Source organism: Sciurus vulgaris (assembly GCF_902686455.1).
Source record: "Sciurus vulgaris genome assembly, chromosome: 10".
Classification (NCBI taxonomy): domain Eukaryota; kingdom Metazoa; phylum Chordata; class Mammalia; order Rodentia; family Sciuridae; genus Sciurus; species Sciurus vulgaris.
Window position 1 is genome coordinate 102,380,509 of NC_136470.1, and position 138,934 is coordinate 102,519,442.

The 138,934-nt window shown below is 40.7% G+C and overlaps 1 protein-coding gene, 1 long non-coding RNA gene and 1 pseudogene across 5 annotated transcripts; 1 reads left to right on the forward strand and 2 right to left on the reverse strand.

The window, feature by feature from the left end:
• Positions 1-8,367: 8,367 nt before the first annotated feature.
• SLC7A14 (solute carrier family 7 member 14) lies at positions 8,368-113,620 on the forward strand. 3 transcript variants are annotated; one of them, XM_079101496.1, is made up of 8 exons: positions 8,368-8,612; positions 60,225-60,676; positions 80,321-80,557; positions 82,470-82,687; positions 92,657-92,803; positions 95,169-95,377; positions 97,486-98,363; positions 112,254-113,620. In XM_079101496.1, exons 2-8 carry the CDS (start codon positions 60,373-60,375, stop codon positions 112,574-112,576), a joined length of 2,316 nt encoding a protein of 771 aa, XP_078957622.1. In that variant the 5' UTR covers positions 8,368-8,612; positions 60,225-60,372; the 3' UTR covers positions 112,577-113,620. The 3 variants fall into 3 exon arrangements, with proteins under 3 accessions (XP_078957622.1, XP_078957623.1, XP_078957624.1); XM_079101497.1 differs by lacking the exon at positions 8,368-8,612 and adding an exon at positions 29,180-29,252; XM_079101498.1 differs by lacking the exon at positions 8,368-8,612 and adding an exon at positions 32,839-32,898.
• LOC306638248 (proteasome subunit alpha type-6-like) lies at positions 85,234-87,955 on the reverse strand (annotated as a pseudogene). Its single transcript has one exon. The product of its transcript is annotated as a proteasome subunit alpha type-6-like (transcript).
• LOC306638249 lies at positions 90,596-120,020 on the reverse strand. The gene is made up of 3 exons (XR_013757443.1): positions 117,335-120,020; positions 112,340-112,499; positions 90,596-90,623 (listed from the first exon to the last, which is right to left on the reverse strand). It is a non-coding gene; the product is annotated as an uncharacterized lncRNA (long non-coding RNA).
• Between the last annotated feature and the right edge of the window lie 18,914 nt (positions 120,021-138,934).

Sequence of the window (138,934 nt, forward strand, 5' to 3'; positions counted from 1 at the left end):
GCATTAGCATGAGTGAGATGGCCCAAATCTTATGCAGAGTTCATTAAGTAAAGAACTAGGGATGTTAAAGCTACTTAAGAATTTAAAGGAGATGAGCACTTGATTGCTAAACCAGCCATTGTTGGCATCTGTTCTGGACAAAACAATTATAGTCTTTAAGCTATTGTGGATGGATTAAGTTTGCCTCATTTGCCATTATAGCTTAACATACTTCTTCTGATGACACATTAACTGGTGCAAATGTTTCCAAGATAAATCATAGGAAAAAGAACAGAAGCTGACCCTGCCAAGGTAAAGGGCTGGGAATGCAGAAGTGGGGAGAGAGACACTGTTCTTGAATTGTCACTATCATCTTCATTGCCCTGTTGTCACATCAGAAGGTAGAGATTCCAGAGAACATGAAGAGAAGAAGCACAAGACTGGAAACAGATCCTGTGGAAGAAGCAAACCATTGCAATTGCTTATTGGAAGTCATCCTTATTTCTTAAAGCAGATTCATCCATGAAATAGGTGCTTCCTATTTGATCATCATTTCAACAGAAGATCAAGTCTCTATTGAATATTGACATATGAGCATAGATCACAACAAGAAAAAATTCAATGTGTCCCCTCTGCAAGGATGATTAAAAGTGGGACCTGCCTGACCTGGAAAGCAGTGAGCTAGTGTCTGGCTCAGGATTTGATCCAAGAGGTCACATCATGTTTTGAGAGGTTTACTAGAAGCTTCTTAAGCCACATGGGGAAGACATCCCAGAACAAGATGAACACAGAGCTGAGGGCCAGCACCCAGAGTAACTGACCAACCTGAAGACAGATTGAATGATTGAGTCCACTCTGCAGGACATATTGGTTCTTGCCTTCAGTCATCTTAAAGGCACTCCTGGCACCTGACCCAATGAGGCATAGGAAACCTTAGCACAAGAATGATTAAACAGTTCAACATTTTGTGGAAGGAGGGGGAATGAAGTAGCCAAGCCAAGAACCCTCCGCCACTAGGGATTCTGAAAAAAGATAACCTGGTGTATTATTTAAGCCTTCCCCAGCTGGGACCTGGAGAAAATAAAGACTAGAACTTCATTCCCTTTTCTAAATTGTCTCATCACTTTCAACTAATGTGCCGGAACGTTTTACAGTGTCTTTGGTCTTCTTAAGAGCTTTAAGAAATGAGTAAATGGAATGAAATATTCTCATTTTCTAAAAGTCATTGAATTAAACAGGAGAAAGCTTATACACAGCAGGTGAATATATATCTTTAAAAGGCTGACAATAAAATAATCACTGTTTTATGTGATGGATGCTTACTCAGAGGGTAGTGATTTACCTGCCCATCTCATGAAGGGAATCTGCTGTGGACATAATTGATCCACTACCAGTGTGATCCATTATCCACTTGGTGGCAATAGCATGGGCTCATGAGACCAGAGCAAGCTAACAATCCCATTAGAATGAGTGTTTTTCTTTCCTTCTAATTCTCTCCTGTGCTTATTGACATTTTTGTTTTGTATTCAAAGTTGCTGTTATAGCTGCTTCCTTGATAATGCGACCTTTCTTATGTGCAGAGCAGCTAAAAAGACTGCCCCTTGCCCTATAGCCATTCCTTTTTGCCTATGGTTGGAGTGGGTCTTTGATGGTGGTGGCTCTAAAAATGTCTGACCTTCTCTCAAGGCTCAGTATTCAACTGATTGACCCAGTGACATCTCTATTCAGCTCAAGCTTTTATTTATCATTGTTGCCCTGAATGCAGCTGCCCACCAGCCTTCCCTAGGAAAACCACACAACTCCTGGATTGGAGACTTGAGCCTATGGAAGAGCTCTTAGAAGAAATCTGCTCCCATTTCTTCGTTTTTCTGAAGAACAAATGGAAGTTCAGAATAGGAAATTGTCACGGCCAAGCTCACTCAATTGAGTAGAGGCTGGTTCTCTTTAATCCCCTTCGTATCCATCTTCTTATTATCAATAAGAATAGTCATCAATATTAAGCAACACTATATGCCAGGCACTTCATGCAAATTAATTCCAATCTTCACAATTCTGTATTTAGGCATTATTATCCCCTTTCATGGGCTAGAATACTAAGTCTCAGAAAACTTCAAGATTTGACAAATACTGCATCATGAGTATATAATTGTGGATCTTATCAGTACATGGGAAAAGTCTAGACCCCACTGCTTCCAAGCTCCAAAGAAAGACTCCCCAACACTCTCACTAACCTAGCCCATCATATCTTCTATAGTCCACAACATCTGCCCATTCTATATTGTAAGATATGTCCATTAGTATTTTGCAAAGTTCTTCCTAACCTTTATTATAGATTTTTCATCATAGGCTCAGAAAGTGTTTTATCACATCTTTAGACTATTTATTTTAAACATCGCTCCTATGTCAGTACATCATGTCTTATGTAGAGAGAGGTTCTCATGGAGTGGAAGAGAGAGAAGGTAGGTATTGTTTTTGTGGTGATGGGGACTCAGGAATACACCTCCACTCAGTGGCTTCAGGGAAAGCTTGGTTTCCCAGAAAGACTGTGGCTGCTCAAGTAATAGCCACTATGGAATCAGGATGTTCCAGCTGTTTGTCTGCAAATGCCTAATACAGCAAAATCAAGTCTCAGGAATTCCAATGTTGGTGTGAAAAAGTGGTCCATTCATCAGGACCAGTGTGGTCTTGCTCTGTAAGACTGACTTTCCTAAATTTCTTAGGAGAGACTAGATTTACAGTTTGGCATTGATTCTGGTTTACTCTCTGTGTTGACCTTGACAAGTTAGATAAGCCCTCTGTGTCTCTGCTTCTTTGTATGTAAAGCAGGATAACAATAACTTGACAAGAATATTGTGAGGGCAAAATCAAATGAATGTTCAAATGCAGAGCATAACACTTACTAGGCCCTCGAGACGGGATCATTTCCTTTTCTTCCCCTTCCTTCACTTTTTCTCTGCCCCTCTCTACCTCCAAGTCACTCTGACCACTTTTCTTGACTCATCTACTTTTTTTGATGTCCCTGCTGTCCCCGGAGTTTCCTTGCATCCTGTGTTCCCTCTGACATTTTCCCTGTGTATAATGATATGAACCAGATGGGGGTGGTCAGCAGGAAGCAAACTGATAGCAAGTTATTGACCTGGAAAACCTGGCAAGGACAGATTATGAGAAGAGGGATGAGATCAAGGTGATAGAATCAAGGATTGTTAGTGATAGAAAAACTATCCATGGTAGACACTTCTGTTCACTGTACTGACTTGACTTCTAGGAAGAGGAAGTATTACTTATCTCTACTCCCGTTGGGATTATAGTCCAGTGGGGCCATGTGAGCAGTTCTGGACAACAAATTGTGGGCAATGGTGAGGAGCATCACTTCCAGAACAGAGCATTTAGTTTCTGGTGCAAGGTCCTCTAGCCCTGCTCTTGCTCACCAAGGTGAACTCCAGAGTATCCTAGGGAGAAGGGCATCATAAAATCACCATCTTGAGTGACTCCATGCAGCAGAGTTCACAGTGACCCACAGTGATGTACAAAGTGAACAAGAAATTCATTGTAAGATGCTGAGAGTTTGGATGTGTTCATTATCACGAAATAATCTATAGAATGCAGCATTTCAAATTTTGACTTTCAGATTTGGGGGTTTTTCCCACAAATAAGAAAATTGTGACCTTAAAGTTCTTTGGGAAAGAGCACTGGACTGTGAGGCAGGAGACCTATGAAATATGAGTTTTATCCCTGACTTGTTTACCAAAAAACTCTAGGATCTTAGGTTAGCCATGCCCTGCAAGTCCTCACTTTTCTTATTTATAAACTATGGTTAGCATTTCCCAGAATATGGGGCACTTACCATGACTGGTACTTTAGATCCTTGCTAGTCGAAGTGTGGAACAAGAACCAGGAGCACCAGCGTTGCTGAGATCATGCAGGTTCTTGGCTCTCACCCCAGACTTACTGAATCCAATTGTGCATTTTTTAACAAGATGCCTCAGGTGATTCCTATGCATATTAAAGCTAGAGAAATAGTGATGGAGAAAGTCTCAGTTTGATGCCACTATGTCTTTAACACCTCACTAACAACTGATAATTTCTCTTTTAAGAAGAAAGCAAGCCTTGAGTTCCTGGAAAGGCAAACATATAGCTTGATTATAAGAGCATTGTTTTTATTTTCATTGTGTTTAAATGGTTGCCTTGCATTTATTGCAACTGATATCAGTTTTCTATTTAAGGTAGAGATAGAAACCTCTATAAAACAAATTAATTGAGAAAAATGGATGCATATAAGGAAAACACATAATAATGCTGGGAACTGTGGCACACACCTGTAATCACAGCCACTTGGGAGAGTGAGGCAGGAGGATTCTAAATTTAAGGCTGGTCTGGACAATGTAGTGTGACCCTGAGTCAAATTTTTTCAAAAAGGGGCTGAGGTGGAAAACTTCTGGGTTCAATACTATACATACCAAAAAGACACATAATAAATGGGAAGAAGTGTTAGTTTGAATGCTTCCTTTTGGTTTGACATTCCAGACCTCTGACCTCTCACCACAGCATCACTCATTAAAAACCCTTATTTACTCTGCATGGGGTGAAGGTGGGAGAGTGCCATATCTTATTTGTAAATTTGGGAATGAAATAAGCATGCTCAGGCCAGCACTGCCCTTCCTCCTCCTAGAATTTAGATACCCAGAAGAAAATTTTCTTGTAGATAAAGGCTTCCAGTCCAATTGGTAGGATCCTAGAAGCAGGTTAAACTATCTTCAAGGTTTACCTATGATATTCTGGGTTCTGGTTGTATGCCTTCTTTTCTGGCCTCCTGCTACCCAGAAATACAACTCCCTTTGGAGGGCTCCAGACAAGCTTTCCTCCAACCAGGCTGTTGCAGTGTCTCTCATTTCTCAACTCTTGAATCTGCTCAGAGACAAGAATCAGGGACATTGATGAACTTGGAGTTCCAGAAGAAACCATCAGGTAGTCGTCATAAATCATGAGACAAAAACAGGTCATTGTTTTCAAGGCATCTGACCAGTCCCCTTGTGGCCTAACCACCATCCACCCAAGGAGGTCAATCAAGAGATTTTAGTGATTGCCTACTAATGAACAGTTTTGGATAAAGGCCCTGGGTAAGTGCACCCTACCCTTTCCTCTGAGCATAATAGCTTTTGTGTCCAGTCCTCACACTTACTTACGTCAGTTCTCCACCACTTAACTAGAGTGGTGCCCTTTCCTCCTTATTCTGTTGCTGTTTTATTTTCATCATGATGCTTATCTCCACTGGTTTGCTCACTTGCTTATGATCTGACTGCCCCCACTAGACTCTAGAGGAACAGGGATCTTTTCTGTATAGTTCATGGCCATATTCTGAGCGTCTAGAGTATGCTGAATAAATAAACCAATACTTTCATGTTCCACTTGTTGGAACAAGAAAACTAGGTGTGTCCTTTCAAAATTTAATTAGCAGTCATTCTGTAGCATCATGGTTTAACTTTAGAACTGAGATATGTGCCGATCATTGCTGATGTATGCAGCTCTAAACACCTGACTATATTTATGTCTATTGCATATTTACTTATTGGTTCATTAATGCTCTACCTATAGCCCAGAAGTGTTTTCAGTGGTCAATGATAAAGTTAACAGTCACCAGCAAAAGGTAAGCATTTGTAAGTAAGAGAGAAGGACCCAAGAGAAACCTTTCAAGAAATCTTGTTAAGGTGAAACTTGGTATTGCAATCTATTCAAGATCTATCTCCTAAGCTCCCCTCTCTGCCATTTGCTGGGTAAAATTGACTTAGGCTTTTAAAACTGGTTTGAAAAGATGATTCAAAATTCTAAAACAATTTATAGAGACACTGTCCAAATTTTTTTAAATGTGTGCTCATCTGAGTAACTGCTCATAAAGGCACTATTTTTGAAGCCAAATTAAAAGATTTCATGCTTCTTGATTACAACAGAGTTAGATAGGAATCAGATGCAGCATTTTACCTAGCTTGGACAATTTTTTTTAATGATATGTATAGAAGCATGGTTGACATGCTAAATATAAGGTTTGATGGTCTCCCTAAATATAAGGAGATCTAGATTGATGTTCTCTAAAGAATATTAAATGGAAGTATACCAGGTCATGGGATTGGAATCTAATTAGTCAGGAGGTTCTAAGAATTCCTGATTTGGGTACGAACTTCATTGGCAGTGAACTAGAAACTCACCTCACCATTCAGGCTGCAGTTGAGTATCCAGAAATTCCTCATGGAATCTGAGTACTTTGTCTTTGAAATCAAACCTATTCTGAATTACCAAACCAAATCAATTTTACCTGCAAAGGCAGAAAAGTCTAAACCCTGTGTTCCAAAATGTAAACACAAAATTATCTCAGATAGCAAATATGCATAACTACTGAGATAGTGTTTCAAAGATGAAAAGCCAAGGGGATGATGAATGAAGGTTTAATTCAGAAATCCACCAAAAAGGAGAGTGAAACTGAAAGAATGACGCTCTTCAAACACCTTAAGTTGCAGGCACACTAGCAAACTTACAGACACTGACTTTTTAGCACTTGTCTGTTCTTTAACAAATTCATTTCCCCATCTTCTAATCCCCATAATGCAGACTCAAAAGTGTCCCTAGGTCTATATTACTAATTGCTCCTATTTGTTTACTCTTTGTGTTTCACACTGGCTTTTCAAGTATTATCCCATCTGAACACCCTGTCTTATAGAGAAGACAGATAGACATCTTTTACCAATATAAAGATAAGATTGAGAGTGTAAGGATTATATAAGTAACTGGTAGAGTCTGTGCTGGCATTCCAAACTTCTGATTCTTTAACCATACTCTTTTTCTTCAATATTCTGCAACTTCTTGGGAATTTCAAGAACTCTGATATCCTCTGTTTGACTACTCAGAAGCTTTAATTATGGAGATTCAGTCCTGGATGCTGGTTCAAGGCAGTAATGAACATGAGCTAGATAGACTTATCAAGGCTGTCCTAGTCATGATCAGCCATCTTTCTGAGGAGAATCCTGGACCATTAGGGTTCAAAGCAGATCCACAACCAAAAGTTAGGTTTGAATTGTTCTACCCTAGGGAGGAAGTGTCAGTCAGTCAATATATTCCTCAAATACAAGCTCAGTGAATTTATTTCTAAAAGTCAGGGAGTTACATTTCATTAGCTCCCATATATTTTGAATGCTTGGACAAAGGTGCAAGAATTCACATAGATATCTCCCATCCAAATCAATCTTCTCTATGCATGTTAAATTATTCATTCACTGATAAGGCCAAACATGCTTGATTTGGTACTGTCCAATTCCTATATTTTTTGAGGTATAGCATGCCTCTAGGACACCCACTTCAAGGAACAAATGCAAAATACAATCTTGTGTTCCTCCTGTTCCCACTTAGACTGGTTATATTTAGCTTGACCTCATGGAAGACTCCTTCCATGTTTAAAAAAGATATCTCCACTCTACTGATATGTATAAACTTCTCCTTGTTTTCTGAAATAAAACTAAAAAGAGAAGATGGACTCTCATTTCCTAACTTCCAAATATGTGTCTAGCACTGGGCTAGGCAATTTTAAGAACATGATTTCTAATTCTCATGACAGTACTGTGGTGGTCATTTAACAGATGAGAGAAGAAAGGTTAGGAGAAACTAAAAACTCCAAGGTCATAAAGACTGAGATTGCTGGCAGGGCTCTGAGATGCATGTCCATAATCCCAGTGGCTTAGGAGGCTAAGACAGGAGGATCACAGATTCAAAGACAACCTCAGCGACTTAGCAAGGCCTTGTCTCAAAATTAAAAATAAAAAATGTCTGGGGGTGTGGCTCAGTGATCAAGCACTCCTGGGTTCAATTCTTAGTATTAAAAAAAGGATGAAATTTCTAGTGAGTCTTCAAAATCTCAAACCATGGTCTTTGCACACACAAAAGGCTGTGAACCCCAAGATAAACTTGGCCTACTTGCCTACTGAAGTTTTGGGTCTTGTGCTCTTTGGGGTGGGGCAGGGGAATCACGGGTCCCATCTTTTCTTTCCTGTAGTACTGAGGAGAGTGGAAGAAGTTTAAGACCAATGGGGGTTCCACAGAGGAAGCAGGAAGCTTTTAGAGGGCAGGTAAGAGGCCCTCTTTAGAGCTCAGTCCAGCGGATACAGAGAGGCTGGTAGATGCCTTCCTAACACATCAGCACTGCAGAGTCTTGCCCGGCCTGCTTTCCCAGGACAGAAAACTGTCCCCTTTCCAAGTTCCCTTAGTCTCCCTTCTGCCTGAGATATTGGAGGCCGCACCTGGAAGCTAGAAGGCCAGCAAGGAGTTCTGACTGGCGAACAGAACGGAGCAGAGAGGAGAGGGGTCTGGCGTGAGGCTTGGACTCAATAATGTAAGGGGTTGGGCCAGGCACGTGACTCTCAGGAGGCGGAGACAGGCGAGCTGGAGAGAGGACTGGCAGGAATCTGGAGCTTGCAGGAGGGGGTTCGATCTGAATAATTGAGGAGCTGTTCAACAGCAGCGGCTGACTCTTGCCTTCCTTTACCGCCACCACCCCCCCCCCCCCCCATCAGATCCGGAGAGACAGCCCGCGCTGTAAGCGCGGACCATCAGCACCAGCCCCAGCAGCCAGTCCATCGCCTCAAGCCCCTCTGGTAAGTGATCGTTCCCTTTTGCCACAGTCTGTCCCCCTCCGCGACTCCCGCGACCCAGCCGTACCCCCGCGCCTGGGATGAGCAGGGAACCCGAGCCACCAGGAGGGGGGAAGCAGGAATATGGCGCGGAGGCTGAGGGTGCACTCTGGGAAGGGGTTCCCTGAAATAAGGCAGGAGCTGGGTCAGGGTCTCTTCACCTCTGGCAGCGAAAGGGATCCGGCGGGGCTCAGACTCTCGGGAGCTGCCAGGCGAGGCTGGGCAAGTGCAGTCCCGGCGCGGCGGGAGCGAGAAGCAGAGGAGGGAGCTCGAGCTGCGTCTGGGCCGCCCGGTGCCGGCGGACGCCGGGCCCGTCCTTTTCTTTCCGCCTGGGCACGCACCAGGCTTGGGCAGCTCGGTTCTCGGCCTCGAACTGAGCCTAAGGAAAGGAAGAGGCGCTTTCCCGGCCGCAGCCCGAGAGGAGGGCGGGGGCACCGTCTGCCCTTTACCTGAGAGCAAACTCTTCAAAGGGACTCTAGCTGAGCCCGGCACCCAAGTAGGCTGGTGAGCCGCGAGGGGCATCAGTCCTCGGAAAATGGTGACCCTCCGGGGGCTGCGAGGAGGACATGACGGGAGAAGTGTCCAGGGAAGCTTCCTGCCCAGAGAGGGCAGCCCTGGGGTGATGATTCTAGCAGGCGCTACTTCATCCCTTCAGTTCCCTATCTCCCAACCCCAAAGCACATCAGTTTCCCACGAATCCAGAGGGCTGGGGTAGGGCAGAATGGCCCCGAACCGCTTTCTCTCCTGAACGCCCCCATGTGTATTTTATACTGTGATTGAAGGGCAAGATAGAAGCTGTCAAAAGACTAGACGCAAAGGCAAGGCAGAGAAAAGATGCGGGAAGACGAGCAGCAGGGCTGTCGCCTGTTTCTGGCACTCCTCATCCTTCTACCTGTACGAAGCTGTGCTCATTGAGATCTTGACCTGGCTCTTGGAAGAGAATTTTTGCCTAAGTGGAAAGGGTAGTCATTGGCTGGAATTGGCCAAGGGTCGCCGGATAACCCGCCTCCCCACGGGATGTGGGGTCAGGGAGAGCTCCAGGGAGCCTGGGCCTCAAGTCGCACCAGGGAATGAGCGCTGTCCGCGGTGCTGAAAGTTGTCAGAAGCTGGGAGCTAATTCCCCCGGAGCTGGTGGCTCACAGGAGGCCCCCATTCCCTGCAAGCGAAAACTGCGTTCGAATCACATAAAGAGAATCTGGTGTTTACCTAGAAAACAGTTAAGGTACTCTGCCTTCCTGGTTCTCTACCTCCCTCACCACAACCCCGGACTCTACTTGAGACGCTCGCTGGCACTTATGGATGGAAGAGCAAGAAGCCGGTATCACTCCAGGATCCAGCTTGCTAACTCCGGGTGTTGCCTCATTCTATTTCCTCTGCCCGTGCAGTGTGTCTTCCTGTCTGTAAAGTGTTGAAAACGCAGTTAGGGACGCTGTTGTGATAAACATTTCTGTGACTCTCAGGAACCAGAGAATCGTAAGACTACAATGAAAGAAAGAGTCTTCATTAACAGGATACTAGGATTTCTGTTTCAGATTATGACTTTTTCCTTCCTTTGCACGTTTCTCTCCCCAGTACCTACTATTTACATCCTCCAGATACAGATATTTAAGCAGTCTTGAGTGTCCATTTCTTTCGTCTCTTGTGGATAAGATGGAAAAGGGAGTAAGCCAGTTTGGGGAGGGCAAGTTAAGAGAATATTTACAGAAGACCTACTATCTGCTAGGTATTGTTATCACATTTAAATTTCACAATAGCTGCTAACCATAAGTATCACACAGATAAGGAAACTGAAAGTAGAAATACTGAATTAAGAGGTTGGATTCAAATTCAGGTTGCTCACCTCCAATGTCCAAGCCATTTTCATGCTCTTGTTTTGGTATTTGGCTTTGAATAGGTGTTATAGGGGAATGTAGCAAAAGAATGATGAAGGTGGAGGCCTGCTTTTCTCTTTTGTACATACTACTCTCTCTCTCCCAGCCATATCCTCTTTCATCTGCTCACCCACCCACTGTCACTCACTCCCACCCTCCCAACTGCTTTTATGCGTGCTGCTCGAGATGCCACTGTTCACACAACTTGAGCTCTGCGTTTACAGAAACAGATTAGAGAAGTAAATGAGCAGACTTTTCTGAAAGAGCAATGGAACTGCAGGAAGGTTGGAGAGCCAGAATCCCATATGCGCTTTCATATTTAGAGTTACACTACTGAGTTCAGAGCTAGGAAAAAACTTAAATATCCATCCAGCACCATTGTCTCACAGGAGAACTTGGGAACCCCAAAGATGATCATCAGTCTAAGTCACATGATGGAAAATTTAGGATTAGAACCTGGTTAACTTGATTCCATTGCCAGTGCCCTTCCCACTACTCCATGGTGTCTGAAATACTCTTCCATGCTGCCTTTTTCATAAACTTTGACAGAAATATAAGCAAAATACCACAAACACCTAGATAACAAGCAATCCTCTTAGTTACTTTTTTCCCTGCACTTTACTTAGTTCTACTATTCCAGAGTTGTCTGTCTCAACATACCTGAGAGATATCATCAACCTTCCTTAATAACAGTTTCCCTACAGCAGCAGTTAACAAATAGGGATTGTGCTGTGGTATTGCTCAACTTGCCCTCCTGTTGTCTGTATTTCCTCTTCTAATGATCTGTTACCCCAAAAAAATTTTCCCTAAATTGACTACTGTAAGCATCTTCCCAAGCTGTCATAGGAACTTGGAAAAGGCCCTACAAAAATCTAGAGGGAAACAAATTTCATTATAAGCACTAATTATATATATATATATATATATATATATATATATATATATATATATATATAATGCCTAGCACTTTCTAGGCTCTATGCTAAGTCCCTTCATCTATCATTTCATTGAATCTTCAAGTTCTTTCAAGTAAGTAGCTTCATTAGAGATAAAATTCACCCTAACATATAGCAGAACCTTCCTGCTTTTCTTTCCAGCTCATAGTCAAATTCCATCCTCATTAATTGGAATTCTGTGGCCTTAGTAATTGCACTGCAATTGCATTGGCAAGGAGGATATTTTTATATTGAATTGATAGTTCTGTCCTGTTCCAATACATAATGTTTAGAAATTCAAATTAAATTCAAATGACAGTGTTTCGCTCTTTCATCTCTTAATATTTACCACAACATATTCTCCCCCATTTGTTATTCCTTAAAGATTCATATATGCTTTATTATTGCTCATGGCAACATTCTGCTTCCAACCCCCTCTAGGACCAATTAAAGCAAAGCCCATAATTAAATACATAGTTTCCATTGTACCCTCACTAGGTAATCCTGCAAGGATGCTATTGCTGTGGTTCTCGGAACCCTGAGGACCAGAATATTAACTGTTTAGACATACTCTCACCAATAAGGTAATCACTAGTTGTGTGTAGCTATTTAAATTTATATTTTAATTAGTTAAAAATTTAAAAAGTCAGTACCTCAGTCTCACTAGCCATATTTTGAGTGCTCAATTACCATATGTGGCTACTTTATTGGTTAGTGCTGATATAGGAAATTTCCATGATTGCAGAAAATTCTATTGGACAATTCTGTTTTAGAAAGTGCTAAAAACATCCTCGCTTTAACCAAGAACTAGGTATTGGAAAGTTTCTTTCATGAAAGAAGAAAAGGCCCCTTGTACATAGTACATCTCCAGCAGCCCAAAGATGCCCAGGACAACCAGGCTAACAATGATAGCACATGTCTCACTTTAGGAGCTGGTGGTCTCTGGGGTTTGATTCATACAGATTCCATTTTACCATAAAGTACAATGCTCCATTAATGAGTTTGCTGATTTCCTGAAATACAACTTAGAAATAATCCAAAAGTTCTTAATTCAAGTTCATATATCACATAGTAGTGTGTGTGTGTGTGTGTGTGTGTGTGTGTGTGTCTGTGTGTGTGTGTGTCTGTGTGTGTTTATCTTGTCTTAGTAGGTACAGCATGATAAACATGGAAACAACACAAGACTTGGAGTCAATAGGAAGTGTGCTACTTACAACTTGGCAACATTATAAAATCCTTTAAATCTCCATTCCTTTATCTGGAGAATGTTGATGAAAACTGCTGTAAATATCTCAAAGAGTTATTGGCAAGGTGCAAAGTGTAGGTATTTGAAAGCACCTTATAAAGAGCATGATGGAATATGCAATTGTTGATTATTTCATATAGATTTGGTATAGTCAATATAAAACAGGATAGTTCAAGTTGAATGTGCTTCTAAATGTTTTTAATCTTAAATATGAATATGTTTTGCCTTTATTATCTTTTTTTACTGAAAAGTGAAATGTTGAATTAAATTTCTGGATTTTTGAGATTTTTCTTGTTCAAGTTCAATTAATAGAAACACTGCACTGTACTTTGTTTGTGGTTTAATTTATTTGACCCTGAACATTCCTCTCTCAAGGGTAAAAAAAAATTAACTAAAAAGTCTCAGTGGTTTGAAAAAGCTTTTGCCTTTTGACTACTAGTTTTAAGTTAATATGCAATAATTATCTTGTCATGATGATATAAGTTCAGAGTTAACAAAAAAGTATTAAGGACATTCCTCAGTATAGGTGGATAAAAGTGATTAATAGAAATATTTTTACTAATTACTTATTGAAATGAGCTTCTACCCATCTCATATATCAATGTGAGCAAAATAATTTTATTTCATGCATCATTTAACCCAAAAATCCAAGTAAAATCCATTAATTTGACTAAATTCTTGAGGTTGCTTTAAGGATTCAGGCCTTAAATGAAGAATCTTTATACCATCTATTTTCTAAATAAAATCCACTGGGGTCATGAGTAGAAACTTGAGTGTTTGGGTTTTATTCCCAAACCTGGTACTCCTGATGCTTAGTGACTATTCTTGAGCTTTGCTTTGTGCTGTTTATGCCTAAAGTAGGATTGCTTTTCCAACGCAACCACACTTTTTTTAATGAATCACCTTTGGTATTTAAATATTTTCCTCTTACAACACAAAGGCTAACACAATGCTCAAGCATTGTAGAAAATAAGTCTGAAGTTGAAGTTGATTCCATCGGATGATTCTTTTTACAAATAATTTTTAGATGTTGGTATACCTTTATTTTATTCATTTATTCATAAGTGGTGCTGAGAATCAAACCCAGTGCCTCACACATGCTGGGCAAGCACTCTGCCACTGAGCCACAGTCCCAGCCCCCATCAGGTGATTCTTAATTCTGTTTATTATGGTTGTTATTCATCTTGAAAACTCAACGAGGTCATTTTGTCAGTCTGTTGCTCTATCTATTCATTTATCTATTGGTAAATAGATCTCAGGTTCCATGATCTCTGACAGGTCATTTCTCTTCCTAGGGACTTACATCTTAACAAAGACATGGATAGTAACTAGTAAGATGCTCTGCCAGGGAAAGTTGAGACATCCTTTTATGCCCTGATGCTGGTAAGGAATGCTATGAAATTATATTACTGAAGGGAAATTTAGTGAGCTGTCAACTCTGGCCTCTAGTATACTATGCTAGCTTTAATAATAAGCATATTTTGTCTGGAGTCATGTTATTCACTCGGTAGACCTTGTTTATTTCATGGAAGGGCCTGAATTTTGGAAAGGGAAAGTTGCCATTACCTCAGAGCTGAAGAGAGTTCAATTTTCTCTGTTAGTGACTTACAGGGTTTCTCTAATTGTATATCCCAGGAAACAAAGAGAATTAGCAATGTAGATTTGACACTCATCCTAGTAGCATGTAATCACTCATTTTGAAATTCATCCTATATTGGCACAGAAATGTTGTGTTTGAGGGTGTTTGGAACTCCTATAGCCTGATATATAGGTGATCTATAAATATTTGCTGAATTCAGTATTCTCTGTGGCACTTTCCTTTAGCACATAAAACAAGAGACAAATATAGATCATCAAATCCTACCCTGACAACCACATTCCCAGCCCCTCTGGGGGGTTAATGATGGCTGAGATAGACTGCTCCTGAGAATTATGTTTTGCTGCCTCTCCCAGAGAATGAGGGACATATCAGCTCCAGGGTCTTGCATTTCACTGTGATAAGGCAACTTCATAAACACAAAACTTCAGTGGAGTCATGTGTCCTTTTCCACTTTTGCCTTAAAAAGATACGTGTCATTTTCTTGAGAGTTCATATGATCAGCCTTCATGATAGTGGCAGGAATTACTATTGTTCCTATGTTCAGATGAAATATAGCTTAGATTGAAAGAACATTCTTTTATTAGAGGAGAGCAGATGACATCACAGTCTGATGGGTCACAGAATATTATCCTTTTCCAAAAATAACCAGGCCTGGCTTTAAGAGTTTTAACTGGTGATTACTGACAAAAATGAAAGAAAAACAGATCATTCTATTGCAACAAGTCAATAAACAAATGCTCAGAATTAAATGATTTTCATTTGCCAAAGGCAAAATATTCCAACCCAATAAACTGACTTAGAAAGGAGCAAGCTGGTTTCCATGGCCTCTTCATTTTTTTTAATTTTGTTCTTTGTTTTTTAAATAACCAGTAAGTAAAAAACAATTACACCCAGGTGTTTGAACATTCTGCTGACAGAATAGTCTTCATAATTTGTTTTCGTTGATTGATCATTAGAGATTATAACTATACAAAACATTATCATACCAACATTTTGTAACTGCATAACCGAACCAAAAAAAAAAAATGGCAACCAAGAACAGTTCCCTGAGTTCATGGCAGAGAAAAAGTAAAACTTAAGTCTACCCTTTCTCAATCCACTGCTCTGTTGCATCTTAAAACAGCATGCATCTTTTTTGTCAGTCATGAAAACTTGTTTAGTCAATGAGTTTAGCTTCTTCTACCAAAGTGGTATCAGAGCTTCTAGGAGTAGGGAAGTTAAAATAGTTTGAGTTTAGATTATTTCCCTTTGTACCTCCAGGTGAAAGAATTAGTGGTTGAAGATAGACCAGGTAGAAATTTCACAGGTGGAACTATGAGCCAGAAAAAAAAAAAGGATTCAAACATGAGAATCCTTGCTGCAAGAATTTGGGTAAGGATTTAACTCTTTCTTCCTTCTCCATCTTCGTCTCTAAAACAGGAAAAATGTTTTAGAGATTTAGTCTAAATCTCTAAATAGTGTTCCAGGTTCTGCAAGCTCTAACATTCCATAGTTCTATTGAATAGGACTAAGGACTTGAATAATCTGTACTCTGCCTCGTCAAGTCTACAGAATTAGAAAGAAATTCCTATTTTTACATCATTACTGATTGGAAGTACTGACATTTTGTTATAGTACTTTATTTACCCAGAAACAGTAATAATAACAATAACGACAGTAATAGCTAGCAGTTATTTACATTTACTATGACCCTATAAGCTGATTATTCCCACTTTATAGATGAGAAACCTGATGCAAAATAATTAAATAACCTGTCCAGATTCCATATAACTAAAACAATTTGTGCTTTTAACCCCCATGCTACACTTCCTCTAGGAAAACCATGAATTTCTCAGATAACTAATGTCTGTCATTTATAGTCTGCTTAACACACAAACCCCTTCTCTGGGAAATTCCTATTTTACCTCCCTTTTCTGACTAGAAGAGCAATCAAGGAGGTGAATAGGCCTTGGGTCTGCAGTTGCAATACCATTAGGAATCAGCATTGTCTTTCCATGAGATGACTCTTGTCCTTTTGCAATTGATGCTATTGATCAATTGTTTCAACATTTCAGCATTGAATATTGGTGCTCCACAGGATGCTGCATGCAATGAGGACACTTTGCTGCCTTTTCCCAGAAAGTGTGGACAACTGTACTACCAGAAATGGATGGAAGCCAGTACAGGATCCAGCACCTTCTAAGGCTGTAAAAGTCTACCCACCACATCCTCACTGTTCAGTGGAGTCTTTTGGCTTTTGATTCCAGGTTTTTCGACTTAGAGCAACAATCTAATAGCTTTTAAGACAGACAGGGAGAGCTCCTAGAGTGTCACTTCTTGTAAATGGGCTTGGGTAAAGTGTAAGACTAAGACTTTCAAAATTATGTTGTGAAATTCATTTTCTTCCCATTAAGCCTATGCCACCAAATTGGTCATAAATACAACTAGAAGATCAATCAAATACCCATCTTTGTCTCTGTTGATTTTAATGCATGCTAAATCTCTCAATGGGCATTCAGCACTTAATATGAACATGTCAATCAGCTGAGAACTCTCTCTCTCTCTCTCTCTCTTTCTCTCTCCCTGTCTCTCATACACACATACACACACGCACACGCACACATACACACATATATACACATATACACATTATTCTTTTTTTATCTTTTAATTTTTTACATATTGCATTTTGATTCATTGTACACAAATGGGGTACATCATTTTGTTTCTATCATCATTTCTATGGTTGTACATGATGTAGATTCATACCATTCACGTAATCATACATGTACATAGGGTAATGATGTCTGTCTCATTCCACAATTTTTCATACCCCTCTCCCTCTCATTTCCTTCTACATAATCTAAAGTTCCCCCATTCTTCTCTCACTCCCTACCCCCCCACCCCCATTATACATCATTCTCCACTTATCAGGGAAAACATTCGGCCTTTGGTTTTTTTGGGCTTTAGCTTATTTCACTTAGCATGATATACTCCAATTCCATCCATTTATTTGCAATTGCCATAATATTATTCTTTATGACTGATAATATTCCATTGTATATATATACCACAGTTTCTTTATCCATTCATCTGTTGAAGGGCATCAAGGTTGGTTCCACAATCTAGCTATTGTGAACTGAGCTTCTATAAACATTGATGTGGCTGTGTTACTATAGTATGCTAATTTTAAGTCCTTTGGGCGTAAACCAAGGAGTGGGATAATTGGGTCAAAAGGTGGGTCCATTCCAAGTTTTCTGAGGATTCTCCACACTGCTTTCCAGAGTGGCTGCACCATTTTGCAACCACTAGCAATGTAAAAGTGTGCCTTTTTCCCCACATCCACACCAACATCTATTATTGTTTGTGTTCTTGAAAATAGCCATTCTAATTGGAGTAAGATGAAATCTTAGAGTTGTTTTAATTTGCATTTTTGTAATTGCTAGAGATGTTGAACACTTTTTCATATATTTATTAATTGCCTGTATGTCTTCTTCTGTAAAGTGTCTGTCCAGTTCCTTGGCCCATTTATTGATTGGGTTCTTTATATTTTTGGTGTAAAGTTTTGTAAGTTCTTTATAAATTTTGGAGATAAGTGCTCCATCAGAAGTGTGTATACACATTATTCTTTAGCTCTAATTTTCTGGCTTGGAAAGCTAGCCACATATCCCACCATTACTAAAGGTAATATAGGATGCATAACTTCTGTCTCTGTGATTTTCTAGATACTTTGTGGGGAGTAAAATGGTCTAAGAGTCAGAAGACCTGGTTTCCAGTCTCAGCTTTGAAATCTATTGGTTGTGAACTTGAGTCAGAATCATTCGGCTTCTTTAAGACTCAGCTTATCTTAAAATAGGGATAATAGAACCTGCCCCTCAGATCACACAAAAGACAAATGAGATAGTTGTTTGTTAAAGTTGCTTGTGAACTATAAAGTCTATCCAAGAGAAAGGAATGCATTTTCTATCTTTTCAGTTTTTCTTAGTCAAAAGCAACTCTTCAGTTGCTGAACTAGGATTGACAGCTAAATTGATGTGTTTAGGGTTAAGAAAATCTTGGATCTAAACTTCCAAGTTCAGAAAATGGTACTTACAATATGGTTTCCCATATTTTAAGTTTCTCCAAAAATGACTCTCGACCTGAGCAATGCTACCTCAATAAAGAGTATTTTGTTGTTGTTGTAGACACCAGGGGAGGGGATTACTATTGGATTTTGAAGGACTGTAATGATGAATGCCAAAAATATTGTACTAGACAGGACAGTATCATAAATAAGAAAGTGCTCCACCCAAAATGCCAATAGCACTCCTCCTCCACTGAGAAATACTGCTCAGAGCAATATGGTGTGCATGGTCCCTGATTCTTCAATTGATGCAGACAGAATCAATTTACTTTCAGTCTCCTCCCCCAGATAAAACCCATCCGTATGAGGTTTAAAATATTTCAGGAGCATTACCAGGCTTTTGATAGTTTTATGATGAACAATGGTTTTAAAATCAGTCTCCCAAAATTCTACAAGAAGCCCCTCCAACTTCAGCTGGGGCAAGGATTTCCAGTAGTTTAATACTCCCATAACGTGAGGCCCAGCCTCAAGGTTTGGATTTAGGAACCCAAAGTCAGTAGATCATGCTTCCAAAAACCACCTTCTTTGCAGTTTATTAAAGAAACATTGGATTGTGCTCTTACTTCATGACAACTGTGAGCCTAGCTGGGCATTGGACATCCAATGTCTATCCTCAAGTCACCAGTAGTAACCTGACGGTTAGACAGATGCAAACTCCAATAATTATATCTGTAATATGATACATGCTGTAACATGTTGTGAAGGAGTCTCTGAAGAGAGACCAGGAAAAAGTCCACCTCTATAAGAGGAATTATGGTTGAAACTTACCTTGAATAGTATATAAGATTTTTCTCAGGTGGATAATGGGGAGAAGGCTATTATAGAAATGGGAACAAAATAAACAGATCTGAAGCATGAACAGCAGTGATGTGCAGGTTAATGTGCTTACCTGGGAATGGTGGGAGGTCCTGTTGGAAGGACTATGAAGAGACTTGAATGCAACTTGATGTACTCATTCAGCTTAGAGCTTATCCTTTGAACAGGGATTTTATGAGTATTTTAGGACTATTGTTGGCTTTAGGGTTAGTTCACAGTGGATACTAAAATCAAGGAGTCTAATCTTACAATTAAAAGAATTTCAAAAATCATCTCGACCTTCTCCTTTCCCTGGGTTTTATAGATGAAATAATTAAAATCAGAGTTATCAAGGGACTTTCCCAAGGTCAACCAGCAAGTTAGCAGCAGCATAAAATCCAGAACCTAGTCCATCCTCAGTTCACAGTGTTCTGCCCTGCTCGGTGCTGCCTTTGGGAATTTTATTCATCATTTGAGCATAATCCAATGTAACACACAATGTGATTAGTAAGAATTGATGAAGCTCCAAGTTTTCCATTGCTCACTATTAAAACATGATTCCTTCATTGCTCTTAGGTGATAGATAAGATCCTGGACTGTGTCTGCACAAGAGCACACTCTTCAGAAATGCAGACTAAATGGCATACCAACATTGGGCATGACATTCCTCCCCCACCTCACACATCCTCCCCTGCCTCCTCCTTCCAAACTGCCAGAGATTACAGAGGCACAGCCTGAACAGACGGCATCTTAATTTCTGGTGGTTCTGTAAATAATATGCTGTTCATGCTCACATATAAATGATCACAGCTTCTCTATTTTCTGGATGAGGGAACCTTCAGAAAGATGAAGCTGCCTGTGCACACAGCACATCAGAGATAGAATTTCAGACTGTAAAGCTTCAGCCCTGTTTTGAACAGGGTTAACGTTTTCACTCATCTGCACACTTCTAATAATTTATCCAGGTTTATGGTCTTAAATTTCACCTCTTAATCAAGTTTGTTTATGCATATTTAGATTTCTGAGATCAATTGTTTCCCACTTTCTTTTCTCTCCAGTTGTTTTTCTTCCACCTCTTATCTGATACACATCCAATAGAAATCGTCTAAACTAATTCACTCAGTTTACAAGAGTGGGAACTGAGACCCTGAGAGGAGAAGCCACTGCACAAGTTTGCACAGCTAAATGCAGTATTGTGACTGATTTCCAGACTCCCAGTTAAGTGCATTTCCTTCCGCAACAAACTGCTATTTCCCAAGCAGAGGTGACATAGTATTTTCTCATTCTCATATCCCTTTATTCTCATTGCATAAAGGTGGAAGTGACTAATTTCACAGTGCTCAGAGGATCATTCCAAGACCTGTTTAGCATGCCCACAACTTGTTATTTCCTTGGTCTATCCCTCACCTTGAAAAGCTGGTTAGGGAAGATGCTAAGACACTCTCTGGACCAGAGGATATTTATTGTCAAGGCCATCATCATTCAGGGGGTGATCACCACAAGAAACATCATGCCCAAGAAGAAAGAGAGGAGGGGAGGGTCCATAATCTAAGAATAAAGCGATCCAGGTGAGGTGGCACATGCCTGTAAGCCAAGGGTTCAGGAGCCTGAGGCAGAAGCCAGCCTCAGCAATGGTGAGGTGCTAAGCAATGCAGTGAGACCTGTCTCTAAATAGAATACACAATAGGGGTAGGGATGCGACTCAGTGGTTGAGTGCCCCTGAGTTCTATCCCCAGTATGCCTGCCCCCCACGGGGAAAAAAAAAAAAAAAGAATAAAGCAAATATTCCCCAAAGTTCACTATAAGTGGCAGGTTATTAGACACATAATCCTAGAGCCAGAAAATTGGGTAATCTCATGGATTTTTAAAAAGACTAGTAGTGGCCAAGAAAGTGAAAAAAAGATAACTCCAAACCATTTCTGCTTCAGAGTCAAGGTATTTTGCCTGAATTAATTCACGTGATTCATTTGGTACAAACAAAGTGATAAAAGGGTTTGTTTTGTTTTGTTTTTTAAGTCAATGGTAAATTTTCTATTTAAATTATTTCTGGTGAATTGTTTTAAGACAAAAATAGGGTATGTTTCAGTAATTATATTGAAAAGAGAAGCAGAGGAAAGAAGAAAGAAACCAAGAACTAGTTACTCAAGTATGGCTTTGTAGGGTCATAATTGTCTCAGAGTCTGTCCAAGCTGATTAGGTTACAGAAACTCAATTTTATTAATTCTATCTAGAGTGATCTGGCTCTGCAGAACCAAGCCATGTTCTCCAAATCCCAAGAGACTGATTTGTATTCTAGATGCCAATTTATCCACACACAATGGGCTATGTTTACCGGTGTTGCCCCAGTGATTCCCTTTCTATTACTGAGATAGTGCGAAGACCAAACAAGTGACCAAAGATAACCTGTGGGCACAATGCCAGGACCAATGGGGTTGGAAAGTACCAATCAGGGTACAGCAGATTGAAAGGATTCTTCCAAATCCCATGTAAGAATTCCTTTCAGGTTACTGGAAGAGTTGTGCCCTTCAATTAAAGGGTCTTGTTTCTTCTATTTCCCTAGTGTTAGAGAAACTTGCAAATTCTTTTGACAAAAGAAACAGAATTTATCTGATCTCCATGCAGCCCATAACTTCTGTTAGGATATTACCACAGACATGTGATAACTACTTTCCTTGTGGCCTGTCTTATATTAGCTACATAAGTCTCCTTTAGGGAGATACTGAAGCTTCACTACCAAATAATGAGTAAAGCATCTGAGTGGCTGAGTTATTTCTGTAGTAGACACATCTCTGCATTTCATGCTGATTCTGTTTATTCCACTCAGAGGGTGCTATCATCTGGCCTTGCTCTGAGTCCACCTGGGTTTGGTTTATCCTCCTCAGTAGACACTGTGTGTGGACCCTGACATTTAGAAACTATATCTGTTCATCATTTAATACAGAAAACAGTCCTGGGGTGGCTATGACTCATCTTTCAAATGCAGAAGAAATTGACTCTCAAAAGGATTTTTAAAAATCAGACAATATTTTTTTTTCTAAAGGAGGACAAAAAATTTTTACTATTTTTATTTTCCTCTTGAGTTGACTGGTTATCCTGATTCCAAGTAGGAACAAACTACACACACAATTTGAGTTTGATTTTAGGTTCTGTCCTAGTCACAAAGACTTTTGACATACTTTCTGTTCCAACACCAGAATGCAGAAGAAGAAAATATCTGAATGAGCATAGACTGTCGTGCCAGAAATAAATTCCTAATATAGACAACTAAAACATGCCACTATAGAATTCAACTATCAAAATAGAAACAAGACTTCGCTGCTTGAATACTATCTTAGTGAATAGCCTCTGTTCTTCCTATTACTCTCAATCTATTCCAACCTTCAGCTATAAATAAATACTATGGCACCATGACAGTATATTAAGAATTTAAGGATCACTAGTCATTGGAGCATTATGATGTCATCTCTTTATGCATGTGATTCCAAAGTGGCAAGTGACTGAGCATTCTTAAGGTCAAGGATAATTGAATAGTATATCGTAATACTTTTGATAATAGTAGCAATCTCCCACATTTACTTATTTAATCATACGAAGCAGGTATTTTATTTTTCATTTGTTCTAATTGGTTATACATGACAGTAAAATGCATTTTGACACATTATACACAAATGGAGCATAACTTCTCATTCCTCTGGTTGTACATGACACCAGTAGTGTAATCATACATGTATATAGGGTAATAATGTCTGTCTCATTCTACTATTCTTCCCATCTCCACCACCCCTCCCCTCCCCTCACTCCCTTTTGCATAATCCAAAGTTCCTTCATTCTTCCCTACCCATCCCCCACCATGGATCACCATCCACTTATCAGAGAAAACTTTCGGCCTTTGGTTTTTAGGAATTGGCTTATTTCATTTAGCATGATATTCTCTAGTTCCATCTATTTACCTGCAAATGCCTTAATTTCATTCTTCTTTAAGGCTGAGTAATATTCCATTGTGTATATGTACCACATTTTCTTTATCCATTCATCTGTTAAAGGGCATCTAGGCTGGTCCATAATTTAGCTATTGTGAATTGAGCTGCTATAAACGTTGATGTGGCTGCATCACTGTAGCATGCTGATTTTAAGTCCTTTGGGTATAAACCAAGCGAGTGGGATAGCTGGGTCCAATGGTGGTTCCATTCTGAGTTTATGAAGCAGGTATAATTATCCCCATTTCACAAATGAAGATTAGAGAATTTAAATGACCTACCCAAAGTCTCATAGCCAGTAAGGATCAGAGTTAAGAAATAGTGTGCCATCCGACACAATATCCTTCCCATCTATACAGTCCATCCACTATTTTTCAATTATCTGTGAAACAGATCAATCCTAGTGCATCTTACATGAGTGTATCAACAAGAACGACTTGCAGGTCTATCATTGCCTTAGCAGAGGAGGAGAACCAGGGGTCCACAAGGTTTGGTGGGACTTCAGCAAAGTTGTACCTTTTCTAAGACTCAGTTATTCCCTCTGAGAAAGAGAGAAATAATGGTTATTTATTCATTTTCAACAAATAAGCTAAAAACTGAAGCTACTGTTGGGGGAAAAAAAATAACAGACTGGAACTGTGAATAAAAATAGGAGCCACAGTCCAGAGAAGTGTTACTGAAACAAAAACAATTTAAAGTTTCCATTGCCTAGGATATGTGTAGGATTATATTCAAGATTAGTTATTTTGGTTTAGTTTTCTTACTTAGTGAAGTGATTTAAATTTTTCTCACGTAGTTGTCAAGAAAGCAAAATTACAGACTTGACTGGTCAACATAATGCAACTACTACTCACAAAAGCAAAGACCTAGAGCTTCAAGCTTTCTGGAAGTGATTTGAAGAAAAGAATTTGTCCTATAGTGTCAGCAATGGGCACCACATCTCTAGAAGCAAAATAAATTAATATTTTAGAAGTTCAAAATACATTTTCATATGTGCCAGGAACTCTTCTTTTCATGAAGTCTGAGATTGTTTAATTACCCCAAAGCAAGAATATAGTGCAGGAAGACTAATGAGCTATAATGGGAGAACTGATGGCAGAAAGAATATTTATTAAGTAAAACAGAAAGGAGGATTTGAAAAGTCATTTCATTCAGTTTAAGAGAATTCCAAAGTTGAATCTTGCTGATGGACCGGAGTGTATGGCAGGAATGTTGAATGAGAGAGTAAAGAAAATTATGTGAATCCAAAAAGAAGGGGAAAGAAATTGCAGCTTTTAAAAGTACTTTTCATAGAAAGGGTAAGTCAGGGTGGAGAGTGTGGGGGTATTTGCTGGGCAGGATATACTCTAGGCTTTACCAGTGACTTGGGCTTGGGAGTAAGAAGTATGCCTAAATAAGTAGCCAGCTCTTTCTCAGTTCTGAATCATTCAATTTGTCCCCAATTTCCAGTAATCATGTGCAAGAGACATCCCCATGAAACTAGTAACTAATAGATCACACCTACACCAAGCCTAGAGGCTAGTTTATGTACAGCAAACTATATTTAGAATTTGAAGGTGATTTTCTCATCTTCAGAGGGACATCAAGACTTACCTAGCATAAGACCAAGACCAAAGACAAACAAAAATCTAGAGGAAACCACTCTTCTTAGAAAATGAGATGTATTTGTCAGCTTAAACTCACAGCTCAGTGAATATACAGGGCCAATTTCTAGTAAAAGGTAGGGTAATATCGGTGGCAAGTGGAATGTTCAAGGCATAATTCATGGTGCTACTGCATCCCATCACTACATGGCCTATTTCTACTTTGCTTTAAATGTTAAGGCAGAAATCTCAGAATATTTTTTTAAAAAATAAAATAAACTATAGGGTGGTCCTTACCAGAGTTTGTTTATGGCTGGGCTATTTGCATGTTTTAGAGAAGCATTTCATTACAAGCTTAATGGCTGTAAGATGGACGAAACTCACCTCTCCTGGATTTTGAAAGCTGAGCTGAGGAGATTAGGCCTTAAGTCACAGCCGTGGGAGCCACCAAATGTGGTTGTGATCAGCAGAGTGACAGAAGTTCTGACAACAGTGAGTGGGACGTGGGGGTGGGGGCAGAGGGGGTGAAGAGAAAGAGAAAGGCTGGAAATAGTCAAGTCACATTAAACTGTGGACGTTGTGTAAGAAAAAGAGCATTTCACAACTTGTAGAATCAGGGACCATTGTTGCTAGGTTGGCTAGTGTTGAACCAGGTTGCCTAAACCTTGTTTGAGAAAAGCCCAACTCTGAAGACTGCCTCTCTCCTTGGCTTCACACCTGACTTCAGTGGCCTCCTCTGTCTCTCAGCTGGCGGGAGCCACTCCACTTGTCAAGGGTTGGGGGAGAGAGCAGAGGAGCAGAGAGGAAGAAAAACCAGATGCCTTTGTATGCCTGGAAACAAAATGATGCCAAGAAGGCCCTGGAGAGGTGGAGTTGGGTAGCGGCGTCAGCTGAGCCCACCTCCAGCTGCATGAGCCTCGCCTGGCACGGGTCCCTTTGCTTCTCTGCACTTGAGATCCTCATCTGTAAGACGGAAAGGCACCCACAGATGATTGCCATGGTTCTTTCCAGGTGGAAAGTTATAGCATCAGCAGTATATTATTAATTTAAAGATGCATTTCATGGATCATTTTCAATTCAATTCAATTGCAGGATGGACCATTGTATAAAATGCCAGAGTTCCTGAGGGCTTGTTTCCTCACTTTATTTTCCTATCCCTTACTGCTTGGTTTTTTCCATTAATTTTCCAGTGCAGTATTTCCCCCCTCTTCCATGTTTTTCTTCATTTTCTAGTGACAGCAGGGAAGGGGTTGCTTCAATAAGGCAAGAAGCTGAGGTCATCTGTTTGTCCACAAGACAAGGAGGGACCAAGGCAGAGCTCAGCCAGTCAGCTCTTTTCCAGACTGTTCTCCTGGTGACCCTCCACCCTGTAGCAGCGAGGAGAGAAAGATGACCTCAGTCTCCTTTCTGACTTATTGTTTATTACTTCTTCCTCTGCCAAGCTGCAGGCTCCCAGATGTTCTAGACAACTCTCCTCTTCACCACCTGCAAACCCAGCGAGCAAGGTGACTGCTGTCACTTCCTTTTCTTAAGGAAAATATTAAAGAGGAAGATGATTTGCACAAATCTCAGCTAGAAAATAGCCACAGTGCCCACATGCATATCCACACAGCTCCCAGCCTCCTTTGGGCAGTGGCTCTACTTACCTGTGGCCTGTTCAAATCCTGAAGGTCACTCCATGGAAAGGATCAGACCCTGAGTGGTCACTCACCTTCTATTTCCCTGAGTTACTACTGCATTTGAGAACCATCACATCCTTGCCTTGCTCATCTCCACTAGAGCTAAGCTCAGGCAGGATCCCCCTACTTTTCTACCCTACTCCATCCCCAGCCCCAGCCCACGGCTTCCTCCCTACTGCTTGAACATCTCACCTCCCTCCAATGACATCCTGTGCCTCTCTTATGTGACAACTGAAGTTGCCCTTGAAATATTAAGTGAAGAACACAGACTCTGTTTCTCCTGATCCTCATAATCTTTGGAGAGTGGATATTTCCTCCTGACAAACCAGGATTCTGCAATAAGAACCAGATTGCTAGACACCCTTAAAAAGAAACACCTGATTCCCAAGATCAGCTTATAGGGAACCTGATTGTACAAATAGCTCAAAGCTGATAAGATGAGAAGAGACTTAATTGTCAAACAAGAATTATAGAAAGCACAAGTTATATTAAAATTAGAGGTAGCAGTCAATCCATCCCAATTACCAAGAATAATACTAATAGTTTCTGTGTTTTGATCTGGTACATATTAGGCATTTTGTTAACATGATATAGGCAATAATCCTACAAAGTAGGTATTATTATCCTCATTTTTTAGATAAGAAACCATGACTCAGAATAACTTTAAACTCATAAACAGATGGGGCAAGGACACAGGTGTTGATTTCAGAAACTGCAGAGGCTAAAACATAAGCTTCATAAAATAGGACCCAAACCAGTGAACTAGAAGGAGACCCCCACTCCCTGGTTCCAGAAACTAACAGTGTGACCCTGGGCATGTTTTGAAGATTTCAGTTTCTTTTGAAATGAGAATGTTAGCTCTGACCCTGGGCACCTCTTTTGAGTTTTGGTTTTCTGTCTGTGAAAGGACAGTATCCAATCCAATTATTTCTTGCAGCTCCAGTACTTGGGAGTGTGCCATCTAGTTCCTGTGTGCTTCCTCCAGAGGGCCCTGCAACTAAAATCTAACCCTAGCACAATAGATTTCTAACAACAGGAGGAGTCTTCAGCAGCTCTGGAAAGGATTCAGAAAATAATTCTGTTCTCCAGAGGGAACCTATAATTCATTTGACTGTGATTGCCCACCACTGGTCAGAGCTGGCTTAGGCAACATTCACTGCCATTTAGTCCCTCACCATTTCATGGCACTCTCTGATGACATCAGAGAAAGGACCTGTGCCCAATAATTGTCACTCATGTGTTTAAAAGGGTAGTGACTCAAAAGCGAAATGGGGAGAAAAGAAGAATATGATACACCTACACATAACCTTTATATGAAAACCTATTACAAGCACATGTTAATGGTAAATGGGGCTGGAAGTATTTAATGGCAAGATTTCTTCCTTTAATAAAAAGGAATTATTGGGATTCCTCCTAATCATGTTTATAGTCCATTGAAGACTAACCATGACAGAGAGAGAGATACCAAATCTAAGGGAATCGATGCTGTTGAAAGCAGCTCCAGGCCCAAGGGAACATGGGCCATTTGATGTGAAAACAGGATATTCTGTTTGCAAAAGTTTTATTTCTCACACAACCTTTAGGACCAGTATTTGTTGAACTAACATGAGTGCATCTTTCATGTGTCAGGAAAGCCCATGGGTGTGAATCTGTACAGAGGGGCAGGGCACATATTGGGGAGAGAAGGAGGGAGGGAAATAGAGGAAAAACATGAGTGAGCTTTTCTGCTTAGAAAGGCACCATGGTGGCCAATGCTATATTAATTATTTTAAATGAAAGGATGTTGATAGGAGAGGTGACATTTGATGTGATTATTTGAGTTCAACAGTCAAAAGGGGCAATTTCCTCTCTAAGTCACTAGAGCATCAATAGGGCATGAAATCAGTAGGTTAAAGAGACATCTGCACGCCCATGTTTATTGTAGCACTATTCACCATAACCAAGAAGTGGAAACAACCAAGGGTCCAACAGCTGATGAATGGATAGAGAAAACGTGGTACATCTACACAATGGAATATGTTCAGCCATAAAAAGGAATGGAATCCTATCATTTGTGGCAAAATAGATCAAACTGTAGCTCCTTATGTTAAGTGAAATAAGACAGGCACAGAAAGACAAGTGCCACATGACCTGACTCATGTAGAATCTAAAAGCATTGAACAGCTTAGACTTCTATAAGAAGGGGGAAAGGGTGGATGGGGCGGGAAGTCCTAGTTAGAGTAATACATTTTGGGGTGCTATTGCACAGTAGGGTGTCTATAGTCAGTGATAATTGTCTATTGCAAAAAGCTATAAGACTTTTGAATGTTTCACCATACAAAACTGATAAATGAGGAGATAGATATCTTTATCCTAATTTCACTGTCCTACAATGTGTACATATATTGAACCATCACATGTACCCCCAAAATAGATACAACTTTTATGTTTTTATGTATTAAAAATAAATTTTAAAAATGACATCCACAGGCTTCCTTTAGTCAGCATGTGGACCACAGAAGAGAGTTGACAGATGAAAACTACGTTTCTTGCAGTAAAGTCAGAGGATGCCAGGGAGAACCGGGAAATCTTGTCCGGGCCTGTGTGGTTTACTATGTCCTGGGTCATGAGCAACCGTTATCAACAACACCCCGTGGATAGCCTTTCAGCGTGTTTACCATGTTTCCAGATGGCATTTTTCTTTCTTTCTTTCTTTCTTTCTTTCTTTTTTTTTTTTTTTTTTTTTTTTTTTTTTTTTTGCGGTACTGGGGATCCAACTCAGGGCCTTGTGCTTGCCGGACGGCATTTTTCATTAATCCTTGTCACAATCCTGTGGGGTAAGCAGAGCAACTGTACTATCTTCATTTTATCAACAAACTAGTTCAGAAAGGTAGAACAGTTTGTCTGAAGACACACAGTTTTTCTAGAAGAAATTAGTCTTTCAAATCCTAGACTTCTAACTCTTCATTCAGGGCTGTCCATGACATCCCAGCAGGAACTGAGCCTTGAGGTATCCCAGTCAATTCTGTTTGAGCAGAAAACAGCTTATCTGTTCATTGTGAAGATATAACACAGCTTGCCTAGGCTGGGGAGTTTGAGGATCAATTAACAAATATTAGTTGCAAGAAGGTTGTAAGGTTCTATATTAACTTTGGAAAAGTTTGAACATGGACTCTGTCCTCAGAGATCTGAGTCCTCAGTGTGACTGAGATCCAGAGAATGAAGAAGAGTCAGAGGAAAGAAGCAGGGGCTTATTCCTGAGATAAGAGTGGGTGGAATGAAGGGGCTGTAAGATGAAAGAAAAGGTAGTAATAGGTGTGGGTGTGGGGGTGTCTGTGAGTGTGCACGAGGATGTATCTTTTCTGCTGTGTTTTGTTAATAAGTTCCAGACACATGATGAAAATGGTTATATGACCAAATTAAAATAAGCCAAACAGATTAGCTGAGTATTTTTTTATTGTTTAAAAAATTTTATTGGTACATCATGATTATCTATTATTCGTTGTGCTATATTTGTACATGCACCTAACAATCAGTCTCCTTCCCCAGCACCTTCCATTTCCCACCCACTCCCTCTCCCGATCTGCTTGCTCTACTCTTCTGATCTCCCTTCTAATATTATATTATTATTATTATTATTATTATTATTATTTTAAGTAGGACATTATCACCATATATACAAGTGGAACTCATTGTGGTGTATTCATAGTGGACATGGCATAACTTGATAGATTTCATTCCCCAGTACTTCTGATGCCCTTCCCTCCTCCCTCCCATTGAATCCCCTGTTTCTACTGAGTATTACTTTTCTCTGAGGTGAAAAACATTGTTCAGCTACACTTACAATTTTTCCTTCTTTAAAAATTAATTTTAAAAAATTTTTGGTCATACTGGGGATTGAACCCACCAGGGTCATTCTCCATTGAGCTACATCAATTATATCCCCTGCCCTTTATATTTTTAAGACAAGGTCTTGCTAAATTGCCCAGCCTGGCCTCCAACTTGTGATCCTCCTGCCTCAGCCTCCTGAGTAGCTGGGATTGCAGGTGTGTGCCAGTGAGCCTGGGTTTTCTCAGTTATTGAGAACAGTTGCAAATGTCAGGCCACTTTCTGCCCTTGCTGTTGTTTTCCATGAACTAGAACCTTGGTCCTGTGTGTGCACATTACGAGGGGATCTGAGGAGAGGCAGTGCTTGCTTTTGCGCATCTTCACCAACACCTGGTGTTAGCAGACTTTACCCTTGTTGTTTAAGTAATGGATTTGAAATAACTTCAAATAGAATTAATTTGTATATCTTGATTATTCGTGAGGTCTTTTCATGTGTTTATTCATGAGCAAATCTTTTCATATTTTTCAACCATATGGATTTTCCATTCAGCAAATTGCTTGTTCATAACCATTGCCCATATTCTACTGTGATTACTTTTTTTCTCATGCACCTGTAGGAATTTTATAATGCATATTATGTATACAAATCTTTTGTTAGTTATATGCATCGATTGTATCTTTTCTGGGTCTGTGGCTTTTCTTTCTTTCTCTACTCCCAACTACCACCTTTTAAAGTCAGTTTATTATGGTGTCAAGGAGATTTACAGCCATTTGCACTTAACATTCTGCTTACAGAATCTTAAATGTCGAAAAGAATCTTTCTTTCCCATCAATCTAGGCTTTTCTGAACCTTCTATTGAAGTTGCTAAAATTATGAAGGCAAATGTGCTGTTTTGTTTTGTTTTTTCCATTCCAGTAGCTAATGTAAAAAGGGAATTTAATCAAGATAATGTTTTAGTCACTTATGAAATTGCTGATGAGAAAAAACTTTACCAAAAAAAGAAAAAATACTGCTGTGTCTTTCCAAAAAATATTTGGTAAAAACAATGCCTGCATTTTAGAACCTGAAAAAAAATTACCTAACTGGAGAAAACTTCAGCCAGGCCAGACAGGGCAAAGACGGGCCAGTCCTTCTCACCTCTGAAAGGTCAGTGGACTGAAAGTGTTTGGTTCAGTTTGGTTGCTAATTATACATGTGTGAGATTGGTGTTCCACTTAATAAACCAACCACAGAGTGGCCTCCCAAGTTCAAGGGAGAAAACTGGGGAAAAAAAGAGGAAGGAGAATGAAATCTGTTGTCAGTTGAATAAATTGGCTTGTTTTAAAACCCAACAATTGGAATTGGTAATTCTTTAAAAAGAAGATCTATGGCTTTTAATTAGAACATGGATGAATCAATATTCCTTTCTTGAGTAATGCAAGCTAATGAGTATTCAGGGATTAAAATAAATTTCCCAGAAAAAGAGAAATGAGCAAAAAATTACTCTGTGAATATTACATTTCTTACATAAAATTAATCTTATAACGGCTATAACTGTAGGTATGTTAAGGTGCTAGTTCTTTTTTTCTACTTAATAAATTTTCCATAAAGATAATTATTACATTTTTAATAAAAAAAAGTTTAAAGAAATGGGGTAACATTATATTTCTGAAATCAATTAGTCCTACTGATTGAGAGAAATGCATGTCTTCTGGTAACCAGAGGCAATCTTACAATTATTTAAGAAGTCAGTTTTAATTTAGTACAATTCACCTTTTGAAAGAGAAAAGAACTGAATTCTGTATTTTTTTACTGTGTTAATCTAGAAGTTGAGAAAACCCTTTGAAAATACTAAGGCACTGTTTAAATAAGTCCTTTATCAGTATTAATAATGGCAATTAATAGGAATATACTAACTGCTAATTTTGTAGTTAAAAAAAAGAAAGCACTGCTTGTCACTTGTAGGTTTATGAAATGAACTTTCATGCAATTGGATTCCTACAGAAACTTCCCAAGATAGTCACCAGGCCAACCAGATACTAGAATGGAAATCAGCAGCTCACATCCCTCAACTGAGCAGAGCCACACGGGGAAAGCACTATTTATACAAGGACTAAACACTATTAAAACAGGAAGGAATTACCACCCTTTGCTTAGGTGTAAGGAGATGCTTAAACAAGCCATTTTTATACTATAACCTTATATTTATAGCCAGTCAAAAAGTCCAGTCATTGAAATCCAACTAAGTAATTCTCTGTTCTGAATGACATTGTAGGAAAAACATCATGTTTAACTCTGTCATTTGACATTTTCCATATGAAGTGGGTGTGTTTCCTATTTGAACTTTGGCCACACAGTCTTATTACTGAACTACTCACATCGACCATGGTGATCTGAAAATAAAACTGGCTATTTTCCCAGATACCTCGGCATACAACTCCCAAAAAGTGAGAAATAGAATGGGGACTTAGAACTCTAGAATCATAACTCTAAAGGGGAACTTGGGTAGGCAACCCCTCCTTCCCTGCCCTTGAATTTTCCAAGTAGAGAATGGTTTAGAGCTGTCCTCTGAACTGGGTTGATGCAATTTCCATTGCCTTCCACCTCAGGGCATGGGAGTGCTGAGATGCCCCAGGGGAACTTCCGTCTCTCAGACAGACTCCTCCTTGCACCCAGTGAGAATAACCCAATTTCCCCCTTGATAGTCAGGACTCATCAGCACAGCCATATAGCAACCCCCTTCCTTGCCTTTTGATTCAGAAGCTGATCCTTTTTATGAGCCACAACACTATTGAGGGGGAAACATAAGATAAGAATTTAAGGCCCTTGACTCTCAGTAACAACAAATAAGAGCATACTACATGCTCTCGTTTTCTAAGCACACACCAGGAATCATCTCATTTTAAAACTCTTTACAATGACACTTTTGGGGAAAATGTTGGTCAGGGTTTAAATGAGGTGTCTCCCAAAAAGCTCATGTGCAAGAAGGTTCAGAGGTGAAATGGTTAGATTATAAAGGTTTAACCTAATCAGTGGATTAATTCACTGATATGGATTAACTGGGTGATAACTATAGGCAGGTAGGGTATGACTAGAGGAAGGAGGTCACTGGGGGCATGTCTTTGGGATTTATATTTTGTCTCTGGTGAACAGAGCTCTCTCTCTCTGCTTCCTGATTGTCATGTCCTGAACTGCTTCTTAACATGCCCTTCTGCCATGATGTTCTGCCTCACCTTGGGCCCAGAGCTATGGAGTTGGCTGACCATGGACTGTACCTCTGAAACTGTGAGCCAAAATAAACTTTTCCTCCTATACGCTGTTCTTGTCAGATCTTTTGGTCACAGAGGCAAAAAAGCTGACTAAAACAATGTTATTACTACCCCATTTTACAAATGGAAAATATCATACTGAGATGTGGGGAGCTCATGTAACAAGGCCACACAACTGATCAGTGATAGAGCTAGGATTCGAACAGAGGAAGCTGGATGCCAGATCTCCACTCTTATCCCCTACCACTTCCTTCTGGTCCATGTCTCCCAATCTAACGACATCTTTCCTACATAGGCTACAAGGAACTGCATATGAGATTCCTGAGAGCAAAAACCTGGTCCCTTTCATCTCCTGCTCCAGAACCCAGAATAGCATCTGACACAGAATTGGCATATTGTTTATATTTTTATTGGTGCATTATACTTACACATAATAGTGTGATTCATTATGCCATATTTGTATATGCACATAACATAATTTGATCAATTTCATTCACCAGTACTTCCCTTTCCCTCTCCTCTTTCCTCCCCATTCACTTGTTCTGCTCTACTGATCTCCCTTCTGTTATTGTTATTGTTATTTTAATTAGTCATTATGACCACACACACGTGCACGCAGGCACGCATACACACACAGGATTCACTGTAGTATATTCGTACCAGAACATAGCAAAATTTGGTAGATTTTATTCCTCTGTACTTCCCCAAGCCCTCCCCTCCTCCCTGCCCCTTAGACCCCCTCCTCTACTCTACTGGTCTTGAATCAGCATCTTTTAAAATGTCAATGAATGAAATTAAACTACTCCAGGTAACAAAATTGAGCAATTTCAATTACACTATTCTTCCAATCATTATGTTATTACATGGCTTAGGAACAGTTACAAATGAAAGCTGATGGAAAATTTCCTGACCTGAAGCCACATTTTAAATAATAAAAAGGTTGGTTTGGGGTTTTGTTTGGGTCTGTTTTTCGGCACTTCCAATGTACCTGTGACAATGAAGGTCCTCCTCTTACAAGGAGTCTGAATGCATTATCCCATTTAGTCCTCCCACCAACCCTGAATGTAGGCACAATTAGTACATTTACAAAGGAAGATCTGAACTCTAGAAAGGCTGAGGTACTCGCCCAAACTCACCTGGGAAATTGAAGCTAGGGGTAAGGGAATGCATACCCCATAGACTTCCCACCTCACCATGTTGCCTCTGGACTAAATTCCAGTCTAGTACAAGCCGCAGGTCATCTGAGCCCCACAGAAAATTAGTTACCCATGTAAGAAATGGACTGCAATCACAACTTTATGTGAATATCATATCTTAGATGGATATTAGCTAAGGTCTGAGGTACAAAACCCTGAGAAAATAACTTTTAAAAGTGATATTCAGGGGCTGGGGTTGTGGCTAAGTGGTAGAGCACTTGCCTAGCACATGTGAGGCACTGCCTTCAATCCTCAACACCACATTAAAAAATAATAATAATAAATAAAAGTTATGTCCATCGACAACTAAAAAAAAATTTAAAAGTGATATTCAACATTTTCATCTCACATATGAAGAAACTGAGGTCCAAAGAAATAAGCTGTCTTAGTTCAAACACCATTTGTAGCACACCCAATATGGCAGAACTTTGTGCCAGTTTGCACAGGGTAAACACACATTTAATAGGTAAATAAAAACAAGCATGTCAATTATTGAAATAATAGGCAGAAGAGTTGTAAGGTACCATCTCTGGTAAACTTCTAAGCAAACCCCCAAATTGTGACCAAAGATTTACATGCAAATAAGTTCATTGTAACATTGTTTATAATAGTGGAAATTTTATAGAAACTAAATGTCTAACAAAACCAACAATTGATGGATGATTACATCAGTTATGGCACAAATATATAATGGAACATTTAATAGCCATTCAAATCATATTTTATAAGAATATGTTAATGATCTGAGCAAATATCCATAATAAAATAAGTGAAAATAGCAGATGCAATATTTATGTATAGTTTGTGCATTGTTGGAAACCATTTGCACCAAAATGTTACCAGTGGCTTATTCTAGACATTGGGCTATGGGTGATTATTATTTTCTTCTTTACACTCCCTGTATTTTCCAAACCGCCTTCAACGAGCATTACAATTTCACAATTAGTTAAACAAGCAATATTCTTTTTCAATATGCTTGGCAACCTCTTTGGAGGTTACTTTGCACTGGGGCCAACTTCAAGTAAGCAAATATAAGGCTGGAAAGGTAGAGTGAGCCAAAGAACCTGCTAAGGGTGTGACCATCCTTCTCTTTGCACCAGGGCATTGTTAAAAAGAGGTAATAACCAGAGCTGGATTTAGGAGGAGCATCTGCCATGGGGCTGAGAATGGGGAGGAAAGGACTGAACACAGAGACCAGATAGGCTGTGACTGCGTGGTGGGGACAGCTGGCAGCTCATGAAGCCTCAAAAGAGTAAGTGCTGTAGGAAGAGAAAAGCCTCTTGCATTGCAAAGGTCTTGTGGTAGCGATTTTGCGGAGAAGGAGGAGCCTCCCAGCAGGAGAAGGAAATGCTGAACACAGTCTCAGCATAATGTCAATATGGCCCCTTGACTATGTATGAATAAATGAAACATAGATGTAGAGGGGGAAATGTTGAATTAACCCCCTACAAAACCATTTTTCCTTAGCTTAACACATCAGGAGCTGCCGTCTGACTCCTGGCTTATTTCATTCTGGTCATTCTGAATTGCATTGCTGATGTCATGGCTGTGCAGTGGAAGATGTAATAGAATAAATACTCTAATCACGCCTAACATGCCCAGCAGAGTCCCTGGACAGAGGAAAAGAGCTGGCAAACCTCAGTAACTCTTGGTTTTCCCTCCTCTTGTGCTGTTGCCTTTTATTTTATTTTATAGCCCAGCAATTTGCAGTTTTCCTAACGATTGACTCTCAGAGTCACACCAAGGAGGGGTTACAAATACTGAAGAGAAGCAAAGTTACTGGAAGTGTGTACATCAAACATTCATGGTGCCATTCACAGGCACCATGGAATTCATGATTGGTACTGCTTTTTTTATTTAGCTATATTTCTTAAGATTATTCTAATTGGTTTCTATTAATTTGGGACCGAGGGGGGGGATACTAACCTTAAAATGTCAAACCATGCAAAAAAAAATTTTTATTTTTTTAATAGGTGCTTGGGCACCAGAACTGAAACAGGAGGGTTGGTGATTATGGTTGACCCCAGTACCAATGCTTGTAAGCAAGTAAGCTGCCACTCCTCAAGCTTGTTCTCCCTCCTGTTGTCTTTTCAGAGGTCCCTGCACTATGACTCCTTTTAAGCCCTAGGGCTTCCTCTTGTCTCCATAGCTTCTGTTATCTTCCACCAGACATTACCCCTGGAATTTGGATTTTAAACTGCCTCATTCCTGTGGAACGAGAAGACTGCTGCATTAGAGAACTGCTACCATTTGGAAGACTTTCTGTTGTTGCTGTGACAATGATGATGATATGATCATCATCCATACTGGCAGGATTATGGCAAGTGAAGTCCAAAAGGCCACATTATTATATTATTGCACTTATAGGAAATGTCCACATTAGGCAAATCCATAAAGACAGGAAGTAGATTAATGTTGCCAAAAATCTGAAGATAGTCCAAGGGGGAGTAACTGTTCATGACCATGGCTTTCCTTCTGGAGTGACAAACTTGTTCTGAAATTAGATTACTGTAATAGTCACATGACTCTAAAAACACTTAACTATATGTTTTTAAAAGACAAATTTTACAGGTTGTGTGTTATACCTCAATTTTTTAAATTTATGTGCTGAATTTTTCAGAAAGACAACTAAACATACAAATCAAGGAAAAATAATATTAGTTTTGATTTGGAAATTTACAACAACCATTCACCATTTTAGACAGTCACTTCACCCACCACCCCTTGCCAGTAGTCTTTGAACCACCAACACCCCACAACTTAATCATTTGTGGCTATTGAGACCACAGTGATTCTGTGCATAGATGCAATTTAAGTACTTCATTATTTTGCACTTGGGCATTTACAGCTGGAAGAGCATTTTTTTTATTACAAATTAATTGCCTTCTAGTTCTTCATACTACAGTGAGTGCACTATATTGATTTTTCTTAAATAATGGTGCGGGTTGGTTATATTATTTATGGATTTCACTTCAGGGTGGAGATGAGTGTAATGCCCCTTCACATTTGAAATGCTATTTAAAGGGTGGCACGGAGGCTAATAGAATTAGGACCATTGACCTACTTTCAGATCAACCCTTCATTATACACACATGCCCAGTCACAACCCGCCTTTAATTATAGTCCTAGGTCTCCGTCTTTTCCCCTCTGTGCATAAAATTGCAGACAGGTAAAGCCAAGTAGCTGCAGCTTTCCGCATTTCCCTGGGCTAAAGCCTTCACCCATCTGGCCTCTGCCCCTGGAATTATAAAGATTCCTTATAGAGAGTTTAAATTGCCTGCCAGTTCTCGCTCATTCGGCCCTCACACTTCCATTGCTTTGAGCAAAGGTGGTTTTTAGTACATTTTCTCCTGCTCATGTTAAAAAAGAAAACCAAGGAGGTGACCAGGGGAACCATTGTTTATTCTCAAATGATTCAATCTCCATGTCACTGTTCAAGCTAAGTGCCTCTCCCCAGGATGCCAGATGGGGACGGCTGTTAGCATTTTTAATTTCTGAGATCATAACAAGTGTCACATTGGGATGTTTAAGCAAATTTTCTCAACTTGGACTCATTGAAAGAGTTGTAAAAAAGCAGCCTGGAGAGACCCAGAGAGGTCTAGTCTGCTGCTCAGAGGGCCAGCGTTCCAGTCTGAACACAGTGTCACCATTGAACAGGTCACTTTCTCTCTCTACACCTCTCTATTTTTCATCCATAACATGAGGATATATCACTCTGTACCTCCTGTCTTACAGGCTCATGATAATTGAATGTGGATATTTACGAGAGCTTTATTAAATACGTCTACATGTTTATTCATCCTATGTTCTGAGTGCTACCTACTTGCCAGCAAGTCCTGGCTTGGCACCAGGGACACTACAGGACCCAAAACAGACACAGTCCTCAGGGAATTCAGAAACTGAAAGAGACACAAATGCTAATGAATAATGACACAATTAGCTAATTAACACAGGAAGTGCTTCCAAGGGAGCATTCAGGGTGCTATAAAACTTTATGGGGATGGAATAAACACCGGCAATTGCAAGAATCTGGTCAAATGGTTTTCTTTAAAATATTAGTCTTCAGACCCAGTGTCAGAGATGTGAATTCAAAAGCTCTGTGGAAGAATTCCAGAAGTGACAGTTAATGATTTAATGATTTTTTTTTTTTAAGATTCCCAGGTAATTCTGCGGTGTAGCTAGATAAAGAAACTGAACTAGGCAAAGAGTAGGTTAGGTTCAGATCAAAACAGGCAGAGGGAACCGCTGAAGAGCCTTGTGCTAGACACAGACCAACTCACAGATGGAGGGATCTTCTGGAAGTTTCTTAGAGATGCAGAACCTCAGGCTCCATCCTAGACCTACAGAGGCAGAAATTGCATTTTTTTTAAATATTTTTAATTGTAGACGGACACAATATCTTTATTTATTTTTTATGTGGTGCTGAGAACCAAACCCAGTGCCTCACACATGCTAGGCAAGCATCTACCACTGAGCCACAACCCAGCCCCATGAAACTGCATTTTAATAAATGCCCAGGTGATTTTATGCACATTAAAATACTCAGAAGCTCAGGGTAGGAGAATTAAAAGCTCCTTGAAGGAAGAACCCCGGCTTCTATGTTGCAGTATCCTTAGCACCCAGCATATATTTGGCACGTGATAACTACAACTTGGGTGAACTTGCACACATTTTTATTTTATGAGAGCTGCCAAATTAAGAGACTGCTAGAATTGATGCAGGGAAATGGACCCAAGCACCTTATACCGAGGAGAAGCTGGCCAAAATCTTGTGAGAGGACAACCTGCAGAAAGGCACCAGAACATATGCTGCCCAATGACTTGGTTACTCCACTGCTAGGAATTCAGCCTCCGGAATTATGTGCACATGTCTGAATTATATGTCCACTGCAGCATTGCTTATAGGAGCAAAGTAATGAAAATAGCTTCAATTTCCATTAAAAGGAGATGTAAACCATTATTGAATATACTTAAAATTAGCTCTTTAAGATGAAGTAGAGGTACATATTCTTTCTTGGATATGTGACATCTCTGATACACTAAGTGGGAAAGAAAGGGGGAGTCAATTAATATCTAGATATTGTGATCATTGTAGAAAATGTTCTAAAAAATCAAACAGCTCTTATCTCTAGTAGAAGATTATGAGGAGTTTTTGTTTTCTTTTTGAGACTTCTCTAAATTGTCAACTTTTTTACGATTGGTATATATTGTTTTGTTTATTGGAGATGGAAAACATCTCTGTGTTCATAAAAGAAAGCAAAACCCTCCATTTCCAAAGTGGAAGCACTCTATTTGGTTCATAGAGTCTGCAGGAGACATTAGGGGTTGGGGGAAGAGAGGAAGAGAAGAAAAGAAGAGGGAAAGGGAAAGTAGAGAGAGAGGAGGAGGAGGAGAGAGGGTAGAAGGGAGGGGTCTTTGTCCAGGTGTTCCAGTCCTAGGTGCAAAGGGAATCACCTGGAAGACTTCTGATGTTCCTCACGCTGGGCTTCCACTCAGACCAATTAAATGCACCTGTCTTAGGAAGAGGACTGGACACTGTTTCTAAAGCTCCCCAGGTGATTCTAACATACCCCAGGGCTGTGAACCCGTGAGGGGCTGTCTTAAAAAACCAAAGAGGTCTGGCCCTCATCCACCTGCCTGTGACAGTGTTCATGGTGCTACAGTGCTCATCAACAGTACCCAGTCAGGTAGGGAAAAACAATGACTGAAGTGAAAGACTGGCCCAAATAACCTTCTCCAGCCAGCTATCCATCAGTGTGAGGGGCCGCCCCACAGAGTGCTTTGTGGAGGCACCAAGGAACAGGTAGGGTTTTATATTGGATTGCTTCAGGAGGTGGCTTGGAGATCTGATTGCTTGGAAACAGAGAAAAACTTCTATTTAAGAGTACAGAGATAGATTTCATATCTTAAGAAATGATGAGATGTCTTCTTATCTTTCCTCTTTCTCTGTTCATCCCACCATATAAACGGATCCCTCTAAATCATTCACTGGAAATGGTAACACTAATTGATATCAAGGTTCTGTTCTTCAAATACCAGCAGTTTGGCTGTACTGACATAGGTCAATCTTCCTTTGACACACTCCCAGTCCAATATATATCACAGGGTATTGGAGGCATCAAGGAGACCTACCCACAAATGCTCATTCTGTCCGTATTTTCACTGTCCTAAAAAAGAGTCCTCCTCAGTCACTTTCTCCTGCTGCTTTCCAACAGGCTCTACTTTCCAGATCACTGGAAATACTGGCATGCTCCTTGCCACTGGGTAACATTAGATTCTTGCTGGTCTGTCTGGGAGCTGGGTGAGTCTTAGTTTCCAGATAATACAGCAATTGCACTTTGTGATCTGATAAAGGAGCACAATTCCTTCTATTCTCATGCCATAGGGGATTGCCTGGGGGCTTTAAGCCTGGGTGTACCAGTATTGGAATTTGGCTTTTCTTGGTTGAACAGAGTTCTGGTATATGAAATTTCCTACATAGGTTAGTCCTAAGTCACTAAAGGAAGGCTGAGGAAGGTGACTCAGTGTTCACAGTCGTTGAGAAGCTACTGGGTACAACACACTTGCTTGGCTCATTGTGGATTACCATAAAGTTGGTTTATTCCAAATACTGCTTAGGGAAAGGTGACAGTCTCCCCAACCATAAATAATTTTGCTCTAGAATAATAATATTAGCTAATAGAGGATTAGCTTGGCAAGGAGAGGAACATTCAAATTAAACACCAAGTATGAGGTAGAAAGAACTTCAGTACTTTAAGCCAAAGGTTATTTTGTTTATATGGCACATATCTATTACAAATGAAGGAAGATTTGGAGTAGGGTGGAGGAAAGAATAAACAAGAAAGAGACAACAAAATAGTTTGGGATAAGCCTTGAGCTTGTTAAGATGAAAATGCCACTTAATATCAAGTTGAACTCTTCCAATCTGGCCCATTAACGGGGCCATCCCACAGCCCCACGCATGTGGCATGCAGTCTGTCACACAGGGCTGTTCTACTGTTACTACCTTAATAATAGAAGAAGGGAAAAAAGACTACTGGATAAGAGCAAAGGAGGAAAGATATGCTTTCAGATCCTCTCTGGAAAGAGATGAAGAGCTAAGAGAATGGATTACAGGTGGAATGGGGGTGGGACAGGCATTGCTGGTGGCCAGAGCATGTGGCTCTAGAGGCTGACTTCAGAGGTGTGGATCAACTCTGCAGCTGCCCTGACCCTCCGTGTCCTCTCCTAAGGATACCAACCACCTTTCCAATATTATTTCTGGAGTTACTAAGCACAGACCATAAGCTGTGCTATCCAATAAAAGAGCCACCGGTCAGCCACATGTGGCTATTTAAATTTAAATCACAGCCATGCCCCATTTCGTGGTGTTTTGCTTTGTTATACTTCACAGTTATTGCATTTTTCACAAATTGAAGGTTTGTGGCAACTCTGCCTCCAGCTGAGTCTATCGGTACCATTTTTCCAGCTGAACAGGTGATTGCTAGCACTTTTTAGCAATAAAGTATTTCTAATTAAGGTGTGCACGTTGGTTTCTTTTTAGATGTAATGCTATTGAACACTTAATAGGCCAGAGAGTATAGTGTAATCAATTTTTATATGCATTGGGAAACCAAAAAATTCATGTGACTTGCTTTATTGCCATGGTCTGAAAGCAAACCCACAATATCACCACCATATGTCTATACTTAAAATTAAATAAAATTTAAAATTCGCTTCTTCAGTGGCACTAGCCACGTTTAAGTTCTCAGTGGCCACAGGTGGTTGTGACTGCCATATTGGATGGCATGGAAAACATTTTCATCATCACAAGTCAGCTGGGCATTACTGCCCCCACGAGTCCAGTCCTAGGAGCTGCAATGCCTGGATTCACATCCCCCATCTGCCCTCAGGAGCTGTACAGCTTTCATCAAATGCTTTAACTGCTCTGTGCCTCAGTTTCTTCATCTTTAGTCCAAGGGTGATTAGCCCTAGTATCTTTCTTAAGGTTATTGTAAGACTTTATATGACTCTATTGAAATCATGCCCAGGACATAGTGAGCATGATATAGTTATGCTGCTATTTAGGTGAAGGCCACCTACTACAAGATATGAACAGCATCTGATACACAGGAGAGAATTGACAAATATTTCTGCCTTGATAGTATAAAAATAAAAGAGAGGGAAAGCAGGTGTGGAGATGCACACCTGTGATCCCATCCACTCAGGAAGCTGAGGGAAGAGGATCACCAGTTCAAGGCCAGCCTCAGCAACTTAGCAAGACCCTATCTCAAAATAAAAAATAAGTTTAAAAGGGCTGGGGGATACAGCTCAGTGGAAGGCACCACAGTTCAACACTTACTCCCTTCCAAAAAAGAGAAGGAAGGTCTCTTTTTAAGCCCTATGACTTGAATCTTACCTCTAAGGTATTAACTTCACAAAAAAGACTCTCTTTTGTTCCATTTTATCCTTTGTCTATTTGCAACAAAATATGAGATCCAGAGTTCAAAATAATAAGGAGGTTGTTTCAGTCCTGCAATGTGTCCCAAAGGGAGTTTACCCCGTTTTATTTGGAGATTTCTTTTTTTTTTTTTTTATGTTTCAAATTTTAAAATTTTAATAACTAAACCAATAGTTGTTATGATCAATTGCAAGCTAAATGAATGGGATGGAAGCCCTGACCAGACTCAAACCTTAGGCAAGGAGAACGTACACACTGAGCTCTTGTCTATGACAGACAAAACAAATTGAGCATTTTCAGTATCAATTTCTGAACATAGAGACTTGTTTGTTGGAGTATCCCTACTCCCCAGTTGTTGAAATACAAAATGCATTTTGGTCCATCCCTTTTCCCAACCCTCTGACCCTAGAAAGACTGTGCTTCTTACAGAGAGGGCCAGGAGCTCAAGGGTCTCTTCAGTGCAGAACACAGTTAAAGGGACTCTTCTTAGACTGATGTTTGACACCAGACATCATGGCCTTCTGTTCTGGAAGAGGCATAAAAGAAGGGCAGCAGGTCCACCTGAAGGACTTGGCGAGGGGACTTTACAACTTCAACCTGATCTTCACATCTCAGACAGACAGTCTCAGAGCTTGGGTCAAGATACAGAGATGACCAAATGATCCAGATAGACCTGAAAGTTGTAAACTCTCTGACTCTTGACCTCAAGGGATATTTTTATTCTTGTTCAACTTTGACAAGCAGATTCTCTTATTCTTTTTCTGATTGAATTAAAGGCTATTTAGATGGTCTTCCCCGCCACACCTGCTTTAAGGTCACTCTTTCAGCAAAGATATTCCCAGCATCCTGGCAAAATGGTTTTTGTTGTCAAGTCACACTGTCCTCTGCATACTCATGTGATTCTACCTAGTAGCAGACAACATATGAAGGACCAAAAATGTGCCAGCAGTAAGGATCTTCTGGAGGCAGAATTCTTCCCAAGAGAAGTTATAACCCTATTCTACGGAAGGAGAAAAAGATCACAATGACATTCTTAAAAGAATGATCTAAGGTGATCAACCTTGCCCATGAGTACACACGTCCAACCCAGGGCTCTCACTGCTGAGAAATGAGAGCACTTGAGAAGAGGACTCTAACAACTGTATTGATGCTCTGATGGGTCTCGTGCGGGAGAGGAGAGCTTGAGATTTGTTCATTGGATTGAGTAAAATGGAAACTATCGATGCCTCAGCAGGAGGAGTTGTGGCAAGGGAGATGAGGAAGGCAGAATGGAGAGACGATGGCTGACATGGGTGAAGAAGGGAGTTGGTCTGGAGGACAGCAGCCAGCGTGTGGCAATACCAAAGGAGGACATGGCGTCAGGAGAGGGCCTTTACTTGTTTGTTTTGTAAGGTGTACCTGTTGAGAATTATGAAAATTCTTAGACCAAGAAATTACCCGAATTAGTTACCTTTGAAAGAGTCAACATAGAGAGGAAGAAAACCAAGTTTGAGAACCAAGGTCATGGAACTGAGTTATATGCTTCAAGGGTAGATGCTGTCTTTCCAGGAAGGATGTCGGCCTGAGAGTTGTGTAGCTACCCTGCCTCCAGCCTCCTGGTGATTCTGTAACCAAGTCAGACCTTTCTCTTGGCCTAAAAATTGTGAAAAGAATAATAATGATAATGTTGGTGATTCTAACTCAGTGGGGAGAACAGATCCTAAATCAGTTTGCCAAAATGGAGATGCATACAAGCATAACTATAAAAACTGGGATATTTCTTCATGGTCAGGAGCAGGAACATGCTCATTATTTTGGGAGCTTCTATGTTCTGTTTGTTTTTGTTTGTTTGTTTTTGTGGTATTGGAAGTTGAACCCAAGGCCTCACCCATGCTAGGCAAGCACTCTGCCACTAACCTGCATTCCTAGCCCTGTTTTGTTTATTAATTAAATACAGTTGCTTCTTGACTCACTATAGGGCTACATTCCCAAAAAACCACCATAAATTGCAAGTATCGTAAGTCAAAAATGCATCTAATTCACCTAACCTACTGAACCTCATAGCTTAGAAAGATGGTACAAAGTGATTGCCAAGTGATCACATGACTGACTGGGAGCTACAGCTTGCTGCCATTGCCACTGCCTAGCATCACAAGAGAGTATTCTACTGCACATCAGAGGCCTGGCAAAAGTCAAGGATTTGGGGTTGGTTTTTGTTTTTACTTTTTATTTTTTGCTTTTGAGGGATGCTGGAAACTGGACCCAGGGTCTTGCCCATGCTTAGGCAAGCGATCTACCACTGAGCCCACAAAAGATAACAGCCCCAAAAGATCAAAATTCAAAGTATGGTTTATACTGAGTGCATATCACTTTTGCCCCATAAGTCACCGTAAGTCAGAGACTGTCTGAAATTTTTTCTAAAAGAAGAACATGCCCACCACAGAAAAGATAAAAATAGAAATCACTCCTAATCCCACCACCCACTTTTAACATTTCAGAGGGACAGAGTGAAATTGGATCTTACACTATACTCAGTTCTATATACTATATTGTTATACTCATTTTCTTTTCATATATCCTGAGCAATTTTTCATATCACTCTATTATTTTTGAACAACATTCCAATGATTGCTTAATGTTTCATTCTCTTAATGTCTCTTATTCATTTAATTGTGTTGCTATTTTTGGACACTGACTTTTACCATATAAATAATATTACAATGCATGTCCTTGAATAAAACCTTTTTCTGCACCTGATTATTTCCACAGGATATAATTGATGTCCAAAAAATATTTATATTTTTATATATTCCTACCATCAATGTATGGAAGAATTGTTTGACGCTTCACCAGCAATACGTTTTTATTTTTTAGCATTTGCCACCTGTATAAGTTCAAAATGTCTCCTTTTATTAGTTTTATTATTACTAGTGATAGTGGATGTATTTTTAGGTATTAGTGGATATTTATATGTGCATTAACAGTTGCTTCTTACTATATTCTATGAGGAATACACTCAAGAACTTGCAATCTGGAAGATTTTTAACTCAACAGTTTGGAAGCAAGCACTTCTTAGTTGAATAACTTGTAGTTTGGAAACTCATTTAAAAGTCACTAAGGGATGTCTGGTATTCTTCTGTGAGCTAAGGCTCTTAGCATTGAAAGATGCTGTCCTGACTTTCTGATCTCCTCATGGGAGACATGATGGTAGTCAGGAAGGGAACATACCTCCAGAGAGGAATTCCCTGAGCTGTGGATCCTGAGTGTAGCCTGGGCCCTGCATAGGCACCCTCCTCAAAGAAGATTCCAGAAGCTATAAATGAAGAGTGCACCTTCAGGGAAATGTAAATTTCCATTTTTCAAAAACGTTTTAAATTCCCAGGATGTCAAGGTATCAATTATTTTTCTCCCAGATTAAAAAAAAGAAAATGAAGCAAACTAAAGATAAAACATACATCTTCTCTGCTATGTTGAATACTGTATGATTTACAAGGTTTTCAATGTACTGATTTCAGGTAAAAGTCTGAGGTTTTCAAGAAGACACATGGTATCTCTACATGAAAAAGATAACTCTAAATTTTAATATTAAAGATTTTAATATTATAAGGCTGTGGGGTTTTAATTCAGGCTACCCTTGACTTAATGGTTATAAAAGGATAAAAAAAACACACACAAGGATTATTTATAATTAGATATAATTATTTCTAAATAATTTTTTTTTTCTCAAAAGAATTTATAGGGGGTATTCAAGGAAAAGAGAATTTTCTCATTTGGGACTAGGATCAGATGATTTCTAAGGTTTTGTGTTCTTTGATTTTATGCACATAGTTAAAAAATGCCATCTTACATTGCAAAAGATGTCTCAAAATAACAGGGATTATCAAAGTTACTATTAGCAGTGCTATCTTTTTATGAATAAACACTTTGTGCTCAACTCTCCTTTAAGTGCTGTGGAGGAATCATTTATTCTACAAATGTTTATTCATGACCTACTTTGTGTGAGTACCTGCTCTAGTCACTGGGGAGTCAGCAAAGAATGAGACAAATCCCTACCTTCAAGGAGCTTTCAGCCTAGAGGGAGGAGACAATAATCAAAGCATTGTCACTTACCTAAGTGTCCAATCAAGATAAATAATTCATAAACAAATGGAGAGAGAAGGAGGAGAAGGAGAAGGAGAAGGAGAAGGAGAAGGAGAAGGAGAGGAAGAGGAAGAGGAAGAGGAAGAGGAGGAGGAGGAGAAAAGAGGCAGAAGAGTGGGGAAGGAAAAGGGGGGAGAGGAAGGAAGGAAGGAAGGAAGGAAGGAAGGAAGGAAGGAAGGAAGGAAGGAAGGAAGGAAGGAAGGAAGGAAGGAAGGGAGTGAGTGAGTGCACTAGGGAGGGAGGGACCAGGGTCACTTTTTAGTTCAGGAATATCTAAAATGTCTGTAAGGGTGATATTTCCGCAAACACTAAAGTCAAGAAGAGCAAATGATGCAAAGACCAGGGGCAAGAGATTACAGAAAAAGGAAACAAGTGCAAAGGCTCTGAGTCAAGAGAGGGCTTGGTATGTTTCAGAAACAGAAAGGAAGTAAGTGTGGTGAAATCAAGAGGGAAGGTGGTAGGCGATGAACAACTCAAAATTTCAGTAGACACCGGACTGCCCAGGGCCCTGGAGGCCATGGTGAGGACTTTAGATTTCATTTTGTTTGCATTACAAAACTAAGAGCTCTTAGCCCTCACATGTTTAACTTTCTGCACAAGGCAATTTAAGGGTATATAATTGAGTTGAAGATTCTATAGGAAATCAGAGAAGAAGAGGCTCGGATGGTTAACCTGCATTTAATGACATATGGGATGTGAGCTGAGTCCCAAAGGAACATGGAAACATGGATAATTCCAGAGTGTAAGAAGGAGTAAGTATTATTGTTAGTGAAGAGACCTGCCAGTTTCACATGGGATGGCCACTTCATGATTGTCTCCCCAGCCAGACTGAGAGCTCCTGGTACGCAATGACCATCTGTTTCCTCTTTTTGTCTCTGTATCTTTCACACGCCATGCCAAGTATTTACTAGGTACACCATGAATATTTATATATTTAAGGTAAATGTGTCTTGAGAATAGCACAAACCAAGAGCAGACTGGGGTTGGGCATATTAAAGTCAGGCTTTGTTGAGAACTAAAAGTTCATGGAGCATGTATAATAACCTACATCAATAAAATTAAGATTGTATTTGTCTATTTATTGTTGTATCATGTAAAATGGACATTCTCAAAACTTGAAGGACTGGTCTCATTGAAAATTATCTGGTTTAAAGTGCAAACTGGAATTCTAGAATTTTTCTTTGGGGATAGTGGAAGGAATCTCAGACAGGTGACCAGCCTTTAAAATTGCTGAATCCAAAGTACAAAAGAAGCCTGGGTGTGGGTTAAGATAAACAGAAAAAAAAAAAAAAAAAAAAAAAAAGTTTCCAATATGAGCACCAAACCCAGAGGCACAAAGTCAGTCATCCAAATTGCAGTTATTGATTTGCGGTGGAGCTTTATACATGGGAAGCTCTACTTAGCGTATCCAGGGTGAGTAACTGCAGGATGTAAACACTTAAGGAATTTTCCTGAGCCACCCCGGGGAAGCCAGCTGGTTCATCATGTGAGCAAACGCACTTAAAAGTCTCCTGTTAGAGCTGTGCTTCTCCAGATTGGGATGAGGAAATTCCCATTGAGGCCAAGTCACTAGGAAGTGTTTTGAAGAACATTATGTCACCTTTCTCTCCTCCTTCGCCTCCTACAAGGAAGAAAATACTTTTAAAAGGAACATCACCACATAGACAACTGGGCAAATGACTAATCTCATGAGATCATCCCATGCGTGCATGAGATCAATATCATACAAAGAAAATACAGGCTGTTCTGATGACCTTCTTTACTATAGAGAGAAGGGAAAGCACTGGTTTGGCAGTGAGGAGACCTGCCATCACCTGGTGCGTGGCCTTGGATAAGTCACACCAGTGCTGGGGCTCCAGAGCTGCTCCCCGGAGAGTAGCTGGGTGAATGACTCTAGTGCGGGTTTTTTCCTTTTTTTTTTTTTTTTTTTTGCGGTGGTGGGATTGAACCCAGGGTCCTGTGCTTGCGAGGCGAGCACTCTATCAACTAAGCTATCTCCCTAGCCCTACTGCAGGTATTTTTGAGAGGCAGTAATTGGTTATCATTTGGGTTAAGTTTTTGTTCGAATCAGGGACATGGTTTTGGAGAGAATATATGGAGAAAGGCCCAGACAATTTTTTTTTATTTTCAGGAAAAGAAAGGAGAGGTGACAGTTTGTCATTGAGTGTGGAAATACGAAGAGAGACATGTCTAAGATAAGAATGGTTCTTAAAAGATGTGCATGCTACATGACATCCCACGGGAGAAATCTGCTCTTAATCTTTGGAACTTGTGACTGTTACCTTATATGATAGAGGGAACATTGCAGAGGTGATTAAGTTAGGGATCTTGAAATGGGGAGGTTATCCTGGATTCAGTGGTGGGCCTAATGTCATCACAAGGTCCTTAGAGAAAGAGGCAGGAATTCAGAGAGAAGATGTTATGTTGCTGGCTTTGAAAATGAAGGAAAGGATGATAAGCCAAGGAAAGTAGGTCTCTAGATTCTAGAAGCTATAAAAACCATGGGAACAGACTGTCCCCTACAGCATCCTCAAGGTACACAGTCCTCTAGACTCAGAATTATAACATGACAAATTTACTTTGTTTTAGTCCACCGAGTGTGTGGCTATTTGTTCCAACAGTCAGAGGTCCCAGAGGAAGCTCTATGACATGTGATAGCTTTCTCTATTTCGTCAGGATCTTTCAGCAAAGTCTACTTTCCCTTCAGTATATTAGGAGTCCAGTTGGTGTTTCTGTCTCGGGTGTGAGGACGTGCTGAGTTGGGCATGCACCCAATAAGGTGTTTCTGGAGGCTCAACAACATTGAGATGACACATGGTCTGAAGGTGTCAAGCTGGATGATCTCTAACATAAACATCCTATGATCCCGTTATTGCACGATGGCCTTGAAATTATATTTAAAGTTGATATCAGAATTTTGTGCAAAAATCCACCTTAGGAATCACCTATGACTGCACTTTGCAACCCATAGTATTGAAAAGTAGGTCACTATCATGATTTTCTACATGAAAAAACAGAACTGTTTGCAAGCTGTGGCTTACTGATGGTCTCACCCATAGCTTGTTCCACAGGACTAGGACATACCTCAGGTCCCTCGACCTTCAATCAGATGCCCAGTGTACTACAGTGTACTCTCACCTCTCACAGAGTTAACCTTAAAAATCTTCATCTGTTTTATAAATGATCTATGGGTGGGCTCATCCTCTTTCCCAAAAACTTAGACATGCAGTTAAATCCCCAATTACTGGAATGCTTGGAAAATATGTTCTAGCTAATTAACTTTTCTGGTTAACCAAATGTAAGCCAGAAAAAAATAAATAAATGTTTTATCAGCCATTCATTCAAAGTTTTTCTAATCTGAAATGGTTCTCTCTCCTACTTCGATAAGCAGAGCCCTGAAAACAGGCCTACTTTTGTTAATCACCATATCTTTTTCTGTTTCTAGTCTTTATATGGGTCATTGGTCAACTTTTCAATGTCTACCCTGAGAGGCTGTGCTGTAGTCCAAACTGCATTTACAAACATCGTCTCATTAAATCCTCATGGCAGTTTTAACTGAAAATCCAAAATCTGACATGCTCCAAAATCTGAAACTTTTTCAACATCGACATGATACCATAAGTGGAAAATTCTACCCCAGACCTCATGTGATGTGTCACATTCACACAAGTGCACACAAGTGCACCAAAAATATTATATAAAATTACCTTCAACCCATGTATATAAGGTGTATATGGAACATAAATGAACTTCATGTTTAGACTTGGATCCCATCCCCAAGATATTTCATTATGTACATGCAAATATCCCCACCCCCACAAAAACATTTGAAATCCAAAATACTTTTGATCCTAAATATTTTGGATAAAGGATGCTTAATTCCATATTACGTTCATCTTTCAGATGGAAACTTTGCAGCTCAGGGATTTTAAGAGACTTTCTTAAGGTCATGCAGCAGAGTCAAAGTCCAGACCTCATTGTTCTGACTTCAAACCCAATATCTCTGTAGACATAGTAAGTATGGTTGATTGTCCTGGATCTTTCCCAGCCTCATGGGAAATATCCTGACTGATATTCCCATGTATCAGTCAGGATCCATCAGGAAGCGCATACTCAATTTCAATATTTTACAAAGGTGTGGGAGAGAAACACCTTGAGGCAAACTGCAGTCACAGGGGCTAGACACATGGGTGGCACCCCCTGCCTGAAAAGGGCAAGGAGAAAGGAGGATTATTAGAACCAGAGAGAGGGGACATGTACAGAAGCCACCTCTCAGGGACCATGGTTTCTCATGCACAGACTTGGTCAACCCACACTGACCTAGTAGAGGACAGCTAGGGATAAACAAACACCTAGCCTCCCTCTCTTCCACCTTCTTAATGACTTGCTGGTCTTCCCAGTAACCAATCCAGCCAAAGGACAAGAGAGCCATGCTCCATGATGGTCAGTTCCCCAGGACACAGCTGGTGAACTGGTAAGAGGACACAAAAGGATGAACAGAGGATAGTTGCAGCCCTGAAACCTCCTTGCATCTAAATTCTTGATATTCTCATCTTACGGTAATGTCTTTTATGGTCATAATAGCTACCACTGAGCTAAGCACACAGTAGGAACTTATTAAACAGTTCTTTAAAGATTATTCTAGTACAACTTCTTAAATATTTTATGATGGCATGAAAGGCTTGACTGATTTTCTTGTGTGATTTGCCTTCTAAAGCAAGAGTTTCCCAATAAAATCTGATGAATGCAGTTTTCCTGTTTCTTGAGCTCTGGCTCTGTGGATATGCCTACAGTCCAGTGACAAACAAATGAAACAATCCAGAGACCTGAGACCCTTGACCTGAGGTCCATGAAAGAGGAGAGAAAAGGTGATGTCAGACTGTGATACCTTCCCTGGATGAGGTTTTGGAAAACAGCAGTATTCTATGACAATAGCCAAATCTCTGAGCAAGTTTCTCCTTGTTTCTCCAAATAGATGCCAGATGTTCTCTTGGGAGCATTTTTATAACAGTTCCCACCAAATACATAGGCTGATCATATTCTCAACCCCACTGTATTGAAAAACTGGAACCAGAATGGGAAACTCTTTTTTGTTTGTACTGGAGATTGAACCCAAGACTGCATTACAACTGAGCTACATCCACAGCCCATTTTATTTTTTTATTTTGAGACAGGTTCTTGCTAAGTTATTTAGAGCCTTGCTAAATTGCTGAGGTTGGCTTTGAACTTGGGATCTTCCAGGTCAGCTTCCCAAACAGCTGGAATTACAGGCATGCACCACTGTGCTAGTGAAACTTTTTTTTTAAAGTAGAAATATTGTCCCAGACCAGAAAAATATCAACTACCCTCATGAGCTTTTTTAAAGAATTATTTCAAGCAAACAAAATCAAACTGATTTCTCTTTGTTTTGTTCCATTCCATGTGGAACAGATGAATTTTTAATTTAAACTGGTCATTAAAGGAGATCAATATTTGTATCTTCATAAAGAATTCATTGTGGAAGTGCAGGAATGAACATATCAGACTCTCTGTAAGCTTATGCTTCAGTTGGATAGATTTCTGCCTATTTCTGAAAAAGTCTCAAAAAAAAATACAGTTGCTTTGCTTCATACATAGCCAGGCTCAGTGAGATATTCTCAACTCAATTATTCACATCTTCCTTTATAAGAAGATTATACCTCACCCTTTGCCATGTGACTCACCTGCTTCCAATAGGAGAGGATCCATTCCCCTGGACTAACTTTGGGTTTAGTAATACAACCTACTTTAGCCAACAGAGAGTCAGTGGAAGTGCCAGTTCCCACCAGAAGCAGAAGAGGCATTTCACATTTCCAACAGTCCTGAGACTCAGTCGGTCCTGCACCATAAGAGAACAGCCTGTGTCAGACAAGGATTGCTCCATCAGCCTGTGTCCCAGAAGAAGAAGACACATGGAGTAGACACACTGTCTGGATTTAGGAAGAGACCTAAAACCAACCCACAGTCTGGAGTAAAACCACAGCCAGAGACAAATGTCATTGTGTAACCTATTGAAATTTAGAATTGCTTGTTACTCCTGCAGAAACTAATTAGTATACTATACTCAATGACTTCTTTAGAAATAGAAAAATAAAAAATAATCTTTCGAAAGGAAACTGAATTGGTACAACCTCTTCTGCATAGCTAACATATGGGGTTGTAATCGATAAAAACTCCCCTTTAAAGACCTCCCAAGTAAAACAAAGTCAGCTGTGTCTGAGATGCCATATACCTCAATCTATGCTAGCACATCATTAAGTTATATGTAGCAAAAACTATTTGAAGTGGACTTGATCAATCAACACTAGCAAGATGCAGTCAGGAATATTAGTAAACAGGAAATCAGGCAACACTAGTTTTAAATCCAATTGTATATCTAAGTGTATATTTGTCAGGCACCAGCATTATACAATTTAGGAGGTGCATGCTGATGTTCATACATGTGAATACACACACACACACACACACACACACACACACACACAGAGCCAGACCAATCAAAAAACATGTCCCTTGCCACTCTCTCAAGGTCCAAAAACATCAACCATAATAAACTGCAAACTGCCCAAGACGTAACAATAAAAATTGATTGATCTAGAAGTTATAACATGTGAGGCACAGTTGATCACAGAAGAAATTACAAAGGTTTGGCCTAGGGAAGACAGGACTCCAAAAAATGTTAGTTGCCTTGGAAAACTTGAAGATTTAACCCATAAGAAGATTAGTCCAAATTGGTGTAGTTACAGAAAGCAAAACCGCAGACAGTAAAAGAGAGTTACTGGGACACATAACTCAATCCAATTTACTAGGATGTTCTGTTAGGGCTGAGCAGACCATGAAATTCAGACACAGCTGGCCTATACCTGGCCACCCAATATAAAGTCATAGCAACTGATATGCAACCACATCCACAGTTGGAGTGCAAACAGAGCTGTATGAAGCAAGTTTGGAAGGAAGAGAAACAGAGTGTAACTGCAGGTGCCAAGGTCAGGGGGGATCATGATTTCAGGGATCAGATGGTGACTGTGGGTGGGCCCACCATGTCTTAGACACCCACTGGTGTGTGTGCACCTTGCGGGGAAAGGTCAAGGGTATGAAGAATGAAAGGAGATATTGCACCCCAGGGTCCAAGAAATCTGCCAAGGAGCCCATTTAAATAAAGATACAGGAAAAAAGAAAGCCAGTGTCTACAAGCTTGAGAAAGGTAACCAAGAGAGTACCAGATCATGCAGTCTACATTCAGGAGAAACCCAGGAAAGTTTGAGTAGGAAAAAACCCCTAAGTAAAGACTGGGAAGCAGGCCAAGCGCTCTCAGAGATCTGGCTGGGGAAATGGAGATAGGAGGGAAGTTTGCAGTAAGGATCAAGAAGACCTGATCAGGGCCCAGTACAGGGTGATATTGGCTAATTCTCCCTGGCACTCACTGTATGAAAGACACTGTGCTAAAAGCTTCTCACTCATTAGCTCCTTCACTCCTTACCCCAACCCTGTGAGCTTGGTACCATGGTTACCCCACTTTACATATGGCAAAACTAAAGCACTGAGAGATCCTGCCCAAGGTCGCTTAGCTAGTAAGGGCAGAGCCAGAATTTGAACCCATGGAAACTGGCCCCCAACTGTACCTTAATCAGAAGCCAGTAGCTCAATCCAGAGGAGAAGCAGTGAGGCTGGTGGGAAGGTTAGCCCAGGACCCCAGGATACAGGAGTGGGATGGCACTGAGGCTGAAAGGCCTTTGGACCCAGCAATCACCAGGTAGAGCTGATAAAACCAGGCTACTTTTACTCTCACTATAACCTCGTTTTGGCTGGGGACATTGATGCAAAGGATTTTGCAGACATCATAACTGTCCAACCATGCACAGTGGTTCCCTGTTCCATGAGCCAGTGTTCCCTGCTGCCCCCGATGCTCTGGCAAAGCCTGTACTACTATTCGCCGGGAATGTTCTGAAGGGATTTATATAATCCCTTGGTATATTTGCAAAATCAGTCAGGAATGATATTTTTTTTGACTATTTACTTCTGTTATCCTTCATTTTCTTCCCTTCCTCACCTCCAAAGCTAGACTCTAATCTCATTCTATAATCCTACCTATTCAGTGAGTTTCTAAACCATAATCATTTTCATTCTGAAACAAACCAGCTCTTACCATCATTATACTTGGAGCCCGTGAACCCTCAGACATGCCGGCAAACACCACAAGGATGAGTGTTTCCTCCCAGAGGCCCCATAAGCCTTCCTTAGTTATAGCAGTGAAGTATTTTGAGAAACTTGAATTAAAGTGCTAGAGAAAGCACAACACGCATTTATTGCTCATCTTGGAAAGACAACAGCAATAAGCTTCCAAAACTGTCTTTGATTAACATAATCTGAGGGTAATGAATATGGATATTGTCAATAGTCACCTAGAAGCATGTTTTCCTTTGTACATTTTGTTCTCTCCAGTAAATTTCCTACCAAGAAAGGAAATGCCCCCAAGCCCCTATTTGCATCAATAAAGCAAGAGCTCAGTGGATTTGCATGAAAGGAATTGAGCCAGCAAGGAATTCTTGCCACCCTCCATCTTTGTTCTAGTTAATTATCCACATTTTCACCACAATTTCTAATTATCACATACATGGAATGCAAATAGAAGCTGCTGTCTCCCTAATAAGCCTGACTTATTTCTCAGCGTCCTTGTGACAGTGTCTGACCAGAACAAGTTTCCTGGGATACTTGTGTGAGGTATCCAGAGTGGTTGCCTGCAGAGGAGAGCTGAGAAGAGACCCTACCACCTGCCAAGGATAGGACAGGAAGCAGGAAATATCTGTGGGACCCCAGGGCCCACTTGAGTGGTTATACCTGTCAGGGACATGGGGCCACAGCCCTGCTGCTCTAGAACTTTAAAGAATCCCTATATGTAGCCACACCTTAGACAACTTGAATCAGAATGTCTGGATGGTGCTGAGATACCAGTGTTCCTGAAAACTCCCTGGATAATCCCAATGTGTATCCAGATGGAGAACCACTGCAGAGGAGCATGAAGATAGGGAAACGCATGCCCCACTTCTCTCACAGAGCTGGGAACGAAGCCACCTGCCTTTCCCATGGCCATGCCCTGCCATGGGGCCACTCTCCTTTCCAACAGCATGTGGCCCAGGAGGCCCTTCTCCACTGTGAAAGTTTGTCTGCCTCCCTTTATGTGTGGGCTTTGCCCTGCCTGCAGAATTGCACTGGCACTGGGTCCAAGATTCTGTTCACTTAGCAGCCTCCCTCTGTAGCAAACCCATATCCCACTCGCCTTTCACATACGTCCATCCCAGGACTGATTTAAAGTGTCTCTCGGGCCCTGACTCTTCAGCTAAACTTTGCACAGCAGCTACTTTTAGAAAAGTAATAAAACCCTCCAATGGCTTCTCAAGGCATTTAGAGTGAAACTCAAACTGCTTATCTTGGCTTATCAGTCCCTTCGCAGTCTGACCTCCATACACTTCTAGCAGGAGACCCAGGAGTCCAGATGTGAGCTCTGTATGCAGATGCCCGAGGCCATGTTCTGGTTCTGTCCCTTAAGAGCTTGGTGACCTGGATTGTGGGCAAATGACTGCCCTCTCCTGGCCTCTATCACCTCCTCTACAAAGGCAGATTTGTTGTGAGGATTAAGTTAGTTGACACTCAACTAACTTAGGACACTCAAATTGTTCCTCCCTGCCCTGTAGGAGTCACACAGTTCCTGGGAGACCCCACACTTTGCCCTGCCTTCTAGACGCACTATGCCAGGAAAACCCTTCCCTGACACCTTGTATGACTGGCTCCTTATGGTCACCAAGGAGCCAATGCCCTGTCTGTAGAGACTGTCCTGCCTCCCACCACTCCATTTTATTTCCTCTAGAGCCGTATTTGTTTTCTAGGGCTGCCATAACAAAGTCCTGCAGACTGGCTGGCTTTAACAACAGAACTTTATTGTGTCACAGTGCAGTAGGCTAGAAGCCAATGTCAAGGTGTCCAGAGTTGGTTTCTTCTGAGGACTGTGAGGAAGAACCTGTTCCCAGACTCTTTTCCATCCTGTGGTAGTTTGCCAGCCATCTTTGGTGTTCATTGTCTTGTACTTCACCCCAAACTCTGCCTTGATATACACATGGTACTGTCCTTATGTGTCTGTGTCCAAATGTTCCTTTTTTAAAAGAACTCCAATCATATTGGGTTAGGAGTCCACCCTACTGCATGAGAGAACCCATCCTAACTTGGTTATAACTACAGTGACCTTGTTTTTATTTAAGCCACAATTGTGAGGTTTTGAGGGTTAGGATTCAACATATGAATTTGGGGGAGATACATAAGCCACCAAAAACACAGTCATCACCCATCTCTGAAAGGATTTGTTCATTTGTTGACCAGTGTATTCTGTCTCTCCTCACCAAATATCAGCTCCAGGAGAGCAGGACTTTGGATGTCTTATTTATCACAGCAACTGATGCCCAAGGTTGGCTGTCACAGAAAAGATGCTGTGCATATTTTCTTGAATGAATGAATGAAATAAAGCCAAGACAAGAAGTCAGTTTTCTGAATAAGAATATTGGCAAAGCCATAATTATGAAGCAACTATTCAGTTACTTAAACTATAGATGCGAGAAAACATTTAAACATAATGTCAAGCAGAACAAGAAAAATTTAAGTCATCATAAGTGGTATAATCCCACTTATAAAACACACACAACACACACACACACATCCATACAAATAGATGCTTACCCATATGTATGCAGAAAAGGGTCTGAGAGAGTATGAATCAAGGGCTAATGATGGGTCATTGCTAGTAGGTAGTATTTTATTTACTCATTTTTTATTATTTATATTGTCTCACTTGTCTGCAATGGGCTTCTGTAATAAGAAAAATAACAAAAGACAGCATCTCAGGGTAAAAAAAAAAAAACAAAAAACGAGGCTTCTTACTTGCAACGTGAAGTGGGTGGGTATCATCTCCCATCCCAGACTAAAAGTTCCAGAACTCAGGCACCTAACACCATGTTTGGCACTTAACAAATGCTCAGTACACACTGGACGAATTGAAATGAAATAGGTGTATTCACTCGTTTCCTATCAGACTGCAACCAACACAGTTCTAGAAGCCTCCCTGGTATACTCGTGGAAGAGGAGGAGGTACAGGAGGAGACTGGGGTGAGGAGGAGAAGGGAAAGGGTAGAAGAGGAGGAGAAATGCACACACTCTGGTTTGCAGGAGGAAATGGAACCAGAAGGGCTGTCACCCAATCCCTGTGAACCAAACTGCCGAACTTCACCTGATTTTTCTCATTAGATAGTGTTTGCAAAGCTTTCAGAAACAGATAAGTGGTACATTAAGTGCTAAGTAGTATTAATTAATAATAGTAGATTATGTAAGCAGGTACTTATTATACATGTAAATGTCTAGGCTTAATAGTATAGTACTTGGAAACAATGTTTGGCTACAATGTAAAAAATTATTTAGACTCATAAAGTTTCTGGCTTCCAAAGAAAGTAGCTTCATAAAATATTCGTATTTTCTAATTTTACAACATTTTAGAAATCACCTAAAACCATAATTCTCAACTCTGCCAGACCCAGTATCCTTTTTTATAAGTATCCTGAAGTGGAATTCATAGATAACATGCCCATATCCAACCTATTTCTGTATGTAAATTTCCAGGCATAGCCAAGTGAAGTTGTCAGATGCTGGCACAATATGAAGTATCACTGCAAATGTGCCAGTTCCCAATGACAGGCTGTTACAGGACATATACAAACCATGAGTGGCACTGCAGGGAGTGCTGGTTTTCCAAAATGGCAGGCAACTCATCTTAAGTTCTGAACTAAACAAATTATAACCTTCCTTTGATTTACTCTGTAGTTACTTTCTTTTATATATAAATTATAATTTATAATATATATTATATATATTTATATATTATATAAAATATATATAAGTTACATAAATATATAATATATATAATATCTATTATATAATTTATATATTATATATTATATTATATTGTATATATATTATATAAATTATATATTATATATACATATATAATAGTCATAGACAGACACAATGCCTTTATTTTATTTATTTATTTTTATGTGGTGCTGAGGGTGGAACCCAGTGCCTCACATGTGCTAGACAAGCGCTCTCCCACTGAGCTACAACCCCTGTAGTTACTTTCCCAGAGAATCCAACATACTTGCATATTAAAACAATCCAACATTGTTCTAGTCTTAGATCATCATTACCAGGTTTCTCATTAACAGGAATGTCAGGCAAGATATTTGAAAGCTGTGTGACATGACACTGTCCTACACATTTACTGTCTCTGCCCCAGCCCCAAATGCTAGGAGTGCTCTTTGTCACCCTAATCTTCAAGAGCAAAAAGTGTCCAACACATTTTTTCATTTTACTTGAAAACCGATTTCAAAATAACCCCATGGGTGGCATAACACCTCTTGAGAAGCATAGGTCTCTTTTTATATCCTTGTGTGAAAAATAAAGATATTATGACCCCACAGAGCATGCCCAAGAATCACAGATGAAGTCTTGGCCAAGCCAAGAGATAAGAACTTAGAGTTGAGACAGAGGAGCACTTTCCACACGCCTGGCGCTATCCTAAGCTTCTTATAGACATACATTCATCTAATGGTCACATCAACAGTAGGAGGGGACTTTATTGTTCCATTAGACAGTTGAGACCAAAGCACAGAGAAGTGGCTTACCCAAAGTCCCAGAGCATAAGGGTCAGAGCCCTGATTCATGGCGCCCCTTGTGAACAACTGTGCAACACAGTGTAAGCTTCAGACTGTCATTTAGAACTGGAGGGGAACAGCAGGGTAAATGGAACCTTCCCATGTTGTGAGCACAGCTCCCCCAGTTCAGGACATGAGTGTCAACCACACCTCCAAGTCTTTGTTTGTTTCTCATCCTCTCCTTTCTCGTGTTCTTTTTTTGTGTGTGCAGATATTCATGCCCAGGAGAAGGCTGCTTTGCTGTGGACCTTTCCTAAAAGGGCGATCCCTGTTCACTAGATGAATTCCAGAACCATCCACTAAGGCTTCCGTAGCCCTCTTCCATCAGCTGACCTTCACTGCAACTCCTGTTACTCAAGATGAGTGGCTTCCTGTCCTCGCTGGACCCCCGGCGGGTGCAGTGGGGGTCTGCCTGGTATGCCATGCACTCTAGGATCCTGCGCACCAAACCAGTAGAGTCCATGCTGGAGGGAACTGGGGCCACCACGGCACATGGCACCAAGCTCGCCCAGGTGCTCACCACCATGGACCTCATCTCTCTTGGCGTTGGCAGCTGCGTGGGCACTGGCATGTATGTGGTGTCTGGCCTGGTGGCCAAGGAAATGGCGGGACCTGGTGTCATTGTGTCCTTCATCATTGCTGCCGTGGCGTCTATATTATCAGGTAATTGTCTCAGGGAGGGAAGTGGATGGTGTGCTTGCTGAACTAGGTACTGCTCATCCCACTTCCCATTCGGTGCTGAGATGTACTAGGTGGCAGTGATGTGGTTCATTGTGTTCTCTTTTGGCCTTTACTGCAGGCGGATCGGGGCTTGGTTTTGACACAGTTGTAACAGCTTCCCTGTTCTTTGTTTTATTCAATGCAAATAATTATTCTGGTGCCCAGATGTCTCCCAATTTCTCATTCTCTGTTATGTTCTGATGGCTCTATTTTTATTTATCTCTCCCTTTCATTGGAAGATAGGTAATCCTTTAGGGAAGGGGCAAAGGATAAAAATAACAAAGACTAGAATAGCAAAATGATAAGTCAATAAATCTGACATGATTAGGATTTGATAAGCCTCACACTGATATTGTGCTCTCAAGAAGGAAGCCAAGCTAGGAGATTTAAAGCCACTGTGAGAATCACAAAATGCCATCTGCCACAACCACCTCAGCAGATAGATCCTATGCAGAGGTGGGTCAACAAGTTCCTCCTCTCTCCTTGAGAGCCATAAAACTCACTTTTAAAAAAGAAGGCGCCAGGACATACGAGTTGATAATTTGTGGAATGACTGCCTATTGCCTTTCCCTCTTCCCCCTCTTCTCCTGAGTTGTAATCCACAGTACCTTTCCTGAATACCAGAAGTAGGTCAGTGGACAACTTGAAAAAGAAGAGAAAGGAAAAGTTCCTGCTTGTTAGTGGTGATAGTGCAAAAGTATAATGTTATGTGCGTGGCAGATCATGTGGATCAACCCACAACTGGCAGTGAGCATTTGGTCCCTTCAAATGTTTCAAAAGAAGTAGGAATCCTAACTTCCACCAGGAGTTCGGTGTAAACCACTACAAGAAAAGCATGACACTAACACCATCCATTCAAGCCAAGTGGTCTTCATACATGCGTGATGCAAAGATAAACCACCAACATGCAATCTGAAAGCCTGCAGGTTTGTATCTGACATCTTTTTAATTTAATAAGAAAAAGATCAGTCGTGACTGATCTTCCTGTCAGTCTTACCACTGTTCCCTTTTCCTGAAGTCACTCTCATGTGCATGGATTCACTAATAATTGAAGTTTTTGCAGAAGAAGGGATTGTTCTCCCTAACAGATGAAAATTAATTATTCACATGAGTGAATTTGGTGGATACTTGAGATTCTAGTAACATGATTGCAATTGTTTTCAAACATTTTTGACGAAGAAATTTATTCATCATAAATTCATAGATCTAAAATTATTATCAGAGATGATAGGACAAAAGGCAGACACACAACTAGGAGGCATAGGCAGATGCCTCAGGTTCTTCCCAGCTAATGAAGCCTACACAATTTTCTCTAAACCCCATAACTTTTTTTTTTTTGGTACTGGGGATTGAACCCAGGGGTACTCGACCACTGAGTCATATCTCCAGCCCTTTTTCATATTTTTTTTTACATACAGGGTTTCACTGAGTGTCTTACAGTCTCACTAAGTTCCTGAGGCTAGCTTTGAACTTGTGATCCTCCTGCCTTAGCCTCTCTAGCTGCTGGGATTATAGACATGCAGCACCGCACCCAGCCCCCTCATACTATTTTGACTCAGAGCCCAGACCACAATGATTTCTGAGAGTAAATCATCATAATTATCCTTCATGGTGCTGCAGAAACCAGAACCTGGTCGAGCTGCATCCTGGGAACCTGCCAGCTGCCTCCCTATTCATAAGCACTGTACGATCTCGACTTTTGCACAGACAGGAGCACTGTTGTGCTGGAGCCAGTTTGCACCAGCTGCCAAGACCCCTGGCTGTGCAAACCTCTTTCCAACTTTACAATCAGTGATTTTACATTGTTGACCTGAAACCAGGGATGGTGGGACTATTGGTTTGTTGTCATCGTGTGGCTGTTTCTCAGGGGGTTAGTTGTTAAACACTTAGCACCACAGACCCTGGTACTTCCCAGTAACTGATGTCCTCACCACTGCCTCAAGCACCAGAAGGGAAAAAACCCTGCCTCTCCCCTTCGCCACATATGGCCCCATGCAGAACACGCCTCTACACTTTGTGACTGACTCATCTCCCTGCTGGGCCAGCCAGAATCCTCCCAGAGCCCCAGCCATGGCCAGGACCAAAATAACTCATGCCAACATTAGCACATCAACAGCAGTGTCTTTCAACCAGCCTCCCCTAGTACCTTTGGTCACTGAAGTCCCTCTCACCCACTGTCTTCTGTCCACTCCCATATCATCATCCCATATTGCCTCTCCCTTGACCAACGTTCCCACTGCTTCTTATTCCATAGAGTCCCCTTCCCTTTGTCTCCACCCTTGTGTATACATGGCCCTTTCCACCTTCTGACCTCAGTTAAAACCTGGCTCACCTGCAGGTCCAATCTCCACAGTGTTGCATTTATCTCCAGCAATAATTGCTAATAGGAATAACTAAATTTGGCTTTTTCAAGCCCAGAAAGAAAGAGCAGTGGAGTTAAGGCATTTGCAAAACAAAAGTAAACCATGCTGAACAACATAAAGTTAGCTGAAGGAGGAGGGAAGTGAAAACATGAAAGCAATAATGATTCATGGAAAATGGTAGGATCTGAGGAAACTGGAGGTGTCAATGAGATCAGGAAATCATGGGAATAAAAATACTGAGAAAGGGAGATGGAAGGCTAGAAAGTGACATCACAGAGGAATGTTTAAAATACAGATTTTGAAATGATTCACTAACCAGTAAGGTTTAGTTTAGGCTTGGAATCTGGTTTAATCAGTTTGAGCAAGTTTTGTAACTTCTCTGAGCTTCAGTTTCTCCACTTGAAAAATAAAAATACCTGCTTCATAGAGTTGATGTGAAAACTAAATGAGATGCCTAAAAATTGCCTGTGTAATGCCTAGCACATAGCACTGAATAACTGATTATTATTATTATTTTGTGCAAAATTCTATGCTCACCATATAGCACAATATCTCAAGATAGGTGTTTTAGTTGTTTTCCATTGCTATAACAAAATACCAGAGTTTGGATAACATATAAAGAAAAGATGTTTATTTAGCTAACAGTTTTGGAGGTTCAAGAGCATAGCACTAACTCTGGTAAAGTGTCCTTTTGATCATCACATTGTGGCAGATGGCATCATGTGTGAGAGGGAAAGATCACGTGGTGAGATAAAAATCAAGAGACAGGAAAGAGATCAATCTTACTTTTCTGTAATAACTTACTTTCAAAGGTAGTAACCAGGGTCCCACCAGAACTACCTTAATCCCTTCTGAGGCAATACCCTCAATGACCCAAGCACCTCTCAACTAGCCCCCTGCCACACACACAAATGTCTTACCACCTCTCACAGCACCACACTGGGGACCAAGGTACTTACAAAAGAACCTTTGGGGGACAAACCACATCCAAACCATAGAAGTAGGTTTTATTATCTCCAAATTTACATATATGGAAACCAAGGTTTAAATGACAGAGCCTGGATACAAATCTGTTATGCAAGAACAACACTCAACCATGACTATTAATTCCAATCACGTGAGAGCTTTTCCTTTTTTTCCTGGAATAATGAATTTGAGGAGTCAGTTTTATTGAGTTATAATTACATAGTATAGTATAACAAACACATACCATCATACAACCTTCACTACAATCACGATACAGAAGAGTTCCATGGCCCCCAAATATTCCTTCTGCTGCCTCTTTCTAGTTATCTTCTCCTTCTACCCCCAGTCCCTGACCACCGCCCGTCCCTTTTCTGACCCTACAGTTTTGCCTTTATAAGAATGTCATGGAAAGAATCATTCAGTTTGTAACCTTTTGAATCTTCTTTTTTCACTTAGTAAGAGATGTCACTGGGATTCATTCATGTTGTCATGTGCGTCAGAGATTGGTTCCATCTTACTGCTAAGTGGTATCCCACTGTGTGAGAACACCACAGTTGGTTAATCCATTTGCCAGTTGAAGGGCAGCTGGGTTGTTTCCAGTCTGTGGTCAATGTGGATAAAGTCACTGTAAATATTCATGTACAGGTTTTCATGTGAACACCAGTTGTGATTTCTCATGAGTGAGTATTTAGGAGTGGAATTGCTGGTTTATATGGTAAGTGGATGTTTAACTTTATTAGAGTCAAACTTTTTTCCCAAGACTGCGTCATTTTTCATTCATGCCAGTTATCAGAGTTCTAATAGCTCCATTCCTTACCAGCACTCAGAATTGTCAGATGTTGTTACTCATGGTTGTTGGTTTGTTTGCATTTAAAAGGAAACACAGTGATATCTTATTGTAGTTTAATTTGCACTTCCCTAATTACGAATGATGTTGAACATCTTGGTATATGTTTATTTGCCATCCAAATGTTCTCCTTGTTGAAGTGTCTATTTAAACCTTTTGCCATTTTTAAATTGGGTTATTTGTTTTCCTATTATTAACTTTTAAGGGTTCTATATATATTCTAGATACACATTCTTTATTTGATATGTATTTTTTGCAAATACTTTCGCCTAGAGTGTGACTTTTCTGTTAATTTTTCTTTAATTTCTATTTATTTCTTTTTAAAAGTACCAATACCCAGGCTCCACTCCTCGAAATTCTAATTCAACTGAATGGGGGGTAGAGCCCAATGATTGGTCATTTTTAAGGTTCCCAAGGGGAGGTCTAATGTACAGCCAGAGTTGAGAACTGTGTTACAGGAACTAGGGCCTACCCTCTGCTGCAGCCATGACCCACACAAAGAGGAAGCATGTTCAAGTAGAATCTCCTTGGTCAGCAGACTCTCAAGCGATTCTCTTGGCCATGTGACTTCATTCCCTCAAGCCAGTTTATAACACAAAGCAAAGTTGACTCAGAAAGAAACTACTTTCTTCACATTTGACAAGACCCAAAGGTCCAGTGACTTCCCAAGCTCCTCCTACCAATTCTGCTCCAACACCATGACGGCCCACAGGCCTGTCCCAAGTGGAGGCAACTTATCAGAGGAAGCAGCTGGGCCTGCAACCTTTCCCCCTGTGTCCTAAAGGGCTTATCTACTCTTCAATAGCTCAGTAGGCCACCACCAGACTCCATGCCCATGCCAACCCTAAAAACCCTTGTGTATATTGCAGATTATAAAAACCAGATAAAGGAAATCATTTTTTTTCTTCCTGGTTCCCACCTACAGCTTTGTGGGGAGACTGAGGGGTGGAGGCAGGATGCTTTTTGGAGTTTCTCTAATTTAGTTGGCTGGGGATGAAACAAAGCAAAGTCATCAAGCCAGCAACATCTGGCCATTCAAAGCCCCAAGAGACTCCTCTGAACTTGAATGGTGGAAGAATGACAGGTTTGATTTCCCCGCCTAGGTTTATGTCCAATTCTCTTTTAACATTACCAAAGCTGAATATACGTCTGAGAGATACGTCTGAGGCATAATATACGTCTGAGAGACTAAACTCATGCACCTTCTATAATAACCCTTCATACCCATATCTCAAATGGTTTGAGTAAGGATTTAAACGACAGTATGTACACACAGCATCCCCTGCCTGGTACACAATGCTGGTCATTGTTATTATCTATCCATAAGAAAAGTTGTCAAAAATCTGATGAAATATGGTTCAGAAAATTTGATTAGGTCCCCACCATATAATAATTCTGGGCAGTACCAAAAATAGAAAAGGAACTGTCCCTAACCCAAAGGATACTTTTAGGTGTCTGTCAATACCACATCTGTGATAGATGTATAACCTCTAAGATCTCTAGCAGTTAGCTGAAGTCAATTCATCCTGAGATATTCAAATAAAATTGGTTCTGATTCTCTGCCAATGTATAGCTAGAAAATCTAAAGTCCCCTTCAATGTGTCTAGGGTGTTATGAAGCTGACCTTTCTCTGGAGTTTACTTTTTTTTTTTTTTGAGTCCTGGGGATTGAACTCTGGTGCACTCAACCACTGAGCCACAGGGTCTCACTGAGTTGCTTAGCACCTCACTGTTGCTGAGGCTGGCTTTGAACTTGCGATCCTCCTGCCTCAGCCTCCCCAGCCACGGGGATTAATGGGCATGTGCCACCATGCCTAGCTCCCTGGAGTTTTCTAGCTCTGAACCTTTACCTCCATGGAGCCTCTGTCACCACTCAGCACTTCACCTCCTGTTGCTTCTTTTCTTTACATGATCATTAAACAGAAATAACCCAACTCTCCTCTCCCCAGGGCATAGGCAATGCAAGGTTGCATCCACAGTGGAAAGTGTGGGCCAGAAACGGAGGACATAACACAGCCAATCCCAGCGGACAGCAAGGTTACCCTTGAATATAGGACACTCCAATTTTCCATGACTTTAGGGAAGGTCCTCAACTTTCTCTTCTTGGCTGTCACCTCCTGTCTCATTGATAAGCAGACTTTCTCTTCAACCTCACCTTCCTCTTCTGAGCCTGTCACTGTCAAGCCCTCAAACTTGTCAAACCAGGAAGGTTAGGAGTCATTCTACAGGCATTGAGAAGTGCAGTGACATGAGCAGTAACACCATGGAGGAAGAATCTACACATATCACACAAAACAAGCAAGAAATTATGAGGCCTTAGACCCTGACCATGGCCGTCAAAAGGAAGCTTTAGAATGGAGAGGATCTGGGTACAGGGGGATGAGGGACAATGAGGGAAAGGGGAAACCGTCTCCATCCAAAGAGAGATGTGCAATAAATGTCTTTGAAACAATGATATCAGAAGAATGAATTTTATAACACAGTTTTGGTAAGAGACGGTGAAAGGAGAAACAGAAAACTCTAGCAAAAGGGCCACCAGAGAACATCCGAGGGAGCTGGGCTCCGGTGTGTGAAGTGCACTGCAGAAGGGCCTGCGTGCAGTTCCTCCCTCCATCCTCACCCACCCTCCGGAGGGAGAGGTGGCTTCTACCAAGGAGGAGCAGGATGAGAGGTTAAGGGAACTTCCTGAGAGTTCCACAGCTGTTTAGTTCTGTCAGAACTCAGAGCTAAGAGGTTGGACCCCATAGCTCATTCTCTTCCAGTTCAGGGGCCTGTCTCTGAGATCTTTGAAGCAAGTAAATCTTTCTCATTCAAACTTGTAGATCCTGTGGATCTACAAGTTGTGATCAATTCTCATTGATTGGGTCTAAAAAGCAATGAAGGCCAGCAGAGTGAGTTGTATATTTCTGGGCACTCTTAGGTTAGAGTTAGCATTAGGGTTTATAAGCTGTGCTTCCTGCCACTCTCATTTGCACCTTGTGATGGTCATCAGATGAGCCAGTCATAATGGGATCCCTGGGGAGGCGGTAGGGGAGCAGAGCTCTGGTGAGTCTCCTAGCCTTCTCCCAGGGACACAGACACAGTCTCCCGTTCCAGTATTCATCTCAGGTTGGATTTTCCATGACGTAGAAATCTTTTCAATGAAAGATTTCTAAAGATTCAGAGTATCTATGTAGAGTCTGATGAGTTGACTTGTTTTATTTTTCAGAACAACAAACCAATTTTCCTTCCTTAGATGGAAGGCAGACTTGAGAGGTGAACCAGGAGGGCTGGGGTTTTGCAACCCCTTCTCAGTGATCTAGATCACTCATTCGTTCCATACACTTGCATTTGTTTGTTCCCTAAAACACCTCTCAGGACAGCTCTTCACCACACTTGGGGATTGGAGAAACAAAAATACTGAGAAGGCAGGGAGGAAATGCAAATATGAGCAAGCGTGTCGGTCCTCCATCCTAGGGTTACTAGCTCTCCACAACAGGATCCACTGCACAATCAAATGTTGAAATCTTAATAAGGGTAACAGCTACCTGCAAGTTCATAAAACTCTAAGATATAATTCAGCAAGCGTTTGATAAATGTTAGCCTTTACTTTTTTTACTATTATTTTTATTATTATTATTAGGCAAATACTATACACCAAATACTGTACCCATCTTACCTCAGTTAGTCCTTTCATCCTCCTTGCCATGCAGATACTACTGTCTCTGTGCTATGGCTCATCATCATAGCCAAAATTTTGAGGAATTTTGACATCCCTAGCATTAGTGGGACCAATTGCATAATCCTCCTACAAAACCCTACAAAATAAATGCCATTTTGCATTTTGCAGGACAAAACTGAAGTCAGACAGGTTAGGTGACTTGCCCAGGACCAAAAGACAGTCAAAAACAAAGGCTGAGTATGAATTCAATTAATTCTACCTGGCCCAGAGTCTGTTACCCCCAAGCTACTTCACAAAGATGTATATCCCCAAATCAAAAACTCATCACTGAGAATCAAATGAATAGAGGAAACCCTCACACTTCTTGGGATTTCAAAAGAGCCTGTATTTCATCCTGTTCTATTGATTAGGAGAGCACTTTCCCAGATCTAAACTTCTGTAAATTAGGTCATGAGAATGACTTCTATCTTTCTGTCACCAGTCATCAGCGAAAAGAAAGGTGTTGTAAAGTTCATGTCGCTCTTCTATATAGGGCTTGATTGACAGCCCTTGTAGGAAGGATGTCAGTTACTAGTTTGGAGAAAGTGATCATATTTTAATAGAAATTTGCAAGGTTCTCAAATCACTGATGATGAAAATGAGTTTCCTCTGGCAATCCCAGGAAATCCTGGACTCCTTCTACATTTTCTGCAAGACCGAGTAAAGTGGACAGTGTATATCAAGAGCACCTAGTGTAGCTGTGGAAGGACTGGCCACCTGCTTTGGGCTCAGCATGGCGGAACATGCTGCTGAACACAGGAAAGAACTCCGAGACAAAGCAACAAGACATGAGAAGAGACAAGGCAAGCACCCATGAAACAAGTGTAAGCACCACCAGAGACAACAGGGCCCAGGTCAGAAGTGAAAACACCAGAAACCTCATTCCGGCTCTGCCACTGGGCCGCCTGAGGCCCTTGGGCAAGACAGCCACATCTCCTGACGTCTGGAACTTCCCCGGCAAATAAAGAGATTGAGTGTGGTTGTCTGTAACATGAATTAGGATAAACTCAGGAAAGGAAAGATTAGTTTAAGAAAGGCCCATTGTCTCAACTCCCCACACATACACACCCTTCAATCCTACCCAGCATCTGGGAGCCAGGTGTATTTAGTCCCTGCAGCTGAGCTATCTCCATTCAACCCCTTCTCTGTCATTTACCCCTGAGTGACTTGGCAAATATATTTAACCTATAACTTTCCAGACAGGTTGAAAATTATAGGTGTGCCGAGGTATTGATCCCTCAGCCCTCTGGGCAGCTGGGATGTGGCAGGGGCCCCAGGCTAATCACCTCTACCTGTGAGCAATCTGACCCTTTTACCCATTATTTTCTTCCCATCCATACAAATATCATTTTCTAAATTTGTGGCATAAAAGGGTAAAGATTGGGATTAAACTGATAACCTGTCCAGACCTTAGATTAATCATTAATAGAGGAACATAATAGATGTAAGTGAATTAATATGTAGCTGAATATGATAGTTTCTGTACCATAACTATTCCATGAAGATTAAGTCTGTGTTTGTAAATTACTTAATGTGGCCTATGTACATGGTACATGCTCAGTAATGTTGACTCTTATTATCACTACTTATTATCACAACTGGCCAGTCTCCAACCCAACAAGGCTAGAATCTTTCTCAGTCCCTAATTCCCATCCTAAAGTCCTTAAGTCCTGAAGTCCATCCCTAGGTAAAGAACTCAGGAGGCCTGCCTCCTATACACCTTTCTCCAAGTGAACCTTGCACAGAAGCATGCTTTGGGCCCTGAAGTTTCTTAACAAAGAGAAATGTTCTTCTCTACAGGGACAGCCCTCTACAAATAGGCTGTGCCTCAGAAAACACAGGAGTAAATTCATACAATAATTACTAGTCATGATAAGTGCTATAAAGGAAAATAATTAGGGCATCATGGCAAAGTTCTCTCTCTCCCTTTCTTTCTTTCTCCCTCCCTCCTTCTCTGAAGAAGCGATCTTTAAGTAGCCTCAACTCAATGCACTGAAACAGGTGCCAGTTATGCAGAGATAAGTAAGGTGCCTGCCAACGACCATGGGATAAACGCTCTTTCAAAACATTTCTGAGAATGTTTTAATTCTAAGCGTATTCGTGTAGCAGAACACTATAAATCCAGCCAAGAACACTTGGTGTATTCCTTGGAGGAACTGCCTCTTTCAAGAAGCCACCAACATAGCCCAGGGAGTTGCTCTTCATTCCCTACTGTACCATCATACAAATTCAGCTAAAAACCCACCATTGCTATTTCATTCATCAGGGACTGTATAGTTGGAAGCAATCCATCAGGACCATGTAGGTGAGACTCAGGAAGAACAGCAACCTGATCTGTGTCACCTGTGCACAGAAGAGACTGCAGTCACCGTTCACCATCCCTCTGGTCCTAAAGACCAGCAAGTGGCAACACTCATGCCTGGAAATATAAATTTAATACTTATGCCCTGAGGAAGGTCAGCCTCTCCCAGAGTTCTGAGGGACAAGGAGTGTAAAGGGGAGGGGAGGAAGAGGGAGGTGAAGGTGGTAGGTGTTCACATCACAGGAGCAGGGAGAAATGGAAGTAAGAGCTGCAACCAAATCCCTATACCCAAAAGAGTCTCTCCAGCAAGTTTCCTAAATCCTGAGTCTCAGCCCCTGTGCTTCCCCTTCCTATGTGCTGGCCCTGTTTGGAAAAAGTCAAGGAGCCATCCCCCTCATGAGGGGTCTCTCGTGCCTTTGGAAGGTCCTCCCTAGAGAGGGATCCATGCCCTTGAAAGGTGTGCTATGCCTCACCCTTCCAGGGCGCCTGCTGAGAACGCCTCTCTCTGTGGAACCTCAGCAGCTCGGTGCTCCTTGAGTGGGCCAAGGAGTCCGTGCTCAGATGTGTCCTGGAAGCACTCAACCCTAACCCTGCACATCACGTTCTCAAGGAAACAGATGATGCCCTCATCCCCACGCAGGAGCTTCTGAGACCTGTTGTCTCTGTCAGTGCCACCTTCATCTGCATTAGAAATGGGCACTACCTGCTCCTTGAGAGTGGGTGATGGGAAAGTATTTGGGTGAGAGAGAATTGCTGGTGACCAACTCAGTTCCCACTCCTTTTCCTGTATGCACAAAACCTTTTTAGCTCAGTTATCAAAGTCACCTGGTCAAGAGGCAGCAGGTTTCAAAGAAAATGGGAACTTTCTCTCCACCCTCATGATTTCTAATTGAAGTCATGGAATAGGACAAGAAGTTTCTAAGTTTAAGATTTTAAACATAAGAAGAAATTTTAGATTCTGTTTTAGAGATGCACTGAGTTCATGTGGGACCTCGTCTGTGCTCTAGATGATTTCCAATATTTCTGCCATTGCCAGGGCTTTAAAATCATCAGTCAACAATACATGGTTCCAACCTGATTTATCCTATATCCAAAGCCCATGCTTCTTTATGAATACTCCAGAAGCTACTGTTACCTAAGACTCTCTATAATTTCTTTTCCTCATCTGTAAATAATAGCTATATCTCCCACTAAAGGAATACCCACCTTATGCTAGGAGCTTTATATGTACCTTTGAATACCCAAACAGTAGGTATCACCATTGCCATTTTCCATGTGGGGAACCAATCTAGGTCTTAAGATTGGCTCAGAGAATAGCTCGCCCTGTGGCTGTAGTCCCATGAGCATTACATCAATGAATATGATTAATAATAGCATGACCAGAAAATATAATACTTGAATTCATCATATTATGGAAACTGCACCTCTAATAATCTTTGAAATATTTTCATAGAAGAAGATCCAGAGAAGATAATGAACAGATAGGCTAGTCACACAATTAATCGGCTAGTGATTAAACTTCCTGAAACTGCTCTGGGAGTCATTTCTCTGGCTATACGGACAGTTTCTTTCCTTCTTGTTTATATATTGATCTATGGGTGCTGTGGTTTGGGGACTTGAGAGCTTTCTGTTCCCTCCGCAACTTTAATTGGACCCCTGTCAGTTTCAATAACCAATGGTGTCATGCCCTCCCTGATGGACGATGCTACCCATTCCCTGAACACAGGCTGCTACTGTCCACCTGGAACTTGATTTGGCAGAGTAATCATAAGTCCCTTCTTTGACACAAAGATACATAGGCATTCCCAGACAAATTGCTTTTCTTCCAGACACATTTGTAAAAATTGCCTGGGTTTCCCTGACAGGCAATGGAGTAACCAAGGCTGCTCAGGTAGGGAGACAGTCTGACAGATCACTCTCTTAGAAAAGAAAACTATTATTTTCTTGGCTAACCAAGAGCATCAGAGAGAGGACCAGAGGACAGGTTAGTCGGGTCCCACGGGACTTGAGATAGGTGATTCTCAGAATTCAGCACCTACCTCTCAAGCGAGTCAGCAGTGATGGAGACACGTCATTACCTGCCATCTGGAACTCAGTTTCACAGAGAAAACAAATGTTTCCCAGAGAATTCATGCTCTATTTTTCCTCTGAGGTCCTATGATTTCTCTTCGTACCCCATCCCCAATCTACATTTAAGCAGGACAGGCAACCATGGGGATATATACATGTCTTAGCCCTGCTGTGGATTTATAAAAGAAACATAGATGTTTTAGGAAAACTAAGAAAATGTGTAACAACCATCTCTGCAAAATGCTATATTTGGTGAGGATGTTCTTAAAGTGCAGTGGTGTAGACCTGCAGTGTGTTCCATCCTGAGCCTGGAAGACAGTGGATAACTGGCACTCAGGAGAATTCACTTCAAGGATGAGGAATTGTTGACCTCATCCATTTGCTAGATCAACCACCCCACCTGCCTCCTTCCCCAGTGTGAAACATAATAGATACAATATGTTCAAAACTGTCAATCAGGCCTCATGTCTATGACCTCTGACCTATCATCCAAGAGCAGCCTGAACCCCTGAGAAACGCTCAAGTTGTTGCCCATCCCAGAGACCTGGATGAAACTGCAAGACTGGCAAATTGTTCCTTTGGACTCCCCACTCCATTCCCTCTAATCTCTCTCCCCATCTGGATAGTCCTCTGGCTGGCTGGTTTTCAGATCAGTTTTCTCCATTAGATTGTTAGACCCACAAAAAAGGGACTGCATTCTTTCTGCTCACCTTTAAATTCCTAAAATCTAACATAGATACACTTAGATAATACTTTATAAATGTCTGGAATGAATGAATGATGAATTGGAAAGCTACCGCACTGAATATCAAAAAACCTCAGTTCCAGCCCTGGCTCTGAAATTAAATGAACAGACAACTGCAGGTCTGGGGCTCAGCAGAATCATCTATAAAATAAAGAAACAATCCCAATGAGTAGTTGATATCTCTCCCCTCTCCTGTGCTCAGTACTACTCCGTGGGTCGACAAAGGAGTGCCAGGGGCTTTGGGGAGGTGTGGGATGAAGGCGATCCTGAGCAGACCGGCCTCCGTTCTCCCACCCCCTCAAATACAGCTATCCTGCTTTTATACTTATGTATATATCAAGCTCCCAAATAAGACTTTGAATGAAAAAAGGCCAAGAGTTTATAAAACTTTAGAAAAAGGTAAAATGAACAGTCCTTTGCTGCTTTATCCTACCAATATATTAAAACCCAGCCCCTCAATCACTTGGCCCACCTCTGTAGACTCTTCCTCAATCCCCAAAGGAGACTCATGTGGCATTCTAGCTATGCCCTTTCTTCTGCCTAAAATCACCCTACTCCGCCCCCCATTTTTTTGTGGTCAGCACATCCCAGCTCACCCTTCAATACGCAGCTCAATAGCTTCCCCACCTTACTTCTTCCCCAGCAATCAAAGAAAGTGCTCCCTAAGAGCCACACTCAACCCACTGGGTCCCCAGGTACCTCATAAGTGCTCTATAGTATCAAATGTGAACAGCTAGTATTAAACTCTTTCCTGATTGGACTATAGATACTTCAAGGTCAACTTATGGGTTGTTATCTCTGACATTCACTACAGTGCCTGATTTAGTAGGCACTTAATGCATGTCACATAAAGCAAGCAAATTAGGAAATCAGAAGTTATTTAGAAAATTGCTAAGTTAGCTGGTAAGTAGGTTAGGGAATTAGTCAGAGTAAGCTAAGCTACATGCTAATGTGTAGAAGGATTAGCAATCAAGTGTGACTTCATCATTCCAGGTGCAAGTACACCTATTTGGAAGTACTTATTTATCTCATTGCTTTCTTTGGTGGGATGTGGAGACAAATAAAATGCTTAAAGGGAGAAGTCCTTCTCCACCCTCTGCCTACTCCCAGCAGGGTCATTTTCCTTCACCCACTCTGACAACGGAAAATCTTTGCCCCTGGTTCCAAGGGGCTGATAAAGAGCCAGGGCAGGCTGTAAGTGATGTGATGAGATGCAGGGTGAGAGCAGGCAGGCACATGGACTCATTATGTTTGCTATCGGGCAGCACTGTATGAGCCCCAATTTGGAAGTTCAACATCATACACAGACTCTCTGGGAACAAGGAACATCAAGCCGATTCTTTTGTCCTACATATGGTAGAACCTAAGACTGACTTGGAAAGAACTTCACACTGAAAAGATAATATTTTTCTGAACCCTACATCACACATCACTTGGGATACAAAAGAGGGGATTAGTGGGAACTTTTTCAAATAAAGAGGCTCCTTATATCTTATCCCAACCCTCTTTTAAATGTGTAAGTTCTTAGTTTAACTGCTTTTAGGCTGGCAACTTGTCAATTAACCCACAAATAGTTCTGGATATAGAAATAAAACTGAACAGCAGGGATATGTCAAAATGTAAATAGGGATATGTTTACAATATTCTTAAAGGAAAGGTAATGGAAAAGGGTGTTGAAGTTGCAGCTATGAGGAATCACTCCCTCCCCACCAGGCCTGTTGAAATGAAGGCTTCAGATTTCTCAAGGCCCTGCAGTTCCCAGCTCTGAACAATTCTAATGAGAAAATTTCCAGCATGTGTTTTACAACTTACAGTCACTTCCTGACAGCTACCTGCACCCCGACATTGTATTCTATATTGATTTTCTCCAGCTACAAGGTGATCCTCTTGTGGAATCAATATGGCTCTTCTTCTCCAGTCATTTGATGGATAACCAAGAAAAGTGAAATCACTTGGATAATAACATAAGGCGCATATGATTAGAAAGACAACTCCTGGACAAGAATATTTTTAGTGAATTCCCAAATTAAGTAAAGATTTTTTTATATGCTAAAGAATAGCGTAGATAGAGTTAGAATAGGATTCCATTCTCCTAGTACACCCAAAACGGCTTTTGGTAATAAACACTTTGTAAGGTTTCCCTTAGTATTCTGGAATGAAAACTAGAGATAATATTACATTCCTCCACACTTAATTTTTAAAAAAATCATCTTCCCTGAGCATAAAAGATAAGCACATTTCTAATAAACACAATATTTATTTCACCGTGTGAATGTTGGAACACGAGCACATTAGCAGATATAATGCAGCTGTCAGAGGCTCGTAGTCACCTATAGAACCACTAAGAATGCATTTGTCACAAATGCACACACACTAAGGTGTGTATGTGATGCTCAGAAACTGTGAGTGATATTGCTATTGTATTGATAGTGAGGTTTTCCAAAATGATGACCAACTCTTGGTAAATTCCAAACAAAACAAATTCTAGCTGTCCCTCAATTTACCCAGTTGTTACAGTCCTAGAAAGCATATATAAAGTCATGCAAAAAAGTATTCTTTGTGTTCATACATAAATTGGAGATAGATTCAGGTTCAGAAACTAAACAGATTTGTACTTAAATGAATATCCATTGGGACCTCAGAAGTCATATAAGATGCAAGACAGTGCTTCATGCTCTGGAACGGTCCCACCTTTGCAGAATGTCTAGCAAACCAGGCCCCTGCCTATTTAATGTCACAAGTGATCACAATCATTATGAGAATCATAAATGCACACTCAGACTTCCAAAAAACCCCTAACAGAAAGCCTTGTCTTTGTTGATAACTGCAGCTTGGTAGTATTTTCCAGAGGGTTCCCCCATTAACCCAGGTGATTAAGAATTGACTCTAGTTGTGAAATCTGAGAATGATGCACTAAAGTTTATCTGGTTGACCACTTCATTTCACCCACATGAGGGTAAGAAACCAAATCTACAGTTACTAGATAATCTAAGATGAAAACCAGGTTTCCTTTTCCATAGTTCATATTTTTTATTGAAATTAGAAAGATACCCTTGAACATATCTCTTGTACATCAGATATTTTTAAATAGTTGAATGACTGACAAAAGTTTTCAGTAATTTCCAGGATATTTGGGCTTGTAAACATTCACTGCACCATTAAGTTTCAAAGCCCAGTTAGATAATCTCCAGTGCCCACCCGCTGAAAACCTGGATTCCTGCATACAAACAAATCAGAAGGATTTGAAAACACTAGAAGATCCCTTAGGATGTGTCCAAAAGAAGGATTTCTTAGAACAAATTGTCTTCTATGGTTATTGGCTGATTGATCTTCTCCCTGCTCTCCCCACGCTATGGTCATCAGGATCCCAGCAGGATGTTGGGAAACGAATGACTGAAATTCCAAAGCCTCCTTACACCATGCACAGTTGGGTCCTCTTCTGACTGAAGACAGCAAGGGACTGGTCCCTTCCCAAGACCTATGGAAGATTTAGCTTTTCACTAAATTACCCTTGACAAGTTGGTTTTTAATGGCGAATTGGGTATTTTTACTTTTGATTTAGCAGATCAAATATTATGGAGGGAATATTTGATTGCACAAACTCCACAATCCTCACTGGCTCTCCAAATTAAATTTGCGGTCAAATCAACACCTGTTTCAAAGGATCACTTGGAAAAAATTCTGTTTATGAGCTTTGTATATTTACAGGGAGTACAAATGGATAGAGAGAATAAACTCATAGTATATAGAGATTATTGGATAAAGCTATGGCTCTTATACCAAAAGGAGAAATTAGTTGCCTCCTAATCACTTCCTCACACAGAACTAGTACAGCCACACAATCTGTATGTGCAAACTCAATGCCCAAGAACTCAGAAGCAAACACACAGTCTCCAGGCTTCCAAGAAAATATCATCAGGTCCTCGTACTTAATTCATACTCTCTACTCTCCTCATGACAGAGTTCTTCAGGCCTTTCTTCAGAGACCATTTCCTCTTAATTCTAGACTGGCTCTAACAATTTAAACATCCTGTGTTGAAAGCAGCAATTTAGAAAAGAGGTGGTCTGACTGCTCCATGTAAGCAACAAGAAGTAACAATTGACAATCTGACATCAAGGAAGGGGATGGAAAGCTATTTTTCAAAGTTGGGAGAGGAGGGCTGACATAGAAACTAAAAGTAAATAGCAACCTGAGCCTTTTAATGTGGGCATCATGATCCCCAAGAGCATCTGCATAATACAGGACAATTTAGTAACTGATATAAAAGAGTTAACTTAAAAACAGAAGAAGAGTTAAGCGAGGCTCAGCATATTTTGCAGCAAAAGCAGCAAGATTCAATATAATCAAACCCTTGAGTGTCTGAGTTAGGAGACCCTCTTAATTCTAGACTCACTCTAAGATTGCATCTTGCATAATAATTCTCTTTTACAAAGAAGGAAACTGAATCTAAAGGGGTGGCCCTGAGACAGGAGCCCAGCCTAACAGGTGCAGCATTTCTTCCATAGGGACATCTTCAGGACAGAAGCAACTGGGGGAAGGAAGAGAGATTACATCACATTGAATCATGTATTGTGTCTTTGCTTTTGACATCTCCGTTTTCACTTCCTCACATTGATTACAGCCCCTTCAAAAGGAGAAGTAACCTGCTCTCTTTATTCACAAAAGTGAACTATTGTTCCCTGGTTTGTGATGAGAGAACCTCAGGGTTGGCCCTTAACACAATTGGGACTGAAGGTAAAGGTTGAGTTCCACTTACATCTGCCTACATCCCACCCCTGGTGTGTTTCCTCCAGGCTGTCCTATGTCCGTCCTCAAACAGGCCCCACACCCAGAATTCTCAGTCAGCTAAAAGAAGTTGCCAGCTCCCACAAGTTCGGGGTATTCTCAGTCTTTTCCTAATTTGATCTCTAATCACATCAAAGAATAAAGCAATGCTCCAATATTTTTCAAATATAAGTGAGCAAAATGCATGACTGGGGTGCTTATTAAAATGAAGATTTCCCCTAGAATTAGGGTTCAGTGGATGATTCTGTCGGAAGCGGGCCCAGAACCTGCTTTGGAAAATATTTGTCCTTGGCTTCTCTCTAGTCTCATCTCCTAATACCCGCTTGTACACTCTCCTCCACCCAAGTACTTCATACTGTCTCCCTCTGCCATGTCTTTATCTCTTGTTCCACCTTCTCTAGCCAATAAATTCCCCCATAGACTTCAAACAGCTGAGTACATGTCTCACATCTCTGCTCTCATTTTTCTTGTGCATTTTCACATTGTTAAGTATATACAGCCTACCATGTACACTGATTTTCTGGCATATCTTCCCCTGAACGTAGGGGTATGTGGCATTTGTTTTTCTTATTCCTAGCACTTAACATTCTGTCAAGCACTCTAAAGGTGTTTGTTAAATCATCATCTGCATGTGCTAACTTTCCTTAATAACTATAATTCACATTAATATAATAACTATATTCACATTTTTATTTACCCCCTTGATAGAGCAAAGCATTTTCACAGATTGTTTAAAGCCTCACTCTCAAATGAGGAGCATCATCTATAACATGTAAAAACTGAATGAGAAGAAGGTTATTGCATAATATAACCCTGGTGGCCATTGGCGGGGTCACACTGAATTAGGCCCAGGTAAACCCAGAATTTTTGCCACCTAAGGAGCACAAGAGAAACAACAACACAACAAAGGGGAATTTTTCTAAATAAAGATCAGTTTTCAATAGGGCAGTAGAATTAGTTTTGTTTGCCTTCCCAGGCATTCCAGTCAAAAAGTATTTGGGAAATGAGATTGGAATTGGTTAGAATTAGCATAGAATTGATTCATGTACAGCCATGTGCCCCATAGTGATGTTTTGGTGAATGATAGGGCACGCATATGACTGGGATCCCATAAGATTATAATGGAGCTGAATATTTCATATCAACCAAAGATAGCATAGCTGTCATAATGTTGCAATATCTGTAGCACAACACATTTATTCATGTGTTTGTAGGGATACTGGTGTAAACAAACCTATTGCACTGCCAGGCATATAAATGTATAGTACATATGATAATGAACTGCACATGATACTTCATAATAAAAAGAAATGACTATGTCCCTGGTTTACCTTTTTAATATTCCATATTGTTTGTCAGTGTTTTAGACTGTACTCCTACTTATAAAAAGTGTTTACCATTAAACAGTAGACTGTGTTACACTAGCAATAACCTCATGCATGTGGTATTTACTGCACCTCTTGATCATATCATTTTCTCTTCTAAACCAACTATTTCAAATATAGATATATAGATATAGATATAGATATAGAGATAGACATATACTTGGAAATGCCATATAACCTCAGTATGTAGTAGCTTATTCCATCTACATTCATGCAAATAAACTCTATGATGTTCACATAAGATCACCTAACACATTTCTCAGAAAGTACCCCATCATTAGGTGACACACGACTGGTACATAAAATTTTGTGTATTTGTTCTAAGATTCCAGAGATCCCCAACGTTTTCCACCCAAGATTGTTAGCCACCAAGAGGTGAGTTCACTCCTGAGGTCTACCATCTGTGTGTGTTTGTCCCTTGCAGGTGTGTGCTATGCAGAATTTGGAGTCCGAGTCCCCAAGACCACAGGGTCCGCCTACACCTACAGCTATGTCACTGTTGGCGAATTTGTGGCATTTTTCATTGGCTGGAACCTGATCCTGGAGTACCTGATTGGCACTGCAGCTGGCGCCAGTGCTCTGAGCAGCATGTTTGACTCACTGGCAAACCACACCATCAGCCGCTGGATGGTGAACAGCGTTGGAACCCTCAATGGGCTGGGTGAGAATGCTGTCACCTCTTTCCCTTACATGCAAACTGGCTGAGCCAAATAAGTGGATTCCTCTCTCAGACTGCAATTTGGCAAAATGTATCAAGAACCTCACATGCTTCTTTGTGGTTTTGCAAAGTAATTCTTCATACTAAGAAAATTTTTCTAACTTCCATGAACTCTTTATACCAAAAAATGCTCTTCACAGCCTTATTTTAAAAGGTTGAGCATCTCTTATCTGAAATGCTTGAAACCAGAAGTTTTTTGAATTAGGGATTTTTTCAGACTTGGGAATATTTGTCTATACTTAATGAGATATCTTGGAGACAGGACCCAAGACTAAGCACAAAATTCATTTATGTTTCTTGTATGCCTTATATAAATAAAACCTGAAAATAATTTTATTAAATATTTTTAATATATTCATAAATGAAACAAAGCTTCATGGTGTGATTTTTTATACCATGGCATCATGTCAGCACCCAAAAATTTTCAGATTCTGGAGCATTTAAGATTTGAGAATTTTGGAATAGGGAAGCTAAACCTATAATAATCGAAAATTAGAAAGAGCCTGAATATTCTTCGATGGAGCAAGTTAAGTTAATTATGCATATTATGCACATAACAATTGAAAGAATGATTAAGGAGGCCTATGGTAATAACATGAAATATATTTTAACATGTCATAAACCAAGGGATACAAACAGTTCCATACATGTACCATGTCAAAAACTATACAAAAACAAAACAAACTCAGGAAAAAGAATTGGAAGGAATTTCTCTGATAGCTTCATCAGAATATTTTTTTCAAATTTTCATAAATAAACATGTGTTCATTTTCAAATAAAAATATATTTAAATGGATTCCAGTCTAGCAAAGGTCAAGGAAGGGTAATAGAGCTGTCACAGGTAATGACAACTAAACACCTAACATACCACAAGACCTTAGGCTACATCTGTCACCTGCCACTCACTTCCCATCGTTCAAATTCATGGAAAGCTAACCTGTAAGGAAGCCCTGCAGTCTTGCCTCCAAACTCCCAAGGAATGAGTCCGTGGCTGTGACAAGTCATTTAAATTCAGTGTCTCTAGCTCAGAAACACTGACAAAAATGCTGAGCACCGAGATACCATGACAAGATAAAATGTATGCAGACTGTGCCTGTGTGTATACTGATCTCAGAAACTTTAGGACTGAAATGGCCCAAAATTCAGTCACCCATCTCCTAACTTTACAGATGAGGTCCAGCGCGACAAAGCAACGCACCCAAGGCCACACCACTGGCAACTGGCAAAAGCACAGCTGAAATTCAGGACCCCTGGCTGTGGCAGCAGTGCCTTTTCTACTCTATAGAGGGCAGGAGTTCACTGGCCAATAGGCAAGGCCAAGCAGGCAGGGCCTATTTGCTGGTCATTTTCTCTCTGCAACCACAACCCCACAAATGGAAAGAAAATCCCTCTTAAAATGGTTTTCGGAGACACACATTTTTAAATTTGCTAATAGAAGATTTTTGGAATGTAATGGAAATTTTACAGACTAGAAAATGAACCATCATGAAGATAAAACCATTTTCAGAACACATTAGACCTCTAGACACATCCCAAATGTTCAAGGACTGTCCCGATTTCAAATATTCTATGCCATGATCCATACACACTTCATAATTGCCACATCACACATCCCAACTTTGGGTCCAAGACATCAGGTCATCTTACCTGATAGACGCATATTTGCTTGTGGACCACAGTAGAGGCATGTTTACACACACACACACACACACACACACACAGAGTTCCTTCTCCTCCTGACACACTGACCATCACTCCAAGGGGCAGAATAAATGCAAGGGCATGGGATGGATCAGGAGTTGGCATGGCCCTTTCTTCCCTCTGGACAATACTAAACCCTGTCCCTCTGCTCTAGGGAAAGGTGAAGAATCATACCCAGACCTTCTGGCTCTGGTGATTGCTGTCATCGTGACCGTTATTGTTGCTCTGGGGGTGAAGAATTCCGTGGGCTTCAACAACGTCCTCAATGTGCTGAACCTGGCAGTATGGGTATTCATCATGATCGCAGGCCTCTTCTTCATCAATGGAAAGTACTGGGCAGAGGGCCAGTTCTTGCCCCACGGCTGGTCAGGGGTGAGTTCATTCCAAAAGCCTGGTAAATGCTCTCTGTCTCCCACCCTGAGAGCAGTCTTAAGACATATTTTCAAGAAAATGCTGCTCTGTCCCATGATCCTCAGGGCAACCTCCTTGTCACTGTAATCTGAATTTAACTGGAATATTCTGAAGAAATGACTCTTTTTTTAATGTACTTGTTTCACAAACATCTGTTGTGATCCTATTTTATACAAATAATAATAATGACTCCATGTGATCACCCGCAATATGCTGAACGTGGTGCAAAGTAGTCTGTATGTGGTATTTCATTATCCCAATAATCTTTTTGTGGGACCAGGGTACTAGGGATTAATTCAGGGGCACTCAACCACTGAGCCACACCCCCAGCCCTATTTTGCATTTTATTTAGAGACAGGGTCTCACTGAGTTGCTTAGCACCTCACTTTCACTGAGGCTGGCTTTGAACTCAAGATCCTCCTGCCTCAGCCTCCCAAGCTTCTGGGATTACAGGAAGATTATTGGGATGAAGAGTGGCACCCGGCTTCATCCCAATAATCTTAAGAGGAAAATATTTACATTCAGGTCAAAGAAATCACACTTGGAGGGCTGGGGCTGTGGCTCAGTGGTAGAGCACTTGCTTAGCATGTATGAGGCACTGGGTTCAAGCCTCAGCACCACATACAAATAAATAAAATAAAGGTCCATCAACAACTAAAAATAATTATTTTAAAGATACACATTTTTAAAAAAGAAAAAGAAAACACACTTGGAAAGATCAAAGGACTTGCTTTTTAAGTAAGTGGCAGAATCAGGACCCAAAGCCAGGACTGTGGACTCCAAAGTCTGTACAAGAACCGCTCAGTTCTGTAGAAGTCTGCTAGAGTCTACTAAGACAAACAGGCACATACATAAATAGAAAGGCAGTAAAGGAAGCCAGGGAGAGTGGATGCATAGGGGAAGGATGAGTTTTGCCTGGATATAAAACTAGGCAAAGGACAGTTTTTCATCCAGTCCCAACATTTGACTCGATAAGGGTCTGAGGGCAGTTGAGGTTGCTCAATGGAGGGTTCATTGTAAATTCCATTTCAGAGACATGGTTCATAGCAGAGAAGTCTACCTAGTGTTGTCAGGGGGTCAGCAAGAGAGCGGGCTGGACCAAAGGACATTTTCAGGTCTCATCCACATAGATGGTGGTGTGGTTTATGTTAAACCCAAATGGGAAGGTCAGAGTGGCAAATTCTTTACAATGACAGGTGATTCTAAGTTGTGTCTGGTTTCTTTCTCCAGTATGACTAAAAATGCTCATTTGGGGATTTATTGGTAAAATTCACAAGGCTTTTTTTTTTTTTTTTTTTTTTTAATGGTAGAACATAAATCCTCTAGGGAATTTTCAGCTGGCAGGAATCTTAGAGGTCCCCTGGTCCTATCCCCTCATCTAACAAAAGAATGAATAACCAGAGACCAAAAGAGACAAGTCTGCCTAGTTCTGGGGTCAGAATATAAGTACAGGATTCTACAGGCTTTGCTTGTGTAACTTTTGCTTAAACTGGTTTCCCTCCAAGATGTCCAGGGATCAAAAATCACTCTTGGAGAACATTCAAAATAACTGCTGTTTATTCTGAACTGTGCCATGCTGTTCAATGCAGAGAAATAAGCAAGGGAGCAATTTAAGTCAAAATTTCTAGCTTTCCGCTTATCTTTAAGAATTCCACAGAACCTCAAGGTTCATTGCTCCCTTCTGAAATGAATAAATACAAAAACTGGTTAAAACCAGAAGAAGAGACCAAGAAACACTGATGACCCCATTCTGGATACCCACATCTTTATTTTCTTATGATACAAATTGTTCCCTTCCTATCACATAAGAGAAACAACAGATTATAAGAATGAAAAGAGACTGCTTTCCTGGAATTCAATTGCATTTTTCTTATAGTGCATGAAAACACTCTCACCATTTTCTTAACAATATAAGAAATTATTGGGTCATGGATTTACTATAAGGGTTTGGGCATCAAACCTTTGTGCTTCCTGGTTTTTTCTTCATATCAGTGGAAAACAAATTGCAACAAATGCTTTCAAAAAAGAACAGAATCTTAGCTGTTTGTATAGTTACAAATAGTTATGGTGGTGAGAGGAAAGAGCTGGCATTTACTGACTATCCTGTTGGATACGTGGCATCACACTTTTGAATATTATCTCACTCTTATAATAATACTTCAAAGCAGGTGATGTTAGCCCCAACTTAAGAGTGGAGAATGCAGGGTGCTGAGAACTGGGTAACCTAGTTGATCTCACTTAGCCAGTCAGCGCCAGGACTAAAGTTTCTATCCAAGTCTGCATGACTCCCAAGCTCTTTCTACTTTATCCAGTACCTTATTCTAAGCCTTCTTAAAAACAATAAGATAATAAGGTAACTCATCTGGCATGTATTTCTTTTAAACTTTCACTTTTAAACTTGGAGCTGGAAGGGACGTTAAAAGATTATCTAAAAAAAAAAAAAAAAAAAAAAAAAAAGATTATCTAGCTCTTTTCTTGCCAGAGTCCTTCAAATGGCTCACCTGCATGGCACAGGCCCCATATAAAGTAGAAAGAGTTCATATTCTCTGTGAAAAGCTCTTTCCACATTCAAAAAGAAGATTAAACAAGGCTTATAGCCTTTTCTTTCCCCTAGTGCTTTGTTCTGGGGTCTTGATTCTCTTTTGACGTCCCTTCTTCCCTTCTCAGGGGCTCCACAGCCCTCCTCCAATAAGGACCACCTGGTCAAGGAGGGAGTAATCAAATCAGCCTTAGGGGTCCCTCATTTACACATCCCAAGGTTCTCACCAGCTTCTGTAACACGGGATGATCAGAATTTAAGCATAACAGAAAAGAAGTCTGATTTTCCAACTGTTTACTGTTTTCTGTGTGATAAACTCTTTCATATATACTTTTCATTTAATCTTCACAAGAGCCCTATAAAAATAAGTATAAGCATCTCTGCTTTTATACCAAGATAACTGGTTTCAAAATTTAGGATTGCAGATATGGACTGTAAGTAAAAAAGGAAAATTCAATCCCACCATGGACGAGTCAACACCCATATTTACTACCCTGCAGGCCCCCAGTTGGACCCATGGGACCCATTATCTTTTTTTGCACCTTGGTTCACCGCCTCCTCCAACACACACCTACTACCTTCAGTAGACTTGTCAATACCACCAAAAAAGCTTGGCTAGGATTTTGGATTTTCAGTGCAAATCCATTATCCCTGAAGGGAACTCAAATGTATGTCCTAATGACTGTGACTAAAAGTTATCATCTGAGCGCAAGGCCCAGCCCAGTGTGAGGACATTGCTGATTCATCGTCTCTGCTCTCTGCCTGGCCTTGGATTTCTACATAGTACATTTCCTCCCTAGTAAGCAGGCCTGGCCCTATTCTTTCTCAACTTTGGTTTCACTTTTCTAGTCCAGCAAGGCCACTGTAAATTTAAATCCTATTTTTTTCTCCCCCCAGCACTGTTTTTATTTATACAGAGCCCTAACCACCTCAGTAGTAGGAATGGGAGAGGTTCCTTTATCAATCCAGGGCCTCCATAATGTTGGTCTGTTGTTACCAAACACACAGGCAAGTGGCATCGTGAATTTGGTAAATTAATGACAATGTCCAATCTCTCTCTGCTAGAGCAACAAGGTGAACATCAATCTCTGCTTCTGTAAGAATCCTGAACTTTGAATTTTCAACTATAACTACTCAACTTCTACTTCTGAAGGTTTTTAATCAATTGATAGAACAGTAGACAAACATGTAATTGTAGTTTCTACTGTCTGTTCAAATGTCCAAACAAATTTCTTCTTCACTTTTCCTCAAGGAAGCTGTTTGACTCAGTTTACCTCCTGCTGCAGTGGCTTTACATCACAGTAGTAACCTGCAGGATCACATCTGTACACCCGAGGGCCTTGTTCTTCATCTGTACCAACTAGAATCATAAACCACCAAGTGGCCTCGTTTCAGCATTCTGTGCGTAGACCTGAGAAAGATCAGCAGTACTTTTATACAGCATGTCCACAGGAGTCTCATAGCCACACTCATATTTCCAATTAGCTGCCTCAGAGCGTGCCCTTTTTACCTGGGATCTGCTGTCAGCTGTCATTCATCACACAGCCAATGTTTTCAGTTATCTTGAATAAGTGAGTCACTGTGCTGGAATCCAATAATTTGTCAGGTACTTACTTTCTTCTGTGTGACATTTACTGCTCAGTCCTTCCCTCTGACAGCTGCTGATGTAAGACCACCCTGGTTTATAGCCTTAAAAGCATATTCTACTTGGTAAAGCCTGCCCTCGGGCGAAAAAAATGGTAATGTGGAAATCCAAACCAGTGCTGGAAGCACCGGACATGTTGGTGCACCCACTACTTCAAACACAGTCTTGGGGCCCCATGGCTCCAGCACCAGGCCTACAAACCCATCCTAAATCCTATTTTTGAAGTCCTCCTCTTATGAGCGTATCATCCACCAAGGTAATAAGCACACTTCCCATTCTCACCTAACAAATGTCAACAAAAGTGTGTTCCCTGCTTGGCAGCTGCATGAACTCTTCACTCCTTAGGGAAATCCTGACCCTTACTGCTGACTGGGAGATTAATGCAGGGTTCAAATCCACTTTGAGTAGGATGGACTGGGGGACACCACCTTGTGGGCGATCATTTGTAAGGATACCATGACATGACATTACACATAATTCTCAAGAACTTTGTAAGGGTTAAGGAACAACCAGTCCTCACAAGCCTACTCGTTCCCCTGCTCCAACTTCTTCCTTCCAAAGAAAATAACTTAAGGAATGGTTTACTAACTTACAGGTCTGGGTCAAATGCTTCTTGGGTCTTGAAGAGTTTAAGAACAACAAACATTTTCCCCTATATCAAGTAACTCCAGCCCTCAGCTGAACCCCGGCTTCCATCTGCAATTCCTCAGCCCCTGAAAATTGTTGGATGTGTGTTCCCTTTATGTTATTTGTTCTTGATGCTATCTGATGGTTTTTCTTTCACCATGTGAGATACTCCACCAGTACAAATAGCTCCCAGGAAAATGGCCTGCAACAAGCTTGTGTGGGGAATTCTGACAGCTTCCCAAACAAAGGGAAAGTTGTTTCTCAAGTTCTCCACATCTGAATCCATTTGCTGGAATCTATTAGTGCATTCCACTGTCACTGTGGATGGGCTGCTAATAGAGCTGGGGCACCAAGGTTTTTAAAAGTGCTATTAAAGTGGGAATTTGTCTTGTTACCTTGGAAGTGAATTATGTAAAGTAGCCTAATTATCTCCCAGGCATCTGGCAGCCTGGCCATGACAGAAAATGGGAGGGTCACCTTATCCTAATGCCTCTCAAATATCGTCAAGGCACAGGGAGCCAGCTTTCAGGGACCTCACACACTAAGTAGTAGGCAACTGTGACAATGCTTTTGACAACTAGGTAAGCAGCAGACCGCCAACAACTGAGGCACGTGCTGCTTCCCCACAAAGCTCTTAGAGGGATGAACCCATTCTGGATCACCTGGCCTACTTTGGAAAACAATTTCAGTTTTGTCATCAAATTTAGAAGTCAATTTCTAAATTATGTAAAACACTAAGTGAAAGGATTAGGATAAAGCACCAGTGACCCCAGAAACACATACACATGCATATAAACACACACACACACACACACACACACACACACACACGCACACACACACACCTTTACTCACCAATTTTATTCCCAGATACTCATCCCCAGGGACCACACATATTCTTTCATGCATATAAAGGTATCCTAATCATAAATTGACCAGATAGGAGATCTGGAGAGAGTGAAGTGGAAAACAGTTTTAGTGATTATTTGGGTAGAGATGCCCCTACACACAGTTTCATTTCATGGCTCTTTTAATTTACCTTTTGTTTTTCAAGGAAGAAAAACTCATTTGAATTAATTCAAGTAAAAATGGAAACTTCTTGCTAATTTAAATGGAAACTTCTTGCTAATCTCTTTGATAATCTGTTTATTTCATCTATGTCTTGATAGGCCAGGGTCTGCCTGACCTTGACAGCAGTGCTGGTCTTTTCCCCTTTGCCTCCACTGCCCAGGTCCATTCTCCACCCTTCACGCTCTGTCCCGTGCTCCAGAAGACCCCTTGCTCATTGTTTCCTGTTGGGTTTAGCCAGTGGAAGATGTTATCAGGTGAGCAGAAGATGAGAAGAGAGGAAAGCCAGGGGATTTCCTCCTCACTCCCTCCCAGCCCTGGAACCACACCAGCAGCAGCTACTCCACCTCTCCAGCTCCTGATGTCATCCAGGAACACCATTCTACCCTGTCCCTAGGCTTAGGAATGACAACCTCTCTCTATTGCTTCAACATCCCAAGGGGGTTCCTTATCCTGCCCTACACATTGGTTTATACCTGCAGAGAGTCCCTTCCTTGATATCATTGCACTTGAATCCTCTGAGTTAAATTCTGTTCACTGCCTAATGCAGTAAAACCTCCAGATGTCCTAACTTTGATCTGTTCAGTCTTTCTTCAACTCTAATTGCTTTTCACATTCTACATATGCAAATTCAGGCTACTATACATCCTCTTTATAAACATTCCCTCTCTTCCTAGCTTGGTCATACTTAATTATCTGGTATCTTATCAATATCAATAATTACCATTCATTCTTTCATTCATCTGAAAAATAAAAGTATTTGTTTTCCAAATAATATAGATACTTAACAATCTTGTTCAGTTCATTACTACAGTTGAATTTGCATTTGGGATCTTGCAGTATCCTCCATACTCCAAGTTCCACAAGGTCAAGATCAGAGTATTTTGGCTCTTGACTGTATCCCCATTACCAAACACAGTGCCTGGTACATGGTAGATAGATGAATGGATGGATAGATAGATAGATAGATAGATGTTGAGCTCTAAATGAAGGAGAGTAGAAAAAGAAGAGGAGGAGAAAGAAGAGGATAGGAAGGAGAAGGAATTTGTTCCCTTGGGTTTTATCTGCTGTAGAAAAATTTACAATAGTAATAATAATACTGGTGGTAAAAGTTAATGTTTATTGAATATGAACTAAGTGCTATTATTATCTCCCTTTTAGTGATAAGGAAACTTAGGGTTCAAGAGGTTGGGAATTTGTTCTAAATCACCAAGTTAATATGTGGCAGAACCAGCCTATGTCTGATGTCTCTACAAGATCTACAGTGTTGTGGGGTGCAATTTTAAGAACAGACCAACCACTGAGAAGTCCAAATCTGAGTCTTTATTAGCCGGTCAGCTGCCTGTCTCACCCAGTGCCCAAAATGGCAATTGGAAGAACAGCCCCGACCATAGGGTTGCAGGGATTTTTATACCATAAGTCAGTACATCAATCATAAGTGTCTGCTGCTATGATTCAAAACTACAAACTCACATCACAGGATCTAAAATCATAAGTAGAAGGAGAAGTGGGTCAAAACAACCTTAGTTGGGTACAAGTTAAAGAATGGTTACTAACATCTAGACAATCACTGTTGACATGGTACATTGTCTAAAAAAAAATAGTAATCAAAAAGAAAACAATTTTATATTATATAAGAATTGCCATTTTGTGTCACCAAACCTGCTATGCTAAGCAATTGTTGATGGGTACAGAGGCAAGGTGTTCTCATGGGAGAAGCATTTCCTACATAACATGGAGTCTCAGGGTAAAATGGAATCTGTTTAGTTATTGCCCATATAGCCTGTCCTATAACATTTTCATGGAGTCAAATATGTCAACCCATCACATGCAGTCCTAATAAACCCAAATCCACAAATTTATGGCTCTGGGATTCCCTGTGGAGCCTACAGTGCAGCTCCACCTCAGCTGTGACAGTGCCAGAACTTCAGATATTTGTAGGTATCCATACTTCCATGGAGCCTTCCACTCTTCAGGTTGTCTGTGAGCGTCTCTCTCTGTGGACGGGAAGAAAGATGCTAAAGGAAAAGAAAGTAAGACCTGGTTTCCAGAAGTTGTCTTAAAGTGAGGCTTTGCTTGGTAAGCCTACAATCCCACTATCCACTCATCCTTGAATACTAGACAATGAATACTATCCTTGAATACTATACTCGTTCTAGACCAGTAAAAGCCAGCACCATTTCAAGCCTGTGAATCTCCCTGTATGGAAAGGTGAAGTCTGTTTTCTTTCCTTGCCTGGCCGCCAAATCCATTTTCCTTATCCTGACATGAAGTGTTTTGCAGGAGGCAAAGTAGGAGTTCTCTTGCTTCCCAGAATGTAGCACTTGCAAGATGGAACTGCTTATGTTTGGGAAGTTGTTTTTGCCTGACTTATTAGAATAGGCAGGAGTTCTCAAAATTTTTGTGCCATAGACCTCTTTGCAGTTTGATGAGACTTATGGACCCCTTATGAAAGTTAGTATTTTCAATGAAGAACCTAATTATGCAGAAATTCAAGGTAAATCAATTATATTGAAATAGAATGATATTTTTAAATTGTGATATAATAACAATATACTTCTTAATTAGTGCTTTAAACACGAATATCTATTATATATATATATATATACTATTATTTCAGATTGTTATTGGTGACAGAATCACAGGTACTCTGAGTCACCTGCATTCATGGTGGAAAGAAATGCTAACATTCAGTTAGAAGTTATTGAAAATAAAAATGTGACTCTTTCCCAGCAGAGCCCCTGAATGTCCCTGGCCTGAGAGTAAGAACCTCTAGCTAGGCTAGGGATAGAAACATTAGAATCCCAGTTGGGAGGGACTGTAGAAGAGACTAGCCCATTTTACAGATGAGCAAAGGTTGCTTCTGAAGGTTTAAGAAACTCTTCAATTTTTTGGTATACCTTGTAGCTTCTAGTATCCAGTATTGGATTTTCCATGTGAAGAAATTATTGTGTAAGGTAAGAGCAAATATTTTAGAGAAGCATCTGCTCAGCACATGCTTTGAATAACATCATTTTTGAATTGAACGTGGAGAAAAGCAGGGGAAATGTTCCTGTCTTCAATGGGCCTCACTTCCTGGACCCCTCTAGAGGTTGCAGCTTGTTCCCTCAACCAGTCACACAAGTTCAAAAAAATATCCCATCTTCCCTGGCAAGGACATCCTCCGAGTATTCAAAAAGGCACATTTTTTACTTTCAGCTAATAATGAAGATACCAAGATGGGGAAACCTCATTTAAATTTCAATAGATTCTTTAGAAGAAAGTCACACACTCCTCAATGGAAATTTTTCACTGACATCTTGACACAGACCCCACCACCCTTGGAGGTACACAGGATCTGGCAGACAGACATCCAGCAGGTGTGGATGGATACCCGCTCCCCAGCTTTACTCTGACCTCCTGCCTCATGCCCAGCTAGGTTACTCAGATCCCCAAAAGAAATAGAAAATCAAACTCTGTCTCTACTGTCTTCCCTTTGAAGGCCACAGAATATCTAAAGATCTGAAAATCTTTTATATCATTTCAGATCTAGAAGTTACTCACAGAGACAATCTATCAGGGACACTAACGTGACCTTGGGCAGGAAAATTCTTCTTTGTGCAGAAGTATCTGAGTCCCCTCCACTAAATGCCAGAAGTTACCTCTCCCTCCAAACATTCTTAAGCCACGCAGCCCGAGGCTGTGGTTGTGGCTGAGAACTGTCAGATGAAAACAAAAGCTAATGAGTTCCCTAAGATATAGACATAGCCGATGTATTGATTTACTGATACTCCCACTTGCTTCCAAAAGGATTCAGATGTGTAAAATGACCCAATTTTTATTTGACCATAAAAAATTCTTATCTCCATTTAACACATGAGGAAATTACCCAGAGCCACACAGCTAGAAAGCATAGGAAACCAGAATTTGGGTGTTCAGCACCAGTTCTACCGTGTTACTTCCTCTGCCACTCAGTGGCTTCTGCAGGGCATTGGGCCATTGCGGGTGCCATATCGAAGGCCGTGGTGCTGCCCTCATCACCTGAGTCTGACAGATGTGATTGTCCCTACAGGTGCTGCAAGGAGCAGCCACGTGTTTCTATGCTTTCATTGGCTTTGACATCATTGCCACCACCGGAGAAGAAGCCAAGAATCCCAACACATCCATCCCTTACGCTATCACTGCCTCCCTGGTCATCTGCCTGACAGCCTATGTGTCTGTAAGTACCAAATGCTGACAGGACCCTCCTCCTGGCCTTTTATATTTAATCTGAAAATGTGGCTCTAGGACTGTGTCCCCTCCTCTGTCAGGAAATAGGCCTTGCCTTCTGCCTTCTCGGTGTTTAAATGCCAAGATGTCTAGAAGAAAAGCAGGGCTCCCCTCCGGAAAGAAGTCCCAGGCCCTTTCGGCCTTCACCTCTGGAGTCCCCACCCTCATCCTGCTACACCCAGACTCGCAGTTTCTGCCGCTGTCCCAGAGCATGGTGTGCAGGGAGTGGGCCTCCGTCCAAGGAGCTCAGGTCATAGGCTGGCAGTAACGGGCGGTGTGCGAGCAGAGGCACTGTGGCCTCTATGCACACCCTCAATGCTCCTCTGTCTTCTGGGAGCTTCCCGGCAGCAAAGAGGCGAGGCTCCCGCAGCGTGGGGAGAGAGAGTACATTGTCCTCTGGAGACTCTCTTCCCCTTCATTCTGGGGTGGGGGGTGCCATATCTTTTGTCTGTTGCCCCCTCTTTTTACAACGGCTCAAGTCCATCCTTGGGGTTTCCCTGCCTAAGGCGGCCCTCAGAGTGAAGCCTCAGCCTGCTCTCTCGGGATCCTGAGACGCCTGGTACACCTTTGACGTCTCATCTCCCAGTTCCCACATCCAGATCTCTATCACAAAGATAGTCCAGCCATATCCAACATCCCCTCAGAGCCCAGCAACAGAGAGAACCTGCGGCTGACGAGCCATCAGGTGTGGGGTCACACAAATGCTCCCAGGTCCTGAAGGGTCCTACTCACTTGGGTCACTACAATTAGGAAAGTGCAGCCTGCCAGGCCTACCATTCTTCTCTGCCCTACCCCCCAAAAAAAAAAATCTTTAGCAACCAATTAAGGAAGCCTGACCTATTAATGGTTAAAGCAATCTGCAAAACAGGATTGTCCTGGAAGCCAAACAAAAATAGGAGAGTATCCTCAGGTGTGGATTTAGTTGCCCAGCCAGATGTTTTATGATTATCCCTGAGGGCAGAGTATTGAGGGAGAGGTAGCAGAGTTGTAGGGGCAGCAGAGACACCCTGTTCTACATTTGCTTTCCACTCCTTCTTCATACCTCCCCCTCCTCCAGAAGTGGGTCTTGGCAGCACACGCACAATAAAGTCAATAATCACAGTTCCTCCCTTAGAATAGCAACTTTATAGACTACAGAATGCTTCTATGCCTCTACCAAATTTTTGCTCATTCTGTCTAATATAGCCAGGAGATTCAACGTGACTTGCTGTACTCATTCTCCTCCTACCCACTCCACCCCACCCTACCCCAACCCCAAAGGGAATGTAGTAAGTAGTAGTATCCCTGGGAAGCATCCTCTTTTAGACTACATAGGCCTTAACCTTGCTTTGGGAGCTGCTTGCTCTTGTACTGGTTAGCAGGCAACAGTTCCATCATCGTGGTAAAAGCCAAATTGCTAGACTATGATGGTACACATCTTGCTATTTTCCCTAGTAGCTCATGGTTTCACTAAAGCATCTTGGCTCCTGAAGACCTGGCAAAGAAATGGTCTACATACAACTACTCTCTCCCTCTCAGGCTTTGAACTCCCTTAGGTCAGGATTGGCCTTCATAGGCCTCGTGGAACTCATATCTGACCATAGGACTGTTGGCTCCATTGTCTCCAGCCAATTCTGAAGAGACCAATGTTATGGCAGATCTATGCCGCATGAAGGAAGGTAGATCCTGGAGTCCCTAGCCAAGTGTTCCCTGGTTAAGCAAAACCTCAGTGGTCTTACCAGAGTAGGACTAGATTCCATCTTGATGCCATAATGTCTTATTGGACCAGCATGACCCCTAGAACTGGGCTAGAGAGAGGAAATGGAAATATGAGTCATCACTGGGGACCCATTTGTTAATTGGTTATGGGCTTACCTTTGGAGTTTTGATCTTGGGTGTTTGGAGTGAAAGGGAGTGCAGATGGGACCCTGTAGGACCCTGAAGGAATAATAGAACTGAGAGTCTTGTCCTTGAGGGCAGGCTATTCACAGTCACTGCTGGGACTGGATACAGCTCCTTCCATCTGGGACAGTCTGCCCCCCGACTGCTCTGATTTCATGGGACAGAAACACCTGCAGACTTACTCCTTGGATGTGAAGGGCCACAGAGAATATCAGAGATGAACTGGATCAGTCCACTGAAATTGCTTGTGGGAAGAAAACCTGAAGGTCAAAATCTCGAGGTTGAATGCCAATAAAGCCACATGCCAATCAGTGGCAGATCCAAACAGCTGTGCAAGGCTCTGCCTCCAGGTCCAGAGTGCTGCTTCTCCTATAGGCCATCTATCCATGCTGTAGTTCCTCAGCCTCCAGCCATACCTTCTCTTCTTTTCATAGGTGAGCATGATCTTAACTCTGATGGTGCCATATTATGCCATTGATACGGAATCCCCTCTCATGGAGATGTTTGTGGCTCATGGCTTCTATGCTGCAAAATTTGTAGTGGCCATCGGATCGGTTGCAGGACTGACAGTCAGCTTGCTGGGCTCCCTCTTCCCAATGCCAAGGGTCATTTATGCCATGGCTGGCGATGGACTCCTTTTCAGGTAAGGGCTATGCTCCATGACATGTACTCTGCTCTTCTGTGTCTTTCAAGGGAGACTGTCACCCACTGTCAACTGGGCAGAATTTGGATAAGAACCACACTGTGGACCTTGTTATATATCCTGGGAGAGAGTTTGAGTCTAAAAAGCTCCCTCTGCTTGACTCTGGGTCCCTCAATCTGGCACTAACTGATATGTTCCCCCACCTGCCCCTCTCTCTTTGACACTGTATCTCCCTTGTGAAGATGGTGCACATTAAATCACTGCACAAAAGTCTGGGGAGTGGGGTTCCAGAGGGAAGAACCTGCCCCAGGGACATTTTAGACCTACAGGGACATATTGAGACCTGCTGCCTGCCCTTCTCTTCACAGATCCTCTGAAGTTTAAAAAAAAAAAGTCAACAAACAGAGAGAGGATAAGACCCTCAGAACAGAATCTAGTAACTGTAGCAACAATAACTACCATTGTTGGACTTTTTTGTATCCCAGGTGCTTTGTGTATAGAGCATCCCATTTAGTTCTCACAACAACTCTGTTTGCAGATAAGTATAACAGGAATTAGAGAGGTTAAGAAATAAATCTCACCTCAAGTCTCCCATGCACTGAGGGGCAGGTCATAATTTGAACCCAGAACCATTTGACTCCAAAAGTCAGTCTTTTAACTACTAAAATATTGACAGTTCTAGCCCCCTACATTGACCATGAATCTGTCTGTGGTATAAAGGGATGTGGTCCCACCTCTTGGTACCCAGGCTCAACATGGGAGGCCAAGGAACTCTCAGGGGTGCAGAAAGAGCTGTCCCAGGGATTTTATCTCTACCACTAGCTGTCATTCTCTGCTCCATGTAGGCTTGGTGAGCAGACCAAGAAGGGATCACCAAAGGCTGAATGTTCTCTCTGATATGCACGTGCTAACACACAATAAGGGTGATAGAGGGAAGAATAGAAGTTCACTGGATTAGACAAAGGGGAATGAAGGGAAGGGAGAAGGGATGGGAATAGGAAAGACAGTAGAATGAATTGGACAAAACTTTCCTATGTTCACATATGAATCCATGAACAAGGAAACTCTACATCATGTTCAACTACAAGAATGGGATGTTATGTTCCATGTATGTATAATAATGTAAAATACTTCTACTGTCATATATAACTAAAAAGAACAATTTTTTAAAAATAAAAATAATAAATAAATAAAAAGGGCTTACATTGATGGAGGTGTGAACACTTCACCCATCCAAAATGTTTCTCTGCTGTCAAAGAAAATTAAGAGGAAAGATGAGAGGACTTCAGGCAAATTTACAGTTCTGTGTGAATCATGAAAATAAAGGGAAGAATGAAAGAGGATGAAGGAGGCAGGACCAGGAGAGAGAGGAAGAAAGGGGGAGCCTCCTTCATCCTATAGGAACTGCTGCAGGTTCTGTAGGAACTGCTACATCAACTGCCACTGGTGGCCCTGTTGGTCTTCTCTTCTTCAGTGAATAACTAGCTTAGACTTGAACCTGTATCTCTGAGCACAGGTCCTTAATTACTGTGCTATTCGTCCAGCTACAACCCTGTACTTTGATGCAGGGTAGTGTTTCTCAAGCTTTAGTGCTCTTTGGAGGTCTTTTAAGGAGCAATTTGCTGAGCATCACCCCCAGAGACTCTGATGTAGTAGATCTTGGGTGAAACCTGACGATATCTATTTCTAACAAGCTAAAGGTGATGCTGATGTTGCAAACCCATAAGTTCAGGGAACCCCCAAGCAGCTATATGACTTCCTTCAGCCATTCCTCTTTCACAGCAAAGCCTGGGTTTCCATTTAGACCTCTGCCAGACCTCCTGGCTTCAATTAGTCTTCCTTGTCTCATAGCGAGTAGGAAATTAAATGAAGAAGTTTGCTTCAAAATCAAGAAATTAAAACGAAGCCTCTCTAACACTCCAGGAGCCAACCCCTAACTTAGGAATTAGCAGTCAATTAAAGCAGTGTGCAGAAGTAAATTGGAAGGGCAGGATGAGGAGGAGCTAACCACACAAGCCTGCTAACATTCTGGTCCCCTACATTGACCATGTTAGAATCAGCCACCACCTGTGTGGCATGCCGTTAACTCTGCTTCACCTCTCCTCCAGGTTCCTGGCTCATGTAAGCTCCTACACAGAGACTCCAGTGGTAGCCTGCATTGTGTCAGGGTTCCTGGCAGCTCTGCTCTCGCTGCTAGTCAGCCTGAGAGACCTGATAGAGATGATGTCCATCGGCACACTCCTCGCCTACACCTTGGTCTCTGTCTGTGTCTTGCTCCTTCGATATCAACCTGAGAGTGACATTGATGGTTTTGTCAAGTTCTTGTCTGAGGAGCACACCAAGAAGAAGGAGGGCATTCTGGCCGAATGTGAGAAGGAAACATGTTCTCCTGTGAGTGAAGGGGAAGAGTTTTCTGGCCCAGCCACCAATACATGTGGGGCCAAAAATCTCCCATCTTTGGGAGACAATGAGATGCTCATTGGAAAATCAGACAAGTCAACCTACAATGTCAACCACCCCAACTATGGCACCGTGGACATGACCACAGGCATAGAAGCTGATGAATCTGAAAATATTTATCTCATCAAGTTGAAGAAGCTGATTGGGCCCCGTTACTACACCTTGAGAATCCGACTGGGTCTTCCAGGCAAAATGGACCGGCCCACAGCAGCCACAGGGCACACGGTGACCATCTGTGTGCTCCTGCTTTTCATCCTCATGTTCATCTTCTGCTCCTTCATCATCTTTGGTTCTGACTACATCTCAGAGCAGAGCTGGTGGGCCATTCTTCTGGTTGTTCTGATGGTGCTGCTGATCAGCGCCCTGGTGTTTGTGATCCTGCAGCAGCCAGAGAACCCCAAGAAGCTGCCCTACATGGCGCCTTGCCTCCCCTTTGTGCCTGCCTTTGCCATGCTGGTGAACATCTATCTCATGCTAAAGCTCTCCACCATCACATGGATCCGGTTTGCGGTCTGGTGCTTTGTGGGTAAGCAAATTCCCCTGGAGCCTGGAGAGTTTCTTTTTTAAGGTCTTGAACAGGCTTATCCCAAAATTACCTCCTAACTGGACTAGACCCCTCCATTCTTAGAGAAATCTGGCTGGTTCTATGGACCTCTGCTTGCTTGCTTTCCCCTGCCCCCTCTTTTTTCTCTCTTGCTTCCACATATGACCCTTGGCTTTCTGAATTTGGCTTATTTCACTTAACATAACGCTCTCAAGTTCCATCCATTTTCCTGCAAATGACTTAATTTCATTCTTCTTTATGGTTGAGTAGCATTCCATTATGTATATGTACCACATTTTATTTATCCATTCATCTGTTGATGGAGACACCTAGACTGGTTTCATAGTTTGGCTTATGTGAATTGTGCTGCTATAAACATGAGTATGCATGTATGATGGCCTTAATTCTTTAGGATACATTCCAAGGAGTTGTACGGCTGGCTCATATAGCGATTCCTTTCCTACTCTTTTAAGGAACCTCCCTGCTGATTTTCATAAGTAGTTGTACTAATTTATAATCCCACTAACAAGATAAAAGTGTTCCTTTTCCCCCCACATCCTCTCCAACATCTATTATTTTTTGTATTCTTTCTGGCTGCCATTGTAATTGGAGTGAGATGAAATCTCAGTGTAGTTTTAATTTGCATTTCCCTAAATGCTAAAGATGTTGAATATTTTTTCATGTATTTGTTGACCACTTGAATTTCTTCTTTTGAGAAGTGTCCATTTAGTTTATTTGTCCATTTATTAACTGGATGATTTGGGAGGTTCTGGTGTTTGGGGACTTTTCAAATTCTTTACATATTCTGGATATTAACCCCCTACCAGAATAGATAGTTAACAAAGATTTTCTCCCATTCTGTAGGCTTCTCTTTGCATTTTTTCCTTTGCTGTGCAAAAGCTTTGTAATTTGATTCCACTTCACCTATTGATTCTTATTTTATTTCTTCATATATATATTTATATATAAATATATTTATATTTATTTATATATATTTATTTTTATATAAATATATTTATATATATATATATACACACACACATTTGCTGTAGATGGACACAATATTTTATTTATTTATTTTATGTGGTGCTGAGAATTGAACTGTGCCTCACACATGCAAGGCAAGTACTCCACCACTGAAGTATAACTTCAGTCCTTGGTTTTATTTCTTGAGCATTAGGGGTCTTATCAAGGAAGTTGATGCCTGCACTATTATGTTGGTGGTTTGACCCTATGGTTTCTTCTAGAAGTAGCAATGTTTCTAGTCTAATCCCTAGTTCTTTGACCCATTCTGAGTTGACTTTTCTTCAGGGTGAATGATATGGACTAATCTCCTCCCTCCACATATGTATAACCAGTTTTCCCAACATCATTTGTTAAAAAGGCTGTTTTTTTCACCAACATATGGTTTTGGCAGCTTTGTCAAGGTCAGAGGAGTGTATCTGTGTGGGTTTGTCTGTGTCTTCTATTCTGTATCACTGGTCTATGTGTCTGTTTTTATGCCAGTACCATGCAGTTTTTGTTACTATAGTTCTGTGGTATAATTTGAAGTCAGGTATTGTGATGCCTTCAGCATTGATTTTTTTTTTAATTGGTTTGACCATTCTGGGTCTCTTATTCTTCCAAATGAATTTTAGGACTGTTTTTAATCTGTGAAAAACTGGACCCTTGCTCTCTGCATTAGAATCAATAAAGCCAGTTGTCCCCTTTCTTCCTACTATGTTCGTGGTCATTGGTTCTGGAAGAACGATGCTTATCAACCCAGATGGAATTAAATACTAAATGACTGGAAGTTCTTCTTGTGCAAGGATAATTAGTATTAGGAAAATAAGTTCACTTAAAATGTATCCACTTTTTGGAAAGGGGGACAAAAATAGCATAGAAAAGAGAATGGGAAAGAGGTCGATTGGAATTCTGCCATAGAAAATCAAAATTGTGAAATAATAATGAAGAAATGTGTTTCTTATACATTTGACAAAATTAAATTAGAAGAGCAATCATCCTCTAATTTTTAAAATGAACAAAGTATGGATTAAGTGTGGATTTGGGGGCATTATTTTTCTGACAACATTGTAGCATGGCACCATTTAACACCCTTCACTTCATACTGACTTTTGTAAAATATTCAAGAGCTTTTCATTTCTTCCCCCAAGGTATTTTCTTTATTCCTGGATATTCCAACCATTCTCTTGGAGAGTGCCTGTCATGCCGTCATCCTTCTTGATTGTCTCTCTTTGGCTGTTAATAACTAATTAGTCTGTTAGATCAATTTTTCACAGCTTTACATATCAATTCAAGTTGTTCTCTAAATTCACTTTCATTGACTTTGAGTTCTTTACCTTTTCTGATATTTCAAATCTTACTTCTGACCAATTCATATTTTATTTGCATTATAGGTTTTCAATATCTAACAATTGCTGATGTTTAATGAGGGCATTGGAGATTAAATTCATGATAACTTGAGAGGGATGATTAAAAGAAGTATCATTTTAAACTTCCTTATTAACTATTTTTATGTCCCTTATGTAGCTTTTTTTGATAACAAATAGCTAAGGAGATATTACTCAGCCATAAAGAATGATAAAATTATGGCATTTGCAGGCAAATGGATGAAATTGGAGAATATCATGCTAAGTGAGATAAGCCAATCTCAAAAAACCAAAGGTCAAATGATATCGCTAATAAGTGGATGAGGACACATAATGGGGGGAGGGAGGGGTTAGTGTTAGGGTTAGAGTTAGGGTAGGGAGGGGGGCAAGAATGGAGGAAGGAAGGACTGTATAGAGGGAAAAGAGGGGTGGGAGGGGTGGGGGGAAGGGAAAAAATAACAGAATGAATCTAACAACATTACCCTATGTAAATTTATGATTACACAAATGGTATGCCTTATGCCATGTACAAACAGAGAAACAACATGTATCCCATTTGTTTACAATAAAAAAAAAAATAGCTAAGGAGGCACCTCAGGAGTTTGAGGAACAGGAAAGTAATAGATTAATTATCCCCCTGCCTAAAGGAGGGACAAGACATATCCCTGAAATTAACCAGCCCAGGCAAGGGGACAGAACTCCTTCCTATTCCTTAGTAGCCCGCCCACTGCTTGAGGCCCGTATACAGGTAGGTGTTCAGCATGTGTCCTATATGCCTGAAACAGTGCCTGTGCTATGTGCTTAAGAAATATGTCTTACATTATTATAAGGCAATTTTCAAATGGGAAAAAAAATGAACTTCAAGTTAGAACAGTCATAAAGGACTATAAAGAGGTAGAATTTGAAAGGAGCCTGCAATGTAAGATCTAGGTAGAAGGAACTTGGGTAAAACAAGGCAGTTAAAGGAAAAGGTTAGGGTCTTCCAGCAGATTCCTTGCCTCTGTAAGCCACTCTCTGCCTCCCTGTTTGTATTTTGTCTCAATTTTTCATTGTTCTAAGTCTCATCCCTCGTAAGACTTTGGAGGATTTCTTGAGAAGACATCACTGATTCATCAAAATTTTTACCATTTATATAATTTCTTTACAATCTCCATCTCTGTTTAAATACTTTTCCACTGGAACATGTAGTTAATTGATGGAAAGATTTTATTATGGGCAGAAATGACTAAAGTTGAGTAGAAATTTTTCAGTCAGGAGTATGTCAAGTGAAAGGAGAAACAGACTGCTGTCCTCACTCACAGATGATTAAACCTGGAGAGACTTCATCTCTAGTTCAGTATCACCCACAGCATACTGCCCATCCCATTGGTAATAGTTCAGTTGGCCTTAATTGAATGAACTTTCTAGAATATTCTATAGTTACACATTTTCACATGTATTAAAAGACCACACATACACATGAATCTGGTGATTTCAGTTTTGCTTAAGATGAGATGATAGATGATTTTTTTAACTTAAAAAGCAAATCATGTTTTAAAAAAATCATTAGTACTAGTATGGCACCATATGATGTATAGCAACAATACTAATAAGTATGTATCACATATCAGCATCATTCCAAGGGCTTTACCTGGTTAGTTAATTTACTCATCTTATTTATTTAATCTCATAGTCTGCATCTTACAGACTAAGAAACTAAGGCACTTGCCTGAGATTACTTAACTAGAATATAGCAGAGTGAATATTAGAACTCAGGAAGAGTGGGTCCGGAGTCCACAATCATAGCCATTATATTATACTTGATCTTAGTCAAAAGGCTGAGAAGCAATAAAGCCACTATATTTAAAATGTGGCATAGCTCAATTCACGATAGCTATATTGTGGAACCAACCTAGATGCCCTTCGACAGATGAATGGATAAAGAAACAGTGGTGTATATATACACACAATGGAATATTATTCAGTCATAAAGAAAAATAATATTATGGCATTTGCAAATAAATGGATAGAACTGAAGAATATCATGCTAAGTAAAATAAGCCAATCCCAAAAAACCAGAAGCCGAATGTTTTCCCTGATAAGTAGATGATGATATATAATGGCGATGGGGGGATGAGAGAAGAATGGCAGAACTTTAGATTATATAGAAGGAAATGAGGCATACAATCTGTGCACAACCTCCTGAGCTTGGTTTAAGGCCCTGCAGTTGCGAACTTGAATTCCTAATACTTTCTAAACAAGAGGCCCCACATGTTCATTTTTCACAAATTCTATAACTGATTCTGCATATCTATGGTTTCTGAAGCATCAGAGGCATTTTGCAAAACTCCTGAGGTGGCAGGGGCCCTCACCTTTGGAATTAGCATTAGGTTCAAACAATAGCCCCACAACCTCCTGTCTTATGACTGAGAAATTTACCTAATTTCTTTGGACCTCAGTTTACTCATCTGTAAAAATGCAGATAATTCTATCATCCTTGAATTGATTGCTGCTTGGGGATCAAATGAAAAAATGTTAGGGAAAGTCATAAGAAATATGTATTTCCTGACTTGCTTTTTAAAAATTCTAAAAATGATTCATTGTCTGCCAGTGTGGACAGACCAGTTATCACAAAGCACAATGTGAACATGTACTAATGCAGGCTGCCCTTCTAACTATCAGACAGAGGAAAACTCCCTGAGTGCCTCTTATAATCTTGCTGATAGCACAAACTCCAAACTCCTGCAGAAACTGCTACTCACTGACTCAGGAGGAGGCCACCCCACAGAGTGGGCTGGCCGGACAGCGGGCACCAGCTGATCATGATGCACAGCCCACAAACCGAAAATGGCTAGTATTTCTGGGCAACTGCTGCTAACCGCTTTGGTATCATGATTTTTGAAGGCAGCCCATGACTGAGTTTTACCCAGAAAAAGGATTGACAACCCTGGCTACATATCAATAATATCATGGGTTGCTGCTGAAACATTATAAGCCCAGACCCCTGCCCCGAAACCCCCATAGATTTTCTGATTCAATTGGTCTGGTGTGGCAAGGCTTTGGGTACTTTTTAAAGCTCCCCCAGGTAATTTTAATGTACAGTCAGGTTTACAATGATTGAGATCAATGGTTCTCCAAGTGTGGTCCCAGACCAGCAGCATCAATATCACTGGGGAACTAGTTAGAGTGCGATTTTGGACTCCATCCCAGACCTACCAAATCAGAATCTCTGAGGGTTATTTAGGGCTTACCAGGCCTTCCCAGTGATTCTAATGCATGCTCAAATTTGAAAGCCACTGCTCTAAAGAGAAGAAGAATAGATTGCCAAGCAGGGTAGATAATTTCATTATAAAAATTGTTTTTCAAAAACAAATTTTTACAAAATTTTAAAATACAGTTATCCCACAACCCCAAATTGGGTTATCAAATTTTTAATGATCTTATAGAATAAAAAAACCCATATCTACACTGTTAAGCCTCCAAAAAATGAGATTTTTCTTCTTAATTTCTCTATTCACAGTATAACTTTTCCGGGAAGAGCAGTAGAGATATTTTTAAATGGAGCTTCTTATGAAACATCAACTACTTTTTTAAAAGAAAAATTACATAGTTAAGCTGAGTCATAACTTGATAATCTTAGATACATTTTTTTATCCAACCTTCTCTAAATGAATCTTAATTATAGCATTTTTGTAATAATGTTTTGCTAAGCTTTTGACCTTCAGAAGAACATAACTCATAGAGTAAAATGTAGCACACTCCCCAATAAGATTACCCAGCACATGTTTCTTTTCTTTCAGACAAGAGCAATAACGCAAACAGTACATGTTTATTAATCTCAATGAGGTGAACACAAAGCTTCCTTCATTTCCTTTTAGCTGATGCAGAATCCTAAAAGAACATCTTAAGCGGGTGGGCAGAGTCTCAGGGAATATGAAACTAGCAGAGACTCAGAAAGAAGACCATACCATGGTATTTTCCAGGGCAGCGTTTAGGCTTACTGTTCCTTGTGGGACTTTTTTACCAATTAATCATCTGGTCGCTTGCTCATTGGCACCCTTACCCTGAGACCTGCCAAGTTTTCACTTGGAATATTTTTTCAGTCCCCCTGAGGAAAATGAATTATTGTCTATAGATTTAGAGAACATGCAAAACTTGTGATTTGGGCAGTAGACCTCATAAATCCTATACCAAAATGAAAATATCCCAAAGAGAAGATAAACCCTTTGGTTCTTTACCTGAGCTCTCATCTGAAGTCCTATCGGAAATTGACCAGAAACAGTCATCGTTGGAGAAAGAAGTGGAGGGAAAGGGGGGCTGTGAATTGGGGCCAAAGAAGGCACCAAGATGACCAAATGCTTGGTAATGTGTCCCATAAACAAGTCTGAAACTCTCCGCAGAAGCAGAGCAGAAAACGATTGGCCCTTTCCACATCAAAGTCATGCTCAAGAAAAGCCATGAAGTCCAGGATGAGGGAGGCAAAGGGCTAGTGGGATTTTAAAAAAGAGGGTGTGTGGAGGGCTGCCTGCCGCGGGGGGGGGGGGGGGGGGGGGGGGGGGGGCAGACCCAACAGAGATGCCAGCCAGGAAGAGCCAGGGCAATCACAGGGCTCTGCCACCAGTGGTAGCCAGAGCAGAGCAGGGGAGAAGACTGTGGCAGAGTGGAAGGCTCTGTTGCTGGTGTGAGCATTTACCTGGAACAGACACCCAGTCACCGAGAGGGAACAATGGGCTTCTTTTCTTCAACATTATGTTTGTGAGATTCACTGGTCTTGTTTGTGGTTTTGTAGTTTTAGTCTACTCATTTGAATTGTTGGCTAGCCTTCACCTCTTTAATACACCACAATATCTATCCATTCCAGTGTCCATAGACATTAGTTGGTTTCCAGTTTGGGGCTGTTAAGAACATTCTTGTACATATCCTTGGTTGACACATTTCTGTAGAATTTTTGTTAAGTTAGAAGCAAAATTGCTGGTTCATATTACTGGATGATTTTCCTTTTTTTTTTTTTTTTTTTTTTTTTTTTCAGCATTAGGGACTGAACCTAGGGGTGCTCTACCAGTGAGTTACATCCCCAGCCCTTTTTTGAGACAGGGTCTTGCTAAGTTACCAAGGTGGGTCCTGAGCTTGCAATCTTCCTGCCTCAGCCTCCTGAGTAGCTGGAATCACAGACGTACGCCACCACACAGGTTCCATGTTGTTTTAAGAGGATTACGTTACCTGTCATGGCCCTCAAACACCTTAAGTAAAATAAGGGTCTCCAACTCCATTTTGAGGATGGGAAAGTGAGCATAAAGTCCCATGATTTCATATTAGAGCAGACCAGGGAGAAAACCTTCCTCTCCCCTGACTACACCTTAAGTCTACTCCTCCTGGCCACACCACATTAAACAAACCTCATTGTTACTACAATCAACAGGAGTCAGTGGAATTTTAAAAACTCATAAGCAAGAGTGGAGTTGGTGGGGACTGTGGCTGGTGGGGAGGACACCTTCTCATTACCATCCAGTCTCCATTCCTGTGTTGGCAAATGTCTGTTTTGGAAAGTTGATCCCAGAGTAGTCAAAATAAAAACCCCTCCGGGCATAACAGAGGGCCTCAGCTATCTGCAGCAGGCAGGGTTTCCTGCTGGAAAGCACACCCCAGGAAGAGGCAGCTCCACCCAGCCTGAGGTCAGGTGGCCCCTCTCCTCTTGGTCCTGATCTTCATACCAAGGACAAGGAACTCCCCCGGGACTCTAGAGATCAGGGACCTGGTCTTCAACCCAAGTTTGTACCCACAGAGTCAGAAATCTACTGCTATTTCTTATGTTACCCAATTTCTCTTCAGAGTTAAGATTCTGTTCTAGATTTTCTCCCACGTGTTGGAGACCCACCTCCCCCGACCCCTCTCATTTACAGTTTGGTGATCATTTGCTTAACGTGCACAAGGGGAGTAGGTGCTTGGTTGATGATGCTGAGGTACCCTAGGATCTAGACGCAGGCCTGAGATTCCTAAAGCTCCTCAAGGGACACCTGAGTGGGACAGGAACAGCTCTCAGCTTTAGAATCCAGAGATGTGAGCTCCAGAGCTATTTCAGTGACTGACAGTTATTACCTTCTCTGGGATGATGGCTGAGACAGTACTTCTTCATAAAGGGCTTTAAGACCACCAAGTATTTTATTATATAAACAAAGTCCATTCGATGGCTACAGGCATAATTTTTCATCATGTCTAACCTGAGCCTCTCAGAGGCACATTCTGCACCAGAAAACTTCTGTCTGGAAAAGAAGCCAAAGCCTCCCTCTGAATATTCCCTTCACTGCAGCCTTTCACAGGACCCACTGCCAGAACCCCCACCAGGGCTGGCACTCACCCTGTGTGCCCCAGTGCAGCCATGGTTGTTGTTAAAATGCTGATGCATTTCTGGGCTCACTGCCCTGACCACACCAGGCACCCCTGTGTGACCCATCAACTAAGAAAATCACTGCAGCCCAGCAGGGAGGCCTCCAGACCCTGCTACAACACAAAAGCCAAATCCCTTCTGATTTTTAGCACCACACCTACTTTAAATAATTCATTAATGATAATAAGATGTACAATTGAAGAAAGTAAAGGATAAGGATGAGAAATTCCATAAAAATAGGAGAAATATTAATGGAATAGAGGAAGGGGATTGAGGGGAGTGAGGGACTGGGTAAGGGAAGAGCAGTGGAATGAATCTGACCTAACTTTCCTATGTGTATACAACAGGACTCTCACCATCCAAAGACACTAATTTTTAAAAAACTATGTAAATAGCAGAAAGATCAGTAGAGTGGAGGGAAGGGAACTGGGGGAGGGAAAGGGAAAGTCCTGGGAACTGAATTGATACAAATTATATTCCATGCTTTTATCATTATATCAAAATGAATCCTAATGCTATATATAACTAAAAAGAGCCAATAAAAATATAAGCCATTGGGGAAAAAAAACAAAGAAAAGCAATAGATCAAAGTGGGTCAGAAGAGATAGAACTAAATATTCAAGTAGAACCCCTCCAAAATCTTCCTTTTTTTTTTTTTTTTTTTTAATTAGCTACCTTATTCCTGAAGCTTGCTTCCACTTCTGGCTTATGCTGATAATCAAATCCACTCTCAAAAGATAAAACTTTGTCATCTGTGAGGGTTCATAAGAGAATATGATGCCAAACTAATGGCAATCTTTAATAACAGTGCCCAAAAACTATTTCGAGTAACGATAGCATCTTTAGAACAAGTGTGTAAGCTCATAAGATGGCAAATTTTCCCCATATATGTAATAATTGGAGGAAATTCTAATATTGCTGATAACAACTCAAGAAATTGTTGTTAATTTTTAGATGTGGTAATGATTCTAAATAGTGGTCTTCAAAATAACCTATTTTTAAAGATACTGAAATATTTATAGATGAAACCTATGATAGAGGGGACTTGTTTCAAAATAACCTAAAGAGAAACAGGCAGGAGAGTGGGAAGGGAGAGGACATGGGATTCATTATACTATTTATTAGTCTTTCCTATATGTTTGAAGTTCTTCAAAGTAGAAAGTACAAAATTGTTTCCCATCAATATATACCTCATAGCCTTCCCTGGCAGATGGGAGAAACAAGAGGGGGCACAGCCCCCTGCATTAGGGCATGAGGACCTGGGAGGATTTACAGTCTAGTCTCTCACCATGTTGCTGTGGACAGTCCCTTATTTTTCCTGCACACCAGTTTCCTGTCTGTGAGAAGCTCATAATCACCTCCCCCCAACAAACACACACACACACACACACACACACACACACACACACGCATTGCACCTTCCCAAACAGACCAGATGGAGTCTAAATAAGACAGTATTTGTGTAACATTTTGAGCTCCTCGGGAGAGAAGAGCAGGTAACTGCCATGATTAGACAGCCTCGGCACACAGGTGTTGTGTGAAGTTTAGATGATTCAGGATTCCCAGAATCCCACAGATTTTTCAGAAACTACCTCATGTACAGTTCTCCAAGCCAACTGGGAAAAAAAGGAGCAGAAACAAAACACCCTGCTTCCACACAGGAGGCTTTTAGCAGCGCTGTTTACTCCTCGACACAAAGCCCCTGTTTATGTGTGACAGATGGTAGAGAGTGTTTCCCTCCCTCCCTCCCTCACTCTCTTCATTTGCTCCCTTCTGTTTCTTTGTCCATCTCCGTTATTCCTTTTCTCCCCTCCTCTGCTTCATACCACTTTTCCTGAATTGACTCAAGGGCCAGCAAAAAGGATAAAGGGCGACAGAATGCTAAGACCCAGGAGAATGGCTTTGCCTGAGCCACTGATAGCTCATCTGTCAGGCTGCCTCACACAGACACCTCTTAGTTCATAGCACCCATATTGGAATTGTATTTTTGAAGACAGAACAACACAACTTTGGAACTGTCGGGGCTGGAAAAAACATTCAAAGAGCCATAAATATTTATGGAGCAGGTCTCCATGGGTTGCCTTCTCCAAGGTAATCATGGTCAATGTACACACACTCACAAATACACACACGCATGCTTGTGCACACACATGCTTCTCCCGGGCCTGGACACTCCCAAAGAGCACCTAAGCTCTTACTGAATATTTATCGCAACAAGCATTGTTTATAAGCCAGGTTGGGGAAGGGAAGTGTGAAAGATTAGATATGAAAGAAGCCTTACCCATAGGGAAGGCCAGTTCTGGCCTGGGCATGTCACCTTGTGTTACACAGTCTGTTTCTTCTGTTGAGTGAAGGGATTAAAATACGTAGATGATTTATATGATCATTTCTACTCAAGCATCTATGATTCTATGAGCAATCACACTGAGGTTTTTAGAGAATTCCTGACACCCAAATTCCAGGAGGGGGCAGGGGAAAGGTCTTTTAGAAATAGGTGTCAAACCAGTGATTGAGCTATGTACTACCAGTGTAGTGGCAGAAGAGGAAAGTTAAGGGAAAGAGGGAGAAATTGTATTACATTCAGAAGGAAAATGACCTGTCTACAAATAGGGTCAGAAAAAGGGATTAGAAAGAAAAGAACTGGCATAATAGATACCAAGCAGGAGTAGGAGGCGAGATTTAGCACCTTCCTGGATATCTAGAAGTAAAGATAGCAAAAGAGCAAAATCAGGGCCGGGGTTGTAACTCAGTGGTGGAGCACTTGCCTCGCATGTGTGAGGCACTGGGTTCGATCATCAGCACCAAATAAAAACAAATAAATAAAAATAAGGGTATTGTGTCCATTTACAACTAAAAACATTTTTAAAAAGAGCAAAATCAGGTAAAAACAACATATGTGCCTGCTGGTCCCACCTGGTCACTTAAAATTCATTTCAGGTCCAAGACAAGCTTCAAACAGGCATTCTGCAAGAACTGGCCCCCTGGACCTTTTATAATAAGCCTGAATGTGATGTCTTGCTCTGCACAAGAAGAATAACTACCCCCCATCAGACAAGAAAGAGTAAAGACGCATGCTCAAAAAGATGAAATCGCTATTTGAGCAGTAATAGCTACATCTGCAAATGATTAACTCTAGGATTTATTACCAATTAGGACTATAAATCTCTGCTTACTTTGGCTCCTGGAAAGTTGATTTCACTGGGGGGCCGGGGAGGAGGAGGGGGAAAAGTCATTTGAGACAAAGAGGGAGAAATCCAAGCTTAAAAAGACATACTTTGAATGCAAAAGGGAGTAAGATTTCTCAAACCCAGAACAGGAAAGCAGGATTAACTTGTGGTTCTATGCAAACAACCAAGCAGATATCACAAAGGAGCAAGGGTTAGCAAAGTCAAGGGAGCCAGTGCCACTTAGGTGCGGGTGTTGAGGGTCTGAAAGAGGCTGCGTGACTGGTGGATCCAAGTGGCAGGGCCACAGCAGGGCCCAAGAGGGCAGTGGAGAGTGTGCATTGGGCAGTTTGTCCCAGGGGTTCTCAGCCTGGTCAATGGAATAACCTGTGAGGCTTTAAAAACTTAACTATGAGCCACATGCAGAGGTGCACACCTGTATTCCCAGCAACTCAGGAGACTGAGGCAGGAGGATTGCAAGTTCAATGTCAGCCTTGGCAACTTAAAAAGACCCTGTCTCAAAATAAGAAATAAAAGGGCTGGGGATGTAGCTCAGGAGTAAAACACCCCTGGGTTCAATCCAGTACCAAGGGAGGGGGAAAAAAAGGAAAAAAAAAAAAAAAAAAAAAAACTATGTTTGGGTCATACCAAAAAACAACTAAATTTCCAGGGATGGGACTTGGGTATCAGAGTTGTTCAAAAACTCCCTGTGTGACTCTCCAGCCAAGGGTTGAAGCTTATCACTTAACTCATTTCATCCTCAAGCAGTCCCACTTTATACAGTTGCTGTGACTCTCCTGGTTTTACAAAACAGAAAACTGAGAGGCTGAGTAACAACCCAGCGTTGCACAGCTGTCAGTGATGGAGGCAGGACACTGAACATGGAGCCCACACTCTGATTCATCATGCCCTATTGCTGCCAAGACTCTGTTTCTCATGGGCTTTTCAAAGTAGAAGATGGGGGCTCTCAAACTATATTATCATATTACTCCAAAAAAAATCATGGAAATATAACATTAGCCCCTATGGGAAGTGAGTTTCCTTTGGATGGAATGACATCAGCACAGAGAAGCCGTACTGGGGATTTCATGCTCATCAGGAATTCTCATTCATTCATTAAGCAAACATTGAGCACCGGTTTTCTGCTGCCTATAAAACAGAACCGCCCTGTGCTGATAATCACATCACAGGTCTTCTAAGGCCCCTAGAAGTGGCCTGCACAGACACTCTGAGAGCCCACAGAAGAAAGTGGGCAGCTTAGAGTCCAGCAATGTATTGTGCTATTAGTGAATGAAAAATGGCAAGAAAGGAAATAAAATGATACATACATGTTGCTAAGCAATGAAACAAGAGATGAAGTCCCTAAGTGGAGGCAAGAGGTAATAACATGTTATGAGAAGGTTAGGAATATATTGTTGCTGATGCATAAATATTTAACCCAGGCCAGAAAATGCAAATTCCTGGCTGGCAGCTATGTGAGAGTAATGAACTGAATGTCAGCAGGGGAAGTGGGTCTGTATCCTGTCTAAAAGGCAGCTAGTTTTCACCTCTAGCCAAAAATTGACACATAGGAATGTGGGTGCAATGTTTTTAGGCTTTTTGACCTTAGGGAAACTGCAAATATGCTTAAAGCAAGGTTATCTTTCCACTGGGGAATGACCAGGGGCACTCTACCACTGAGCTACATTTCCAGCCCTTTTTATTTTGAGACAGGGTCTTTCTAAATTGCGCAGGCTGTCCTTGAACTCAGCAATCCTCCAGCTTCAGTCTCCTGAGTCACTAAAATCAGGCATGCGCCACCACACCCTATGAAGATCTCATAATTTTTAAATAGCATCTAATTGGAGTCTTTTCAAAACACCCTGTACATCAAAGAATGCATGTCGCCTCCTGCTGTGGTTTACCGAGGGTGATCCCCCTGCTAGTGCCACGGATCCCCAAGCAGCTTCTCATTCGCCTGTGCCTTCCCTCGCAGGTGTGCTCATCTACTTCGGGTACGGCATCTGGAACAGCACCCTGGAAATCAGCGCGCGAGAGGAGGCTCTGCATCAAAGCACGTACCAGCGCTACGACGTTGATGAGCCCTTCTCCGTGGAGGACGGTTTCTCCTACGCCACTGAGGGCGAGAGCCAGGAGGACTGGGGCGGGCCGGCGGAAGACAAAGGCTTCTATTACCAGCAGATGTCAGATGCGAAGGCAAACAGCCGGACGAGTAGCAAAGCTAAGAGCAAAAGCAAACACAAACAGAACTCGGAGGCCCTGATTGCAAATGATGAGTTAGATTACTCTCCTGAGTAAGAGTAAACACAAGAGGGTGGAGATGATGATGATTGATTTTCAGTAATTTAACCTGTGGGCTAGAAGGCGAAAACTTTTTTGATTCTAATTTCACAAATCCAGCCTTCCCCCAAAGTCAATCCCCAGTCATAGCCTGTCATTTGCTATTTTTGCTCTTCAGGATAGATCTGTCGAAGTGTTTGACCCAGGGCCCCTAACTGGTCCCCTTGTAAACAACAAACAAAAGGCTACACAAAATTCCATCTTAGGTACAACCATGAGCTGTTGGCTGCAAATGTTTCCTAGGCCTTTGCTTCACTGGTTGAATCCTTTTGCTTCTTTTTTGAGACCCCAAGAAGCAAGGGACAAACTTCTTGACCCCATTAAGACGGCAGCTCCTCTGGAGATGCACAGAAGCAGGCTATATGAGCAGAAGGGCAAAACTCTGTTCTCAGCCTGTGGGGCTGACAGCTGTTCTCCCAGGTCAGGGTGAGTTGGGGACAGCCCTCCCTCGATAAGCAACATTTGGTCCTGAAATCTCACCCCAAAAAAATTCCATGGAGAAGACACATGCTTCTTTTTATTCACCAATGTTCTCACAATTTCCACACTATAATTTTAGAATCCAGCAAGGGTCAAGGACTCTTGAGATCTTTCCCCCAAAGGTTTCAGATTCACCGTAAATCGTCATACAGACCCAATAATATGGTAGGAAGTACCATCAACGCTCTACTTACAAGCCCAGAGAAAATGAAATAACCTCTTGAAGTGAAAGCCAGAAAGTCCTTGGCAGAAATGAACTGTCTGTCATACCTTCCCTTACACCAGTCTCTAAGCTCCTGCTGACATGCAAGGGGGCAAAGAGGGAACATGATTTCATGGTACTAATATGCCGTGAAGAAGTAGCTCGTTTGTTTTAGAATCAGATAAAAATTCTTGCAAGAATAAGTGACCCAGCCACTGAGATCACATTGCAAGTTTCATTTCATATTTCCAAAATTATAAATTCTGCAGTTTTCTTTCTTTTTTTTGAGACATGCAACCACTTGATTGGTGAGGGTTACTCTGGAAACAAAAAAAAGTGGAAGTGCATCTACTTAGGTAATTGCATTCCATGAGATCACGTTGCATTTCTGAACCTTATTCCTCAGAAGTAACTCACTTTTATTTTTCCTGTTATTTCCCAAAGCAGTTTCATAGAAGCCCAGCAAAATATCTGCCAGATAAGGCCTAAATTGGGGCCACAAGAGAGGTTCTTAAAAGAATTTTCTCAGAAATAGGATATATAAGAGAATTTGCAACAAGGAAAAAAACAAAACAAAATAAAGGCTGTAAATTCTACTCTAACATTACAAGGATTCCCATGACTGTGTTAAAATGTATATGCTAAAATCTGTGAGAATTTTCTGAAAGGGGGAAAAATACAAAATTATTTGCTCTGTCTCCTCAATTTACCATCCTGCCAAAAGTTTTCCAAAACACATTGACTAACAGTTGTTTTGTTTTTTTTTTTTTGTTTTTTTTTTTTATACCAGTGATTGAACCCAGGGGCAAGGAAGCTCAACCACTGAACCTCATCCCCGACCCTTTTTATTTATTATTTTTTTATTTTTTATTTCGGACAGGGTCTTATTAAGTTGCTGAGGCTGGTTTTGAACGTGTAATCCCCCTGCCTCAGTCTCCCAAGCTGTTGGGATTATAGGCACACACCACTGTGCCCAGCAAATCTATTCTTTATTGAAATTTGAAGCTCATGAGGCTTAGGGTTGTGGAAAGGAGGCAAAAGTCCATTTTTTTTCAATCAACTAACAGTGATTGAGAATATACCAAGTGCTAACCATACAACATCTGCCCTTAGGAGACCATAATCCAGGGAGGAGCAGTTCTAGAGCCTGATAAATGTAGACAAAACAACCAAACATAAGTCTTCATGACTGGTGAGCTGGGCTTCAACATAAAACAAATAAACATCAATTTAAACCAGGTTTTTAAAAAATATGCCTTGACATAAATTGCATATCATTTCCATAGCCAAAGTATAGCATTAAATTCAAAAATAACAATTTGTTAGATCTTCTTTTTTGTTTTTCCATATTAATTGTTTAGAATCCCGGCTGTCTGTGTGCATTTTGTGTTTTAATGTAAGACTTGACAGTGCTGTTTTCTCCTCCCTAAGTTTAACCATAAAGAAAGGGACTGGTTTGTGACATATATCCTTGGGGATTTACTGTAAACTAAGTGTCAGCAGTCTTCATGAAAACAAAGTTTTAAATTGGTTTCACGGCTCAAGGAATCCGCCCAGTTTAAACAGAATCTGTTAAGCTTCATGCACATCCAGATAATCATCAAATACATGGAAGAGAAATATGAATGCAAAATAACCAAATCTTCACGTGAGTAAATAATTTCCTCTTACTGGTGACATTTAGGTATTAAAATAGCAGTAGCCAGACAACAGGTATATGCAATTTCTGTAGCACAAGAAGAGAAAACACAAGCTTTAACTAACACTTGGTCTTGGTTTTGTACAGATCCTATGAGTCACTCTCATTTCAGAAGTCACTTTTCACAAACAGTATCTTTATGTATTTTAAGCCTTGCTTTCTTTTTTTAAAGGTGATAGGAAACCTTCCTGGCAACCCTGATTCAAAAAGAAAAATCAAAATGGTAGGGAAAGTTTCTCAAGGCACATAGACGTGTTTTTCCTCATGTTTCCCAGCTTGGAAAATGGCCCCGAATTTCACAATGCATTTGTCATATGCCATCAATCAATAGAATGAATATATTAGAGCTTTCTAAACAGATTTCTAAACACTTTGTTTGTGGGACTACATTAGAAGTAAGATCATATAATAATTAACTTAGAAATTAATTCCCCTTGAATGGGGTCCAAGGAAGATGTACATTTTACTGAATTTTTCTCTACAGCAGGAGTTCTTCCAGTGAAATTTCAGCATATGGATTTGTGGTTTGGAGCCAGTTACTTGATTTTTTTAAATGTTTGTTCTATTTATTTATTGATACTGTGTTGTTTCTAAAGGATGTGAGGCAGCTATTAAAATCCACATTATCCAAAACAAAAGTGAGGAACTCAATAAAAATAGAAATAAAAGTGTAAGGCAAAGGTAGAAGTGTCTTTACTGCATAAATGCAGAACCTTGATATGTTCTCTTGCCAATGAAGGAACATCTTTAAAAATAATAGAATTGGCAGTAATGATAAGTCCTACTGCACCCTAGAAATAAATCTTTCCCCACAAGGGCAAAGTTTTGAAATAACACAGACTATTGAAATCCACAGCTTATAGATACTCTTCAAACCTGGATTTCGCTACATATGTGCCTGGTGTATAGTATGTATCCAATAAATGTCTGATGATGGGTGGATGGATGAATGAGCAAACTGAAGGAAAACAAAATTTTAGTCAGCAATCGTTCATAGAGTTCCTATTATGTGATATGGCAAATGTTGATAAAATAACTAGTAAAATAGAAATCCAGATCTTAAGAAATAGGGGACTGGGATATATAAGAAGCACAATGAATGTGACAGATGAGATGAAGAATATGCTCTGGGGGCTCAAATATGGAAAAGACCTCCTTCCATTGGAAAGATCATAAGGTACACAGCCCTGCGTTGAGCCTATGGAATGAGCAGAATCTTACCAGGTAGAAACAGGAGGAAGGCCTGCCAAGCATAGGGTGAATAAGGTGTAGAGTGTGGCTGATGGCTGTCCTCTGACTAATAAATTGTACTGTGCCTCCTTTCAAGGGAACGCAAGGAGCTAGTTTGACTGGAGCTTATAATTTTTGCATGATTTAAACATGGAACAATAGGAAATGATGCTGAGAAGGCAGGGTACGGCTCATTCATAGACTTGAATGTCAGGCTGGCTGTAACCCTTGGGTGGAGAGCAATTAGGGAAGTGATGAAATTTGAATCAGAGAAGGTGGGACTAGAAAAAGGCTGGGGCAGCGGCTTCATTACCGATGCAAGGAGCTAACAAATCACCTACACACTCCAAGTTCATTTGACACAGTAAAAGGAAAAATATCCATACTTAAAGCAATGTATGGTTCTTCCTTGAATCCCAATCTGATTTCTTCATTGACCCAGGAAAAATACATGCAGGCTCACAACCTGAAGTTATTTACAACTACTTTAAAGTTTTCAATAATAAATTTCAACAACCAAACCTAACAACTTTTTATATTTATCTAATCTAAACACTAAAACTTCAGCTCCTGGTTTTATTCAGTTGGAGGTCACTTTGAAATGGTGAAGAAACCGAATAACAGAATGAGGAGAATCCAGTTCTACTTTTTCGTAACAAACAAATAACAAGTGAAATGCCTATATCGTGGTCATAATGATCCTGTTTCAATAAATGAGGGGAAAGTGGTTGAATTTAACAATCCATCCTTCTCTAGAACCTATGGATCAGTCAGGACACAAACCCAGGAATTATTAGGAAACAAATCTCAGAGTAATGTCTTTACTCTGTTCTGCTGAAAAGGTTGATGAACTTACCCTTTAAGTCATGTTTTTTGGAAGTCTACTTTTAAGAGACTATCTCTTCTCTGCATCATAAATAGAAGCTACATAAATTTGAGAATCCACAGAGCGGGCTAGAAGGAATTACTGTCCCCTTTGCCACCAGGTTTTACCAGGGGCCTGAGATGTCAGTAGAAAGTTCCCTGAGATTTGACCACAGATTTGGCTAATTTCGTATCTCGGATTACACTGTTTTGTTGTATGAAGACAGTTAAGGAAATGTACCTGAAGCCAGAGCTGGGATCTGCTCATGTGGAGTTCTGGTGGCAGTGAGTAGTCCACCCTTGGGTTGAAGCCTCAGATTAGTGAGCAGTCCAGAGATGGCCTTAATTTCCTAAGGAGCAGAGAGAGGGGGGAGAGCAAGGAAACTCACCACAAAGCTGGCCACTCGGGCTATGTCTCAGTGCTCCATTTCCATGCCCTTTTCAACAAGAGTTGTCCAGGTGAGTGTTTACATTACAATTTCCATGAAGCCTCTGCTTCACTCTTCACACATTCCCCTCTGATGCTGTACACCCATTCGTCTACAGAGTTCCTTTGGAGACCCTAATGAGATATTCCAGCAGGTAACCAGTGGTGGCCTGGCCATGAACAAGTCAATATCTGTAATTAAACAATCTGCAAGCACAGAAACAGCACCCCAGGCCACAGCAGGAGCCAGAATGTCATTCATGAGGTGTTTCCTTTGCATTTCTCCATTCAAATGGTGATGAATAGCAAAAAGCCCCTTTGTGTGCATAATCATTATTCCTGTGTCCTATGATTTTTCGCTAAGACTTTAGAGGAAAGGCTGTTTAAATTTTTATTTTCCTCCTCAAGAGCTGCTTCCTTTCTGAAATACTTTTCTCTTCGGGCTTGTCTCACTGTGTTTGAGGAACACACGCATCATTCTTAAATACCTAGGCAGTTGCCCTGTTGCCTTTTGCCAAAATCACTTCTCTAAGAAATATCATTTTTTGTTTGTTTGTTTGTTTTGTTTTGTTTTGATTTTTAGGATTTAAAACCTGAAAGGGATTAGCGGAAGTTTGAAAGCCCATCAAAAGTGAACATGTATTCTGTAGTATCAACCAAAACAGTGTTATAAGTCATTAACGAGTACACTACATGCATGGAATTACACAACTCATACAGAAGTTTCACAGAATCAGCTTGGGCCTGACAGCAGGTAGCTCTGCTTTCTTAACATTTTGAGACGTATAGTGCATGTCTGTGCATATAAGGAAAGAAAATGGCTCTATAGTACAACTAGGAAACAAGGGCAGCCTGGATTTTCATGCTAGGGACTTCCTCTGTGCTTTTATTAATTAATTAATTTATTTATTTTTATTACGCTTTCTTGACATTGACGTGGGTGACATTGTCTAAAGGAAATTGTGGGTCATGTGAATTTTTCCCAACATTGCAGACTTTAAAGGATTGTGTTTATTCCAATGTTGGGATGAGGAAACTGTTCCATGCACACCTATTGCTTGGTCTTAGCAGTTGCTATACACTTGTCTCACTCACAGTCCCAAAGTTGAGAATTTACACTGGAAACCGTGAACCCCCACTTTCCTAAGCAGAGACACTGTTAATGTTACGATGCGCATAAATACCTCAACTGTCTGGGCTGAGAGAAGGAAGGGGCTGCAAGTTTACAAGAGAGCAGCTATAGTCCTCATTCCATGTGGTTCCACCATCTGACAACAGGACTTGACATTCTAGTCTTTCTCACTGTGGAAAAGAAATGTTACTGTTTAATTCATATCCAAAGTTATAAATACAGCTTGTAAATTCTACTGACTTGTTTCATTTTTTGTTTGGTCCTTGAGAAGTACAACTTGCATTTTGCAGATGGTAATTTCTGGTGTCGTTCCCTGCTGCTTTTTTTTTTTTTTTTTCTGTATAAAATTGCTGTATTTGTTAAAGTTTGTTTGTTGTGTGGTTTTTAACTCCCATTGGTGCACTGTACAATGGGGTGTTGTGATGTACCTTGAAGAAAGAAATAATATACAGATGTATTATGGAGTGTGTTTTATTTTCAAATGACTGTAGTGTTGACAATATATTGATTTGTCAAAATTCTAAGGGAAAATTCTAAATTTACCAAAATGTGTATATTTTAATAAATGCATAAAGCTTTTTTGTGTGCCTTTAAATTAAAAAGTGAGTTTATAAAGGAAGTTGGAAACAAAAGTGCCTTACTATAAAAATATCCGTAGTAATGGAAAGCTCTTACATAGGAGACAACCAGAAAGAAAAGAGAAAGAAAAAAAAAAAAAAAAAAGACAAGGGAGCTTCCATATTATGCTAACCTTAACCAGTACCTGAAGTCTTTTACTTTTTTCCATCCTAAAATGGAGATGAGTAAGTGACTCTTGCCTTAAGTGTTTCGATTTTCCTTGTAGAAAAGACAGATAAATATCTCATTTTGAAACTTACTGCATTATTGTGGAAAATTCATTTTCAGAATAAAAATATTTTAAAAATTATAGCTAATCAACTAATAAAATTTAAATTTGAAGAAAGTCAGTTCCATTCAACCTTTTTAAACTTACTCGACTTCTGAAAGAAAAGAAGTTCCACATCAGTGAACTTTGGATAACCCAAAGTGGGGTTTGATCTCCCTCTAACAAGGGTACAAGGTTATATCTGGGACCCTGCTCACTATAAATACTGCCTCCTTAATTATGTCATCCCCAGTACCAGCTGCTATGCAAGTCATAGCCCCTCACTAACCTCAACACCATTTTATGGTTAATAGAGAATATTCCATCATTGCTCCCATTCCTTTTAAAAACAAGTTTTTTAATAAAAAATGTTACCTGCCTTCAATCCTAAACCCAATTACCATAGCATAATGGTGACTTAATTTATTTTACTTTTTCGTGGTATAGGTTGACACCTGAAGAAAAGGTAGAGGGTGTAACAGACTCACATTATTTCCACACCACATGAAATGTAAAGAACCTGCAACTTCTTTATTTCCTCCAACTCATTGATCTCCCTTGCACAGTTCCACCTGCCTGGGTAGCAAAGGAAAGAAAACATATCTTAAATATGTTAATTTACAGAATCACAGTTGGTTTCCAGTTTAGTGTCTTTTAAATGGTTGAGTCTCTTTGGCATAATGCTTAATCTTTTGGATTTCCTCCCACCCCTCTCTACCCAACACCTTGCTTCTCGGCAAAATAGCATCTAGAAACAGAGCTTATATGATCTCCTAAGGAGGAGGAGACTAGGGCTGCTAATGAGAAGTTGGATGCTCTGGACCTTTAATGGATGCTGCCATTAATGTTGTCCAGTGGCTACCTGGAGCGCTCCCTGGACAGGTGATCACTGGTCTATGCAGTCACGTGGACTTCATGAGGATGTTTACTTTCAAAGTCCACAAGCCTGGCATTGGATTTAATCAACTGTGAAGTTCTTGCACACTGATGCCTCTTTGTTCAGACTCCAGACCTTTGCTGGTCCACTTTAGAATCCACTGCACGTTGTCCTGAGACTTGAGGAACCAGGAATATCACCTTAGGCCATTTCCTCCATTGGTAACACACTATCATTTCTGGGCTCCGTTCATGGAAGCTTAGAGCCAGTGGTGTGCCAGTGGTGTTCTCAGCCAATCATGAGAATGATGGCTAATTTTTCATGATTTTTCAGTTGCTTAACACAACCATTATTAAAACTTAAATTAATTGTACTCAATAAAGTTAATAAATATTCAAAGCTAATAATTGTATTACATTTTACTATTTATGTTCTTGAGGTTAATCATAACTGCTTTGTCTGGGGTGGGGAGGAATGCTCCAAAATGAGCTGTTGCATGTCTCTTCCCAGCTCCATATGCAGAGAGTTCACCTTGGTAACTTGAAATCGCCCACATGGTGGGAGTACTTAGACCATGGAAATTGGCCAATACTGCAAAAGTGGGACTTTGGGTTTCCTCAAAGAGCTGGCTGCAAACATTTACCAGCACACTACAACTTATATCCCTTTCAGCTAAGTACACCACTAACCCATTCACCGTTTTTAGATTTCCTCACTCCTGCTACACCTCTACCCACAGAGGAGGGAAAAGCCTGGACATGTATTTTCCCTCCCTGTCCTACCTCTATTTCCCTTCCCCAGCTCGCCATCCAGCAGGACCAGTAGAGGCTAGATTTTCATTCTTCCTTTTGTCTGACAAGGACTCCCCACTATACCTTGTCCTTCTTCCTGGGGACAATAAGCCTCATGACTCATGGAAGAGTTGCCCCTATTTTATCATGGAAGAAACTACAGAGTATTCAAGAGGAGTCACTGGACAACCTGGCACCAAAGTATTATCAATATAAAAAATAATTGGATTAATATTTTAAAATACAACCTCATTACCTAGGTCTTACAATTCAATGTTTATTCAATAACAAGTGTTAGAATGTGGAGAACTGGAACCCTCGTGCATTGGTGGGAATGTAAAATGGTACAGCTGCTATGGAAAACAGTATCATTTCTCAAAAAGAATTCAAAATACAATTACCATATGATCTAGCAATTCTTTATATGTATCTAAAAGAACTGAAAACAGAATCTCAAAGAGACATTTGCATACCCATGCTTGTAGCAACATTATTCACAGTAGCCAAAACATGGATGCAACATGAGTGGTAAAATTCATACAATGGAATATTCAGCATTAAAAAGGAAAGAAATCCTGGCACATGCTATGATGTGATGAACTTTGGGACATTGTGCTAAGTGAATAAGCCAGTCACATAAAAGAAAAATACTTTATGGTTCCATTTACATAAGGTACTTAGACCAGTCAAAATCTGGAGACAGAAACTAGAATGTGGTTGCCACAGTCTAGGGCAGTGGGAATGAGGAGTTATTATATAGGAGGTACAGTCATAAAACAATGGGAATGTACTCAGTGCCGCTGAACTTTACCCTGAAAAATGGTTAACATGCATATTTTACATTATGCGTATTTCATCAGTTTTTTCAAATTGTGGGGGAGGCTAAAAGGTTATTCACAGTATTAGAACTGGTTGAGAGGCATATTCTATAGTCATGAGTCAAAACTCTGTTAAAAATTAGATATTCCATTAGAAATTTAAAGAATCCTTATAACTCGAACATTACATTGACAGAGCTTCCACATTAGATTTCCAGCTGTCAACAGCTCACTGGCTGGCAAACAGTCTTTCTTATCCTATATTTCCTTCCTCTTCTTTGCCCCCACACACAATGCTTCCCCTGCCAGAGGGTGGGTTCATCCATTCTCACCTTGGTCTCAATCAAATCCAGGACAGCAGAACCCTTGGCTATATGGCTCAGAGAAAAACACACACACACACACCCTCATTTCTAGAACCTAGAAATTCGTATTCTCCAAGCTTTTTTACATGGATGCTCAAGCCTGGTGCTTACCCATCAGTGCAGAGTGTTTGCAGGAAGGAACGAGCCTTCTGTTAGTCAATTAACTCGATGAGATAAGTACCATGGCAGGCTTTCTTCCAGAGAAGGGAAATACAAATGATTTGTGACTCTAATTAACTTCAAATGCAGAAACAGGAATGCAATTTGGAACAGAATCCAAAGAGGAAACAGTCCATCCAAATTCAATTCTGGTGGCTGGAAGACTATGATTGGATTTCCTTCCGGGCAGATACACTCCTCGTAAGGAGGGGTGCAGGGAAAGGATAGGGGCTTCCTGGTGATGGGGTTTCCCTGTTCTATGAAACTCCAAAGCAGTCGCTAGAATGGACTGGGATTAGGTTTGTTCAAAGTGTGATACAATGTCCTTGACTTTCTCCCACAGCTTTGTCTATTGTGTCCAAGAAGATGGAGACTGGGTTAAGCAACCTTGGTGGAAAGGGCAGAGCAGAAGTAGATATTTTCTGTTTTGGTTTGTTTTGGTTTTGGTTTGTTTGTTTGTTAAGTGAACCCAAGGACACTTAATCCCTGAGTCAGATCCCTAGTCCTTTTCATTTTTTCTTTTGAAATAGGATCTCGCTAAATTGTTTAAGTCTTCACTAAGTTGCTGGCTTTGAACTTGCAATACTCCTGCCTCAACCTCCCAAGTCGCTGGGATTACACGCTTGCACCATCACACCCAACTAGAAGTAGATGTTTTGCCCAGGTTCCTTCCATACCAAGCTGGGATCTTTGAGGTCTAGCAAAGAAAACCATCTCTGCCTATCTGCGGCCCAATGCCTAGAATTCCCCCACTGGAAACAAAGCCTGGTGTTTCTCAATAAGAAGGTAATCTTTAAGAGCCTTCTGTGCTAACTCCCCCAGGAAAAGAAACACAGTGTCTTAACCTGTCCACAGTGAGATATAAATGACTGATACCATCAGCTCCTTCTTAGAAAGTAGGTTTCCACAAGTTGTGAAAAAAAGAGTCTGAGGTCCCTGTGTGCCTGGGAAGGGGTCGGGGGAACCCAAGTTGGGGAAAGGGCACAGAAAGGAGAGGCCAGGGTACCAAAGACACACTTAGCCACCTTCATTTTACAACCTTGCCCAGAGCTAAATGTAAATTATGATAGACTGGAGGACACCATAACTTACCCTGAAATCAAGCCTTGGGGACCTCTGAGAGGAGGAATGACTGGTGGTGTGCACAGAGGCCTGGACTGTGAGTAGCTTGCACTCAGCTCTTCGTCATCAGCTACGTAAGCATGACCAAGCCACATCCCTTCTTTCCTTATCGGTAAACAAGAAGTCGACCCACTATTTCTAACGTCCCAGGTCACTGCCAGGAGGACAGTGAACACATCCCTCTTGCTTCCTGCTGTACCCCAGCAGCCAGTGAATAGCCTGGGTTGTGAGAGATATTCAATAAACATCTGTTGAAAGAATGAATGGATGGAAGTTAAATTTAAATATTTCCCCATCATCCAGAGGTTCTGCCTCATTGTGCTTCTGCCAACAGAGAGAACTTTTTTGCTCACTCTATAAAATATTCAACAGTTCACCTCCTTGACAGATTTCAGTTACTTTTAATCACTTGTAGAAATAGATCCTAAGAAAATAAATAATCAGAGATATGGTCAAGAATTTATACTAAATAATATATTTATAACTACAGGGGGAAAAATACCAAAAAAATGAAATCAACCTAATGTCCCAAAGTGGAAATTGTTCAAATTAATTACAACACAACAGAGGAACTCAGTACAGTCATCCCTCAGGGGTGACTGATAGCCACAGGGGATTGGTTTCAGGATACCCACCAAGGATACCAAAATCCACAGATTCTCAAGTCCCCTATAAGAAGTAGTATACTAGGTGCATATAACCACCTGCACATCCTCCCATGTGCTTTAAATCACTCAAGATCACTTATAATACTTAATACAATGCAAATGGTAAATAGTTGCTACACTGTAATGTTTGGAGAATAAGGACAAGAAAACAGATCTGTACATGTTCAGTACATATGCACTTTTCCTGAATATTTTCAATCTGTGGTTAGTTGAATCCAAAATGCAGAACCCCCCAGTCAGAGGACCAACTGTACTATGCAGCCATCTAAAAACATGTGTTCAAAGAATGTTTAGCAGCATGGGAAATCCTCATTAACCATGTTAAATTCTAAAAGTAGGATGCAAAGATTATATATAGTGAGTCTTTAGTTTTGAAAATATATGTATTTTATATAGCATAGAAAAATGCTTAAAGGGCTGGGGAGATAGCCCAGCAGAGTGGCAGAGTGCTTGCCTTGCAAGCACAAGGCCCTGAGTTCTATCCCCAGTACCGCCAAAAAAAAAAAAAAAAATGAAAAATGCTTAGAAGGAAATTACATAAAATGTCAACTATTGTTACCTCTGAGGAGTTGGGCTTTTTAATTTGTTCTTTTTAGATATACATGACAGTAGAGTGCATTTTGATATATTATACATACATGGAGTATGACTCATTCTAATTAGGATCCCATTCCTGTGGTTGCACATGATGTGGAGTTGCACTGGTCATGTATTCATAGACATAGGGAAGCTATGTTTGATTCATTTTACTGTCTTTCTTATTCCCAAGCTCCCTCCCTTCCCTTCATTCCCCTTTGTCTGTGGAGTTTGATTTGGGATGGTTTTGCATTTTCTTCTTTTTACTTTTTTTTTTTCTAGATTTTCTTCAAAACATATTTTTCTGTTATAATCAGAAATAAAATGCAATTCATCTTTATTTCCTATGACATAAGGGCCTTTTCAAATATCTAACATGTCCTAAGTGTCAAACCACAAGGGCACCCAGGCACCTCTCCTCAAGCAACGAGACAAATAACAGAAGCTACACCCTCAAGATCTCACCATACACAGCTGCTCTATGCTGGCACCTGTCAGTTCAGGATGCTTCTACTCCTTCGGCAGGAGTCCACACTTGAATAGATTTCTTTAGCTTGGATGCTTAGTTCACATGTATATGGGGAGGGTTTCAGGATGTAAGCATCATTTCACATAGATATCTATAAATTCTCAATTAGGAAAAAAGTGTATTTGGGGTTTCTGACAATATGATCACCAGTGCAATAACACAGAATTCCCTAGCTCTAGGTCAGCCTTGAACTTTTAGGGCCTCAGTCTCTGAAGAGTGTCATGGTAACACTACCTCATTCATAATGTAGTGCCACAGTGTAAACCACAAACATACACAGTCACGCATCACGGAATGAGTGATGTTGTCTCTAAGTGATTGTCCCTGTACAGTCATCAGAGTACAGACGCACAGACTAAAAGGGCTGTGATAGCACTGAGTGAGACACTTAGGACCATGTTTGTATATGCCATTTGTCATTAACAGAAACATCACTGTACAGCACATGACTGTGTATTTTTAAGAACTAAGAAGTAGTGTTAATTTGTTCTGGATGTCAAGGATATCCAAAAAAAGTTACAATTTAGAGGATACTTTTCTTTCTTTCTTTCTTTCTTTCTTTTTTTTTTTCTGGGCAGTGCTGGGGATTGAACCCAGGGCCTTGTGCTTGTGAGGCAAGCACAACTGAGTTATATCCCCAGCCCCTAGAGGACACTTTCATGTATCTGTGTATTTCATTCTTAATATTCAGCTTAATTCTTCCAAGTAAAATATGCACAAATATACCTCTGTGTTGACTTTGAAGTGCCAACTGCCACATAGAATACATTCAATAATTATTCGTTAAATTAGATTGAACAGACCTGCGAAAAATGTAGTTATTTTCAAAATTAACCTATCTCCAGTGGCTCCCTACTGCCCTTCACAGCCTATGTCCTGACCCTCGTCCCTAGTCTAACACTCCTCCTAGCATATCATATTCTGATTCCTCAGTGTGTAAGTCCACTCTGTGTCTTCCTGAACCTCCTTCACTAGCTCTTCCATTCAGCAAACTCCCACTTCAAGTTGCTCTCAAATATATCTCCTGTCTTTGAATTTTTAGGATTTACCCTCTGCCCACCTCCTCCAACCACATGTTCCCATAGCCTTCTTTATTTTTGTATATAGCAATTTACATGTTCAACAGTTATTTGTTTATATGTCTCTCCCCTTCTACAGATCAGAAGTCTACAAAAAGATATGAAAAATATATGTATTAAAACTTCTATTTTTCTAAATGCTTCTAATCTAAAATATTAAGAAAATTAAGACGTGTTCAATTCATAAGACTTAATTGGTATTGTATGCATGGTTGTATTATAAAGTTTATTATGGAGTCATATATTCATCAGTCCTTCTTTGGGTCTCATGGTCAGGAGCTCCTGAGGGCAAGTCACCTCATTAATCAGGGCAAGCAACCTCATCAGTTTGCACCATTCTCACTCTTTCATTCAATATGATTTTCTAAATTATTTTTAGTTGGAACAATGATCATATACATTTTTGGAATAGTGTGATAATGCAATACATAAGATAGGACACTTAATAGATTACAAATACCCATTTGAGATTATAGATTGCACTGTTTTTACTAAACGCACCCAAAAAACTCATTTAGAAAGATTCTGGCAATAGCACTATATCACAGTCAGTGCGGCAAGAACAGTGAAGCAAAGAGCACAAAAGTTTGCCACCTAACAAGTGTTTAAAAATAAAAGGAACATTGCTAATCTGTGGTATTATAACAACTTGTGAAAAAGCAATTGCTTTTCTAAGGAAATTGATGTTAAGGAGAAGTCAGGTTGAAGAGATTTGGACATGTATGTGATCTTGTTACTGAAAATTATATGTGTCAACTATTAAAATGGTCCTGCTATACAGTTAAACATACAGAAAACTTAGAATTTTTAAGTCTGTTTAAGCGATCTTACTAATCAAGGTTCTCCGTGAGGGCTGGGGTTGTGGTTCAGTGGTAGAACACTTACCTCGCACTCGGTTCAATTCTCAGCACCACATATAAATAAAGAAAATAAAAGATCCATTGACAACTAAAAAAAATTTTTTTAATTAAAAAAAAAAAACTCCACGAGTTTTCAAACCATTTGTTAGAAATATAAAAATGCAACATATTCTGATTAGTTTTCAAGAACTGAAAGTCATCAAGGAAAATAGAGAAATACTGCCAAAATTTAATACGTCTTCGCAAAATTGGAGGAGGAGGTTGACACAAGAATGTAATGATTTAATGATGTATTTCTCCAACATAATTCTATGCATTAAAAAGAGATATGTTTTTCAGTCAAGAAACCATTAGGGAGATGGAAGTTGTGTAGCTCACTGGTAGAGGGCATGCTTAGCATTCACAAGGCTTTAGGTTCAATCCCTAAAACCACAGCAAACCAGAAAAACAAAAACAAAAGAAGCCATTAAAACCAAGTAATAAAATTTTGAATGTTTTATCACAAGTATTAAATAATGAAGTTCCAACTCATTGCTCTCACTAAAATATTACAAATATTAAAAGAAGAAAAAGAATTTTATTATTAATAATTCAGATGCTATGCTTTTTCCCATTCTTCTAATGTTTTACATATCTTTTATACCATATAAAACATATTGGTACAGTTGCACATTTATAAATAGTTAAATAACTATACATAGGTACATGTGTGGCCAGAGAACATAGTTAATAGAAGTTCACAGAATGAAAACCTTCTTGTAAGGTTGGGGTGTTTTTTCAGTGCTGGGGATTGAACCCAGGGCCTTGCACATGCTAGGCAAATGCTCTACCACTGAGCTACATCTCAGTCTTATAAATTTAACTAGCTCACATATAAAAGTGCCATGAGTCCTATACAGAGTGTGAAGGAAAACACAAACTCCCTCTAAAATTTCTGGTATCCTAGAACTTAAACTACACCACAGAGTAAAATATAATTATATCAAATTATAGATATATACATATAAGAAAGTATAACGGAGAGGAATTATATCTGAAAGTTTAGTGGTATTCCCGAATTCCCTGAAGATCTGATCATTAAGTAAACTCACTTCACCAAACAAAGGCACATTCTGGTATCTTTCCTAAGAACACTCTAATTAGAATTCATGAATATGATGAAATTCTATGTAGCTAGAAAATGCCCAGACAATTAAGAAAAAAGAACAGAGAGGGAAATTAGAGGCATTTTTATCACTTACCATTATATAGCAATTTAGTGCTTTGAAAATGAGATTGAAACATATTTGTTTTCTTCTCACAAATTTTATGGTGCTTTTGTTTCCACTTAACAGATCAGAAGATGGATGCACTTGAAGCTAACTCACTTGCTGCTGTGCCCAGACCTCACATAGCCTGCGAAAGAGTTCACCAATCTTCTTTCGTCAAACTTGTGTCTCAAAAGACACTCTTCTCCGATGCTGAGATCAATATCATGACCTTATGAGATGAGGCAAGCCACCTTGCCTGGCAACCAAATGACCACCTGATAGAGAGAGGCCAGCACCCTACAGGAGACAATTGGAGGACTGATGGATGAAAGAAAGAGCTAATTTTGCCATGGCTGGTAAACATATGGAACTTGTTAACTCCAAGTGACAGTGCTAGCTGGAATATTCCAAGGTTCAAGGAGGGTTCAGACGCATTCATGGAGAATGATTCTCTAACAGGCTATGAAGTGAAAGTTGGGTTTGTTCCGGGAAAACTCCAGCCTTTGGACATGGCCCTCAAGGAGAAAAGTTGCCCCACCCTTCTCCCCACCAGGAGCACAGCAGCGACCCTAGCCTGACACAGTGGGAGATTCTTTTGTTCTTATCACGACATCAAAAATAAATTCCAAATCCTAAAACACAGGAGTCTTTGATAGCTTCCCAGGTCTTGGCATGGCCCTTTCTCCTTGGGCTAGGAGGGAGGACACGACTAGGAAATCAGAACCCTGGCTCTCTTTTTTTTCCATCTTAAAACCGATTTTGATTTTTCTTTCTGTCTTTCTTTTTTTCTTCTTTCTTCCTTTCTCTTTCTGTTTTAACAAAACCAAGGCCCTATGTCCCTTCTAGGGGGTCTTCCTGGATTGAAAGTAGCTCAGAAAGTCCTCCCGATCTAGGGTGCTCTCTTATTTTCGAAATTAAAGCCCAAACTGATAAACTTCAAAAGGTCTCTGTGCAAAAATCATAACATTGTTTTCCTAAGGAGGCCTTATTGAATGATTGATATGCTCAGGGTTTCCAGCCCAGTGATTTCTCTGCTAAAAACAGAGTGTACTCTCTCGTTTTGGCATTTTCCTTGCAAGTCAAGTCCACAGTTTGAACCCTGTCCATTCCCTCACCTAACAACACTGAAAGTCACCAACAAGTGGTGGGCACTGTGAACCGCATCTCTGAGGCAATCAGAATCTCTTACACACAGATTGTGAGCTCTGTCATTCACTAGGACCCCAAAGCCTACGGCAGAGATTTTCCCCTTCAGTAGCTGATTACCCTGTTTCCTGTTGTGGAGTGATGGAGACTATGAGCTCCTTTCCTCTTTCCAGAGACACAGTATCCTCTTGCCCTTATGCTGCGGAGAAGCTTGGGGTTCCCTAATTTTCAATTGACCCAGATAAAAAATCCTTTTCTAAGAATATCTGTTCTGAAGATGAACAGATCCAAAATTTAACCCTAACCCTAAAACTACTATTTGTAATTGGGACAAATTTATGTTAAAGTATCTAACAATAAGTTTGTAAAGTATCTAACAATAAGTTTGAGTCTGTCCTTTCACTAAATGGCTTTCCACTGTAATTCATTTCACTTTTGTAGGGAATAAATTCCACTTAAAGGTGAGAGCAGTGGTTAGCAGACAGCATGGGTTGTCTTCCTCTCCATGGAATCTTAAGCAATTTACTTAACCCCTCCATGTCTCTGTTGCCTCATCTGTAAAATGGGTACACTGATAAGCCCTAACTCATAGGACTCTTGTAAGAATTAAATGAATTAATACATGTATGGTATATTCTGTGTCATTATTTTAAATAAAAATTATTTCTCCTTAATATCCTATAAGAAAGATTCACATTTTTTATATTCTTGTTCTACTGTGGTATGGTTTGAATATGAATGTCCCTCAAAGGCTCACATGTTGAAGACTTGCTCCTCAATACAGCGATGTTCAGAGAGAGGCTTTTGGAAAGTGATTGAATCATAAGGGTTCTGACCACATCAATGGCCCAATAATTTGGTGACCTTATTGGGAGGTGGTGGAAACTGTAGGAAGTAGAACCTATTTGAAGGAATGGGTCCTAGGGGGTGTGCCCTCGGGAGCTGTGTCTTGTCCCTAGCCCCATCCTCTCTCCCTCCCTCTGTTTCCCAGTGGCCATGATGACAAACTCTGATCCACCACACTCTTTCTGCGTTCTCTGTGTCACCACAGGCCCACAGCAATGGAGCCAGCTAAGTGTGGGCTGAAACCACTAACCGAGCCAAAATAAATCTTTCCTCTTCTAAGTTGTTCTTTCAGGTATTTTGTCACAGAGACACAAAGCTAACTAACACACCCTGTATTTTGCTAAACATAATTTAGGTTTTTTTTTGACAAACTCCAAATATGCTGAGCAGCATGAAAACGGATCTGAACATTAGAAGACCTAGGTTCAAATCTTGCCCTTAATACTGGCTCACACAAGGGCAAGTCCCTGTTTCTTTGTATGGCAACAGGAGATAATACCTTCCTTAGAGAAGGGTTAGAAGGTATGACTTGGCCTACAAGTTTCCCTCAAGATCCATTCTTTTCTTCTTACAAACTTAATCAAATTTTAACTGGGCTCCCAGTCAGCTAAAATTAAAAAGTCCACAACCAGCTTCACAGATATGTGATTTGTATAATCTCACAGGCCCCAAGGCAGAAGGAGCCAGCACTTGGTTTAATGCTCTGCTGTTGACATCTTGACATTGCTAATAATCTGGCTATTAAACTTGTGTTTTATAAGTGAAGTCTGGTGGGACAATGGCATATGCATGGGAGCAAAGACTCATGATGTATGCATCCACTCTTTCTGGCCATCCTGCATTCATGGGGCATCACAACGATATATGGGAGGTCAGCAAGATTCCAAGTTCAAAGCTAAGCATGTGTCTAGCACTGAGTGGATGCACTGATGGTCCCCAGGGGCCACACTTACCACTGAAACCAGGACTTGCTTCAAATACAGAAAGAAGGAATGGAGTTCTAAGAACAAGAATGAACAAGGAACCCTACCGTACCCTTTCTCACTTCTGTTAATTCATTGTCTTATCACCACTTTACACCAAAAATGAAGGAAATGGAAAGACAAAACAACTCATAGTTCCCTTTCATGCCAGTTCTTCCTTATTCATCAGGAAGCTGAAGGTAGAGAGTGCTTGCAGAACATGTGCACATAAAGAGTAAAATAACATGCCTGTTATCCCAGAAACTCAGGAGGCTGAGGCAGAAGGATCACAAGTTCAAGGCCAGCCTCAGCAATTTAGTGAGACCCTAAGCAATTTGGTGAGACTCTGTCTCCAAATAAAAAATAATAAGGTTTGCAGAGGGAGCTCAATGGTAAATTGTCTCTGATTGAGTCTCCAGTATTAAAAAGAGAGAAAAAAGAGTAAAATAAACAACAGTTGAGTTAGTCTCGTGCAGTGTTGCCCCCGTCCTACTAAGAACATGTAATGAGCTACCAGATACAAATTGTGGAACTTGAACATTTCTGCACAGAAGTTAAATGTTGCTGTGATTGTACCTAAAATTAACAACGCACAATGTAAAAATCAGATGGCAAAATTCATGGTAGTAATTTAAATTTTTAATTTTCTTTACTGAGAGCATCATTAAATAGCAAAAACAGATAACAAAGAGAACACAGAAAAAAGAAAATGCTTTTTATTTTAGTATCTTTAACACCTTTTTTTTTTTTTTTTTTTTTTAGAAAGAACTCCACAATTTTATTTTGCACTGAGAACCTTGTGTTATGCAGCCAGCCCTCATATCTATTACATTCCTGGGTCTTTCTTGCAGCAAGATGTTACCTAAGGAAAGTACTATGGTAGCATCAGGAACCTTCCCAGGGGAGATGCATGGACCTTTGCTCCTTTTCTTTGACCTTATCTACCTGCAACGTAGGTGCTGCCTTCTGGGCCATGTGTTCAACAGTCACCTCTTGGGGTTGGTGAACCACCGAGCATGAAAGAGTGGGAGCCCTTGAGGATCAGGCCACCAGACTAGGCCTGGAATGTGGATCATCAGACTTACACATTTTGTAGAATGGATTTCATTAAATGACTCACATGATGGCATGTTGCCTTCTTTAGTCAATAAATGCCCATATGTTGCTGTTACTGTTTGTTATTTGGTTGGGTTTTATATCAACTATGAAAAGCAAGATTATTCTTCATATTTCTCTTTGGAACAGTTCAGCATCCTGACGCCATCTGCAGTCCCCACCCTGGGAACCATTGCTTCTGTTCACCACTTCACCCTGCTGGTTGCACAAGGCTGTGCATCTTATTGCATGTCTGTGCCAGCTGAGACACCCATGTTCTTGTTGTTCCTGTCACAAGAGAAGCTGAGGTCTGACACCTGGAGAGTGAGTTTTTACATCAGGCAAAAGCTTGCACCTTCACTAAGTTATAGTCTGAAGAAGAAACAGCATGTTCCTCTGCAGACGGTCTTGACAGGGCATGCCACAGAAGCCTGGAGAAGGGGTTCCACTGCTTTGCTCACAATTAGATCATTAGCCCTCCTGCCCTGCCTTGGTACTGCGGATTGAACCCAGAGGGGATTAACCACTGAGCTACATCCCCCGTCCTTTTTATTTTTATATTTCAAGACAAGTTGCTTAGGGCCTGGATACATTGCTGAGACTGGCCTTGAACTTGTGATCCTCCTGCCTCAGCCTCTCAAGTTGCTGGGATTACAGACATGTGCCATCATACCAGCAAATCGTTAGATTTAGAAAGTTTAGGGATTGGCTGACTTTGCACACCCATCAAGAAAAGTGCAAGGTTGGGGGAAGATGTAAAATGAATACGCCTTCACCCTAAGTATCCTGAAGCCTCTTGTCCTTAATCTGTGCCATAATGGGCTTCTGTGGGCACCTTAGGTTTCCTTTCAGTCAGTGTGTGACTTTCCAACATAAGTTAGAGACGACAATGATAAGAAACTAATAGTATCGTTAATCATGACACAGTTAACCTCACCACTACAGTGTGAGTTGAGGGCTACGATTGTCTTTGGGCTTCCCTTTTGGTGGCTAATGTATGGCTGGCACACGGCAAGTGCTCATTAAATGCTTATTTAATTAATCAACAAACTAACAAATGAATAATAGATAAACAATATAATCTTAATAGATGCTCCACAAACCCATCTTTAGAGGGCCAAATTTTAAGAGGTCATGAATTTTTAAACAATAAATGAGATTTCAGATATTAATAAAATATCAGTAAGTTCTAAGGAGGCCTAGATATGAAAACACAAATTATGTGGCTGGCATCATGCCATGAAGTCCTCCTTATTTAGAATTTGGTTCCATTCTGAGCCAAAGGGAGGATGAGGGAGATATTTTAAATAACAAAAGCTTTTTAGGTTTCCTGAAAATATAAATAGACTTAGGAAAGAGTTTAAACTTTATAGTATTTAATTCTCTGGAATATTGTTCCTGTGAAGTATCCCTTGTTTAATGATGATTGATTCTCTCTTGATGAGACAGACCATGAGGCAATGGAGCAGCAGAGGACAGTATAAGGAAAAGGAGAAAACTGACATGGACATAGTGGCACTGGGTCTCAGCTAGAGTCTGCAGAGTCAGAAAGCCTGGTGTTGTAAGATCAGAGCCTGAGTAAGAAATGTAAAGAGATCAGTGGAGAACTGGTTTGCGTAACCCAAGGGTACCTATGAAGCCGGCCTCAGAAACAAAAATGGAACTCGGTCTCTGTGTACCATAAAACTCTCTCTTCTTAGGCCTCTACCTCCCTCTGCACTTTGGCCTCATTTTCCCAGGTTCCGTTTTCCCACATTGCTGGAAGGAGGGAGGCTGAGAGCTTCCAGGCTCACGTCTTCCCAGTTCTCCTATCAGGGAGAAAAATGCTCAGACCCACAACTCCAATAAAGAATGGAGCTACATGGATAGAATGCTGGTCTCCTGGGCCAATCCCGATCATCTCAGGGAAGTGAGCCTGAGGGAAGTGGTCAACCCCCAAGACCAGTAGTAAAGGTCAAGCTGGACAAGTCAGCTCTCATGCTGACAGAACAGGTTCTTCAAAGAAGAAGCAGTTCCCACAAATCACAACTCCCAAATTTTATCAAGTTCTAGGTAATGGGAAAGAACTCGCTAGTAATATGACCTTGGGCAAATCACTTTTTACCTCCATTCACTGAAACTTTTTTCATGATTCTCAAACTTCAGAGTGCATCAGAAGTACCTGGGAAGACATTTAGAATGCAAATTCCCAGGCTTTCCCCCAGATACTGCCTCTGTAAGTCTTAGGTGGGACCCAAGGATCTGTTTTACTCAGTGAGTTGTATGCCAATGATTCCCATCCCACACTTGAGAAATACTGAAGGGAATGGCCGAGTTCCTTGCTTAGACACTCCATGACTAAGGTCATCTGAACTCCATTCTGTTTGGGGAAAGGCTCAGGTCGGGATGAGGGGTTCTACATAACCTGGAACAGAAGGGAAGAGGAAACTGGGAGGACAGTGAGAAGGTTCTGCTCAGCTCAAGGAGGCCGGAGCAGACCCAAGAGAAACACCCAGAGGACTCTCCTGCCCAAATTTCCTCATCCCCAACAGTCCTGGGCCTTCCTAACACCTCTAGATGTACATTTTCCCTGACCTTTTGTCAAATCAATAAACAAAACCAGGCAGCACAGGAACCCAGATTTTTCTAGCATAAACATAGGATTTAACGTCTAAAAGACCTAGGGAAAAGGCAAGTGATTTATTTTTGGTTTTGTCTCAAAAGATTATGTTTAGTACATTATGATGGAAGTAATAAAAAAGAACAATGGTTTAACTAAAAAAAATCCCAGAGCTTTCCATCTAAGCCTTGGGCTATCAGATCAGAGTGCCCCCCACAAATTCTCCTAGAGACTCCTGTGCTCCTTTCTCTGTGAACCACAGCCCAACTGAAGCAGAACTGTAATGCCAGGCAGGCAGAACCACAGGCCTCCACCTTTCCTTGGCACGTATTCTCTCCCATCATGAATACCATTGAATTTTTTATTATTAACCATTTATTACAAATATTCTCTTATATAATTTCATACCAACTAAAACAAATATTTCAAATAATTTTAAAATAACAGCATATTAACTTTATTTACTGCATTCTATTATAAGTACTAGGAGGGAAGCTGGGCACTCCCCAGCACCACAAAAAAAAAAAAAAAAGAAGAAGAAGAAAAGACTGTTCCACATACTAAGTTTTTTTAAAAAGCAGATTATGAAACTACATGTAGAATATGTTGGAGTTTTTATTTTAAAATAAGATGATGACAAGAATACATACAAAAGTACTCTCATGCAAAGATAATGGGTGTTATTTTTATTTTCTTATTTGTATTTTTCCACAGTGTTTGAATTCTCTATAAGAATAGACATTATACAATAGCTGTGTGATGTAGGCAAGCTAACTTATGTCTCAATTTCATTATCTAAAATAGAAACACAGTTTTAATAACCCCTAACTTAAAGAGGTATTATAAAAATTAAATATGTTAGCATTTGTAAAGTACTAGAGTTGTGCTTAGTAGGAACAAGCTCTCAATAAATGTTCGATGTTAGATTATTATTACTTTTATAATCAGGAAAAAGTGTGACTTTTAAAAACTAAATCTGCCCAGAAATTTTCAAAAACCAGATTAGTGGAACCAATAAGTACAGTATATGAGTTCAAAGGGTATTGGGAGGTCCTCAGGTACCAAGCTGGTACCAAGGTATTGAATATTTAAGGCGAACTTGTTGCCTGCTCTCCAAATCTTGAACATCGGAGCTAAAAGGTAGAGAAGTCACCCTGTCTCTGCCTAGGCCACCAGGTCCCTCACATTCAGGGCAAAGGAACCAGGGCGCAAGGGTCTGCAGCTGGTGCATCTGCTCTCCCTCAATTACCCTATATTCTCCCACCTTCCCTTATGGAAACTTCTCAGGAAAGGGAAGAATACAGTCATTCACAATCAAGGCACTAAAAGTTGGTAGTTCCATGTATGGCTCCCCAAGAGCAGGGCAATGTGGACTAGCTGGATAGTGGGAGTCAGCAGAGGCCAAACATCTGATTTGTAAGGTTGGTTCATTTCCATGGTATAAGTATCCCACCAAGACTATGTGTTATCAACTGGCTCACAAAATTCCTGAAACTGTAATGATCAGCTTTCATGAACTAGTGGTCAATGGCTAGCCAGTAATAGTTGGTCCCAGCATTCTACTAGGTGCTTATATTTTAATGAGGAACAAAACTTTGAAGTTAAATGAATGATCTGCCCCAAAATTACTGGCTAATGGAGCTCCAGAATTATTTTGAAAGGCAAAGAACCATTCCCAGTACCTTCCAGGGAAGAGACACCCGTTGCCATGCAGATGCATGAGGACAGTGGAGTTTCAACAAGAGGAAGCCTCCAGAGGCTAGTTACTCCAGGTTTGAGATTAGGACACAGCAGCAGCAGCAGCCTCATTGTTAGAATGCAGAATCTCAGGCCCACTCCACACCTGCTGAGTCAAAATCTGCATTTTAACAAGATCCTTAAGTGATCTGTATGCACCTTCCACTTTGAAAATCACAATTGTATATAACTCAGTATAAAAGAAATAGAGACATAACTGTCTTCATTAAAGAAAGCCTCCAACTGTGACAATCAGGTGCTCTTTGCTATTTGAATGGTAGCTTGGAAGTTAAGAATTAAGCAATCTTGCCTGTCCCAATCCGATCCTTGAGGACCGGCTCAACGTTTCCACACTTTTCATTTCAACAATGGGGCATGGAACAGTGACAATTCCCCCCATCTCCACTCCCTCCCCTGGCCACCACAGGGCCACAAAGCCCAAGCTCTGAGATTCTGCGTGAGGTAGAGAAATATAGATTCCTCAAGAGCTGCTATTCAAGCCATCAGCAGCATGTGCCAATGTTCCACCCACAATCCTGGTTCAGTCTCCATTAAGCTGCACATCTGGCTGTCACTTACTCTTTTGTGGGGCCATCTCAATGGTGGCACTGATGCTGCCTCTCCTGGGGGCCAGGCCTACAGTGGCCTCCCTGTCCTCTCAGCATGTGATGTCATGAGCATGAATGTCCTGCCAAACATTTAAGATGTTGCAGTTCACATTGTGTACATTGTATAGAGAACACTGACGTGTAGATTAAAATTTTTAAAAAGGACAAGATACAACCAAACCTTGTTCTATTGTTACACCAAACCACCAATGCAGCACAAATATGTATCTTGTATTCTTGAAGTATACAATCTTCTCTTTCTTTGTTGTTGTCATTGTAACTAACATTCCTAGATTCAGAGATTCCCTGGAAACATTCTTTTCTCTAATTTGGTTTTTATCAAATTCTTGGAAAGCATGAACAGGACTGGCTCATTTTCAAGCCAAAGATCCCCTGCATGTTTCTCTTTAGAATGGGCTAAAGCAAGAAGGGCAGAAAGCTAGGGCTACCTCAAAATTATCTACCTTCTGATAACTTTCCAAGAAGAGACAAAGGACGGTGTTAGCTACACTAAGTATGAGAAAGATGTTCCAGTCACTGTTTATTACCATACGGTGGGGAGGCCACCCCAACAGAACCACTGAGGGTGCCCAATAAAAATACAGACTTTTGGGGATGGGTGTGTAGCTCAGTGACAGAGCACATGACAAGGTCCTGGGTTCAACCTCCAAAACTCCCAAAAACAAATACAGACTCTTGGGTCTGTAGTAAGATTCAGATGTACTGAGTCAGTCTGGAGGTGAAGAGAGCGAAGTTGCCTTTTACCTAACTCCCTAGGAGTGATTCTCAAGTTGGAGAATGAGGGCCTCAAACAGTTTTAAATTCCTTTTGATTCTTTATAGTGGCTATCTGACCTTGACAAACAAACTGAATCGTTCTACATCTCATTTTCCTCATCCACAAAGTGGGGATTGCAGGAAGGAATAAATGTGTGAAGCTCCTGACACAAATGGGTTCCAAAGGCACGAATTTCCTTTTCCCTGTTACTCACATAGAATACGTTAGGTCTAGCACTTCACATAGGATTGGGGGTCATTGTCTTCATCTGGAGGAAGATTAATTATAACTGTTCAATAAATTGTAATTGTAAGGTTCTAAGGAAATTCTATTGAATGTAGACATAATAAGATTGAATCCCTCTTGATGATTACTGAGAAAGATCCTATCATTTTACAATTGTATCGTCAAATTTAAATAGCCTCTAGCCACATGTGGCCATTGAGTCCCTGAAATGAGATGTACTATAAGTATAAAACACTCACAGGAGGGGTTGGAGAGATAGCTTAGTTGGTAGAGTGCTTGCCTTATA

Bases quoted from the DNA above. Each gene is read 5' to 3' on its own strand.
- SLC7A14 (XM_079101496.1), top strand. From the start codon at position 60,373: ATGAGTGGCTTCCTGTCCTCGCTGGACCCCCGGCGGGTGCAGTGGGGG. The intron at 82,688-92,656 runs GTGAGTTCATTC...TTGTCCCTACAG, and splicing joins TGCCCCACGGCTGGTCAGGG to GTGCTGCAAGGAGCAGCCAC. The intron at 92,804-95,168 runs GTAAGTACCAAA...TTCTTTTCATAG, and splicing joins GCCTGACAGCCTATGTGTCT to GTGAGCATGATCTTAACTCT.